Source organism: Myotis yumanensis, unplaced genomic scaffold, assembly GCF_028538775.1.
Source record: "Myotis yumanensis isolate MYYU_CA2020_CCGP unplaced genomic scaffold, mMyoYum1.0.hap1 SCAF_2, whole genome shotgun sequence".
NCBI lineage: Eukaryota > Metazoa > Chordata > Mammalia > Chiroptera > Vespertilionidae > Myotis > Myotis yumanensis.
The window spans coordinates 158,819,328-158,952,163 of record NW_027223753.1 but is presented as its reverse complement, the minus strand read 5'-3'; the positions used below and the strand labels follow the sequence as shown (position 1 = coordinate 158,952,163).

The 132,836-nt window shown below is 38.8% G+C and overlaps 3 protein-coding genes across 5 annotated transcripts; 1 reads left to right on the top strand and 2 right to left on the bottom strand.

Annotated features, from left to right (window-relative positions):
• Positions 1 to 10,848: 10,848 nt before the first annotated feature.
• SLC15A2 (solute carrier family 15 member 2) lies at positions 10,849 to 41,126 on the bottom strand. Of its 2 annotated transcripts, XM_070406294.1 has the most exons (22): positions 40,985 to 41,126; positions 39,202 to 39,289; positions 38,105 to 38,246; positions 32,276 to 32,368; positions 31,065 to 31,164; positions 28,859 to 28,949; positions 28,541 to 28,618; positions 23,197 to 23,279; positions 22,191 to 22,277; positions 21,923 to 22,012; positions 21,787 to 21,831; positions 20,720 to 20,752; positions 19,917 to 20,005; positions 18,686 to 18,767; positions 17,764 to 17,898; positions 17,148 to 17,312; positions 16,946 to 16,992; positions 15,268 to 15,378; positions 14,538 to 14,634; positions 13,818 to 13,964; positions 13,109 to 13,213; positions 10,849 to 12,772 (listed from the first exon to the last, which is right to left on the bottom strand). In XM_070406294.1, exons 1-22 carry the CDS (start codon positions 41,087 to 41,089, stop codon positions 12,596 to 12,598), a joined length of 2,190 nt encoding a protein of 729 aa, XP_070262395.1. In that variant the 5' UTR covers positions 41,090 to 41,126; the 3' UTR covers positions 10,849 to 12,595. The 2 variants fall into 2 exon arrangements, with proteins under 2 accessions (XP_070262395.1, XP_070262396.1); XM_070406295.1 differs by lacking the exon at positions 39,202 to 39,289 and having other exon boundaries at positions 40,985 to 41,074.
• Positions 41,127 to 49,685: 8,559 nt separating this feature from the next.
• EAF2 (ELL associated factor 2) lies at positions 49,686 to 91,563 on the bottom strand. Of its 2 annotated transcripts, XM_070403573.1 has the most exons (6): positions 91,369 to 91,563; positions 75,341 to 75,435; positions 66,231 to 66,367; positions 64,221 to 64,366; positions 52,661 to 52,921; positions 49,686 to 50,413 (listed from the first exon to the last, which is right to left on the bottom strand). In XM_070403573.1, exons 1-6 carry the CDS (start codon positions 91,463 to 91,465, stop codon positions 50,367 to 50,369), a joined length of 783 nt encoding a protein of 260 aa, XP_070259674.1. In that variant the 5' UTR covers positions 91,466 to 91,563; the 3' UTR covers positions 49,686 to 50,366. The 2 variants fall into 2 exon arrangements, with proteins under 2 accessions (XP_070259674.1, XP_070259675.1); XM_070403574.1 differs by lacking the exons at positions 66,231 to 66,367; positions 91,369 to 91,563 and having other exon boundaries at positions 75,341 to 75,429.
• Positions 91,564 to 91,704: 141 nt separating this feature from the next.
• Positions 91,705 to 132,399, top strand: IQCB1 (IQ motif containing B1). The gene is made up of 15 exons (XM_070403572.1): positions 91,705 to 91,787; positions 92,248 to 92,331; positions 96,782 to 96,890; positions 98,335 to 98,497; positions 100,637 to 100,766; positions 103,190 to 103,283; positions 106,566 to 106,665; positions 110,483 to 110,661; positions 112,845 to 112,954; positions 113,461 to 113,570; positions 121,637 to 121,779; positions 124,507 to 124,655; positions 128,649 to 128,780; positions 130,623 to 130,779; positions 131,862 to 132,399. The coding sequence occupies exons 3-15, from the start codon at positions 96,794 to 96,796 to the stop codon at positions 132,089 to 132,091; spliced, it is 1,794 nt and encodes a 597-aa protein (XP_070259673.1). The 5' UTR covers positions 91,705 to 91,787; positions 92,248 to 92,331; positions 96,782 to 96,793; the 3' UTR covers positions 132,092 to 132,399.
• Positions 132,400 to 132,836: the final 437 nt, after the last annotated feature.

The following is a 132,836-nucleotide window of genomic DNA, read 5'->3' as shown; positions in this document are numbered from 1 at the left end:
TTCATACACTGGTAGGTTGAAAGTAAAAGGATGGGGATTAATATTTCATAAAGTAGACTGCAAAGAAAATTACCAGAGACCAAAAGGGACATTATCTAATGAATCAAAAAGGATCAATCTTCTGGGAAGACAGAATATACTAATGTGTAAAAATTAAACCACCAAGCCTCGAGTACATGTAGCAACAACTGATAAAGCTGAAAGAAGAAAGAGAAATCTATGATCATAGTTGGAAATGTTAACACCTCTTCCGTCCAGCAACTCCTAGAGCTATTAGGCAAAATATCACAAGTATATAGATTATCTGAATGACAAAATCAACAGGATCTAATTAACATATGTAACAGATCATCCAACAATAGCAGAATACATTTTTTCTCAATTGCCTGTAGAACATTTATCAAATAGAAAAAAAAAAACAAAAAACGTAAAACAAACCTTGACAAATGTAGAATAATTGAAATTATACAGAGTGTGAGCTTTGACTATAATGGAATCAAACTGGAAATCTATAACAAAGACAACAGCAAACTCTCAAAACACGGAAATTAAACAACACATAATTATAGGTCAAAGAAATCTCAAAGGAAATAATGGCACCTGATGGGAGCGGGGGACCTCAGGCCGTCCGGCAGGGCTTGACAGGGAATCTCAGCCTGCATCCCCTGCCCTGGTGCCGGGGAAGGGCAGGAAGAGATTAACCAAAGATTTTATATGCATATTAGAGGCCCAGTGCACAGATTCATGTACGGTGGGGTCCCTCAGCCTGGCCTGTGGGAATCGGGCCAAAACCGGCAGTCCAACATCCTCTGAGGGGTCCCATATTGCAAGGGGGTGCTGGCCAGGCCAAGGGACCCCACTGGTGCACAAATCCTTGCACCGGGCTTCTAGTGAAATAATAAAGATAAGAGCAGAAAATAACATTGGAAATAGAAAAACAAAAAATAAAAGTCAAGGAAACAAGAAGCTGGTTCTTCAAAATATCAATAAAATTGATAAACTTCTAGCAAGACTGACAAAAATAGAGAGAACACAAATCACCAATATTAGGAATGAAATAGGAGATATCATTCCAGATACTGCAGACATTAAAAAAATAATAAGGGAGGGAGTGCTACTACAAACAACTTGACGCTGATAAATATGACAACTTAGAAGAAACAGAACAATTTCTAACATACCAGGAACCGCCAAATTTTAACTCAGATAAAGTAGACAATCTGAATAGTCCTATAATCATTAAGGAAATGGAATTTTTAATGAAAAACTCTCCAAAATGAAATTTCAATGCCCAGATAATCTCACTAGAGAGATCTAACAACTCTTTAAAGGGTAATTAACAATAACTTTACATAATCTGTCCCATACAATAGAAGAGGAGGAAATATTTCCCGACTTATTCAGGAAGCCAGTGCAGAGCCAGACAAAGACATTACAGAAAAACAAAACTACAAACATCCCTCCTGAACTTAGAGGCAAAAATCCTTAACAAAATACTACTAATATTTTAATATATAAAAATTATGCACTGTGAATAAGTAGGATTTATTTCAGGTATGCAAGCTGGTCCTCAGAATAGTCAAAAACAATCTTGAAAAATTAAATTGTAGGACTCATACCTTCCAATGTTAAAATGTACTATAAAGCTACAGTACTTAAGATAGTGTGGTACTGACATAAAAATAGACATATTGATCAATGGAACAGAGTTAAGAGTATAGAAATAAGTCCTTATATTTGTGGTAAATAGATTTTTGACAAAGGTGTTTAGATATTTCAATGGGGGAAAGATAATTTTTTCTACAAATGGTGCTGAGTCATTTTATCCATATGCAAAAAGATGGATTTAGACCCTTCCTACCACTTATAAACAATTTAAAATGGATAATAGGTCTAAATTTAAGAGCTAAAACTATAAAACGTGTAGAGAAAAGTGTGTCCTTGGATTAGGTAAAGAGTTACCAATAGCATTATCTTTAAAAGAAAAACATTATAAATTGGACTTCATAAAAATGCAAACCTTTTGCACTTAAAAAGACACCATTAAGGAAATGAAAACACAAGCCACAAACCATATTTCTGATGAAATACTTAAAACCAGAATATATAAGAAAATCTTACAACTCAATAAGACAACTCAATTTTTAAAAATAGGCAACATTTGAATAGAGATTTCATCAAAGAAAACATAAAGATGACTAATAAGAATATGAAAAGATGCCTTTTATCATATCATTAGTTATTAGAAAAATACGAATTAAAATCACAATAAGATACCACTTTACACTGACTAGAAATGAAAATAAAAGAGACAAAAAATAATAACTGATAGCACAGATGCGGAGAAATGGGAATCCTCATAATTGTTGATGAAAATGTAAAAATGATGTAGCCACTTTGAAAAGCCTTTCAGCAATTAAAACCAAACACCCACATTAAACATAAGTTTACCATATGACATAGGAATTTTACTCCTTTGTTATCTACCCAAGAAGAAGAATATATGCACATAAAGATTTGTACATAAATGTTCATAGTAGTCTTATCCTATATAATAAAAGCCTAGATGGCGTCACGAGCAACGTCATCACAAGATGGCTGCCACAAGATGACCGCCCTCATGTTGTCACAAGATGGCCATCACAAGATGACCAGCAGGGCAGGGCAATTGTGGACGATCAGTGTTGGGGTCCAACCCCAGCGGGTCCAGGGGTCCCCAAAGGTGTGGATGGAGTCGGCGAAGAATGAATGATGTAGAAACTGGGTTCAGTTCATCAGCATAGCGAGATTCTCCCTCCAGGATCTCCAGCGAAGTTCTGGTTAGGATCTCCAACCAAGTTCTGTAGCCAGGTTCTGGTTCTCCAGCCAGGTTCGGTTGCCAGGTTCTATCCAGATTCTCCTGCCATGTTCTGTCTAGGTTCTCCAGTGAAGTTCTGTAGCCAGGTTCTGTCCAGGATCTTTTGCCATGTTCTCTGGCTAGGTTCTGGTTAGGATCTGACGAGGGTCTGATGTGGATCTGATGAGGAGCTGATGAGGAGCTGATGTGGAGCTGATGGGGATCTGATGATTATTGTCTTGTTACATCCGATTTTATACCAGCCGATTTTAATCCTATCAATTTCTATTACAAAGGTTAGGGCGTTTCTTATCTCCATTCCAGGGAGTAAAGATTATGTAGCTTAACTACCCGCCTGGCACTTAATTAAGGGGTTGTATCCCCTCCCTAACCTCAGGGAAAAATCCCCACCTGGGGAAACAACCTTTCTTGGAGAGGTGACCTTGGTTAAAACACAGCGCCAAGAAGGTGAGCAAACATATTAAGAACAGTATGCCATATATGCCAGGTCCCTTGAAACAGCAAGGATGGACCGGCTCCCGGCAGATCAGGCCAGCAGGAGAGGATAGTTGGGGGCAAACAGGCCTGCAGGGGAAGGCAGTTGGGGGGGACCAGGCCTGTGGGGGGAGGGCAGTTGGGGGCGATTGGGCTAGCAGTGGAGTAGGTAGGCATTAATCAGGCCAGCAGAGGAGCGGTTAGGGGGCGATCAGGCTGGCAGGCAGAAGCAGTTAGGGGCAATCAGGCAGGCAGGCAGGCAAGCGGTTGGGAGCCAGCAGTCCCGGATTGTGAGAGGGATGTCCGACTGCCGGTTTAGGCCCGATCCCTGTGGGCCCAGCAGTCGGACATCCCCCAAGGGGTCCCAGATTGGAGAGGGTGCAGGCCGGGCTGAGGGGCACCTTCCCCATGCACAAATTTTGTGCACTGGACCTCTAGTTTATAATAACTTTAAAAAGTAGGGAAGAAATCTCAATTTCCATCAATTGGTGACTGGATGAACAAAATGTGGTATATCTATACTAGGAAAGAACAAATGACTGATACATGCTGCAATGTGGATAAACTTTAAGAACATTATGCTAAGTGAAAGAAGCCAGATGTAAGAGATCACATATTATGTGATTCTATTTATATGAAATGTCCACAAAAGGCAAATCTATAGAGACAGAAAGTAGATTAGTGGTGGCCTGGGTCTGGGGCAGGAAGAAATTCATTGCAAATGGGTAAGAGGTGATGGAAAGTTTCTAAAATTAAATATGATGATTGTTGCACAACTTTGTAAATTTACTAAAAATCATTAAATTGTAAATTTATGGGTGTAATCTATGATACATCTATACCTCAATAAATGTTTTTTTTCTACTTGACTTTAACATAAAAAAGGAAATTGAAGTGAAAGTAAAGGTTTTGTTAAACTCCAAATCTTTCAATTCAAGAGATTTTGTCTTATAAAAGAGCCCTCCCAGATTATGAAAAAAGGCAAAGTAGTTGGATTTATTGTGTTTTAAAACCCCAGGTTTCAATGGACTTCCTGGTTAGAGAGAGAGAGGGAGAGAGAGAGAGAGAGAGAGAGAGAGAGAGAGAGGGAATGAGAATGTTAGAAACTCATATTTCCTCCCATCTTTCTGCTCCTTACCTCCCACCTCAGTCTTGTTGTCAAAGTAAACAAATTTCTCAGTATATTTATTTTAGGAAACCTGAAAAAGATATTTTTTATTCAAGATTATTTTCCAACATCTAAAGAAGGGATACAAAGACTTCTGATAGCCATCTTAAAAATCAAAAGCTGTTCTCATCTTTTTTAATTCTGTAGAGTAAAATGTTGTGCTTTTCTTGGGGTAGAGTTCATGGAGAATAGAGTTTCATGGAAGATAGTGTTTATAGAGTTCATTTTAAGTTCAGCTACATCAAGATGTGAACTAGCCAGGCCTTGGACTTCCTTTCATTATCTCAAGTGTATTTCACAATTTTGACAAAAAGATTTACATTTCAGGTAAGTCATTAGACTGTTTGACAGCACACGTTTTAATTTCTTTACCTTGAATAGCAGGAAACTACAGCAAAGAAATTGTAGATAAGATAGAACATAGATGAGTTTTGTATTACTGGAGACCTCATCTGAACCTGAATTAGTTAAATACAAACTTTCTTTAGTCACTTTGATCAAGAATATACTGTACCCTCTAGATTTTATTATCAGAAAAAAATTATTTACAGAATAGTGTCCAAATTAAAAAGGACTTTTAGGACCTGTTATTAATTTTATTCAGTTTCGTTTTAAGTTAAAGTTAATGCCCTTGTTAAAGGGAGGCTCAAATTTCGGTTTACATATTTTCTTTATAGATGAGATATATTATTCTGTTTCTGTGTACATAAGTATTAGTTTTATCAAACTTTCTATTTATAAGGTGCTTTATAATCACATTCTCATACTTAGTATTGGTTTTATATTTAATGCAGCCTATTCATTCCCAATTCTTTATTTTTATTCATCACTTCATTATCAAAGATTTTGCAATAAGTTCTCATAAAGGCAATCTTCCTTGAGGTTGTTTATGTTTATAGAAGCTGTCAGTGGCCGAAACCAGTTTGGCTCAGTGGAGAGCGTCGGCCTGCGGATGAAAGGTCTCAGGTTCGATTCCGGTCAAGGGCATGTACCTTGGTTGCAGGCACAACCCCAGTGGGGAGCGTGCAGGAGGCAGCTGATTGGTGTTTCTCTCTCATTGATGTTTCTAACTCTCTATCTCTCTCCCTTCCTCTCTGTAAAAAATCAATAAAATATATTTAAAAAAAAAAAAAAAAGCTGTCAGTGGCCCTAAAATTTTGACCACATTTTGGTATAATTTTTGTTCCATTATCTTTCAGTATTAAATGTTGCTGTGGAAAAAACTGAGTACAATCTGTGGGGATTTTCTTTCTTCACTTCTCTATAGATCAGTGATTCTTAAAGTATGGTCCCTGGATCAGCAGCATCAATATCACCTGGGAATTTGTTATGATGCAAATTCTCAGGCCCCATTTTACAGCTACTAAGTTAGAAATGTTGGGCATAGAATCCAATAATATTTTAACAAATCATTTCGGAGTTTCTCATGCACACTGAAATTCAATAACTGGTTAAATATTTAAATATTCATTTATTCTGCCTGAATACTTGAAGATTTCTTACTTTGAAATTTAGTGACCTGGTCAAGAGCCAATAAAGTAGTGTAGGTAAACGTGGTACTCACTGCCTCCTACAACCACATCAAAATTACAATTAAAGTCCAGCCAGTGTGACTCAGTGGTTGAGTGTCGACCTATGAACCAGGAAGTCACGGTTTGATTCCCAGTCAGGGCATATGCCCAGGTTGCAGCTTGATTCCCAATCAGGGTTGTGTAGGAGGCAGCCGGTCAATGATTCTCTTTCATCATTGATGTTTCTATCTCTCTCTCCTTCTCCCTTCCTCTCTGAAATCAATAAACATTTATTTAAAAAACATTTTACAACTAAAATACAGAACAACCATCACTTAGGACCGCCTGAAATATGGCTGAATGGAAGCCCTACAGCTATAGAATTAAAGAAGAAAGCACATTAAGACTTGTAGGAGGGACAGAGGCATGGAATGGGCTGGTCCGACACCCACATGTGGTGTGTTCTTAATCAGGAGGGATATCTAGGATACAGAGACCTCCCATGAGGAGCAAGGGGTTCCAACCCAAACCAGACCCCTAAGTCCATGTTCCCAGTGCTGGGAAGAGAAGCCCCCGTAACTTTGGGCTGTAAAAACCAGTGGGATTATGGCTGAATGACACAGTTCCTAGAAACTCAGGCAGTTCCTCTTAAAGGGCCAATACATGAACTTCCTTGGACTCGCTTCCTCTGAACTCCAGCATTGGGGAAGTGGCTTGGGGGAATCCAGGGACATATGGGGAGGAACTGGATTGTCTGGCATCAGAGCAAGAACTCGGGCGGCTTTCTCTGAAAAAGGAATGCTTGCAGAGGTCATTGTTCCTAGGCTGAGACCTCCCTCATTGCAGAGCTCACTGGAAGGCGCCATATCTGAGTCTCCATCAACCAGGCTCACACTGTTTGCTCTGCCCTGGTGATTCCCTGAGACCCCACCCATCCAATTTGCAGGCCCACCCAAGCTGTTTGCAGTGTCTTATCCATATGAATGGTGTTTCCTGGTTCAGGCTTAGACTTTCCTAAAATCTCTCAAACAAGCAGCAGCTGGCATCAGCATGTCCAATACCACTCAATAAGAGGTCCCAGGCTCAGCACTAGCAGCAGCCTGCCCTGCTTCATGGCTTGGCCTCTCCTGAGCACTTCCAAGCCCAACACAAGTAGCAGTCATCTGCAGATCACTCTGTAACTCCTGATGGGTGGCCCTAAGCATGGCACAGGGGGATGACTTTTCATCCCCAGGGGGCCCCAGAGCCAGTGCATCTGGTAGATAGCTTCAGACCATTCCAGATTACAACTCTATACATCCACTAGTGACACACTAAAGGGACAGATTCAGTGAACACCAAAGCCGCACTGAAGTAAGTCCTGCTCCATAGGGGTGTCTCCTGCACAGCAGCTCTTCCACTGTAGTCGCAGCTGGTCCTCAGAGCCAATTGGCCTGGCGGGTCAATTCCTCCCAGTGATGCCAACAGCAATCAAGGCTCAACTACAAGATAGTGCACACAGCCCACACAGGGGTGTACATGAGGCTGCACTCAGGTGACTGGGAAGGCTGAGCCACTGGGCCCTACAGGACACCTACTACACAAGGCTACTCTACCAATTCCAGGAGACATAGAAATTCTATCTAATACATAGAAAAAACCACAGGGAAACAGCCAAAATGCACACAGAAATGTTACAAATGGAAGAGCAGAAGAAATTCTCCAGAAAAAGAATTAAATGAAATGGAAGCAAGCAAACCACTATGTACAGAGTTCAAAACAATGGTTATAAGGATGTTCAAGGATCAATGAGAGCTTCAAGGGACTTAGTGCGAATTTCAAGGAACATCAAAAACATGAAAAAGGACCAATCAGAAATGAAGAATACACTAACTGAAATGAAGAATAATTTACAGAGAATCAACAATAGACTTGAGGAGGCCAAGAATCAAATCAATGATTTGGAAAGCAAAGAACACTCAACCAGAAGAGCAAAAAGAAAAAGGAATCCAAAAATATGAAGGTAGTGTAAGAAGCCTTTGGGACAACTTCAAGTGAACCTACATTTGCATCATGGTGGTGCCTTAGTGCTACCGCATAGGCAGGAGGGGTTCCTGCCACCACCACTGTGCTCACCAGCTGTGAGTGAGCCCGGCTTCTGGCTGAATGGTGCTCCCACTGTGGGAGCGCACTGACCACCAGGGGGCAGCTCCTGCACTGAGCATCTGCCCCCTGGTGGTCAGTGCATGTCATGGCGACTGGTTGTTCTGCCAGTCATTCTGCTGTTTGGTCGATTTGCATATTAGGGTTTTATATAGGTAGTGCAGCTTTGAGCTACAAGTGTGACAGGGAAAGGGGAGGGGAGGGTCTACAGCCCGGCCTTCAGGAGCTCTAAGTCTGATAACAAGGTAGCTGATCTTCTATGATGTTACAAATAGCTCAGCCTTTTCCTGGGACCAGAAAATGGTCAGCATTCCTGAGGCAAACTCTTTCGGGGAAGGGAGGTGTCAGTGTCTTGGCATAGCAACCAAATCAAAGTGTGTCCTGTCCTTGGTCAGTTCTGAAAATGTATTTCTTTTCTGAGTAATGGACCCATTGAGGCATCTTATCATTTTACAATCATTGTGTCATCCTCCAGTTTCCCAGGGTCTGTACGAAACTTCTTATCTATAGTTAGTGAAGTGAATACTTATTAAACAATTGTGTCTCTATTCTTATTATGTGCCCTTCCCCACTATCATTATGACAGGCATGTCCTCGGAGCTGGGATGGCTAAGCAGGTAATACATAACAAATCTCTAACTTCTCATCTCCCTAAATCTTTCTATTCCTTCCTCTACAAGTAAGAGGGTCCTTATGTTTATCTGGATAAAGAAAACTTTCTGTGAAGCAAAGGCCCTTTGGTGAGCAGCTACATAGGACACAAATATTCTGACACTATGAGTTCATTCTGAGAGATCCCTTCACATAACTCTTTCTCCAGAACAACCTGTTACCAATTCTCATTTTATCCCTTTCATGTCCATTGACTGTCCTGCCAAATCATTAGCCCAGATCTATGTCTTATAATAGAGCTGCTCCACAGGCATCTCAACTCAGCGTAGGCCAGAAGTGAATCCAATTTTTAGTCTACCAACAACAAAAAGAGAAAATAATTAGGACTCTACCAACTGCACGTGACAGCACATTGAGTCCAGAATCTCTGTGAAGTGCACCTATATAATAATAAACTGAAGTTTATATTCTTCCATCTCTGGTCTAGTACACTCATAATTCAGTTCCATGTATATTCCTCAGGTTCTTGCTGATAAATACTAGTGCAATTTTGTAATTCTTGCCATGCAGCCCTCTTGCTCCCCAATTAGACTTGGCAATTGGCCCCATGGATGTTTTAGGATTTGTCTACAGTTATAGATATGGAGGCAATGAAGGAGAGTGGAGCAGGGCATGAGGAGAATTGGTGCTCACTTGGCAGGAAAGCACCTCAAATGGGATCACTACAGGGTCTTTAAGCAAGGCAGGCTCATCATCAGCCAGGGAGGGTAAGAGGCTTCTTTTGCTGTAACAGAGGCTCTGTGGTGTTTGAGTTAGCAGATACTTGGAGTCATCTGAATCCTTCTAGGGTGACCATCGCAATTCTTGAGTCCCATTCTTTCCCATTTGATATCCTGTCCCTTTATCTTCCTCACTTTTCCCTGAATGTCTGTCCTCTTGTCTGTTTTTATCTCTTTCTATTGCTCTTTTTTTGGTGTGTCGTTCTTTTAATCAGTTCCGCTTTTCTCTCTGTATTTGCTCATCTGTCTTTTCTGCTGACCACCTTGTGTTACAGGATTATAATTTCGACCCAGTGTAACTTTTGCTTATACAAAGTTGCCATGGTTTCAGCACCCCTACCCTCAACAATCTACACACCTTTCAGTTAAAGTGCCCTAACTCTTTGAACCTTTGTCTCAATTCTAAATTCTTGAGGAACTCTGATGGACCCACTTTGCCAAAGTCCTCCCTTGGTCCAAACTCTAAGGATGACAGGGTTACTTAGTATCTAGGACTTCCCCTTTTCTGGGTTGTGGCTGGAGATTTTCTCTAGGAGAAGGATTTGAGTAGGGAGAATCCAGTCCTATTATAGTGTCCTTCTTGCTCTTCCTCAATATGCCATTACTTCTTCAAGACCTTTGCACTCTCTGTAGTCTTGACAGTCAGTCAAGGTAAGTGAGGTAAGTTTGCACACAGGTAAGGTAGATTATTCATCTTTGTTTTTCCAGTACCTAACTTAGTGGATGGCATATAGTAGAACTCACACGAGTATTTGGATAAACAATAGCTCTCTTAAAAAACTGGAGATGTTAGCCAGTCACATGGTTAGAATATAAGCCTTCATTGTGATGTAGTTGCCCCAAACATCTAATGTTACCTGTATTAATAGATGTGTATTGTTTGGAGAAAGGCTGATCCTAGTTCTTCTAGTCACACCACTTCTGGAATGTTGTATTTGGCTCTAGGTATCACATATTAAGAGGGATTCAGATCTACTGGTGCATTTCAGACAAAAGATATTTTTCAGAAGAGGAAACACGGGGTAGTGCAAGGAGAGACTACGGCCTGTGAGGAGCAGCTGAAGAAACTGAGAATCTTTAGCCTGATGAATACTTACTTGATGATTGGGGAGGAGAGGTGAAAGCTCTCGACAAATAGCAAACAGTCTGCAACGTGAAAGAGGGGGTTACGCTTATTCTTGTGAGCTAGAAAGAAAAGAACCAAGGTGGGAGGCGGTTTCAGAGAAGAAGCTGTAGTTGGGTATATGTAAGAATTCCCTAAACTAGTGTTCTGCAGAACACTATACCATGTTAGGCTATACAAAGTGTTTTTGCTGCAAGATTTCTCAGAATCTTTAATATGCAAATGTTAAGAAAAAGATATAATATGCCCCATTCCCCAAATATATTTGTCTATACAAACTTTTATTCACCGAGCACTGTTAACATCTCTTCAAACAATATTTCATTGACCAGATTGAGTTAAAGCTGCTCTGGTTCACATCAAGACACAGCATCTGGGGAAACTGGGTGGTGTGCTGTCACTTCAGTACTTCTGAAACCTTGGACACTAAAACTTAAGTATATGATGTTTGGGAAACTGGAGCAACTTCTCTTACTTGTTATGTTTAGTGTGAGATGGAACGCAGTTCTAAATGACAATAATGGAGCAAAACCAATGAAAATGAGGCTCTCTCGTCCAGTGGTTCTGAACTTTTTTCCCTAGCAATACATCATAATGACATTCCCATTCCTGTCCAAGGATTCATTTATTGTGTGCAAGGTAATGTTTCTCACCTTTTCATTGACACAGAAACAAACAAACAAAAAACCTTCAGATTGTTCTAGGATCCTCATATGGAACCATTCCCCTCCATTTGAGCATCACCATTTTAGAAACTCAAAACTATAGTATTAATATAACTTTTTAATAAGAAAGAAATTCCCAGGCCTAAGTGAAAAAATGGTATTTAAAAATTGTGAGGAAAGTAAGATAAGAAAAATTATCAAAATGAAGCCACTTAAATTGGGGGAAAAGGAGACATATGTAAAACTTTAGACAATAAAAAAAAAATCTAAAAAAATGAAGCCACTTATTTGAGGCTGAAGGGAATAAAACAAAAGGAAGATGGATTCATAAAAAGATTGCTGTTATTAAATATTTGTTGCAATAAGTAAGACATGATGTAATAATGAGAAAATGCTGACCCAACAACATTGAAAGGACAGGGTTTCAAAATTATAATTAGTGTCTATACAATTGTTCACAGGACATAAGCCAGAGCTGAAGCATTGTAGTCACTAAGAAGAATGTGCACTACAGAAGAGGGATTCGTCAGGATTTTCACAATTTATACCCATTCCTGTTTCCCAGAACCAGATGTACCAGTGTGTATTATCTTTAATTTGATTTCCAAAGATCTATCAGTGCTGAGAAAAGGATGTTTGGATTGGTAGATAAAATAGTGTAATTATAAGAAAGATGTATTTTCTCCTGTGTTAATAAAATGTCAGTCTGTACTGAAAAATTTACTAAGGTTTTATCACACTTGGATAGTTGATAAGCCAGACCCTAGACCAGATCACACCAGATATACCAATTCTTGAGGTCCTTGTGAATAATTCAATTGCATTGCTAATGAAGAAACTTGAAATACCAGTTCTCTCTTATTCTGCAATTTTGCCCCTAAATCAGCACCTCAAAAAGTTGGGTCTTCTGTTCTAAATAGCAGGTAAAGGAATTCCCACATAATTTTGCATATGCACAGAGACAAATATCAATTATACATTTGTGTTTTCTTGGCCATTTGGAGACCCAGGCCAGTTTCACCAACACAACACATGGTTTACTGAGTTCACTGATAAATGGGAAGACATAGAGTCTCGGGGCCTCACTCTTTAAAGGACTGGAAAATACAGAACTGCCTCTATCATGGAAGAAAAGTGGAGGAGACCAGCTCATATATGATGCCACCTCACTCCCCTAACCAAATGGAAGGAAAAAATGCTTGAAGTTCAGTGATGGCCAAGACCAGAGTCAGGAATCTGGAACTGGGCAGAGTCCCAGGAGTCATTAGAGCTTTGTGTTCTTGGTCTCCAGGTTTATTGTGTTCTCTTGGATATGGGGAATCTTCTTAGCTGCTGGTTCCTGAATATCCTCTGACTTTAGAGGAACATAGTAGTAGCCCATGATGGAGAAGATCAGGCAGACCAGCAGCAGGAGACAGGAAAACAAAGTGAATTCGACCCACTGCAGGAAGAAATATATATAAGAAAAAAATATGGTGAAATCTAAAACTAAAGGGATCTTCAAAGGGCGAGAATGGAGGAGCAGATTGACCCAGGCTTGCCATTTAGACAGAGGTTGGCTAGGAGAAGACTGGGCTCACTCACCTTTCCTCACATGGGTATATGGTGGACATTACTGATACTTACATATGTCTATTTTTCTAGCAAGGTCTGTGTGCGTCCAACTCGTCTATCATGGGGAATGTGGAAGACAGAGGGATGGAGGAGGAGGAAAAAGAGGAATTTGAAGGGGAAACCTTGGGTAGATTACAAGCTCCTCTTTCTCTTGGATCCATACCTGTACCAAGTCGCTGAACTGTGCCACAGTAAGCACAATGAAATTGCCAACTCCAATTGTCAACAACCAGGCTGCCTGGAGTACAGATTTCATGCTAGAGGGAGCCTAGAGAGGACACAAGTTTGTCAGTAAACGAAATCCCTACACTACTCTCATGCCCCATGCATCTATCCAGAAAACTTCTTCCACAAAAGTTTCCAGATTCAACTTTTCCCACTGAGTTCAGCTATCACATTGACTCAAGGGGTATTAATTATGTTAATAGTAATAACAGAATGGAGCTCTTATTAATCAAATATTTTAACTCATATTATATAATCTTCATTACAACCCTAGGAGATAAGTTCTATTAATATTCTTATTTTATACATAAAAAATAACACTAGAGAAATGATTATTCACTTGCTCAAGATTACACAAAGGGTTGTGCAGCCAAAATTTGAACATAGGCAGTTTGACTCCACAGCCCTTATTCTTAATTTTTAAGTATCTTTTCCTAGATATCAAATACCATAGACTACTATGCTGTACTTCCATGATCATGGGAATCAAGATGACTCTCTGTTTAGGATCATGTATAAGGAATCTAAAGCCAAAATATATGAAGGTCTTGGCCAGGTCACATATCTATTTCAGGCAGTGCCAGGAAAATAATTCACCATCTTCTAAGCCCTATCTCCACCTTCATTTCCCACCTGCAAAAACCTACCTGAGAATAAGAAAATTCAAGTCCTGTGACAGAGAGCATGACCTCCCCAGCTGTCACCAGCACATATTGTGGTAGCTGCCATGCAATAGATATTTTGTTGGCCGGAATGTCTTCTGTCTTCCAAACCTGGGGACCCTGATGGGTGCTCTTAGTAAGGAAAGAAGAAATTGGTTTGTCAGTAGTCCCAAGTAAATATTCCTTACCTACAGCATTCTATGATCTTATGTCCATCCCATCTTTATATTTTTATCCTTTTACTACCTTCAAGAGATTGAGCAATTTCTACAGTTTCAGGTGTTGTTGTTATTTTTTTAATTTCTTTTGGTAACACTGCACTCACTAGCCTGACTTAGGATATTGACATTAATATAGTCCTTAAATGGCAAAATATTTTGTTATTATATGTCAAAATGACAAATAATCTTTGTTTTCTTAGGGCCATAATGAGACTGAAGGAGACCATGTCACCTCATAGCAATTACTCAAAATAAATTAGTTCTTCCATTTTCCCAGATCCTGTGCCTGCTACCAATGATATCGCTTTTTATGTCCCATATGGAGACCTCAGACATAAAGTCACTAGAACCTATCATCTTACACTAGAAATAAGTATGTGATCCTATCTTGCTACGAAATCTTCTTCTTTGGATTCCAGGATAGACACAGTCATAGATACAGCTACATGGTAGGAGAGTGCAGGGGTAGCCATGAGCTACTTACATTAGTAATAACAAACAGATAAGCTGCACCAAAGTTTAGTAGACCCAAATTCAGCGAAAAGTCATCATCTTCTGTTTTACAATGTACTGCAGAGTATCTGGAACAGGAGGAGGTTAGGTTAGAATAAACATCACAGCTTAGAAAAGCACCCCCATTATCACAAGAGTGATCTCATCTCTTTATTGATGGTGAATCGAGCAGCAAAATCACCCATTTCTCTTAAAGAGAGAATTCTCAAGGAGTAAATTATTTTCAGGCCAGATTTTTCTGCCCCTGGTCTGAGCCCCTTATTATCTGTCAGGTATCTTTTTTTTTTAACTTAAACCTGAATAAAGAAGGCACAAATCATCTTCTTTTATGGACACCAGACTCTTAAGTCTTATTAATTTTTCTCAGCATAAAACGGTGAACCCAAAAGGATAAGCCTGAAGTACTGATGTGCCAGTAGACAACAGCAAAGGATAGAAGTGGGAGTCCATAATAAACTTTGCAAACCTCCCAGAGATGGGCCTTATTAACTTCATAGCAATCATGATCTCAATATACCTGTGTAGAGAAAGGTGAGACTAAGGGAAGGAGGCAAGGGTCAAAAAAGAGCTGGAGTCTGTGTATACTCAAGATTAGCCAAGATATACCCACTATCTTGATATACCGCCACCTATATGCAAAGAAAGCATTTTAAAATTTGTTGATAAAAGTAAAATGTTCAAAGGGTAATGAGTGTACTTACTCTCCTGTTTGTACAGTTCTGTAAGCAGACACACCATAGTCTTCACCAACATTAAGTGAGATATCTGCACCCAGGTTGATGTTGACCTCTTTATGCAAAGTGTTAAGGAACCTAAGGGTAGAGACATGGTTACAGATCAGACAAAGCTTCCCAAGCAACAACACATGATAAAAGGATAAGGGGATTTTTCTTTTGTTTGCCATTATATCCCAGTGCCTAGAACAGTGCCTTGGTACATAAAAGGTACATCATGTGTATTGTTAACTGAAGGAATGAATCAACTCAAATGTAAAAAGTATCAATGGTCTTCTTAGCTGTCCCTAACATTCTCATTCCTAAGGGAATAGCTTTCTATCTGCTATACCCACACCTGATCTCTAGCTGGATGGATACTATCCCATGGCAGTCTGAGTTTCCTCCCTAATCCAGCTTAGGTGCATCCAATATCTTTCCCTCTTATAATGGTGGGGTTCACCAACTGCTACTCCATTAAGAAAAATGATTATATAAATATATACCAGTATGCTCAAACCTCAGAGGGAAGGTAAGGGAGGGTGGGGGTAAGGGGGAGAGATCAACCAAAGGACTTGTATGCATGCATATAAGCATAACCAATGAACACAGACACCAGGGGAGTGGGGGGGGGCCTGTGGGGGAATAAGGACACATATGTAATACCTTAATCAATAAAGAAAAAAAACCTGATACTTTATCTTCTTATAAATGATTTGACTTATGCAAACTCAAACTCCCAGCCCATAATAGATCCATCATTATTATGGAGTCTGCAGACAATCCTGGACCCTTCTAGAATGATCTTTTTAGTCTTCTGAACCTAGGCCTCTAAGTATGGGTTTGGGGTACATTTCTATTTTGATAGCTTGTGCTTTTGTCTTTGGCCCATGGCATAAAAAGGGCGGTTCCCTCTAGAATCCTTAAATTGACTCCTGGATTTTTTAAATAATCCTGCGCTAATCTAGAAGTTTCCCCTTCCATCCCTTCTGAAAGTTCCTGTGGCTCTCCAACCCAGGAAAGTCCTATCAACTTTTAACAACAACTACCTACTAGTAATCTTGATGGCCATACGCATGTGCATCTGTCCATTTCATGTCAGATTCCTGCCACAGAAAGCAGGTGACCTCTTCAGTGCCCCAGCTCTGAAACTGTCCCAGGCTGTCTGACAAGACCTTCAGACTTTTCTGAATTCACAACCAAGTCTTTTGACTCCAAATTATCACCTTTACTACACCAAGATGCCTCTATAAGTTTAAAATAAAAACTATACTTTACTTTAAAAACACAGTAAAAATAGAAGCTCAACTACCAACAATGAAGCATTACTTGCTTACTTCTAAATTTCTCTCTGGTCATCAGAGAGGGGAAAGTACTGAGTTATTTTCCTGAGAACAAGATAAGTGGATAATAGGAAATGCATGCATCAGAGCACAGGAGACATACACAGACACAGGGTCATCTTTGAATGCCACATGGGAAAGCAAGCCTATCTGCTCTGTGTCCTGGAAAATGCCTTCTGACACCCATGCCCCTGACATCCCAGGAGAAAATCCCTGCACAAGACAAGTAGAATGTTCGGCCTCATTATCCGAAGCCCCACAGATCAGAAGAGGCCCAAGATTCATGAGAACAGAGTGGCCTGGGATTTCCTTGACATCCAAACCTCACGGCTGTCATCCCATTGGTTGTTATGTTTTCCGAATCCTTCACCTTAAATAAAGGAAAGTAAAAATCAGTTACAGCTGACAACAGGGAACCAATAATCAGAAAAATTTATCATTAGGCATATCCTTGGTAAGCTATTGATGAGCCAGTCATCACACTCTAAGATAACAATTTGGAACCAAGACCACTCCTCAACTTACCATCATGCTGGAAATACTTTCCCCATCTTCTCGAATGATCAAACTGTACCACTTCTTCTCCTCCACAGAATGCGCAGTGTAGACAGACAAATTGTGATATTTCAGGTGGAAGTGAAAATCCTGGCTTTTTGTCTTCAGGTGAAGTTTGGAATAGTGTGGCATTTTCTGTAAAATGAAAAACCTGTCACACTCACCTTCTACCCCATTTTGGACATCATAATCCCATAGCTTCCCATTCGAGTAACCTCAACATTATCTGTTAAGCTAATAATTCCATTTTTATGAATATACCATAGGAGTAATTAGAGAGATGCATAAATATTCATGAGTAAGGATATTCATCATAGGATTTACATATTATAATACTTATCATTACAATAACTTCTGATTTTAAAATTATTGCCATTATACAGATGCTTAAATTGAAATTTAGAGATAAAATAACTTGTTCAGGGTCTTGTAGCTAGGGAGTGACAGAACTGGAAATCGGACTGGGGCAGTTTGACTTCACAAATGCATGCTCCACAAATGCATAATGTAGTTAGCCACTATATTATACTGCTGCTTTGGTGCATAATCAGAATGTGTTTCTAATTCTTTCAAGTCCATATCTCACCTGAAAAGATCTGATGGACTCTGGCAACAAAGAATTGTTGTCATCTCCCACCACTGTCACCTTCACCTCATCATCTGCCAGATTCAAGACTTGTAGGAAAATCTCTTGGGAACCTGGCTGGGGTGGAGCCATTTCCTTAGGACAGAGAACACATGTTAGAATCACTAATAAACAACCCTGTGGATACAAGGAGAACAGATATCTCAGTCCTATCTCTGACAGCCTAGTCCCGTGGTCGGCAAACTGCGGCTTGCGAGCCACATGCGTCTCTTTGGCCCCTTGAGTGTGGCTCTTCCTAAGCCTTAGGAGTACCCTAATTAAGTTAATAACAAGGTACCTACCTATATAGTTTAAGTTTAAAAAATTTGGCTCTCAAAAGAAATTTCAATCATTGTACTGTTGATATTTGGCTCTGTTGACTAATGAGTTTGCCGACCACTGTCCTAGTCCATCTAATCAGGACAACACAGTTTTCTCCCACTAAAGACCATTTGGCTTAGGAAACTCTGAAGTCAGTCTAGAGGGGGAAACACCAGCTCAATGCAGCAAGCACAGGTGTCAGGTAACAACCTTCATACTTTTTGACTCAGCTGTGGCCTCGTACATCATTCCCCAATAGTGGCCATCCAATCTGTCAAAGGGTATATGTGTAAGTATCTGGCAAGGTATCATATAAGCTTGTGTTTCCAAAGAGATGGCTGGATACCTTGATATAAGTGTTTGGAAATTCCTTGACAATATATTCTGAATCACTCAGGTGGGAGCTGAGTCTCCTTTTCATTGCTGCTCTACCTCTGTACCTACTCATTTGAGTTATGCACCTTCTTTACAACAGGTACTGTGCTAGGTCCCAGGGAATCAGAAGAGTGAACAAGATAGATAAGGTCCTGTACTCATGGAGCTTAAAAATTATTGAACTCACATTAATTTTTGTCTCTACAACTGCCACAACTGCAAATGCCAGGCACGCTAGGATCATACCAACAGCCATTTTCCTAAGCGATCTGCAGAGAAGAGGGAGAGACATTTATATCTAAACTTTATAGTTTAATGGATAAAATACACACACACACACACACACACACACACACACACCGGCCTACCATTAAAGACCTTTCCTGATTTGGCCCCGATTACTTTCCAAAGTATTTCCTAGAACTCCCCTTCACACATCTTTTCTTCTCCCTTTACTTGAGTCGCCATGAATTGTTCTTTGTAATACACCACATTCCCCACATCTATCTTTGTTTATGTTTTTTCTATCCATCATGTCATAATAACAAGAAGAATAGTATGCTGTCAGATTAATTGAACATTCACCATATGCCAGGCGCTATATATTATTACTTCATTTTCCTCTTGTTCAGAAGTTTTTCTTGACCCTGGCAGCAGACTTCTCTACCCTTCCCTGGCACTTTGCTCCCTTATTAGGGCAACTAACATATTTTACCTCGTGTAATAATTATATGTGCACATGTTCCACCTCCTCATTAAACAGTAAACCTCTTGAGGGCAAGATTTGTGCTTTTACATTTGCATGGCTTGTTGCTGAACCCACTTCAATGAATGAGTAAATGATAAAAGGCCATTTGAATCTGGTAAAGTGGTCATTAAATGGAAATTGCTATTAAATCGGGAATTAAGAGGCTTAAAACACTCCTCTGTCAAACTTATCAAAGAGTAACAACCACTTCTATGGGAGAAAGCAGTAAAAAGGGACAATTCTATCCCCACTCTTACCAGGCCCCCTTACTTGTTTTATAGGGACAATAGGATATTTAAAGGGATTCATTGTCATCAAAGGCTTTAGACTTCTTTGAAGAGGCAACATTCAAGAACAAAGCAATAAGTTGGTTTAGGAGGCCCCTCTCACATACTCTTGAGTTTCCATGAAACTTAGACATACCCCTTCAACATTGCACAGTTCAGACAGCAGTACTGGCTTAGACTCCCTACAATAAGAATTAATTCGTTCTAATTCCCATCCTCTGATATTCATGATGTGTAGTCTAACGTGAGTAAATAGAACTAGAAAAAAAATTATAAAACCAAAACAAATCATCACTAGGTAGAAAACTACTGACATTGAATCTTTATCAAACGGGACAAAGATTGAGTCAGTCTGGAGGAATACAGGCATAATGAGCACTTACGAGAAGTTGATTCCACACTTGGAGACCAGAGGATAAATGACAAGGTCAAACAATGGGATGAAGATAAGAACCAGAAGGGGATTTAGTACCTGCAACACCATAGTAAAGATAGTTACAAGTGTTCTCCTATCATGAGTGTGAGCATGTGCTCTCATTTGCTTTTGTGCCTATTTTCTCACATCCAAAGACACTTTTCTCATACAAAGTACAAAATGATTCTATATCTCTTAGTCTGTTTACATCTAAGACTCTATTTCCCTTGCATAGCACCTTAGTTTCCAGATACCCCAAGGGACCAGAGTGAAACTGGTCCCTTGTTTTTCTGTCAATCAATTGGGTGTTCCCATTTTCACTTGTCATGTCCATTTCCACAGCCCAAAGGAAAATGTTAAGGCCGGAAGAAATGGAAGAAAGAATTGGGGATTCTTGAACAAAGAGTTAAAAAAAAGAACTAAGAGTCACCAATGAACAGAGATTCTGACTTCGTTGCTCATACAACAAAGCCTTCTACTTTCGTTGACAATATTTCCATTATACTGTGCCAGGGATAAAAGTCCAATGCTTATACTTTTCTTGTGAGCTCAAAACTTACTCTCCCTGGAGTTGGTCAGGAGCTACTTACTTAACAGAAGATGTAAAAGAGAAGTGTGGAGCTGAAGGAGAATATGTTCATCCCTATGCTTAGCACTCTTCAGCATACAAGGGAAAATAACATCAAATTATGGTTGGCAATCCTAATACTACAGGTAGAGGTATAAATGAGGAAAGAAATAAGTCCCCATGACTACAAAGAAGTGTCCTACCTGCATCTGGTCCGGCTGAAGCACAATAAAACCCTGAAACATTATAATAAATTAAATTTAGAGGTAGCTAAAGACAAGAAAAGCCTAAATCAACAATCTTGGTAATTAACAGGCAATAAAGATACTAGTAAGTTAAAATTCACCAGGTCTTTGGTTCAGCCATTATCATGCTTGTAAGGATATATGGGCTGAACAGACTGTTAATGGCTTCAGGCTATGTTTGCCTAAGGCAGATGCCCTAAGGCAGAATATTCTTTTCTATGTACTCTACTTTCCTTAACCTCGGAGAGAATAGTCAGTGTGTTTTTATTCATCTCAGTAACTGCAGTCATAGGTAGTAATTATGTGAAGGACAAGCTATCTGGTTTAGGGTAAAGATTCCCACTGATACACAGAGTTCTCCAGGGGGTCAACAGGAGGGTAATCATGGTAAATCCTGGACAACCAGAGAACGGAAAAAGGTAAACTTATATTTGACAGGCTGCAAAGAGGCTAGCTAATAAGACCCTACCCTCTTCACAACTGTGATGGCAGAAAAACAAGACAATAATCTAGAAAGTGGAATGATTGAGAACAGAGATGGAACTTTATGTGAGTTTGCAAAGAATGGAGGTTGGAAAGAGAGATAAAAATGCTTACAACTTTCCCAATTTTTCCATATCCATGTACAAAATATTCCATGTGCAGATCCTTTGCTGTGAATCCTGACTGGGATGGGGCCAGTCGTGTACTAGCACCATTAAACCTGTCTCTGCTCTGCGGGGCAGGCATAGATGGAAGAAAGCCATCACTATCCCAGGTCTGTATCCCTTTGCTGTCCTCTCAATACTTCCTTGTACACATTTAAACCTTTCCCATCCTTCTGTTCCTGATTTCTAAAGGTAAGTCCCTGGTTTTTATTTCTAGACTAGATTTCTTTATTTTGCCTACTCAGTATTTGCATGCTAAAGGCACCTGTCTTATGACCTTAAGTCCATTTTCAGGCAAAAACACAAAGAAATTAATTTTTCCCAAGTATGGATTATAAAGAAAATAACAGACTTCTCTGGAAAATCTCTTCCACTCACCAAATTCCTGTTCATCCTGGTGGCTTGCAAGGTCCATCGTGAGCCCTAGGGCAGACAGATGCCGTTAGGAGAAATCCCTTTTCTGTGAGAGGGTAAAGGCTGGAAGAGGGGAGGCTTTCAAAAGAAGTATTCTTACCTGCTGTTCCAGAAGGGCCCAGAACATGGGCAATGGGATATAGAGGAATAGTATCCTGGTCAGGGCCTTCACATCCATAATGAGCTGCTTCTGCAACACAAGGGAAAGGAGGAACAGGCTAAATGGTTAGACACGGTTTTCATGCTTGGAGTAGAGGTAGCCCAGAACAGTAAGAGAAGAGGTTAAATGCCGCAGGAGGGAATCGGTCTGGATATTAGGAGAGATGTTACAGAGATATTTATAAGATATTTCTGAAACTCCAACTTACTGGGTATTTCTCAGCTGCCCAGTCCAGCCAGTGCTGTCGCTTTGGAATGTCCCCAGAACGGTTCTTGAAACGGTTGGAAAGAGCGAACTAGGGCAGAGCATAGACCTCAGAGGAGAGACAAAAAGAAACCTTCCCCTGCCTTTTTCTTTTTTTCTTTTTATTTTTTTTTATTGATTAAGTTATTACATATGTGTCCTTATCCCCACATTACCCCCCATCCTCCCACCCCACTCATGCCCTCACCCCCCAGTTGTCTGTGTCCATTGGTTAGGCCTATATGCTTGCATATAAGTCCTCCCCTGCCTTTTTCAAGTCATCATCCCTTCTCTGAAACAGACATACTTCAAGTGACTTATTCCGATGCTTTGATTTAATCAGACATTAAATTTCAAAATATTTCAGATATAATTTTATTTATCTTTATGTCTTTTAAAAATTTAATTTAATTTCCATCACCGTTTATTCTCCCTATACCCTTTTCCACCTCCACCCTCCTCCACCCCACAGCCACCACACTGTTGTTCGTGTCAATGAGTTTTTTCTCTCTTTTTTCTCTTTTTTGCTCAATCCCTCCACCCCACCCCCACTCTCCCCCACTGCCAACAGCTGTCATCCTGCTCTGATTGCTTATTTCACTTAGCATAACGTTCTCCAGGTCCATCCATACTGTCACAAAGGGTAACATTTTCTTCTTTTTTACGGCTGAGTAGTATTACATTTTGTAAATGTACCGTTGCTGTTTTATCCACTCATCTACTGATGGACACTTATAACTACATTTCAGAAGATTTTTTCCAATTTAAAAAATGATTATGTTTTTCTTTTTTACTTAGAAGTTAAGTAGGGGAACAGAGGAAGACTGATTAATTTCAATTTGCCAAAAGGCACAGATGTAGAACAGAGGTCATTGAGAAAAATGTAGGTCTATGTTTGAAGATCTCTATGCTCAGCATAGCATCTCTTTGTCTTTGATTGAAAAAGGCAGGTAAACAATTCATGGACTTACCCAGATACATTTGATAACTTGAGTCACTATGTTTCCTTCTGGAGGTGTTTTGTTGTACATTTTGCTTCCCATTGCAAACACAGCTGCAGTTGATACACAAACAAGGTTCTTAGCTTCTCATTCAGCACATTCAGTACCCAAGGCTAAGGACAGACTGCTGATGTGTAGGAGTGACTGGCAGATCATCTCGTCAAGGGAGGAACCTCACTTAACACTTCCTGACTTGAGAGTTATAAAAGTTGTTAAAAGAATTGAATGGCCATTTGTTAAAAGAGATATCTGTTGAGACTTTTCTGAAATCACAAAAATGGAAGTCATCTTTGAGTTCTCACTCTTCTTTCTCCATCTCCACATCTGATATGTTACCAGCTTTCATTGATCCTCTTGCTTCAGTCGGCCGCCTCTTTTGCTACAACTCTTATTTAGGAACTCACAGCTTCTACCCTGGGTTATTAAAATTGCCATTACCTAGTTCCTCAGTCCCTGGTTTATTCTTCCTGTATCTGATGCCAAATTAAAACTTTCTTTTCAGGACCTACCTAATAAACCCAAGCCCCTGGCATGAAATACCATCCCAAATTAATTATTGTTTGGATGGTTATTATTATTACTAACTATCTATTGAAGGTTTATTCTTATATGTAAAGTGTTAAGCATTTTATATACATGAACTGATTTAACCTGACAAAATATGTACTACTCTCTCCACTTTACATACAAAGAAATAGAATATTAAAGAGATTAAGCACCAGGTAAAAGGTTAGAAAGCTAGAAATTGCCAGAAACTACACTTTAGACCTGAGGCCTGTCTGATTCAAAAATCTATGCTCTTAAACATCAGAAATCTTCTCATTCACTCCTTCTTGCATTAAACCTTGTGCTAGATACTACTAGGAATAAAGTTAAAAAATAAATAAATATGTGGCCTCTGTCCACAACGTAGCTCACCTCAGCTTACCATTTCCCACTTTATGTTTCATTACAGAGAGTAATGCTCTAACCACTATTCATCATTCCTACAAAAAAATTATCTTCTGTACTATTTCTGTTCTTAAGCTTATTCTTTTCCCTTAATCTACACCTTCATTCTTTAAGCACATCTCCTCAGCTAATTGTGGACACATTTTATTTTCTTACTTTTCCTTATACTTTCCAAATAATCAGCAATGAGCTGATAATACTTTTATAATTATAAAGTGCTTTTGATTCAAGTTTATTAAATTTAGCTAAAATCAATGGGGAGACTCCAGCTTAGATGTACTTTCCTCCCCAAGGGATTTTCCTGCTCCAGCAAGATGTCCCTCTAGCTGATCATTTACCAAACATGCCTTTTCAGTAGCATTTTCCAATATCCTTACACACGAGAATGCCTAAATCACCTTAATTTGACTGACCTTAACTGTTTAATTTCTCCATTCCTCTCTGTCAGATTCACTCTACCACCTTTTCTTTATTCATCCTCAGTTTCCCCAGTGCTCCTCCAAATAGTACTCTTTACCAACTATAACCTTCTTATTGTTGGTAGAAAAAAAATGGTTCAGGAAAAGAATGCTAATTCTGGGAGACAAATGGGCAAATAAAGGGGTATTTAGACAAGAGGAAGATCTTGGATAGGGAATAAACTGCCCCTGAAGCTGAGAATGATCCTAGAAAGAGGCTGGGAAGCTCAGGAATTCTGATCTCAATAGTGACATTGGAATGACGAAAGGAAGGCCAGGTAACCAACTCAAAAAGGTCACATTTAAATTTCAAGGCTACTTCTGAAGAAGATGAGTAGGGACCTTGAGTTTCTAGTATCTTCTCCCTGTTGATGTAAGAAATGTTCAGATCTGTAGGGAATTGTATAAGTTCATTTGAGCCAAACTGATGACAATGCCAGGAAGCAAGACTTCTAATGCTCTGGGGAATGATAGTCATGTGGTTTCTTATACACATTTGGAGTTAAGAAGGAGACATAAAGAATCTTACATAAAGATGGAGAAAGCAAGGCGGGGATTGGATTACAGGATAGTTAGCAAGGTTATGTGCTCCTCTGAGGGTGGTTACACCTTTGCGGGGTCTGGAAAAGAGGTATTTCAAAGTTGTATTAACCTAGATGCACAAAAACAATGGACAGGGCTTGTGGAAGGCACAGATAACATTTTTACTAAAGCAGTTATAGGCCTGGCCAGTTAGGAATTTATGACCAGATGACTCTGGGAGGTTACTTTCAGTCACTGAACATGTCAGATTTATTATAGAACCCCTTTCCATCATATCCTGATGATGTTGCCTCTTACATCATGAAAATGGAAACTCCCCCCATCTTCTTGCCATCAAACCTATTAATTCCTGTATCCACACCCATCGTCTCCTTCCTCCAGGTATGTGAAGGTAATATTCTTCCTCCTGTGCAAAGGTAATTCTGCCATATGTGCTTTCATACTGATTTTATTATCTTCAACTTGCATCTTCAGCCTCTTTCTCTAAGGGAGTCTTCCCAATTATATTCAAGCATGCTTCATACCCTCTCTTGACTCCATGTTACCTTTCAGCTATAAATACTGTTTTCCCTTTCCTACTTAAAATTATATATATATATATATATATATATATATATATATATATATATATATATATTTCAGAGAGGAATGTAGAGGGAGAGAGTGATAGAAACATCAATAATGAAAGAAAATCATTGATCAGCTGCCTCCTGCATGCCCCCCACTGGGGATCCAGCCTGCAACTTAGGCATGTGCCCTGATTATGAATTGAACCATGACCTCCTGGTTCATAGGTCAATGCTCAACCACTGAGCCATGCCAGAAAGGCCTCTCTTTCCTACTTCTTATTCACTTCCCAATCTTTTCCAATGAATCTTAAATCTCCACCAATCTACCATAACTGATGTCATCAAATTAATGACCTTCTTGTTGCTATATTTACTGGACATTTTTTACCTTAACTCAATTTCCCACTCAGTGACATTTGTCACAGAATGATTTCCTTTCTTCTTAAAATCTCCTTGGTATCCAGGAGAGCACTACTGCCACTTCGGCCATTCCTTTTTAGTCTCATTTGTGAGCCCTTCCTCTTTGCCTATCTTTTAAATGCTGGTGTTCCTCAGGGTTTTATCCTAGCCTTCTTTTTGCCTTATTCTTATTATCTCTTAGTTATTTTCACTATTTTCATGGCTTAATTGCTATCCTTATACTCATAGTTCCAGATATTTCTCTACAACCCAACATTTATTCTGAGCTCTAAACCTGTACTTCCAAATAACTGCTTGGAACTCTATATGTTCCAAGATATCTAAAATATAACATATTCAAAACTAAATTTATTGGTATTGCCCCAAACCTGGTCTCCCTCATTATCTTAGTCAATAACTCCACTCTCCACCCAGCTGCTCAAAGTCAGAACCCTCACTTCACATATTTAATCAATTAAGTTTTATCAGTTCTACCAAGTGAGACAAGGTGAGCTGAGTGAGGCACTCACCTTGAGCACAAAATTTAATGAAGTGCCAAAATTTTAGTGCTCAAGATAAATAGTATTCTTCACTCACCTTTAACCCGCCCTTTGCCCACATTATAGTTACTGAAAAATAAAAATCTAACAATCATTTCTTTGTTCAAAATCTTTTTGTAGCTCTCCACTTTTCTCTCCTGGTAAAGTTCTAATTCTTTAATTGCTTAAAGGCCTTTCATTATCTGGTTTTTGTCTATTTCTCTTCTTTATGTTTCTCATTTATGCTCCAGGCAATCTGAATTCTTTTAATATCTTTGAATATGTCATACTAACTCTCACTTCCTTGTCTTACAGATACCATGTCCTATTTCTGTTTCACTTCCAATCTCTTCTTTGATTAATTGCTGTTAATTCTTTAGTTCTCCCCTTAGATGTCGTTTCTTTAGGCAAACTTTTTTTGGCCTTCAAAGTCCTAGTCAGACATCCCTCTTCTGTGTTCCTATAGCTTTTTATATACTTCCCCAGTTGTTACACTGACCATACTATTTTGTTTGCCTGTTTGTTTCCTTCTTCCTGCTGGACTATATAACTTTTTTGAAAGCATGAACTGTAGTTGTCTCATGCACCAATGTGACCCCACTATCTAGCACAGAATATGACATAAAATAGGTGCATTAAATAAATGTTTGTTGAATGAATAAATTTTCAAACATTGATTAATTAAATTATAGTGAAAGGCCAGAAGATTAAGTTATTTATTCGTGCCAATAAAAGTGAAGCAGCTGACTAATAATCATAGCTATACTTGTTTAGCATTTCATAATTTATTTTAAAAATTTCCTTTGCAGCATCTCTTTTGGTCTCATAATTATTCTATGTAAATATAGTTATTATTCAATAATCCAGAAAAGGAGACATAGTCCTAATCACTGGAAAACCAGGAAACTATTTGGGAAAATGTTTGGCTTAAAGGGAGAAGGAAGCAGGGAATGTATTATCATAGCTCTCCTGGAGAACACATGCATTTCGCTGGAATTGGAATTGGAATCTGAGTGTTACTATTAGCCACCTCCTGCTAGAAAATAATCACACTGAACATTGTGAGTCTCTGGGCTCTTTTTCCTCTATTGAGTTCTTTATCTGTTTTGACTGGACATCTTCCAAGGGGGTGTTACCCAAAGGCTCAGAGTGAGAACAGGTTTCCAGGTCAATGATTAGAAACAATTATGTCCAAATTTCTCATTAGATTGCATAAACTAAGCAGCCCCTTTTCTCTTCCATTACTGGGTTCTTGGTGGTAAAGAGAATGCCACTTGATCTAAGTTGCAGGAGTCCCCACCTACTTATCCAACTCCTCTTACTCTCTTTGCTCTTCATATTCTCAGTGCCCCTTGGGAGAACTGCAGAGCAGGGCAGAAATAGCTAAATGTAAAAGTGACTTTATAAGTTCCAAAGAATTCAATGTATCTTTCAATTACCAGATGAAATAAACTAGTTTGAGAGAAAGGGTTATCTTCCTTGCTTCCCCGCATATTTTAGTGTAGAGAGTACACATTAGAATTACCTAGATATTTTTAAAAGTATAGATACTCAGGCCCTATTCCACAGAGAAACTAATTTAATTAGATCTACATCAAGCCCATGGCTCAGTTATTTTTTTTAAAAGCTCTCTAGGAATCTTCTTATTAGTTGGGTAACCTTGAGCACTTTTTAAAAAAAGGGTTTTGACTTTAGTGAATTTATCTCCAATGTTTAGGAGAATCCCTTACAATAATGCCTACCTAAAAGAGTTAGTCTGAGGGGTGGGTAAAATCATTTGTGTAAAGTGCTTACATGATGCCTTACATTGGCAGGCATCAGTGATTATTAGTTTCTTCGGCGCCACTGGACTTACCAAGAGCTATCACCATAAGCAATCCCGGAACTCCAAAAGCCAGTGCGTAGCAGTCTCCCCCGAAACACTGCACATCTCCTAAAGAAAAAAAAAAAAGTAAGCCTGAATCTTGAGTCCTTGATGTTCTGCAAGCTCAAGTTTTTCAGGTTGTAGATGTAGACATCCATAATCTTTCTTTGGGGTCAGACAAATCAAGATTGAAAGAGATTATCTCAGGTTTTCAAGCCCTTATAAGGGGATGAACAGCAGGAAGACTTGGACAGATTTTTGTCTGGCTGAGTAAAGCTTTATAGAGGGCCCCGCTGAAAAGATTCTAACCTCTTAGCATGGGTGTGACAAAGGTAGAAATCAAGCTCCCTGCATTGATGGAGAGGTAGAAGACTGAGAAATATCTAGTCCGTTCCTCTTCCTGAAACAAAAGGAAATATTATCAGTTCAATATAACTCTTAGCTGCACTCTACCCAATCAATGTTCAAATTCAGCTGGAAGTACATATACAGAGACAGATTCAGATATTGCCTCCCCAGTATCTGAATATTATATTAGATATTTAAAAATATACCTAGCTCACCACATACAAACATTTACCCATCTTTCAAACCTTAGTTTAAACACGCATCTTTAACATTCTTTTACCCCTTTACCATACCAAAGATAATCATCCTGTATACTATGCCACTAATGTGTTCCATATATACCTATTTTAATATATATATTTTTTATTAAATGTCTGTTTCTTTCAGTAGGTTGTGAGTTCCTCTAGGACAGAAATCGTGTGTTACTCATTTCTGTAATCCCCACTGTCTTCCATAATACCTGCATATATTACAGACTAAATAGATATTTATTGACCAAATTAAGCAAATGATTGACTGAGTTAGAGAAAATATTTTGTGGAATGTGTGGTAGGAATAGGATTAGAATATAGGACAGCGAAGTAAACTGCTGATCAAGTAATTTACCTAGTGCTTATGGGAAATCTGCCAGAGAGTATAAAGGAAGTCCATGGTCTTAGAGGTGCCTGATGGAAACTTGGAGATGGGTTTGTCCTATGATTAAATATCTTTGTGGAACAGTTACCAAATGAAGCAGTTTTCAAATAAAGTTGCTAATGCTTTATTCATTCATTGCGTACTGCTGTGTTTCATTTTGCCACCCAGATCTTTTCCTGACACAGAACAATCTGTCCTTCCCATTTTCTATTTTACAGTGTGTTTCACTTCTTCTTCTGCTCCCTATTTAAACCTTATTTCACACACATATTTGTATAGTTCATAGTGTATAGAATCCCACTTGCCAAAGTTTTGTTATTTCTCCAAATTATGAACTCTGGACACCAGACATATAAAGAATACAAAATGATCGCTAAATGGTCTGAAGGATAAAAGACCATTTGAGTTAAGACCACAGGAAGAGAGAAAAAAATTAGAAGCATGATAAATAGCTATAGAAGAGGGTATATATACATGAAGACAGACCAAAAAAAAAAAACAAACAAACAAAAAAAAAAAAACAAAAAAACTGAGAGCAAAAAACAAAGCCAGAAAATTCGGCTAATCTAAGAATAGACAGTTTCCCTTGCCCAGTTCTCACTATTTCCTCATACAAGATCAATTTTACTTCTTTTATACTGTTCCCCCCACCACCACCACCACCATTGACAATGTAAAGTATTTAGGAAAAGAGAGAATGATCATCCATACCAGTGATTTTCAACCTTTTTCATCTCATGGCACACATAAACTAATCACTAAAATTCTGCAGCACACCAAAAAACACATTTTTTTTTATTACCAATATGACACTCACAAAAAAATAGATATAATTTTGATTCATTCACACCAGATGACTATTGTTGTGTTGGCTGTTGTCATTTTTTTATTTGACAATCTAAAGGAAAAGAGGTCAGTACTCCTGAGTAAATAGTCAGGTATTGCATGTTCATAAAATTATTGTGGCACACTGGTTGAAAATCCCTGATCTAGACAAGTTCATCTATAGAAACTCATTCTGCTTGGTCATTTTGCCCTTTCATAGAATCTCAAAGTTAGAGATACTTAAATCACCTTTACACTACTCATCCCCTCCCATTCCCAAAGTGCTTACAACATTTTTTTCTTAAGTGCTTCAAGTGAGAGTAAATTGACTACTTCAAACTCTATTTGAAGTTTTTCCTTCTTTCAAGCAAAAAGCTAGTTTCCTATAGCTTTCACTCATTGGCCTCACCTGACATCTGTCCAAAATCTATAGAAAGCTATAATATTTTTCATTCTTCTTGAAGCTAAATATTTCCATTTCCCTCCACCTTTCTTCATAAGATGTGTCTTTTTAAGGACATCTACCACCCTGGTCACTTTCCTTTGAACATTTTTCAGTTTTTCTCTCTATTAATGACCCATACCCAGAATGGAACATAACTCCTCAGATATCAGCTCACCAATCTTGGCAAATGGCTACCTGCCAGGTACCTCTTTTAACATCTGCTCTGCAGTCTTGGAAATACAGGATTAACAGGACTCTTACATGTGTTTTTTCAAACTGGTCTCCACCAAAAGCTGCCACACAGGGTTTGATACCTCCTGTTCCCAAAGCTATTAGGCTCAGGCCGACCAATGATAGGACTCTGAAATGGAGAGGTGAGGACACTAACCATATTGATATTAAACACAACAGTGAAAACTGAATACAGGGCTACAGGAGGGGAAAACGTATACATGTAAAGATCCCTTTACATTGCTAACCTGTGAGCACTCTCCATCTGCCTTCACTCCCAGGAAAGACTTGGGGGTACTTAAGAGCTTTGTGACCCTTGAGCCTCTCCCAGGAAGTATTTATTGCATGGGAGGATTTTGTCCCTGACATTTCCCTTTATCCCTTGTGTACAAAAAATAGAAGTAGATACTGAAGCAACTTCAAAATTAAAGCTCTGGTTATCAATTTTGTCTTAGTCAAAGAGACACTTCAATAGAAAGACCTTATGAACCCTTATCCCACATACCATTACTGAACACAAAACAAAAAGTTAAAATCCATCATAATTATTAGAAGTGTCATTGATTTTTGGTGGGACACCAATAAGGAGGTATCTAATAATTACTAAATTTCAAACAAAATTCTTAACTCACTGGATAAATACATGTATAGGCACATTATAAACATGAATACATATGTCCTGGTTCTTGAACAACTGTAATCCTCTTTGGTGACTGAACCATCAGACATAAAAAGCTATCAAATACTTCTTGCCCCATAAACATCAGTAGCTTTAGTAAAAATGGATAGAGCAACTGCGATATATGCAACTAAATATAAATGGAAAATATCCAAGCTTTGAATATGACTTCTACAATGCATTATAAGAAAATGTTACAGACATTTTTTTTAACCCTGGTAAAGTACAGATGCATGAATGGATGAATAAGTGAGGGAATATGGAGGACAAAATAGTTTTAATGATTGCCTTCAAGCATACGATGAGTTTTTATGAAGAGGATACCAACTAGGCATTATAAAAGTCCCCAAATATTTAATAAAAACAAATGAGTTCAGATAAAGTATGAAAGAGTTCAACTTGTAAATAACTTCTTCTTAACCAATTTGGTAATAAAACAACAGTAGGCTGTAAAATAAAAGGATATCTCTGGTAAGAAAATAAAAAATAATCTGTAATACAAGTATAAGAGGTTTACCTAATGGAAGAAAAATGGTCCAGTTTATTCCATGATTTTACTCACGTGTGTACCATGTGTCCCCCCAGTATTGGTAAGGCACCCAAGGACTTGATCACATGGCCAAGTACATACACCAAAGATAGATACATAATTGTCCTGTTGAGAGAGTTAAATTAGTCATTCCAAACAGAATTCAGAAACTTAAGCAATTCAGACTCAGAGTTCATACTATTCTCAGTGCCAGAATAAATAAAGTGAAAAGAGAAAGGGGTGGAGGAGGAAAAAATTTCCTGAGAAATGCAAATATAAATAATAATGGTAAATGAAGTAAACAGACTAGAAAAAGAGAGAACTCTTTACCTTGAGTGTTAGAGGTAATGGACATTCACTTCAAGCTCCTTTCTCATATATGACCTCTCCTCCCCCCTTACTCTTATGTTCTTACTTTACACATACACATACACAGAGCATTCCTGCTCTGGTACAGATATATCGAGGCCAGAATAAATTTGTAGTGAGTGATGATGTTTTAAAGTTGGAGAACCAGAAGAAGAGGATATTTTGAGATGTTTTTCTCAAGGAATGTCTTTGGCTCTAGAAATTGACAGGGGTTGAGGAAAAACTCCAATTAAACAGAAAAAAGGAATGGCTAATACAAACTTTCTCTAAACCCAACCATTAAGATATAGAGAGAGGTAAATGGCTCTCAGATTCAGCTTAGTCACTTGAACACTTGGTTTCATTATAATATCTGCCACAGTTGCTTCATGGGCAATTAAAAATGGAGCCATGGGCTCTGAATAGACTTGCCAGTGATAAAGATCATACAGCTGGTAGGGACTGTCTGTTGTGTTGTTTTTCCTGAAATCTGAATGGCAAATACAAAGTAGAAGAGTGCGGAATTCTGGTAAGAATGTATGTAGAACTATAAACATTGAAATAAGGCATACGGCCACATATACAATACACTTCTTAGGTATATCACCACACTAGCAATCTCTTTATATGTAAGTAGAATGTAAGTTCTAGAAGGAACCTTGGAAATTACATAGTTTACATCTGTAATTTTAAAGTATTACATGTTAATGTGGAATATAAAGAAAGGAATGAAGGAATCAGAGAGAGGCTAAAGATACCAGAAACTTAGGATGTGGATTTCTCATTTTAAATATCGAATTTTCCTAGGTTGGCTCTCCAGGGAAGGGATCTTAGAAGGTTTATAATGGCAAGTAGGGGATAAAAAGTTGGGTGACTAATTAATATCAGAAGGAGGGGCCAGGGTTTTGCAAAACATTTTGGAGGGCCTTCTAGAGAAAAGTTCTCTTTGTTGGAATAAAAAGAAAAAATTAGAATGAAAAAGGACCGAAAAAAGGCCAGCTCTCATGGGCCCAAAAGAGATGATCTATGCTAGATCATCAGACAGAAAAATCAAAAGGAGTCTGAGCTGGAGTAATAGAGTCTGACTAGGGAGATCAGAGCAATATCAAATTATTGAACTAAATAAATAAGAGAAGTGTAAGTGGCGTAGAAGGAAAATAGGCAACTTTCTAGGTAAAAGACTCAGGGAATTAGTCTAAAATATGGAGAACATAAGAGAGGAATCTAATGGCAGGAAATTAACAGAAGGAGAAAGAAGTCAAGAGAGACATGGAAAGCCCACATTTGAAATGAGATCACTGGAATCATTGTAATTCAAACTATATAACACAGAACTGTGTTAGATAGACTTGACCTAGCTTCCATTTGCAAATGAGGGAAATGAAATCCAGAGAGATCAAAGGGCAGTCCTAAAGTGACAATCCAATTAGTATTTGCATTAGGTCTAGAACTTCTACATTCTAACTCATAGTCCAGTGTTCCTTCAGGTTTATCACAAACAAGTTAATGTGGAAAAAGACAAGGAAATAGAAGACCTTTTAAATTTTATGTCACCACCGGAAGTAATTTTTAATTAGAGCTTAGGAACTGAGGGGTATGTGTGGTGATGGCAAAGGGAGAGATCTAGTGTGAAGAGAGTAATTTCTACCAGTCAAAAAAGATAGGAGAGGGGAGGAAATGCTATAGACCCACTAAGGAGAAAGAGAAAGAAGTGTAGAGAGGACATCCAAAAGCATATTTGACAATAAAGACATTTAAGAGGGTGATTGTGATTGCCAAGGTTGAGTCCAGACTGATAGGCATGGGTCACAGGGTATAAAAAACCAACACTAGGAATAAAAGTCATCTTCATGCTTGCCCACAGCTATCCTCAGTCTTGTGCCTACATTTGAGTATCTGAGGGTGAATAAATTTATTAGTTGAAACATTTATCAGGCACTCTTCTAGGTGCTATGGATAAAAATATATATGAGACTTTATTTTCTCTTCAGAAGAAAATATTAGATTTATATACAAATAACTATAATAAGATAGAATTTGGTAAATGTCATATGAGGGCAAAAAATAAAAGTTCAGAGAAGATTAGGTTACTTCTGACTAGTAGTAAGAGTGAAGGGCAGAGAATAATCCATAACATACGTGGCCTTTGAACTGAGCCTTACAGGATTTGGACAAAGGAGGATGGGGAGGAAGGAAATTTCATGAAGTAGAAACAGTGCAAACAGACATAGAAAATGTTTGCACTGACTATTGTTAGGAGAACTTTAGTAGTACTCAGTTTTTCTTTAGTAAAGTCTTGAAAGGGAGTATGACAATAAGAGCAGGAAGGTCAGTGGGGATGAGATTAGTAACAATGGGTGAGTCAGCAGAAAATTTTGAGCAAAGTAGCAATGTGAACAGAGATTTCTTTCAGGAAGATTAATTTGGCAGTCCTGTATAGGCTCAATTCTAAGAAAAGGATATGGGAGGCAGTGATGACATTGTAGGTGTCCAGTTCACTAGCCCAATTTAGAGGTAATGAAGACCAAAACTCGAGTTGTGGCAGTTAATGGCAGTGAGAATCACTGTTGAAGAGGGATAAATGTGAGAGATATTATAGAAATAGAATTGGCAGAATTTGATAACTGATTGAATGTGAGCGTATAGGTTTGGGAAGTGAGGATAAGGTGGAACATCCAGGCGATGAATGGCACTATGCAGTTATAATGCATACTGAACTTGAATGAGAAATTAAGATTATAGAGTTGGAGGAGCTATCTGCATATTGCTAATGTTGACGCCATCGGATCTGCTAAAAGAGAATTTGGAGAAATAGAAGACAGTAAAAAAATATACTCTGGGGAATTGCCTACATTCAGGAAACAAAAGGCAAAAAGCCAAATAAGGAAGAATCCAAAAAAGTATGAGGAAAAAAATCAGAAAATGCAGTGATAGAGAAGTCCATGAAGTTTCAAGAATATAGGAGTAATAAATAGACTGAAATGTTAAAATAAGTTTAAAGTGAATAAGAATCTAGAAAGTACTGCTGGAATTTGTCAACAAAGAGATCACTATCACCCTAGCTGGTTTTGCCAAGTGGTTAGAGGATTGGCTCAAGGACCAAAGGGTCTTGGGTTCAATTTCCAGTCAAGGGTACATATCTTGCAGGAGCCAACCAAACAGTATGTCCCTCTCGCATTATGTTTTTCTCTCTCTCCCTCCCTTCCACTCTCTCTAAAAATCAATGGAAAAATATTCCTGGTGAGGATTTTTTTAAAAGAGAGAGAGATCATTATCAATGATCTTAGAGAGAGGCATTTCAATAGGATAAAGAGATCATTTATGCTATATTTTATTGTACTTACCACAATCTGCTGCTCTTTATTAAAGGCAGTTGAATATGAATAGTGTGAAACAGGTATTTCTGTCTTATTCATCTCTTTACCCCCCATGCTTATTTGAACAAATAGAAGTTTGATAAACATTTATTGAATTAAATTCTATCAGATTAAATTGAATTGGATTCTATTGCATTACATTATATTAGTCTGCCCTAAGGAGTGATAATGAAGAGTGAGAAAGGAAGGCAACAAATATAGATGATTCTTTTTAAAATTTGGAGATAATGGTAATAAGACAAAGAAGACAGTTTGAAAGGAGGGTTAACAATAGTCTTGTTTGTTTAAAGGTCTCAGAGATTTGAACAGGCTTCTAGGTACAGAAAAAGACCATCTCTATGAGAGAATTTGAAGGCGAGAGAGAGGAATATTGAGAGTACAAAAACTCTAGGGAAAGTAAGCTAGGTAATGGTGACACATATGTGAAAATTCATCAAACTTTACACTAAAACTTTTGTATTTTTCTATTTTATTTTAATTATAACTCAATAAAAATAATTTTTAAAAAATAAAGAATACCTCAAAAAGGATTGCGATTGAGGGCATAAGTAGAGGTTGTAAAAAATATATATAGTTAAAATAAAAAAAATCCTTAAAATTAAAAAAAAGTAGAGGTTGTTATATTTCAGAGGTCCTCAAACTTTTTAAACAGGGGGCCAGTTCACTGTCCCTCAGACATTCCATACATGCGCACTGCGGGCCCGGTACGAGTCAGCTGCTAAGCAGGACAGGCAGCGGCGGATAAATGTTTTCGGTGGGCCACATGTGGCCCGCGAGCTGTAGTTTGAGGACCCCTGTTATATTTCCTCTGAAATAGACAGGAAGCTATTGTTCACCATACCCAAGAACTATACTCCAACTTTAAAGGAAGTCATTTTTAAAAATCAATGGAAGTACTGGTTATGTATGTGAGTTTTTTATTCTATAACTGAATAGAGACCATGGCTTATGCTTTTTATTTTGCATATAGTGCCAACCCCCTATTTGGATGGACTTGGTAACTAATACTATAGAAGGAGCAAACATAGATCTCAGCTACCTACGTACTGTCCCCCTCTCAAGTAAAAACAAAACAAAACTGTTTAGTACTTTACATATAGGTTGTAGTTATTATAAAGTGCTGATTAAATACTTTAGAACAATGATTATATAGAGGCCAAAGTGAGACATAAGCCAGTGTTTCCTAAGAGAATTCTTTGAAACACTAGGTCCACAAGATACCCTGAAAAAAATACCCTTTGGTCAAACAAGTTTGGGAAACACTATGTGCCATAACCTTCTCTTTGAGATTTTCCAGTGCATATTAGCATGTTAAAGGCTATAAGAAGTCACGCAGTAAAGAAACATTTTAAGCTGTGTTCAGCCTAGCATTTTTCAAACTTATTTCGCCATGAGGTCATTATCTTCCTATATAACACTCATTATTATCCTATACAGCAGATTTTCAACAGAATGTACTTTGAGAAATGCTAATTCAGATAAATCCATAGGTGACAAGTCCACAGAAAATAACTGGGTGATGGATATCTAAACTCCATCTCTAGCTTTTGAGGATAATGTTACAGAGGACAACTATAACATTATCCTATAAATGTCTCCTGGTGCTAATTTCAGGAACTTAAAAGATACTGAACTGAACAGACCATTAGTCTAACTCATAAAAATGTTTAAATTCTTAAGAAGAAAACCACAGGAAGAGGTTAGAGAAGAGAATAAGAGTTGGTACAAGAACCAAAAAGAGGGACTCATAGATATTAAAGGAATTGGGATGATTCAATATGGAGAAGAGATGGCGAGTATATCAAATAACTACACTGACGTCTCTAAAATTATAAATTTTCTGCTGGTTAGCAATCTTTATTTTCCCTGATATCAGAACAAGGATTAGTCTTCGACTACAGGATAGAAGGTTAAAATTAGATTTAAGAAAAACAACAACTCCTGATTGAAAAGGATGTAAAAATATTGGAAAAACTGATAATGAAAAGAAATAGCTTTTCTATGTGTCTGTCTTAGAAGATTCTATCTGTCATGGATGATATGGTGTGTTCTTGCTTGGGAAAAGAGGCTCTAAGTGGTAACCTCTGTGAAATTAATCTGTAAAACTTCTGGGGGTGTGATCTTCCATCTTCCTTACTTGAATTTTCCCAACCATGAGTCAGCAATGACAGCTCCCAGAATGGGAGTGAAATAACAGAGGCTGCTGAAGGCATGGTATACAGATGTGGAGGTGTCTTCATTCCAGTGCAGGAAATACAGGAAATACAGGGTCAGCACAGCTGAGGTGGGAAAAAAAAAAATGGAGGCAAAGTAAGATAGGTGCATTAAAGTGACTTATGGAAGAGAAGTACATTTGCTCTATGGTCTTTGAAGGTGATCTTAACCTTCAACACTCCTAGTAGTGAAATGACTGAGGAGTGACTCCCAGGCAGTAGAAGCAGTGCCCATGGGAGCTGTGAATGGGGTGGTGCTTAGTGTACAAATGCAATACTCCTCCCTTCAGTCTATGTTCACACATAGCATCATTTAGGCCAATCATAAAGAATATGATGCTTCTAATATACCTTCCATCTCCTTTTCAGCAACAATCCTATGTAATAAAACGCTAATATGCAAATCGACCAAACAGGGGAATGACCAGTCACTATGATGCTCACTGACCACCATGGGGCAGATGCTCAACAGAAGGAGCTGCCCCCTGGTGGTCAGTGCGCTCCCACAGGGGGAGCACCGCTCAGCTAAAAGCGGGGCTCAAGACTAGTGAGCACAGTGGTGGTGGTGGGAGCATCTCCCACCTCCACAGTAGCGCTAAGGATGTCCAATTGCCACCTTAGGCCCGCTCCCCATCAGTTGAACATCCCCCGAGGGCTCCCGGACTGCAAGAGGGTGCAGGTGGGGCTGAGGGACACTCCCCCCAAGTGCACAAATTTCATGCACTGGGCCTCTAGTACATTCATAAAACTAATATGAAGAATGGAACTCAGATGGTGAGTGTTCTCCCATTTCGATTCTCACAGATTGTGTTCTGGTTTCTATTAGTCCTTTCTATGCTTGGCCTGTATCCGTTATAGGTAAAATCCCATGAGGCATTTATTGGAAGTCCTGGCCAAAGGAAGGGCCCAATTTGGATGAAGACAGAAAGAGTGGATAAGGGAAATAAATGCATACAAGAAAACTAGACATTACAAACATGGAGTGAGGGTGCACGGAGAAGACTTTGGGACACAAAATTACCTTTCATTCCATAATAGGAAAAGCGCTCACAGAATTCATTCACCACAATGAAGATAATGCTCAGTGGATAGTTGGAGCCACAGATTTTCTATGAAGCAGAAAGACAACGGTTCAAGCATGAGCTTCTCATTTAAATCTCTACCATTCCACAGCAGAAAAATGCATTTCTTTTAAGTCACCATGATAGGTAATGTGAGGCAATGATGCCTACTCTTCAAGAAACAGCTATTATCTACTAAAAGTGCTTGCATTGATTGCTGATTTAGGAATGATAGAAGCTATTATGAACATTACTTGTTCTTCATTCATTTAATATGGAACTGCACAGACATTCCTTGATCCTAGACCCAGGATTTACTTATCTTCCCATCACTACTAACTGAAAAGCCTGGGACTCTGGGCAGAATACTTACTATATCTAGGAACATAATGAAGAGGTGACTATGGATAGATTAAAAACAACCCTCCTAAATATTAATATACTAGAAGCCCAGTGCATGAATTCATGCACCAGGGAGGTCCCTCAGCCTGGCCTGCAGGATAGGGCTAAAACTGGCTTTCCAGCATCCCCCAAGGGGTCCTGAATTTCAAGAGGGCACAGGCCAGGCCAAGGGACCCCACCAGTGCATAATTGGGGCCAAGGAGGGATGTGAGAGGTTGGCCAGCCAGGGAGGGACTGCAGGAGTGCTCCAGGGCAGGCCCAGCACATCTCACTCCATCCGGATGGGCCAGACCCCAGAAGCAAGCTAACCTACTGGTTGGAGCATCTGCCACCTGGTGGTCAGTGCATGTCATAGCAACTGGTCAACCGGTCGACTGTCTGCCCCCTGGTGGTCAGTGGACGTCATAGAGAGCAGTTGAGCGGCCTTAGCATATCATTAGCATATTACACTTTGATTGGTTGAACGGCCGACTGGACGACCAAACACTTAGCATATTAGGCTTTTATTATATAGGATGTTAATGTATGATAATAACTTGCTTGAAAGACACAATGAATTGACTTATAACATTCCCAGCTCGCAGCTTGAGAATTCTGCAAGCTGAGGTTTTGTTAATACACTTTCACTAGCTATGTAACATTGTCCCTGGCTGGGGGAACATATTGACCCTGGCCATGTCACTACACCTGTCCTTATGCTTCAGGTCTGTTATTTCAACAAAGTGAGAATACTACTACCTCTTGGCCCATATTAAGAACTTAGTAAATATTGTCCATTATTACTGTATCCTCTTCATTACAGAATTTTGATGTGAGAATTGAATGAGATAATGAATTTGGAAGTGCTTTAACCATTATTACTTCTTTGTTTTTCTATCCTGCCTCCCACTGTAAACTTGAACACATTGTAAGTACTGAATCTATTCTCAAACTTCTCTTGGTGTCCAGCTTAAGACTCTGGACACGGGGAACTAAGGGCTGCGTTTTTATATTGGTAAAGAAAGAACAATCACACACAGTTCTCTAGCACAGGAGTGCTTGCCAAGTTTCCCTGGACTTTCCCATTGCTTTTTCTTTTCTTCACAGAGAAATTCAGAATATACATACAATGAAACATAGCAAAGTCATGGGTCTCAAATGAAAAATTTTGACTATCTCTTCCTGCTGCTTCCCCTCCCAAGTAAAAGAAACCTGTTTAGGTTTTCATGTTAATTCTAACTCCAAGAAAGAATAGTTTTTAATCCCTATTACATCTCAGCCTAAAGCTCCAAGAAGCCAAAGAAGAGAACCGAAAGAACAAGCTTGTTCCTGTCTAAGGCAGACAGGAATCTGGGGACTCACCGGAGGTGGCTTCTTTGGAAGGCTGGGAGGTGGAGGTGGTACCTCTTCAGTGGAGACAGGTGAAAAAAAAGTTTCCTTGGACTCATTTTTCTGGAAGGGATTCATAGCTGGCTCCTTACTCTCTCTCTCTCTTCAAGCATTTGGCTTCGGTAAGCACTTGGGACAGCTGCCAGCCTACTGTGAAAAGTGGGACTTCCTGGGAGGGGAAAAGGGGTGGCTTTAGAAGCTAGGTTTAACCCTGTAGGTGTTGGCTTGAGCAACTGCCTGACCCAGAGCAAAGCATAAATCTATAGGAAAAGAAAGTGTTGGGTCTTAGAGACTAGTTCAAAAGAATAATTATGTAAAAGGAGAATTGTGAACAACACATCATAAGATGGGAAAGACAATGCTGGAGAATTGCAAAAGAATGCATAATAGTTAAGAATGCAATCCTTCAAACATAGATTTAAGCATTGATTTCTGGATAACACAGTTGCCACTTACTGAACACCTATTATAAACAATCTATACTAATAAAGAGCTAATATGCTAATGGTCAATACACCGTAATGGTAATGACCAGATCATTAGCATATTAGCTGGAGCATTGCTCTGGAGATGGGTGGAAGTGGGGAGGCACCTGGAGGAGGCGGGACCATGCCCTGCTGGGGAGGGCAGGGGTGAGAGTGCATAGCGCCCCCCTTACCAGTCCTTCGCCACCCACCACTCACACTCTGAGTGCCCAGCGGCCCACCTGCCAGGGGAAGGAGTACAGCACAGCGGGTGGGAGGCTTCCATGCTCTCCTCTGGTGCCATGGTGGGGTGGTGCTGCTGTGTTGCTCTGGAGACAGGGCGGAAGCAGGGAGGCACCCAGAGAAGGCAGGGCCAGCCCTAGGCGACTCGAGGGACTGAGGGTGGGGCTTAAAGCGGCCAGAAAAGGCCAGAGGGTTTGGGGGCTGGGCCAGGTGTGCTGGAGCTCTGCATGGAGAGGTTCGGGTGTCAAGGCAGGGCGGTGCCGCAATTTCAAATTGCGTGCTGGGCTCCTAGTATACATATAATTACATATAGGGTATGGCAAAAATAGGTTTACAGTTGTATGGAAAAGAATATAGTAATCCTATATAATAAAAGCCTAATATGCAAATTGTTCGACCAGGAGTTCAACTGCTCACTATTATGTGTGCTGACCACCAAGGGGTGGTGCAGAACATGGTGGGCATCAGCGATGCGGTGCTGGCAGTGGGCTGCAGTGGAGGCACTGCCGGCCCGATGGACCTAGACAAGAGTAGGTCTGTGGCAGGATGGTGGAGCAGGTAAGTGGGCAGAGCCAGGCCAAGGCAGGTGTGAGTGGGGGCCTGATCACCTGACAGATGGTGACCAGTGGCTGGCAGGCCCTGATCGCCTGATCAGGGCTGGGCCCCAGGCTGGGACAGGGTACTGGGGGTCGGTGGCAGCGACCAACCTCCCACAGTGCCCAAGTGAGGGGCTGTGACCTCTCGCCAGCTACCTGGGGGTAGGGGTGACAGGAATGGAGGTGCGGTGAGAAAGCGTGCTGCCTGACCGGTTTCCATGCAGTGTCACTGGGTGGCCCAGAGGCCCATGCTATGCCCTGGCCATGGCATCTGGCCGCACTCACTGCATCTCTGTGTGGGGACTTGGGCGCTGTGACTCAGGCGGAGGGGAGTGAGTGGGGGCCCAGGTGCTTCCCAGGGCCCAGAGGTCAGCTGGGACCTGCCCTTCCATGCCAGATGCTTTCACTTCTATCACCGGCCAGGCCTAGGGACCACACCCTTGCAGGAATTTTGTGCACCAGGCCTCTAGTCCTATATAATAAAAGGCTAATATACAAATTGTCCCCTTGGGAGTTCGACCAACCAGGAGTTCGAATATTTGCTATGATGTGCACTGACCACCAAGGGATAGCACAGAATGAAGGAAGGCCCTGGCCAGCAGCTGGGGAAGGAAGGCCCCAGGCAGTAGTCAGAAGGCCCCTATCGGCTCTGATCGCGGGCCAGGCCTAGGGACCCTACCCGTGCAGAAATTTCATGCACCGGGCCTCTAGTAACTAATAATACAAAAATAAACAACATTTCATGTACTCACAACTGTAAATATACTTTTGCCCCACCATGTATATATAATCTATCTACCTATTCTGGAATTCTAGCACTGGAATTTCACCATGACAAATAAAGATTGGTTTTAGTAAATTGAAATTCATTGGAGAGGGGGAGTCAACACAAAATTGAATTTAGAGAGGTAGAAAGATGTTGATTTTTGGTTTTCAACATAATAAAGTTCAAATAGAAATATCCTATAAGCAATTAAAGGCATGGGGCTAAAGGAAATGAGAGAAAAGGGTGGTGATGTACATTTGGGAATCATTCTTCTCCTTTGCTAAATTCATCCCTTGTGCTTTCATCACTTCAAGATGAGTCCATCATTTCATGAATAAATATTTAATTTGAGCAAAAGTTATGAACCAGTTACTTTCTAGGTACTATTGCAAATATCATTTTCCTTATATTTTAGTGGATGAACGCCCAAATACTCCAGAATATAGTTAGACTTTTTCAGAGGAGGAATAAGAACAGGGATGGTGATGACAGATGAATTTTATACATACTGTATTATTTTTACTAATTCAAAAAAGAAAAAAAGGAACAAAGGAGTAGGGTGCCCTTCTAGTTTTCAGTTAAAAGAAAAAGGAAAAGAATGATCAGAGAGCAACAAGAAAAATAAGGAAACCAACTAGGAGGTCGGGAAATAGGAGAATGAATTATTTTATGAGACTATGAGAGAGAACCTATGGCTCTATCCCTTGCAAAATTCTTACATTACTTATTTGAGTAATTTATTGACAAAACCAGGAAAAGTCTGGCCTTTCTTCCATAAACAACCTCAGACTTTGACCATGTTCTCCCAGCTTTTTTTACACGCATCCCCCCTCTGTCCCACAAACCTTTACCTAAAGAGTCCAGCTTCATTTCTGAATGTAGCATTAATAATTAAGCTGTAGTTATTCTTTCAAGAAATATTTCTCTGTCTGGGTTGGTTAATGACCCTACATGCAAAACAAATGAAATTACTAGTCAAGTTAACCACTAGAGGCATAGATGCCTTGAAGAGCTAATTATGTCAATGGCTCTCCTGCTCTAGCCTTGTACTTCTAGAATAGCAGAGCAGATGAAATAGTACCTGTATGCAATGCACTATTTCACTTGTGCTTATAGGTACCCCAAATACCAAACTTTATTGCATTGGTTCTCTGATACTCCTTTGTGTAGATAAAATTCTTCTTTTGATGATGGCAATATAATGCTAGTATTCATACACTGAAATAATATCAGAGATGGAAGAAATCTTAATCTTGTCCTATGTAAAGTAAACTTGCCTGATGATCAGTCATTAATGTTAATTTATATAAGTAATAGAGGCCCAGTGCACGAATTCCTGCACAGGAGGGGCTGCAGGCTGATAGGGGTGGTGGGGGCTCATCAGGGGCAGGGCTGACCGGGGGGAGGGGCTGCAGGAGGTTGGCTGGCCGGCCCCACCCCCTGATCAGCCAGTTTGCTGGCTGCAGTGAGCGTCATAGCAACTGGTCATTCTGGTCATTATGGCATTCTTGTCGCTGGCTTTTTATATATATAGACTAGAGGCTCAGTGCACAAATTCGTGTATTGGTAGGGTCTGGCCAGCCTGCCCCTGATCAGGGAGGGGCCGCGGATGGTTGGCCGTCTGGCCCCATCCCCTAGTTGAACTCCTCGTCGAACTCCCGGTTGAGGGGACAATTTGCATATTAGCCTCTCATTATACAGGACCAGAGGCCTGGAGCACAAAAATTTGTGCACTTGGCGGGGGGGGGGGGGGGGGGGGGGGTCCCACAGTCCAGCCTGTGCCCTCTTGCAGTTTGGGACCCCTTGGGGGATGACCACCTGCTGGCTTAGGCCCGCTCCCCAGAGGATTGGGCCTAAGCTGGCAATCAGACATCCCTCTGGCAGCCAGGGGGCCCTCAGGGATGTCCACTTGCCAGCAGAGAGCAGGCCTAAGCTGCAGTCAGACATCCTTAGCGCTGCTGAGGAGGTGGGAGAGGCTCCCACCACCACCGCTGTACTGGCAGCTGTCAGCCTGGCTTGTGGCTGAGCAGAGCTCCCCTTGTGGGAGTGCACTGACCACCAGGGGGCAGCTCCTGCATTGAGCGTCTGCTCCCTGGTGGTCAGTGTATGTCATAGTGACTAGTCATTCCCAGGCATTCTGCTGTTAGGGTCAATTTGCATATTACCTTATTACCTTTTTATTATATAGGATAGAGGCCTGGTGCATGGGTAGGGGCCGGCTGGTTTGCCCTGAAGGGTGTCCCAGATCAGGGTGGGGGTCCTCCTGGGGTGCCTGGCCAGCCTGGGTGAATGGCTGATGGCTGTTTGCAGGCAAGCCACAGCCCCTTCAGGGTGGGGGTCCCTGCTGGGGTGCCTGGCCAGCCTGGGTGAGGGGCTGATGGCTGTTTGCAGGTTGGCCACAGCCCCTTTAGGGTGGGGGTCCCCCCCTGAGGTGCCTGGCCAGCCTGGATGAGGGGCTGATGGATGTTTGCAGGCTTGTCAAGCCCCTCAGCAGGGACCCTCACCCCATGAGGGTGTGGCCAGCCTGGGTGAGGGGCTGATGGCTGTTTGCAGGCTGGCCATGGGCCCCCAGCAACCCAAGCTCCCAGTGGAGGCTGGGTGGAAACAGGTTTCTGGGATTTATCTTCTATAATTGAAACTTTGTTGCCTTGAGCGGAGGCCACAGCTGGCCAGGGCAGGCGGGAAGCTTGGCTTCCTCCATCATTGGGGCAACCAAGCCTCCTGCTTGCTCTAGCTCTGTGGCTGCCAGCTGCCATCTTGGTTGGGTTAATTTGCATATAGTCGCTCTGATTGGCTGGTGAGCGTGGCTTGGGCATAGCAGAGGTGCGGTCAATTTGCATGTTTCTCATTTATTAGATTAGACTAGAGGCCTGGTGCATGAAATTCATGCATGGATAGGATCCCTAGGCCTGGCTGGTGATTAGGGCTGATAGGGGCCTTCCAGCTACTGGCCAGGGCCTTCCTTCCCCAGCTGCCGGCCTTCCTTTATTCCATGTTGCCCTGTGGTGGTCAACGCACATCATAGCGAGCAATTGAACTCCTGGTCTCCCAGTCAAACTCCTGAGGGGACACTTTGTGTGTGTGTGTGTGTGTGTGTGTGTGTATAAATATATATATATGTATATATATATATATATATATATATATATATATATATGTGTGTGTGTGTGTATATATATGTGTGTGTGTATATATATATATATTTGTATACACATACACAAACAAACAAAAATATACAGGTCCCTTAAAAATTTATCTAAGAATCTGTTTTTTAAATTAAATTTATCAGATTAACATTGGTTAATAACATTATATAAATTTCAGATGTACAACTTTGTAATATAATATCTGTGTAACCTATTGTGTTTTCATCATCAAAAGTCTAGTCTCCTGTCATCTTATAGTTGACCTCCCCAGTTCCCTTTTCCCTCTGGCAACCACAATTCTGTTGTCTGTACCTATGAGTTTTTTGTTTTGTTTTATTGGTTCATTTATTGCTTTTTGTGTTATATCCCACATATTAGTGAAATCATACAGTTCTTTTCTGCTTTTTTCATTTACCATAATAATCTCAAGATCCATCCATGTTGTCACATATGGCAATATTTCATCTTTTACATGACTGAGTAGTATTCCATTGTCTATATGTAATCATCTGTATCCAATCATCCATCTGAGGACACTTAGATTATCTCCACATTTTGGCTATTGTAAATAATGCTGCAACGAACATTGGGGACATATATCTTTACGAGTGTTTTCAATTTTTTTTTCAGGCAGATACCCAGAAGTGGGATTTGTGGGTCGTATCGTAACTCTGTTCTTAATTTTTTGAGGGACATCCATACTGTTTTTCATAGTGGCTTCACCGATTTACATTCTCGCCAGCAGTGTACTAGAATTCCATTTTTTCCTCTCCAACACTTGTTATTTTTTGACTTATTGATAATGGTCATTCTAACAAGTGAGTTCATATCTCAATGTGGTTTTGATGTTCATTTCCCTAATATAATTGGTGACATTGAGCATTTTTTCATATATGTGTTGGCCATCTATATATCTTCTTGAGAAAAGTGTCTATTCAGGTTCTCTGTCCATTTTTGTAATTTTTTTTTTGTATGTGTTTGAGTTGTATGAGTTCTTTATATATTTTGGATATTAGCCCCTTACTGGGGTATCATTAGCAAAGATTTTCTCCCAATTAGGTTGGTTCCCTTTTTGTTTGGTTGATGGTTTCTTTTTCTATGCAGAAGCACTTTAGTTTGATGCAGTCCCATTCACTTATTTTTTGCTTTTACTTCCTTTACCTTTAGGGTCAATATCACAAAAAACCCTTTAAAAGTCTGTAAATTTAGTGCCTGTGTTTTCTTTTATGCATTTTATTGTTTCAGGTGTCATATTCAAGTCTTTAATTCACTTTGAGTTAATTGTTGTGTATGGTGTCAGATGGCAGTCTAGTTTCATTCATTTGCAAGTAGCTTCCCAGTTTTCCCACTTATTGAAGAGATTTTCATTTCTCCCTTGTATATTCTTGGCCCCTTTGTTGAAAATTAGTTGTCATATATGTGTGAGTTTATTTCTGAGGTCTCAGTTCTATTCCATTACTCTGTGTACCTGTTTTTCTGTCAATACCTTACTGTTTTGATTACTATAGATTTGGAGTATAGTTTGAAGTCAGGGAGTGTGATACTTTCGACTTTGAGAACCCATGTTTTTAACAAGAACTTTTAATAATTTTTATGACAGAGATTTAGAGAACCTGGTTTGAATTCCCTCTCCTAGTCTAACCTGAAGAATGTTACAGAAGAGCTCAGAAGGGACAGAGCAAGGATCAGAACTCCAGCCTTCCAAGGCCTATTCTAGAGCCCTATGAGATCAATATGCCTCTTACACCCTATCATTTTTGCTAAGTTGAAAACAGATATTAGGACAAAAAGAAATAGGTTTGAGCACAAACTCTTCAGAGACAAGAAAAAATAACAATGGAAAATTCTAAAATATCTGTGATAAGAGTAACAACATTTTTGTCCTCATTGCTTGACATCAGAGTGACATTTTATAGTCATCTATAGAAAGGAGACTGATGCTCTAAAATGATATACTAATATATTCAGAGAGAAAAGGCAAATATCGAAATAAAAGAAAACGTGTTTAACAGGCATATAAATATAAAATCAGCACACAAAAATAAATTGTATATAAATTCAGCAAAAGCAAATAGAAAGGGGGATTTAAAAAAATAATAATAGCATAAAAAATACCTGGAGGAAATCTAATGAAAGATGTTCAAGACCTCAAAAATCACATGATCTTACTTACATGTGGAATCTAACGAACAAAATAACAAACAAAACAATTCCAGAGACGTGGAAGCATGGAAGAGACTGACAGATCTCAGAAGGAAGGGGAGAGGGGGGCAGAAAGAGATTAACCAAAGAACTTATACGCACACGAGAGGCCTGGTGCATTAATTCGTGCACGGGTGGGGTCCCTTGGGGTGGCCTACAGGAATCAGGCCCCAGCTCATGCCCTCCAGCCTTGCAGCCCCAGCTCGCGCCCCCACAGCTCCATCTGGCACCTAGCCTTGGCCTGATGCTGCCCCCTCACCTGCTCCACCATCCCTCAAGGGCGATCAGTTGGGGCCGGGCCCCTCTGCCCAGCTCCCTCAGCGCCTGGGAGCCAGGTGGTGGCCCCACCTCCCACTGGCCCGGCTGGTCACCCTCTGTAGGGCGATTGACAGGGTCATCAGGCCCCGCTTGCACCTGCCTTGGCCTGATGCCGCCCACTCACCTGCTCCACCATCCCGCTGCGGTCCAGCTCGTCGGGGCCCATCAGGGCCGGCAGCACCTCCACTGTCACCCACTGCCAGCACAGTGTCGCTGATGCCCACCATGTTCCACGCTGCCCCCTGGTGGTCAGTGCACGTCATAGCGAGTGGTTGAACCCCCAGTCAAATGACCACCCGAGGGGGTAATGTGCATATTAGGCTTTTATTATATAGGATATGCATAGTTCATGGATACAGACAATAGTGTGGTGAAGGCCTGGGGTAGGATGGGAACCAGGTGGAGGAGGACAGAGGTGGGGAAGTGGTGGACATCTGTAATACTCTCAACAATAAAAACAAATTAAGCCCTAACCGGTTTGGCTCAGTGGATAGAGCATCGGCCTGCAGACTGAAAGGTCCCAGGTTCGATTCCAGTCAAGGGCATGCACCTTGGTTGCGGGCACATCCCCAGTAGGTGTTCAGGAGGCAGCAGATCAATGTTTCTAACTCTCTATCCCTCTCCCTTCCTCTCTGTAAAAAAAATCAATAAAATATATATTAAAAATTTTTTTAAAAAGAACTTGCTACTGGTCAGTGGCTTTCAACTATAAACTAACATTTATTTTTTCATACAAATAAAAAATGTTAGAGATGTAAATATTAATTATATCAACACTTAACTGTTTATTTTTTCTCTCAAAAGCAAAATAAGAAAATGATGAAAAATATTGAGATAAGTTATTTCATTAAAATAATTATTTAGCTTCACCTTACCCTAAATTATAATTTAATTTTGTCAAGGATTAATAGATTTTCAACAAAAATTTATGGAATACGAGATAGAAAAGGCTCAAGAGATATAATTAAAATCACAGAATTTATTATAAATCCATAGTTTTGACATTTCACAATTGAAGATAGCAATCTGGTAAAACAGAGCACTGAACTTGAACACTACAACATCTGACCTGCCACTTGTTAACTAATAATATGTGGGCAAGTTACTAACCTCTGAGTCTTTTTTCTCATCTTTAAAACTTCAAAAAAGTGTCCAGCTGGGTGTGCTTCAGCGGTTGAGCAACGACCCAGGAACCAAGAGGTCACCGGTTCGATTCCCGGTCAGGGCGTATGTCCGGGTTGCGGGTTCAATCCCCAGTGTAGGGCGTGCAGGAGGCAGCCAATCAATGATTCTCTCTCATCATTGATGTTTCTATCTCTCTCTCCCTCTCCCTTCCTCTCTGAAATCAATAAAAATATATTTTTAAAAAAGAGCAACTGGACTTAAAAGAAAATTCTTTTAAAAAAACTTCAAAAAAGTTTTAGGATTAAATGAAAACACATGGAAATGCAGGTTCTCATAAAAGGTTAAAAAATGTAACATCAATTGAAAATTCTGAATCAAATTTAATTTCTTTTACCATTTAAAGTACATTTTCCTCAGTCTTAGGAATTTTTTTTCTTAGTATAAAATACATTGTCATATGTCTTGTAAATTTTATATTTATAGCTGAATGTTTCTTCAGTCATCAGTATCACTTCCTGAATCACTCAGCTGCAAATCGTTTCCTAAAATAAAAAAATAGCAAAACTGTAATAATGAAATATAAATTTATATTTAATATATTTATTTTTTGACAACAAATATTATACAAAAAGTAATCCAAGTGGTCCTGTTTAGGCAACATTTTGTCATTAATAATCAGATTGTTGATCCTACAATTTAATCATATCATTAGTAATTTAAATAATACTATCTGTAAAGAAAAAATACACCATCAATCTTCAGCATAGTTTTAATATCATCTAGCTTCTATATTAGTCTTCTTTTACATACCAACATCACCCTTCTTTTTATATCACTGATTTAACTACATCAGGAAATGAGAGAAAATATAATTTAGAAGATCAGTCCATATATCATTTGGAAGTGAAAAAATTATATAATTTTTTACTCAAAATGTTGTCAAAATATTTACATAGTGTTTCTTAAGGGTAACTCATCACTGATTCCTTTTGTAATTCATCCATGTGATTACAGTCCAGTGGAGAAACTTACATTCCAGTGGAGAAAACAGACAGTAAAAAAAATAAACAAATATATAATATAATGCCAAGTAGGTATAAATACTATAAAATATAAAGATGGGTATGGAGCCCGGCCAGCATTGCTCAGTGGTTGAGTGTCGACCTATGGACCATGAGGTCACAGTTGAATTCCTGGTCAGGGCACATGCTTGGGTTGCCAGCTCTATCCTCAGTGTGGGGTGTGCAGGAAGCAGCCAATCAATGATTCTCTCTCATCATTTGTATTTCTATCTCTCTCTCCCTCTCCCTTCTTCTCTGAAATATATAAAATAAATAAATAAAAAAAATGAGTATGGAGAGAGAGATGAGAGGTGCTACTTTATACAGGGTAGTTGGGGAGGCCTCCTTGAGGAGTGACATTTGACTGGAGGTCAAAATTTAAAAATAAAGTCAGCAAAATATGGAGATGGGTAAACTGCCCAGGCTCAGGGAACAGCACATACAAATGCCCCAAGGCAGAAGTATGTGTGTTGTGTTCTCTGACTATGAAAAGGCCACTGTGGCTGGAGTGAAATGAACGAGGAGAATGATAAGAAATGAGGCCAAAAAGATATCAGTTGTTTTTTAGGTCATGGTAAAAACTTTGAATTTTGTTTGATATGGGAATTCATTGGAATAAAGATTTGGGAGTCAGTGATTGCAGGGGTTTATCTGAAATTATGGGATTGAACAAAATCATTTGGGTAGAAAATTGAAACGGTTAAAAATATTCTCATATTTTTTAACTCCTCCACAATCAACAAAAGCTAGCATGTTTCAAAGTTAATATACAGTTTAAGGGTAGATTTTTATGAGATTAAAAATGGCGGCAGAGTAGGAGGATGCTGCACAGACATGCTCCCAGGAACAAGCTGGAATTACAACTGAAATACGGAAAGGCTTCCTGAATCAATGGAAAACTCACAGGAGAGAACCCTGATACCCAAGGACCAAAGGTGGAGATTGTATAGAGACTGGTAGGAGGGGCGGAGGCGCGAAAGGGCTGACCTGGCACCAACAGATGGCAACTGAAGTCCCAGAGAGATATCTCAGCTGAGGGGGAGTGCCACTGAGAACTCTGGGATCTAATCCCAAAGCTGGGGCTCCCCAGCAGAGAGCCCCAAACTGAGGAGGGTATCCACATAACATCTAGCTGTGAAAAGCAGTGGAGTGCTGTCTGCCAATGAGAGGCACCCTCTTAAAGGGAGGAAATCAAGCCTTGAATACAATTAGGCTTCTAGTTGGCCTAATTAGAGGAATCCTGTCTTTTATTTAGAAAACAAGCTCAGCTAAATATTGTAAGTTGGTTTTGGACAAAGTGAATTTGAAATGCCTTTTACTAAAAGATGATGTTGGATTTATGCATCTAGAGCTCAGAGGTCTGGGTCAGAGTGCAAATTTAGAAGTTATCCACTGACTGCAACACAAATGTGGAGATTCTGCAGGGAAAGAGTATAGAAGAAAAAGAACCTAGGATTAAGCCTTGAAGAACTCCAGCTCTAATGACTGAGTAGAAGATTATAAACCAGCAAAGGAGAGAGAGAAAAGTATCTAGAAGATAGGAGAAAAGTCAGTAAGACATTATGTCACAGAGTCAAAAGAAAATGAGTAATTCAGTAAGAAGGTGATGATTAATAGCATCAACTGAATAAAATAGGAGTTTTTCTCCTTGTACAAATTTTACATCATAATCGGTATGGCTTCACGGAATTTTTACTTTTCTAATTACTCATGCTTATGTATACTTACTTAAAGTATTCATCAGAAGGCCACTGTTGTTATGATATCTATTATGACTGGCATCTACATCAGGAATCCTGCATTGTGGCATGGCAGACATGGTAGGATCTCTAGAGACATAATTCCCTGGATCAGACGGAGAGGATCTGTACTCTTCATCTTCTGAGTCACTGGAACTTCCCTCACTGCTTGAAGATGATGAACTTTTAGAATCTGATGAACTATCACAACTACTCATCTGATCCATCAGACTAGCTTCTGCCTTCAGTTCTGAAAATGTAACAGAAGTTAATAGATAGGTTAAGTAAATAATATTAAATACATATAATAAATTTTGAATGAGTTAGTTTCTAAGAAAGTGTTAACAAGAAATAAGACTAAACATACATTTACAGCTTTTTACTTTAAAAGCTTCTCTAGTAATACAAAATGAAAAGTAACATCCTTCTCCTAACCTTTAAGTTCCTTTAAGCCTACCCTCCTAGCCCCCTCCCCACCTCCCCCCCGCCCCAGGAATAATCACTTTCTTATGACCAAAAATGTTTTTAAATTCTGATTGGAAACTGGAATTTTAGATTTTGACACCCAACTCACACATTGTTAGAGCCTGAGTTCACTCTTTGTCACTATCCAACTAAGAGTTAAAAAAAAAAAAAGAAAGAAAAGAAAAAAAAAAAGGAGCAATTCAAATTTTCCTGCAAAAGCTGCATCTGTGGACCCAAACTTTTCCTTTCCGGCTTTTCTCTGTAGTACCTCTTTCTCTCATTTCTGGACAACATACATACAGAGTTCAAGACATTCCCCAATTAAAAAAAATCTTCTCTATCATCAAGCCAAGCCTTACTTCAATGTTGAAATTATAAAAATTAGAAGACATAGGCAGTGTCTAAATCTAAACACTACCTTATTTATACTATTATACTGAAATATACATGTAATTTAAATAAAATATAAAAGATTAAAACTGTAAAAATTAAAACTTATCGAGGCAGAAACTATCCTCCAATTCTTTTTCTTATTTCCCCAATACATATAATGCAATGCAATACATACAGATGAATTCCTTTGTCAGCTCTAATAAGGTATAATTGACAAAATTAAAGTGTACAACCATGAAAGTATATTACATTTTTGTCAAATGCTTTTTTTGCATCTATTGAGATGGTCAGAGTTTTAGTCTTCATTCTATTAATGTGGTGTATTGTGTTTATTGATTTACATACGTTTAAATATTCTTGCATCCCAGGCCAAAAATAAATAAATAATACATTTAATCATGGTACATAATTCTTTTAATGGGCTAGTTATTTTTGTTGAGAATTTTTGCTATGCTCAATAGATATTGGCTTATAATTTGCTTTTCTAATAGTGCCCTTGTCTGGCTCTGGTATGAGAGTAATGCTGGCCTCATAAAATGAATTTTAAAGTGTTCCCTTCTCTTCAATTTTCTGAAATAGTTTGAGAATAATTGACATTAATTCTTTTTTAAGAAGACATTTGGTAGAATTCATCAGTGAAGCTGAAAAAAAAATTTTTTTTAAATCAAGAATGATAGTTGAGCCCTAGCCGGTTTAGCTCAGTGGACAGAGTGTTGGCCTGCAGACAGAAGTGTCTCGGGTTTAATTCCAATCAAGGGCACACACCCGGGTTTCCGGGCTCAATCCCCAGTAGGGGCATGCAGGAGGCAGCCAATCAATGATTTTCTCTCAACATTGATGTTTCTATTTCTATCTCCCTCTCCCTTCCTCTCTGAAAAAAATAAAAATACATTTTTTTAAAAAGAATGATAGTTGAAGTCACAGGGAATATAGTCAATAATATTGTAATAACTACATATGGTGTTAGATGATTACTAGACTTATCAGAGTGATCATTTCAGAAGTTATACATAAATGCCTAAACACTATTTTGGACACCTGAAACTAATATAATATTGTATGTTGACTGTAATTGAAAAAAATATTTTAAAAAAGAATGACCTAAAATTTGTCAAATGTTCTTTCTACTGTTTTCTTACTTTCTTTTTTAAAATTTGTTTTTTATTGATTTCAGAGAGAGGAAGAGAGAGGGAGAGAGGGATAGAAACATCAATGATGAGAGAGAGAATCATTGATCAGCTGCCTCCTGCACACCCCACACTGGGGATTGATGTGCCCTGATCAGAATGGAACCATGATCTCCTAGTTCACGGGTCACAGCTCAATCACTGAGCCACACCCGCTGGGCTTTTTCTACTGTTTGTTTTGGAGATGGCTTTTGTTTTTTATTTTTAAATCTGGTGAATATTGATTGACTTTCGAAAATGTGTATTCCTGAGAAAACTCCACTTAGTCATGAGGTACTGTCCTTTTAATATATTAGCATTTCTCCACCTCAGCAATATTGGCATTTGGGGTTATATAATTCTTTGTTGCTGTTCTGTGCACTGTAGCCTGGTTAGCTGCATCCCTAGCTTCTATCCACTAGATGCCAGTAGCACTACTGCTCGCCAGCTGTGACAACCAAAAATGTCTGCAGATATTGCCAGATGTCCCCCACGGGGACAAAAATCATACCGAGATGAAAACCACTGTTATATAATTGTTAAATTCAATTTGCTAAAATTTTGTTCAAAAATTTTGCATCTATATTCATATCAGTTTGTAGTTTTGTAGGGTTTTTTTCCTTGTACTGTCTTTGTTGGGTTTTGGTAGCAATAATTCTGACCTTGAGGAATGAGTTATAAAGTATTCCCTCCTTATTTGATGATTTATTTTAGATTTATTTATTTTTATTGTGGAGGGTATTACAAATGTCCCCTGTTTTCCCCCAGTTGCCCCTCTTCATCCAATTCCTGCCCACCCCAGGTCTTTACCACACTATTGTCTGTGTCCATGGATTATGCACATGTGCATGTAAGTTCTTTGATTATTCCTCGCTGGTCCCCTTCTCCCCTTCCCTCTGAGACCCGTCAGTCTGTGCCATGCTCCATGCCTCTGGGCCTATTTTATTTGTTGGTTTATTTTGTTCATTAGATTCCACATACAAGTGAGATCATGTGATACTTGTTTTTCTCTGACTGGCTTATTTCACTTAGCATACTACAGAATTTATATCAAATTGATATTATTTCTTTCTTAAATGACTAGTAAAATTCTCCAGCGAAGCCACCTGTGGCTGGAAATTTATGTGTTTATGGGGGTAGGGTTTTATTTTATTTTATTTTTTATTGTTTAAAGTATTACATATAGTATTACATATGTTTCCTTTTTCCCCCATTGACCTCCCCCCACCCCCTGGCATATGCCCTCACCCCCCTAGTGTTTGTGTCCATTGGTTATGCATATATGTATACAAGTTCTTTGCTTGATCTCTTACTCCCCCCACCCTCAGGGGTAGGGCTTTAAATACGACTCAATATTTTTAGAGGATTTATGAATATTCATGTTATCTGTTTCTTCTTGAGTCAACTTTGTACCCTTTAAGGAACTGGTCCATTTAATCAAATTTATCAAATTTATGGGCATACACAGAGAGAATAAGAGTTTAAGTAACTTTCCCTAGGTCACACAGCTGATACATGATAGAGCTGAGATTTAAGTGCAAGTAGTCTGACTCCAAAGATGACATTCTTAGTTACCACATATACTATGTCTAACAGAGACCAAAAGCTGGTTCTTTGAAGACTGAAATATGTCAAATTCTAGCAATATTGATCAAGAAAATGAGAAAGACATGGCACAAATAATCAGTGTTAGGAATATAAAAGGGCCATAACTGTGAATATTGTAGGGTTTTGTATGGATAAATTATGCTAACAGTTTGAAAATGTGAATTAAACTGGCAAGTTTCAAGACAAAATTAAATAAAGACTAAAAAAAACTGAGTAAACCTAAGGTCAGTAAAGAAATTTACCACACTATCAAGAATCAGGAAAACATATTATATACAACTGTTTCAATGAATAGAAAAGTATCTTGTATATAAATCCTTTAGAGTACATTCAGACATGTGCACAGATAGGAGGATAAAGAGAAGAATGGAGTCCCACCAACAACACAGAGCAGGGTAAGGATTAAAAAAGGATAGAGAAGCTGTATAGCCTCAGAGGCCAACCCAAAAACACTGCCACCCAGAGGCTGAGCCACAAACTGACTCTTAGGGGAATACAAATTAAGGCAGACTGGATCACAAATACGGCCTGCTTTAAAATCAGGACTGTGATTTACAACACGGAGGAAGAGTGTAATGCAGGCAAATTCAACACTCTCCTAAATACCTGGCAGGACTAAGGCGAACCAGGCTGAAGAGTAGAAGAACCGAAAGACCATCACTACTGTTCAGTGCCTGGTACGTTGTGCCTTGCTCTGTTGTATTTTGTGCCTTTAAATCAACCCAGCAGATCCAAGCAACAGCAGCCCCCTGAGCACCGCAGCCTCCTGATCACCACAGCCTCCTGATCACCACACCCTCTGTCTGTGGAACAGCAACTGTACTTGAAGCCTCCCCCTACCAGCCAGAAGAGCCAACACAGCTGTGAACAACACCCACCAGAGGAGCTGCTGCCAACTGGAAAGCAGCTGCTACCGCAACCATCTGAGCAGCAACCACAACCCAAGGAGCCCCTGCCACCCAGGGAGCAGCCACTGAACATCTCAACATCTACATATGTCAGCGAGATCAAACATGGGTAGGCAAAGAAACCCCCAAAGGAAAGAAAAGGAGGACTCCCCAGAAAAGCAGCTAAGTGAGACAGAGATATGCAACATGACGGAAAAAGAATTCAGAATAAGGTTCCTAGAGTACATGCACCACATGTTCAAGAAGCAAGAAGAAACAGATGAAAAACTCAACTACTTATGCAAGAAGCTAGAAGAAACAGATGAAAAAATCAACAACTTAAGTACAGAAATGGAGGATATGGAGCTAAGAATCGCAATTTTGAGGGCTTGCCATAAATTTGTGCAGAGCCTCACGAAAACTAATGAGACCCTCGATGCTACGATAAAGAAATTAGGACTGAAATAAAGAATATTATACCCAATAGCAGACCAGAGGAGTACAATAATCAAACCAAAGATTCGACAAAAAACACCCAATTGGAAAAGCAAAATGAAAAAAGAATCCAAAAGTGTGAAGATAGTGTAAGGAGCCTCTGGGACAGCTTTAAGCGGACTAATATCAGAGTCATTGGAGTGCCAGAAGATGAGAGACAGCAAGATATTGAAAACCTATTTCAAGAAATAATGGCAGAAAACTTCCCCCACCTGGAGAAAGAAATGGACTTACAGGTCCAAGAAGCACAGAGAACCCCAAACAAAAGGAATCCAAAGAGGACCACACCAAGACACATCATCATTAAAATGCCAAGAGCAAAAGACAAAGAGAAAATCTTAAAAGCAGCAAGAGAAAGAGGCTTAATTACCTACAAGGGAATACCCATACGACTGTCAGCTGATTTCTCAACAGAAACTTTGCAGGCCAGAATTGAAGGTCAGATAAAGAGCTTCACAGATAAGGAAAAGCTAAAGGAGTTCATCACCGCCAAACCAGTATTATATGAAATGCTGAAAGGTATCCTTTAAGAAGAGGAAGAAGAAGAAAAAGGTAAAGATACAAATTATGAACAACAAACATGCATCTATCAACAAATGAATCTAAGAATCAAGTGAATAAATAACCTGATGTACAGAATGAACTGGTGATTATAATAGAATCAGGGACATAGAAAGGGAATAGACTGACTATTCTTGGGGGAAAAAGGGGTGTGGGAGATGCGGGAAGTGACTGGACAAAAATCATGCACCTATGGATGAACACAGTGGGTGGGGAGTGAGGGTGGAGGGTGGGGTGGGAGCTGGAAGGAGGGGAGTTATGGGGGGAAAAAGAGGAACAAATGTAATAATCTGAACAATAAAGATTTAATTAAAAAAAAAATAAAAAAAATAAAAAAAAAAAAAAAAAAAAAAAAAAAGAGAAGAATGTCTTGGAAAGTAAAGAGACTCTTGTTTTAAAAAACCTAAAGCCAAAGTTGCAAAATGTTAAATCTAAGTTGTAGGTGTATGATTTGTTATATTATTACCTGTATTTCCTGTACATTTGAAATATTCATTAAGAAAAGTTTTCAAGGTTAGTTGAAATCATGTATGGGAAGACTTGGCAAATAGTATTTACCTACAAAAACATATTGTCAAAATTTTACAGTATGGATAGAAATTTACAGTTGCATTAGGGTGGTGAGATTGGGTGACTCTATATTAAAATTATTCTTCAACATTATATTATCTTCTAAATAAATAATAATTGTCTAAAAATAACAAGTTCATTATAAAAATTCAAATAATTTGCACATAAAAAATGAAAGGTTCCTATAATCCAAACTCCTAAAGATAATGCTTACATTTTAGTATAATTCTTCTGACTTCTTCTATGCATCTACAAACTTATACAAATTTTGTTTTCAAAAATTATTCATACACCACATGTATTACATGTAAAATTCTCTTTTTTGTTTAATAAAATATCTAAATATCCTTCTTTGTTATTAAAATGTGGTCTCTTTTAAAAAACTGATGTGCAGTATTTGACGGGCACTTGGGATTTTTCCATTTTTTCCTTAATATGAAAAACACTGCATGGAACATTCTTATGTGACTGATATAGATATTCTATGTATATATCTAATATATCTATCTGCTCGAGTTTTGCTTTAGGAGAAATCTCTAGGTAAAGGATGCACCTTTTATTTTAATAGTTATTATCAAATAAGGATGATGATAATAACAAATCCTCATGTAGTACTTACTATGTACTAGACACTGTTCCAAGTACTCTGCAGAAAAAACTGCTCTACAAAAATTAATATGTGCCAATTTATAATTTCTTAAAAAATTATGAACTACTTGCTTCCCTTTATGTTCATACCACTACTGAATGTTGACAAATGTTTTAGCTACTTCCAAGCTCATAAATGAAAAACTATCTGTTAATCTTAAAATCTGCATTTTAAAAGCATTAGTGAGTTTCACCAATCTGTCTATATAAAAGCCTAAGCGACCGTTAGGACGGAATGACCAGAACGACTGGTAGACCAGTTGCTATGATGCGCATTGACCACCAGGGGGCAGATGCTCAATGCAGGAGCTGCCCCCTGGTGGTCAATGCGCTCCCACAGAGGGAACGCCGCTCAGCCAGAAGCCGGGCTCATGGCTGGCGAGTGCAGCTGCGGCAGAGGGAGCCTCTCCCGACTCCCTGGCAGCACTACCAAATGGGGAGCGGCAGCAGCAGGTGCAGTAAGCTGGGATGAGCATGAGTGGCGTGGTGCCGGGCCCTGGTTTGGGCTCCTCCCTGGCCATCTGCTGCTTGGTGCACTGCTACATCCCTCAGCAGTCAGACATCCCCCAAGGGTCCTGCACTGCAAGTGACTATGTCATCCTATATACTAAAAGGCCTTTGCAAATAGACCAAACAGTGGAATGACTGGTCACTATGATGAGCACTGACTACCAGGGGGCAGATGCTCAATGCAGGAGCTGCCCCCTGGTGGTCAGTGCGCTCCCACAGGGAGAGCGCCACTCAACCAGAAGCTGGGCTCAGGGCTGGCAAGTGCAGTGGTGGTGGTGGGAGCCTCTCCCGCCTCTGCAGCAGCACTAAGGATGTCCAACTGATGGCTTAGGCAGGAGCAGGCCTAAGCCATCAGTCAGACATCCCCTGAGAGCTCCCGGACTGCAAGAGGGTGTAGGCTGGGCTGAGGGCCACCACCCGCCCCCTGAGGGCACTGGACCTCTAGTAGCTTATAAATTGCTACATCCCACACACAGTTAAACAAGGAAGGTGGTTTCTGTAGTATTTGAAAAAGAGATCTGTGGCTGCTTAATTCTAATTCATCAGAAGACTCTCCAAACTGTCCACATCCTGTTTATTCTACATGGGGATGAACATGCATTCCTATATATTGGGAACAGTCTCTGAGATTTAAAAATTAAAACCTGGCAAGGCTACTTTAACACTGAAAAAACAGGATGATACAGTGATGACATGAATGGACTCTGGCTTGCACATTTTGCAGTCAGCCCTGATTCTGACACTTATAAAGGGTGTCCCAAAATTCACGCAAGAAGTAATTTTGATAGAAAACAGGTTTATAATTAAAGATTGTAAATTTTTTATTGACTCATAAAGTATACAGTAGAGGGTTATGTATGGAATAACATATCGGGTAAATGGCCTCCACGGCTTTGCTGGCACATACGCACTCTTTTGTTGAAATTTTCCATGACCGTTTTGCATAAATGTGGCTGAATTTCGATGAGGCTCATTTTCATCTTGATGGCTTGGTTAATCGAAAAAATTTTCGCATTTGGGGTTCAGGAAATCCACGAGTGATTGTTGAGAAACAAATGCATCCACAACGTGTCACTGTTTGGTGCGGATTTTGGGGTGGAGGCATCATCGGACCATTCTTCTTTGAAAATGCAGCTGCTCAGGCAGTTACAAAAGAGTGCGTATGTGCCAGCAAAGCCGTGGAGGCCGTTTACCCGATATGCTATTCCATACATAACCCTATACTGTATACTTTATGAATCAATAAAAAATGTACAATTTTTAATGATAAACCTGTGTTTTCTATCAAAAGTACTTCTTGTGTGAATTTTGGGACACCCTTTAACTGTGTGACAAAGCCAATTACTTAACTTCTCTCTGCTTCAGTTTTCCCACCCATAAGATGGGAAAAATGGTACTACTGCCTCAGAAGGATCATGTCATGTACTACTTTTTATAATCAGGGCAAAAAATGTAGCTTCCCATACACAGCAAGATGCCTTTCACCTGTATGAAAAGTATGGTCACTGGTGCATGCAGCATCTTGGATTGCAAGAGGGATGTCCGACTAAGCCAGACTAAGCTGGCAGGCGGACATCCCCCGAGGGGTTCTGGACTGTGAGAGGCTGCAGGCCGGGCTGAAGGACCCCCCCCCCCTCCAGTGAAATGCACTGGTCCTCTACTTAATAAATAATATTGACAAGACTAAACTCTGTTTTATATACAACTGTAAACCTACTTTTGCCCCACCCAGTATTTATTAGCCAATGTATATTTTATGTTGTGAAACAGACTAAAATCCATACAGAAATTATGCATGTGATAAAAATGGCTCTTCATATCAGCAAAGAAATGATGGCTTATCCAATAAATGGATATTGATATATAATACTGTTTATCAATACAATATGTTGATTAGCAATACTATTTATTGATACTATTGGGGAAGAGGGAAATTTGGATTCTTATTTCTTAAACTAAAATTCCAGATAGCTCAAAGATGTAAATGTAAAAATTAAACCACAAAAACACTAATACAAGTGCTAGGCATCTAGATATAAATCTGAAAACATGGTTCAACTATCGCAGGAGGCACTGGCAGAGTAGGGTCAACAAAATATTTAAAAGAAGACTGTCTGCCCCAGCTGGTTTGGCTACGTGGATAGAGTGTCAGCCTGTGGATTGAAGGGTCCCAGGTTTGATTCGGGTCAAGGGCACATGCCCAGGTTGCAGGCTCAATCCCCAGGAGTGGGTGTGCAGGAGGCAGCCAATCAATGATTCTCTTTCATCATTGATGTTTCTAACTCTCTCTCCTTCTCCCTTCCTCTCTGAAATCAATAAAAATATGTTTTTTTAAAAAAGACTGTCTAAGGAACAGGATATACTAGTATATACATCTCAATGTAAATTCTTATACAAAGTTAGATCTTACGCTTGGATCATGTTAACTTACCCTCTACTATACAACCCTTCAATACAATGCTTTTATTAAGGTCTCTGCTACAAAAACTGACACAGAGAGGAACTTCTCATATTGTAAAATTATCATTGAAGATACTATATCATTTAATACACCCTAGAACGGGTTCCATATGATGAACTTCTTTTAGAATTTAGTAACAGGGAAGAGTCTAATTCTTTAGAACCTGTCTCTTAGATCATCCAAAATATGCTATTTAGGTCTTTATTTTTTTTTAGTGTTTAGAAAGCTCAGATCTAAATTTAATTATTAACAAATTTGCTTCCTCTTCCCCTTTAATGCCATGATTTTCTTTCCCAGTATTTTTCTGTATATATGTAGATTAATGACATCATGATTCAAATCCATTTTGAAAGCAGATATGATATAATAATAAAATTCAAATTCCCTTTTACCAAAAAGGGCTCTGAGCTTGTATCTTCCTTATTGTTAGTAAAGGGGACAATAATATATTAGGGGACTAAAACTATACTGGGCCTAGAAGAGGGCAAGTGGAATTGGATTGCTACATGTAAGTTACATAGGAAAAGTGCAGAGGCAAATATACAGAAGCAAATATACTTTGGTGACCAGGGTCTTATTACTACCACAATTACTATAACACTAACAATGAAACTGCAGCTAGAAAAAAAATGGAGATTTAAATGTTCTTACTTTCAAAAGGACTGTGCCTCCCTAGAAACACTTTCTGCTCAGAAGTGAGCAGCAATTCAGAAGAACTTGCCTGCTGCATCCGCTTACTATATCTCCTCACTTTACTATTGTTTTGGTGACATCTTAGACATCTATAGTCTGGCTATGCATAAAGAACTTCCACAAGAAGATGCTATGAAGAACTGAATTTGAATCATCACAACTGTCAAAAAGAAGAAAACTCCAGTTACATATATCTAAACACTTTCCCCCCTGAATAATAAAAAAAGATATAAATTCTTATATACATACATAATTACAGAATACCCTAAATCACAAACTATACTCTTCCCCTCCAAAATCGATAATAAAAAAATATTATGCTCTCAATAAAATTTTACAGTTAATTCCCTTGTTAATTAAAATGAAAAATTTCACTTATCTATATCATAAAAACAACCGGTCACCAGGAGGTGCATGGCTCACGGGGTGAGGCAGGGCAGGGCTGGCGGGGGAGCCCCGCGGTGAAGAGGACAAAGAGGGCACAACAAGGCGGGGGCGGGCGGGTGGGGGAAGTGGGGGGGGGGGGCATGTGGCGGAGAAGGTGCAGGGGATGGGCGCTGGGCAGGCTGGGGCAGGGAGCGTCGTGCAGGTCCCCAGGTGGTGAGCAGAGGTGCTCCCGCCACTGGGGGAGCGTTGGGGCGCAGAGTGAGGCAGTGCTCAGGGGAAGGGCGCAAGCTGGGAGCATCGCAGGGCACCGCAGCGTCCACGGAGCGTGTGAAGCGTCGTGGGGGTGGCGGACATGGCCCTGATGGCAGGCTAGGCCTAGGGGACCCTACATGCTCCTTATTTAATCATGCGCTGGGCCTCTAGTTCTTTTTTCTTTTTTAAAAAATATATTTTATTGATTTTTTACAGAGAGGAAGGGAGAGGGTTAGAAACATCCATGACAGAGAAGCACTGATCAGATGCCTCCTGCACACCCCCTACTGGGGGTGTGCCTGCAACCAAGGTACATGCCCTTGACCGGAATGGAACCTGGGATTCTTCAGTCCCCAGGCCGACGCTCTATCCACTGAGCCAAACCGGCTAGGGCAAGGCCTCTAGTTCTTAATAATTTCTTGTAAAGGAACATTATATATACTTAGATTTTACCTCTTTCAATATCATCCATCGGAGATGTTGGGGACATCTTGTCTTCGGATGGAGACTCTTTTACAAGATTGGGAGTCCTAGTTAAATTCCACATTTGTTGCTGCTGATGCTCTACACGAGACTGAATTTTACTGCTTCCTTCAACTCTGCAATTAAAAATATCAAAGGTCAGCCCTGGCTGGTTTGGCTCAGTGGATAGAGCGTCAGCCTGTGGACTGAAGGGTCCCAGGTTCGATTCCAGTCAAGGGCACATGCCTGGGTTGCGGGCTCGATCCCCAGTAGGGGATGTGCAGGAGGCAGCCAATCAATGATTCTCTCTCATCATTGATGTTTCTATCTCTCTCCCTCTCTCTTCCTTTTTGAAATCAATAAAATATATTAAAAAAAGAATTAATTATAAAAAAATATTAAAGGTCAAAAAAGATATGATGGCAATGTAACAACAATTTCAATTTACGAAGTTACTAACACTGACCACTTATTCTTTTCCCTAGACATCTGTAAATGGTATTCAAGAATTAAAACATTAATTTAATTCATTATTTAACAAATATTTCTGGATTCCTGCTATATATGCACAGCATATACACAGTTCCATTGAGGGACATAAGTGTGAATATAAACAAAACCACTGCTCAAAACTGAAGTGTTAAGATATACACAAATGCCTAAAATAAAATATACCTAAGTGTATATAGGTACTATATATTCCCTACATTCTAAAATTATCATTTCTGTTAAAATTAAGTTACTTCCACATTTTAACAGAGGCATGCTACTAAAGCAGATTCATTTCCTTTTAATACTTTTAAGAAGAGTTTATAACACAATTATATTTGACTTTTCTGCCTTTCCTTTTTCCAGTCACCAAATTCTGTCAGTTCTTCCTTGTATGCATTTTTCTGTTTCCCACATAGTTTCACTTTACTCAGTTTGTTTGGTGTATTAATGTTTCAAAACAAAAATATTTTTAATTAAAAAATTTAATCTTAGTTTAAAAAATTTAATACATAATCACTGCCAATGGAACCGGTAAGACGTCCTAATTTCATATTTAATATTGAAGGTATTAGCTTTAACCTACCTTTATGACCTTACTTTTAATCCACTATCAACCTCACTCCTCACTTTCCAATACTTATTTATTTGCAGGCACAGAGACAAATCTCTTCCTTATTCAAACAGGTCTTATTCCTTGGCCCCAAATAAGTCAGATATATTCCTGCCTTCAAATATCCTCATGTTCTCTCTGATCAATTAAATCAGTCATTTTCAAACTTTCCTACCAATAAAAAATCACCTGGGAACTCATATATTTAATAAGCATTAAAGGTAATTCTTATTACTAAGTACGTTTGGGGTGGAAAAAGCCCTAAATTTTAACCTCTTCTCAAATTACATCAATAAAGGCTCCCTGAATGCTCCAATCAACCATAATTTTTCTCTTCCTTTAATTCCTAGAGCAATTTTTATCTATAATATTTGCATAGCTTTGAGAGCAAATCCGTTATATTACATAGCAATTAATGCACCTGTCTAATTCCAAAAAAAGTATGAGATGGCTATATTCTCTTATTGACTTTCCTAATAGAATTATATGTTAATCCAATTAAAATGCAGAAATTTTGAGGTTAGTACTTATATAGAAAACTTTCCTTCTCCAAGTGCCTTACATATGCTAGGTATTCAAGACACTTTTATTAATGAAGATAAAATTATATTGAAGAGTACATAACGGCTCCTTTCAGTCCAGTTCTAAATAGAAGAAATTATATCTATACATGTAGAAAATATTCAGAAACAAGTTTTTATGTATCACAGAGAGAAATGGTACAAGAGAAATGGCTAAGGCTCTCCACCAAATTTAAACTTGAAAAAAGGTTAAAACATTTTTGTATCCCATAGAAATAAGCCTTATATAATAATGTGGCTTAATCAAATAATTGTTTTCACTGACATTTCCTTAGCAATTATGTGCTGATAAAAGAATTTGTTTTGTTAACCACATACCTTGTTTTTTTTACAGTGATGTTGCTGCTGAGTTTTTCTAGACGACATTCTCCAGTATCATGGTTAATTATCAAAATGCACTCTTTTAAGTAAGGTTTCTTTGAACCTTTAAAAACAGTTACTGGTGAAGTTGATCCCTGTTTAAAAAGTTAATTATCATTACTTGAAATTTATCATATAAATTTAATTGGGAGGGACTTTGAGATCTTCTGTTTCTCAATCTATACTTCAAGTCACCTAACTACTTAAGTTTAGTAAAAGTCAAAAATGAAAAGAAGCTGAGATCTTAAAGTTGCTATCCTTGAGGAAAGGGAATAGAGAAAGTACTTTCCCTGAGTCAGTAAAGATTTGTTTCATTCGTCTACAACAGCTAATTGGGATTCAATTCTAATACAACCAATAAATTTTACAGATAAGGGAGCAGAAGCCCTGAATCATATTTTCTACCCCTTTTTTTCCTTTATAAGTTTAGTTTTTAAAATCTTATATTTTCTTAAAATGGTGCTTCCCTATGCAGATTAAGGAAAATGAATGTATCAAGAAACACCTGTTAGAGTAAACCCACTGATTAAACTTAGCATCATGAAAGGTGGGACAACCAAACATTATATGCTTCATGATGTGATATAAAAGAAAGTGCAGCATCACCCAAAAACAAACAAAACAAAAAACCCACAAATAATCTAACTCTCATCAAGTCTTTAAATATATAACTACCAGTTTACAGGAAATATGAAGAATAAAGGAACAAGTTAAATAATACCAGACAGAAGTAATTTGAAACCCAGAACATGGGTATATTCTCTAAGACAAATAACCTGGTTTCTCTAGCATACTAATTGTATAAAAAGGGGAAGGTACATTTACAGAATAAAAGAGACTTAAGAAACATAGTTCAAAATATTATAAAAACTCTAATTTGGATTCCTAGAGGAGAAACTGTAAAAAGACATTTCTGAGTGCATCATGAAAATGTGAGTATGGATCCAATATTATAATTAATTCTGCTACATGTAATAACAGCAAGTTACTTAGGTAAAAAAAGAAAAATCCTTGTCAGTTAGAGATGCATACACAAGCAGTTTATGAAATGGCATATCTGGGATTGCTTTAGAATATACCAGGAAAAAAAGTGGTACGAGAATATATTAAAAAGATAAGCAAAATGTTGGTAATTATTGAAGCTCGGTGATGAGTACATGGGGGTTCATTATACTATACTATTTTCCATTATAAAAGGTTAAAGAAACCTAGATCATTGCTCACGACCTATGTGTTCTCACGACCTATGTGTTCTCCTCCTTCCTTCATGTGCATCCCTCAATCCTTAAGGAATCTTATGTTTATCATCTTTTAACTTTATTCCATACATTTGTATCCTTAAACAATAAAGTGTTATATTTGCTTGTTTTTTAACTTTTTAAAAATGCATTAAAATGTTAAAGCACTCATTATAATAATTTTGTCAAACACAATAGTAATATTAAATCAGGTTAGAAAAGGGTGACTTCTGAAAAGACTAAAGGGTATATCATAGTTTAAAAGTTAACAATCATTAGAGATTTAACATGTAACAGAAGAAGTAATATGAGATAAATTTGGTAATTAAAGATATCATAAATGGGGGTAGATTAGAGATTTCTGAAAGGTAGGGAGAGAAAATGATGAAACCAAAAGAAAAGAACAGGTTTTTCACCTCACATCTAAGACTTAAAAAAATCTATAGGAAATCAAGCATTCAAGGTACACAGACAAGAATATGTCTGGAGTGGTCTTAGAAGAGTGAGATGTGGAGCACTAAGTTGAAGCACTGGTAATGTGAAGAGCCAGAAACATGATCATGACAAAACAAATTGGGCTACTTAGCTGGTAATTATATTTTTCAAATGTCCTGGCTGAAAACAAGTGACTATGATACCCCAAAATAGCAAGGACTTCAAGTTATGGTGGATAGACATTCATGCAATATTCTTTAATATTCTTATTAAAGACTAGAGGCCTGGTGCACAAAATTTGTGCATGGGGGCGGAGGCGGTCCCCTCAACCCAGCCTGCACCCTCTCCAAACGGGGACCCCTTGGGGAAAGTCCAACTGCCAGGGATCGGGCCTACACCGGCAGTCAGACATCCCTCTCACAATCTGGGACCGCTGGCTCCTAACTGCTCACCTGCCTGCCTGCCTGATCACCCCTAACGGCCCCTGCCTGCCTGCCTGATCGCCCCTAATTGCCCCTCCTGCCAGCCTGGTTGCTCCTCATTGCCCCCCTTCTGGCCTGGTTGCCTCTAACTGCCCACCCTCCCATGCTAGCCTGGTCACCCCTCACTGCCCCCCTCTGCCAGCCTGATTGCCCCTCACTGCCCCCCCTGCTCGCCTGGTTGTCCCACACATCCTGCTGTTCGGTTGTTGCGTGAGGGCGTCCCGACCAATTTGCGTATTCCTCTATTATTAGTATAGATATTTGTATTATTACCTAGATAGAATACATCTTAAATAATAATACATTATTGTACTCTTGAGTTACTAAAGAATAAGGATTAGATCATAAATTTTTGTGAGGCGAACGTGATAACCACTACACTACGGAAACCGCTAGATCATAAATTTTTGTATTGCTCCTAGCAACTAAACTTCACAGATACTCAATGAATGTTGAATACCAACAATATGAACATTTTTTACTGTAATTAACAAGGTAAATAAGACTTTCATAGTCTCTATACTTGTCTTTCACACTTTAAACAAGTTTTAAAAAATTAAACTTTTTGTCCTCATGAAATTGAGCATTATTTTTATTTATTTATTTATTTATTTATTTTATATTTTTGTAAGTCATTGATATATTTCATTATCTTGGGAAAATTAAAAAAGGACAAATACAGTTGACTACATTTTGGTGGTGATTAAGATATAATTTTCATCTTACTATTTTTTATTGAATTTATTGGTACAATATTAATAAAATTGTATAGGTTTCAGGTATACAATTCTACAATACATTATCTGTATATTGTATTGTGTGTTTACCATCCCAAGTCAAGTCTCCTTCCGGCATCATTTATCCCTTCTTTACCCTGTGCTATCTCTACCCATCCCCACTTCCCTGTGGTAATCACCATAGTATTATCTGTGTCCATGAATCTTCCTTTTTTTTTTTTTGCTAATCCTTTCATACTTTTCACCTAGCCCCCAAACCCTTCTTCTCGGACAGCTGTCAGTCTGTTCCCTGTATCCATAAGTCTATCTCCACTTTGTTAGTTTATTTTGTTCATTGATTCCACATATAAGTAAAATAGTATGGTACTTGTCTTTCTCTGACTTGCTTATTTCACTTAGCGTAACACTCTCCACGTCCATCCATACTGTTGCAAAAGGTAAGACTTCCTTCTTTTTATGACTGAGTAGTATTCCACTGCATAAATGTACCACAGTTTTACCCACTCATCTACTGATGGGCACTTGGGCTACTTCCAAATATTGGCTATCTATACTAATAAAAGGGTAATATGCTAATTAGATGGGGTTGACTGGACATCTTCCAGACATCTGACTTCTTTCCAGACAAAGCCATGGTGGCAGGGGCCAAGGCAGAGGTGGTTAGAGGCAATCAGGCCAGCAGGGGAGCAGTTAGGGAGCGGCCAGACTGGCAGGGGTACAATTAGGGGTCAGCCACGATGGCAGGGGGGCAATTAGGGGGCAACCAAGCTGGCAGGAGGGCAGTTAGGGGGCGGTCAGGCTAGCAGGGGGGCAGTTAGTGGGCGGCCAGGCCAGCAGGGGACCAGTTAGGAGGCGATCAGGCCACCAAGCAGAGGCAGTTAGGGGCGATCAGGCAGGCAGGCAGGTGAGCGGTTAGGAGCCAGCAGTCCCAATTTGCAAGAGGGATGTCTGCAGGAATCGGGCCTAAACCGGCAGTTGGATTAAAAAAATTACATAAGTTTCAAGTATACAATCATCATCTCACTTAGATTATTGTTATTTTCCTCCATACTCTACTTCCAGTTTTGTTTCTTATCTGCTGACAGGCAAATTGATCATGCCTCATTACGAATATCAGAAAAGGAAAGTAATCAGTAATGGAATAGAAATGTACAATAGTATTCCTAAAGTAACGAGGAGGGGAAAAAAGAAAGATGAGATACCTGAAACTAAATAAAGAACAAAAATGAGGAAATAAATCAAAATAACTAATAAACATACAAAATAAAAATACAAAATGATAGAAGTAAAAATTAAGTATGTCAACTTCAAATTAAATGTGGATATAATTCTCTTAGTAAAAATAGAATGTCAAACTGGGTTTAAAAATGAAACAATATTCTGTTAACAAAAGATATACTTAAAACAAAATGTCAACTAAATAAAAGGAAAGGAACTAAGATTCCATGAATATGCAAACAGAAAGCAAAGGTGGCAATATTAATATCAGATAAGGTGGCATTTAAGCTTAAAAATCACCAAAACAGGATAAAAAGGGTTGATTATGTAATGATAAAAGATATAATTAATTTAAAAATATAACTACAACAAGCTGTTAAAATAGGACTCTGGTATTAAAATAGGCTGAAGTCTCTAGAATGCGGTAGGCTATTTTCCCATGTGAGCTAAGTAAACTTAATGAAAGGAATCAGACTGGGTTCAATATATAGAATGGCATAATAGTCCACCAGACATCCTAGTATAGAACTCTCACAAGTCTAAAGTTTGAGGGATAAAGTCATAAGCAACCAGTAAGGATGCATTTCCTACATAATAGGAATTGTAGTTGGAAGTTTCCGGTGGGCTATTTCATTGAGGCCTACAAAAGTACCCCATAAGATAGTCAGCACTAAAAATATGCCAAACTTGGACTGCACCAATGACAAATTATAACAGTCCTTTCCTTTCAAAATTCAACATTTTGAAATTTCATAGCAGTCAACCATACAGAACTGATTATAAAGAAAAGAGATTTGCAATGCCCAGTATTAACCAACTAAATTGTCTGTCTTTTTTATTAGTTTCTCCTATTTGTTATTATCAAAACAAACAAACAAAAACCTAGAGAAATGAGAATTAGAAAATCTACCTTATTGAAGAACTACGAGAACCTTCTTTAAAGTATCTAAAATAATAAAAGCAGACGGAAAACCAAGATGGCAGCATAGGTAAACACTGGAAATTGCTGCCTCACACAAACACTTCAAAAATACAACTAAAAGATAAAACAGACATCATCCAGAACCACAAGAAAGCTGTCTGAGTGGAAACTCTACAACTAGAAGGAAAGAGAAAAGCATACCGAGACTCAGGAGGTGCGGTGTGGAAGTCAAGTGCAGAGGTACGGAGATGCACGCAGAAAGGGCTGGCGGCTGAGGACACGGTTGTCTTTTTCAATCGGGAGGGAGTCTCAAGCTCCCAACTGCTCTGAACTCCAGTTCTGGGCGAGTCTCTGGGGACCCAAACTCATACGGGGAGAGGCTAGACTGTCTGGCATCAGTCGGACCTCGAGGGCGGCTTTCTCTCAGAGGTGCTTGCAGCAATTACTGGGACACTAAGAAGCGGGGCCTCTTAAGGCAGGACTGAGGAGCAGCCATAGCTGCTTGCTACGCCCTGTTGATCCCCTGGGACCCCGCCCGGCCCAAGCCCTGCACAGAGGCTTTTGCATATGAAAGGCCTGGCCCTTTGCAATCTGAAAATTACCTAACTAACTGCAGCTGGCCCAAGGCCCCACAGCAGCTGGCATTCCTTCACAGCTGAGCCCCTGCTGGGTAGCCTCAGACAGAGGCTAAATTAGCACCTCCTTAGCGATCCAAGAGCCAGTGTACCCAGTGGTCAGAGTGGGACCATCCAGATTACAACTCCTCAGATCCATAAGGGACACACTCAGGGTGCAGACTCAGTGAGCACCAAAGCCCCACTGAAGCAAGTCTTGCCCCAGAAGGGTGTCTCCAGCACAGAAGTTCTCCCACTGCAGACACAGCTGATTCTCACAGCCAATTGGCCTGGAGGTCAATTCCTCCCAGTGATATCTACAACAATCAAGGCTTAACTACAACAAGACTGTGCACACAGCCCACAAGGGGGTGCACCAAGAGTGTCCACCTCAGGTAATTGGGGAGGCTGAGCCACTGGGCCCTATAGGACACCTAGCACAAAAAGCCACTCTATCAACACAGGGGAGCATAAAAAATGTGGAGACAAAGAAACAGGTCACAAATGACAGAAATGGAGGAAAGCAAACTACTGTGTGGTTTAGAGTTCAAAACCACACTTTTAAGGTTTTTCAAGAATTTTCTAGAAACCGCCGATAAACTTAGTGAGACACTCAAGAAATCTAGTGAGACCGCCGATAAATTTAATGAGATCCTCAATAAGTCTAGTGAGACCCTCGAGGTTGTGAAAAAGGACCAACTAGAAATTAAACATACACTGACTGAAATAAATAATATTATACAGACTTCCAACAGCAGACTAGAGGATCGCAAGAATCAAGTCAAAGATCTGAAATACGAAGAAGCAAAAAACACCCAACCAGAAAAATGTAAAGAAAAAATAATCCAAAAATATGAAGATAGTGTAAGGAGCCTCTGGGACAACTTCAAGCGTACCAACATCCGAATTATAGGGGTGCCAGAAGAAGAGAAAGAGCAAGATATTGAAAACCTATTTGAAGAAATAATGACAGAAAACTTCCCCTACCTGGTGAAAGAAATAGACTTACAAGTCCAGGAAGCGCAGACAAACGGAATCCAAAGAGGACCACACCAAGACACATCATAATTAAAATGCCAAGAGCAAAAGACAAAGAGAGAATCTTAAAAGCAGCAAGAGAAAGACAGTCAGTTACCTACAAGGGAGTACCCATAGGACTGTCAGCTGATTTCTCAACAGAAACCATGCAGGCCAGAAGGGAGTGGCAAGAAATATTCAAAGTGATGAATACCAAGAACCTACAACCAAGATTACTTTATCCAGCAAAGCTATCATTCAGAATTGAAGGTCAGATAAAGAGCTTCACAGATAAGGAAAAGCTAAAGGAGTTCATCACCACCAAACCAGTATTAAATGAAATGCTGAAAGGTATCCTTTAAGAAGAGGAAGAAGAAAAAGGTACAGATACAAATTATGAACAACAAATACATATCTATCAACAAGTGAATCTAAAAATCAAGTGAATAAATAATCTGATGAACAGAATAAACTGGTGATTATAATAGAATCAGGGTCATAGAAAGGGAGTGGACTGACTATTCTCGGGCGGGGGGGTAAGGGGGTGATGTGGGAAGAGACTGGACAAAAATCGTACACCTATGGATGAGGACAGTGGGGGGGGGGGGTAAGGGCAGAGGGTGGGGTGGGAACCGGGTGGAGGGGAGCTATGGGGGGAAAAAAGAGGAACAACTGTAATAATCTGAACAATAAAGAATTAATTTAAAAAATAAATAAATAAAAGCATAATATGTTAATTAGACCAGACATCTTTCCGGATGAAGCTGGGGCTGCAAGGGCCAAGCCCCTTGCACGAATTTCATGCATTGGGCCTCTAGTAGTGTAATAAAAGTTCTATTTTATGGGATGACTCCAAGCTTCTAGCCATTTTTATCAGGATGATAAAAATGAATTCATAAAGAAAATAGGAGAAACTAAATGCCTCAAACTAATAATCATTACAGTTCCATAAAATACCCACAAAATTAAGAACTCTGAAGAGTAAATCTCCTACTTGTTTTTTTAAGAAGTTCTTTAATTAAGAAGGAAAAATTCACAAAGTTCAGTTGAAATTGTAAATTCTATTCTTATTCATAATTATTTAAGGACTGCAAGAAGAAAAAAAATATTTGCTCTTGATAGGTGGTAATTTTAATAATTCTCTTTCATTCTATCTGTCTAAAAGAGTTACAGGATAAGTTCAAACACTTATGCATTGCACAAAGGTCCTTTACTACCTGATTATTAAATACCTTTCCACCTCTCAGTATGTCCCCAAATGCACCCACCTAGCCAAAGTAGTTTATATATAGTTCTTCAAATGTAATAGGCTCTTCAGTTGCTTTGTCTTAGACCAGTGGTTCTCAACCTTCCTAATGCCGCGACCCTTTAATACAGTTCCTCATGTTGTGGTGACCCCCAATTTCATTGTTACAAATTGAACATAATTAAAGCATAGTGATCAATCACAACAACAGTATGTAATTATATATGTGTTTTCCCATGGTCTTAGGTGACCCCTGTGAAAGGGTTGTTTGACCCCCAAAGGGGTTGCGACCCACAGGTTGAGAACCGCTGTCTTAGACCATTATCTGTTTCTTTTCTCTGCCTAAAATGTCCTTTCCTCTATTCTTCAACTAGGCAACTTCAAAACAGTATGTACTCTTGTCTCATTTCCCTCTCCTGGCTGAGTTACCTCACTTTTGTACTCCCATAATACTCTGTATATACTCTTGTGATAGTCCTTATGTTTCTATATTATAATCCATTATTTCCTGTCTTCCTCATTAAATAACATTTTTTTAGGACACTGACCATGTCTAATATATCTCTGTATTCCCAATAGCTACCTAATGCATGAATTGTGAAATTATTTAATTTAAATTCAGTGGGAATCTTACAATAATATCCCTTTAGTCTAAATATATAGAAATAGGTCAGCCGGCATGGCTCAGTGGATTGAGCATCGTCCCCTGAACTGGTTCAATTCCGGTCAGGCATATGCCCGGGGTGTGGCCTCAATCCCCAGTAGGGGGCATGCAGGAGGCAGCCCATTGATGTTTCTCTATCATCGATGTTTCTCTCTTCTCTCCTTCTCCCTTACCCTCTCTCTAAAAAATCAATAAAATTTAAAAAAATAAGTTAAATAAATAAATAAATAAATAAATAGAAATACTGCCCAGCCAGCATGGCTCAGTGGTTGAGTGTCAATCTATGAACCAGGTCACAGTTTGATTCCTGGTCAGGGCACATGGCAAATGCCTGGGTTGCAGGCTTATTCCCCAGTGTGGGCCATGCAGTAGGCAAGTGATGAATGATTCTCTCTCACCATTGATGTTTCTGTCTCTCTCCCTTTCCCTTCCTCTCTGAAATCAATAACAATATATTTAAAATAAATATATATATACATATATATATATACTCACTTCTATATTTGGCAGAGTTATTGTCACCTGTTCACCTTTGCCGACCTCAAGTTCTCCTTCACAAGAAGTGTCAACAGAAGCAGGTTTGAAGTCATCTAAAAATAGATATGGATACAGATTTTTATAAGATGGAACAATACCCTATTACTTAGATATGAGCATGTGTCAGAGTGATAAATCATTTTTCAACAACCAGTAATTAAAATGGTTTAAAAGAGTCTTTATATTACAAATAAACAAACAAAATACAATCCAGTTTACTTCTGTATGTATAATAAGGAAACACAAAATTAGCTAGAATAAAAAGATGAGAGGTTGGCCAACAACCTCTGACATCAGTTTCATGATATCAACATCAATAGGGAGAGAAGACAACGATATCTTCTTTTATAATATCTTTTCAGAGACATCTCCTTCCATTCTTGCCTCATTCAAACTAGCTTCTAATCAACAAAAGGCTAAACTATCAAAGTACCTAGAGCTTGCTCTTCTTTTCTCTGTGCTTTTGCTCTCTTAGAATTGGAATCCTATTTTAAAATTCCCTCTTCTATGAAGGGGTCTCTGTGTTTAGCCCTTTCCCTATTCTCCAAAATCTCAACTCTTATCAATTTCTGTAGCATTTACCATATCACTTATGAAAATCTAACATATATTACCTGAAATTATTAACTCTTTGTGTCCTATTGAACTGTAATATTTATTTAGTTATTTTTAATTTATTGGGGTGACACTGTTAACAAAATTATACAGGTTTTAAGTGCACAATTCTATAACACATCATCTGTACACTGTATTATGTGGTCACCACCTCAAGTCAAGTCTCCATAACAGTTGTTTATTTTTTTACTTATTTTTTAATCCTCACCCGAGGATATTTTTCCTTGATTTTTAGAAAGAGTGGAAGAGAGAGGAAAAGACGGAGAGAAATATCAATGTAAGAGAAACACATCAATTGGTGGCCTCCTGCTCTTGACCGGAACCGAACCCGGAACCCTTCGGTCTGCACGCTTATGCTCTATCCACTGAGCCAAACCAGCTAGGGCAAGTCTCCATAACTTTTTTTCCCAAATTGTTTTTAAGAAATAATTCTTTATTGTTGAAAGTATTACATATGTCCCCTTTTTACCCCCACTAACCCCCCTCCAGCCTGCCCCCGCCCCCCAAGTCTCCATAACTTTTAAAGCACAATGCCTCATATTTGAATTCCTTCAGAATTGTGGCTCCTAACACAATGTCTTTAATATAATGGGTTCCTAAGAGATCTTCATAACTGAATCTGGTTCATATACCTTCTCTGAACCACCTCCAAACTTCTTTCTAAAAAATATTTTTATTGAATTTTAGAAAAAGAAGAGAGGGGGGAAGACAAACATCGATGTGAGAGCAGAACATCAATCAGCTGCCTCCTGCATGCCCCCTATTGGGGAATCCAGCCCACAACTCTTTTTTTTTTTTTTTTTTTTTTATTGCTTAAAGCATTACAAAGGGTATTACATATGTGTCCTTTTTTCCCCCCCACCCTTGACAAGCCCCTGCCCTCCCTTACCCCCCAGTGTCTTATGTCCATTAGTTATGGTTGTATGGATGCATACAAGTCCTTCGGTTGATCTCTTACTCCCCTCCCTCCTGTCCCCCAACCCTCCCTGGCCTTACCACTGAAGTCTGACAATCGGTTTGAGGCAGCTCTGCCACTGTATTTATTATTGTTCAAAAGTTTGTAATGGTCTTAATTATCCATGAAAGAATGAGATCATGTGGTATTTTTCCTTCATTGACTGGCTTGTTTCACTTAGCATAATGCTCTCCAGTTCCATCCATGCTGTTGCAAATGGTAAGAGTTCCTTCTTTTTAACAGCAGCATAGTATTCCATCGTGTAGATGTACCACAGTTTTCTAATCCATTCATCTACTGATGGGCACTTAGGCTGTTTCCAGATCTTAGCTATGGTGAATTGTGCTGCTATGAACATCTGGGTGCATATAACCTTTCTGATTGGTGTTTCTGGTTTCTTGGGATATATTCCTAGAAGTGGGATCACAGGGTCAAATGGGAGTTCCATTTCCAATTTTTTGAGGAACCTCCATACTGCCTTCCATAGTGGCTGCACCAGTCTGCATTCCCACCAGCAGTGCACAAGTGTTCCTTTTTCTCCACATCCTCTCCAGCACTTGTCGTTTGTTGATTTGTTGATGATGGCCATTCTGACAGGTGTGAGATGGTACCTCATTGTTGTTTTGATTTGCATCTCTCGGATGATTAGTGACTTTGAGCATGTTTTCATGTCTCTTGGCTTTCTGAATGTCCTCTTTTGAAAGGTGTCTATTTAGATCCTTTGCCCATTTTTTGATTGGATTGTTTATCTTCTTTTTGTTAAGTTGTATGAGTTCCCTATAAATTTTGGAGATTAAGCACTTATCAGATATGACGTTGGCAAATATGTTTTCCCACGAGGTGGGTTTTCTTGTTGTTTTGTTGATGGTTTCTTTTGCTGTGCAGAAGCTTTTTATTTTGATGTAGTCCCATTTGTTCATTTTCTCTTTAGTTTCAACTGCCCTAGGAGCTGTATCAGTGAAGAAATTGTTTTGGCATATGTCTGAGATTTTGTTGCCTTTGTATTCTTATAGAATTTTTATGGTTTCCTGTCGTACATTTAAGTCCTTTATCCATTTTGAGTTTATTCTTGTGTATGGTGTAAGTTGGTGGTCTAGTTTCATTTTCTTGCATATGTCTGTCCAATTTTCCCAACACCATTTATTGAAGAGACTATCTTGGCTCCATTGTATGTTCATGCCTCCTTTGTCAAAAATTAATTGAGCATATTGGTTCGGGCTAATTTCTGGACTCTCTATTCTATTCCACTGATCTATATGTCTGTTCTTGTGCCAGTACCAGGCAGTTTTGAGAACAGTGGCTTTGTAATACAGCTTGATATCTGGCATTGAGATCCCACCTACTTTGTTCTTTCTCAGGATCGTTGCAGCTATTCGGGGTCTTTTTTTATTCCAGATGAATTTTTGGAGAGTTCGTTCTAGATCTTTGAAGAAGGCCATTGGTATTTTAATGGGAAGTGCGTTGAATGTATAGATTGCTTTGGGTAGTATGGACATTTTAATGATGTTGATTCTACCAATCCAAGAACATGGTATGTTCTTCCATCTGTTTATGTCTTCCTCTATCTCTTTTTTCAACGTCCTGTAGTTTTCTGAGTAGAGGTCTTTAACCTCTTTAGTTAAGTTTATTCCTAGGTATCTTAATTTTTTTGGTGCGATGGTAAATGGGATTGTTTTTCTGATCTCCCTTTCTGAAAGTTCACTATTGGTGTATAGAAATGCCTCAGATTTCTTGGGGTTAATTTTGTATCCTGCTACATTGCCAAATTCATGTATTAAGTCTAGTAGCTTTTTGATGGAGTCTCTAGGGTTTTGTATGTATAATATCATGTCATCTGCAAATAAGGACAGTTTTACTTCCTCTTTTCCAATTTGGATGCCTTTTATTTCTTCTTCTTGCCTAATTGCAATGGCTAATACTTCCAGTACTATGTTGAACAGGAGTGGTGAGAGTGGGCATCCCTGTCTTGTTCCTGTTCTTAGGGGAAATGGTGTTAGTTTTTGTCCATTGAGTATGATGTTGGCTGTGGGCCTGTCATATATGGCTTTTATTATGTTGAGGTATGATCCTTCTATTCCCACCTTTCTGAGAGTTTTTATCAAAAATGGGTGTTGGATTTTGTCGAACGCTTTTTCTGCATCAATTGATATGACCATGTGGTTTTTTTCTTTCAATTTGTTTATGTGATGTATCACATTTATTGATTTACGGATGTTGTACCATCCTTGCATCTCTGGGATAAATCCTACTTGGTCATGGTGTATGATCCTTCTGATGTACTGCTGGATCCGATTTGCTAAGATTTTGTTGAGGATTTTGGCATCTATGTTCATGAGGGATATTGGCCTGTAATTCTCTTTCATTGTGATGTCTTTACCTGGTTTTGGTATTAGGGTGATGCTGGCTTCATAGAATGAGTTTGGAAGCGTTCCTTCCTCTTGAATTTTTTGTAGTAGTCTGAGGAGGGTAGGTTTTAGTTCTTCCTTGAATGTTTGGTAGAACTCCCCTGTGAAGCCGTCTGGCCCTGGGCTTTTGTTTGCTGGAAGCTTTCTGATGACTGCTTCAATTTCTTCCATAGTTATTGGCCTATTGAGGTTTTTAGATTCTTCCTGATTGAGTTTTGGAATGTTGTATTTTTCTAGGAATTTGTCCATTTCCTCCAGGTTGTCTAGTTTGTTGGAGTAGAGTTGCCCGTAGTATTGTTTAACAATCATTTGTATTTCTGTGGGGTCTGTTGTTATTTCGCCTCTATCATTTCTGATTTGGTTTATTTGGGACCTCTCTCTTTGCTTCTTGGTGTGCCTGGCTAGGGGTTTGTCAATCTTGTTTATCCTTTCAAAGAACCAGCTCTTGGTTTCATTGATTTTCTGTATTGTTTTTTTGGTCTCTATTTCATTGATTTCTGCTCTAATCTTTATTATCTCCTTCCTTCTGCTCACTCTGGGGTTTTCTTGTTGCTCTCTTTCTAATTCTTTGAGTTGTAGAGTTAGATGATTGACTACCATTTTTTCTTGTTTTTTGAGATAGGCCTGTAGAGCTATAAACTTTCCTCTCAGTACTGCTTTCATTGTGTCCCAGAGGTTTTGGATTGTTGTGTTTTCATTGTCATTAGTGTCCAGGATGTTTTTAATTTCTTCTTTGATGTCATCGGTAACCCAATCAATATTTAATAACATGCTATTCAGCTTCCAAGTGTTTGAGTATTTTGGGTTGTTTTTATTGTAGTTTATTTCTAACATTATGCCATCGTGGTCTGCGAAGAAGCTTTTTATGATTTCAATCTTCTTGAATTTGTGGAGACTTTGCTTGTGACCCAATATGTGGTCTATTTTTGAATATGTCCCATGAGCACCTGAGAGGAATGTATATTCCATGGCTTTGGGGTGAAGTGTTCTGAAGATGTCAATTAAGTCCATCTGATCTAGTGAGTCATTTAGGATTGCTGTTTCTTTGCTCAGTTTTTGTCTAGCGGATTTATCCAGTGATGTCAGTGGTGTATTAAAGTCCCCTACTATGATTGTATTGTTGTCGATCTCTCCCCTGATATCTTCCAGAAGTTTTCTTATGTATGTGGGTGCTCCTGCATTGGGTGCATATATGTTTACCAGGGTTATATCTTCTTGTTGTATTGATCCCTTTAGTATTATGAAGTGGCCTTCCTTATCTCTGGTTATGGCCTTCACTTTGAGATGTATTTTGTCAGATATAAGTATTGCTACCCCAGCTTTCTTTTCCTTTCCATTTGCGTGAAAGATATTTTTCCATCCCTTTTTACACCAGTCCCTTTAGCATTTCTTGCATGGCTGGCTTGGTGGTGATAAACTCCCTTAGCCCTTTTTTGTCTGTGAAGCTTCTTATTTCCCCTTCAATTTTGAATGATAGCCTTGCTGGATAGAGTATTCTTGGATTCAGTCCTTTGCTTTGCATCACTTTGTAGATTTCCGTCCATTCTTTTCTGGCCTGATGTGTTTCTGTTGAGAAATCATTTGATAATCTAATGGGAGATCCCTTGTATGTTACTTTCTGTCTCTCTCTTGCAGCCTGTAAGATTCTCTCTTTATCCTGAACATTTGCCATGGTAATTATGATGTGTCTTGGTGTGGGTCTTTTCGGGTTCACCTTGTTTGGGACTCTCTGGGCTTGTGTGACTTTTTTCTTCCCCACCTCAGGGAAGTTTTCTGATATTATTTCTTCGAATAGGTTTTCTAATCCATGTTCATCTTTCTGTTGTTCTGGCACCCCTATTATTCGTATGTTGTTTCGTTTCATGTTGTCCCAAAGCTCCCTTAGGCTCTCCTCCTGTCTTTTAATTTTTTTCTCCATTTGCAGTACAGTTTGAGTGTGTTTTGCTTCCTTGTCTTCTAATTCACTAATTCGGTCCTCCGCTTCTCCCAGTCTACTGTTGATACTTTCAATGGAGTTTTTTATTGAAGCTATGTCGCTCTTCATTTCTTCTTGGGACTTACTTAAGTTGTTGATTTTTTCATCTGTTTCTTCTAGCTTCTTGCATAAGTAGTTGAGTTTTTCATCTGTTTCTTCTTGCTTCTTGAACATCTGGTGCATGTACTCTAGGAACCTTACTCTGAATTCTTTTTCTGTCATGTTGCATATCTCTGTCTCACTTAGCTGCTTTTCTGGCGAGTCCTCCTTTTCTTTCCTTTGGGGGTTTCTTTGCCTACCCATGTTTGATCTCGCTGACATATGTAGATGTTGAGATGTTCAGTGGCTGCTCCCTGGGTGGCAGGGGCTCCTTGGGTTGTGGTTGCTGCTCAGACGGTTGCGGTAGCAGCTGCTTTCCAGTTGGCAGCAGCTCCTCTGGTGGGTGTTGTTCACAGCTGTGTTGGCTCTTCTGGCTGGTAGGGGGAGGCTTCACGTACAGCTGCTGTTCCACAGACAGAGGGTGTGGTGATCAGGAGGCTGTGGTGATCAGGAGGCTGCGGTGATCAGGGGGCTGCTGTTGCTTGGATCTGCTGCGTTGATTTAAAGGCACAAAATACAACAGAGCAAGGCACAACGTACCAGGCACTGAACACAAGTATATTCACAATATTAATAACCCCAAATAAAGGTGACCACCCGAATTAAGAGAATTAGGGGATAAGGGAGAAAGAAGAGAAGAAGATAAAAGAGAGAACAGAAAAGAAAAATAAGAAAAAAAACAAACAAAAAAGGAGTGCAAAAATAGAATTGGGAAAAAAGAGGGGAAAAAAAGAGAGCGAAAAAAGAGAATGAAGTAGAAGCGGGGAAGAGACTCCCCGTATGAGGAGCAAACTCCAATAGAACTGCCACTAATCTCAACAAATTCCAGCAACAGATCCCTGGAGATGAATGCAAACTACAAACCACCAATAATATCCAGAGGGGTAAGGGAAAACAGAAGCACAAAAATAACCGGGGTGGGGTGGGGGAGGGAAGGGAAAAACCAGCAGAAAAAAAAAAGAAAAAGAAAAAGAAAAAGAAAAACAACCTCACAACCAGTCCTAAAAAAGAAGAAAAAACACAAAACAAAACAAACAAACAAACAAACAAAAAAAAAAAAAGCCCAATATATTCAACAATCAAGAAAACAATAGAAAGATAAGAGAAAAAAAAATGTTTGGAAAGTGAAGAAGGATAAAGAATAGGTGTATAAGGATTTAGAGCAGTAGATTGGAAATAGGATATATAAGTAGGGTGGAATTAGACAGGGGGTAAAAAGAAGGAACTGGGAAAGTCTGGAGCAGGAATAGGGTAAGAGAAACAGGACACCAAAAGGGGAAAAGTAAGGAAGAGGGTTTTAGCAAAGAGGTGAAATTGAGATAGGGAAAATTAATGCTAAAGGAACAATGAAAATAGAATGGAGAACACTAATCCCAAAAGAAAATAAAGAGAAAATAAAATGGCACTTTAAAAAATGGTAAAATGGTAGCAGTAATAATACTGGTTAAAAATAAAAATGTGGTAATTGAAAGGGTAAAATCGGGTGATGGAAAAAGAAGAAAAAGAGAAAAAAAAATTGGTTTCTTAGTAAAAAGGTGAAAAAATTAAAAAAAAGAAAAAGAAAAAGAAAAAATTTGCAGTAGTGATGGTCTTTCGGTTCTTCTACTCTTCAGCCTGGTTCGCCTTAGTCCTGCCAGGTATTTAGGAGAGTTGAATTTCCCTGCATTACACTGTTCCTCCGTGTTGTAAATCACAGTCCTCAGCCCACAACTCTTTTGATGCATGAGTTGATGCCCAACCAACTGAACCACACCAAATATTTTTATTGTGTTCACAGAGGAAGGGAGAGGGAGAGAGAGATAGAAACATCAATGATGCAAGAGAATCATTGATGGGCTGCCTCCTGCACGCCCCCTACTGGGGATGGAGCCCGTAACCCATGTGCCCTTGACCAGATTTGAACCTGGGACTCTTCAGTCCTCAGGCTGATGCCCTATCCACTGAACCAAACCAGTTATGGCACTAATTTTTAAATATTTTTTATTGATTTTTTACATAGAGGAAGGGAGAGGAATAGAGAGTTAGAAACATTGATGAGAGAGAAACATCGATTAGCTGCCTCCTGCAAACCCCCTACTGGGGATATGCCTGCAAACAAGGTACATGCCCTTGACCTGAATCAAACCTGGGACCCTTTGGTCGCAGGCCTACTCTCTATCCACTGAGCCAAACCGGTTAGGGCCAAATTTATTTTTAAGTATAAAGTAATTTAAGTTAAATTATGTGTTTGTTTTCTAATTGTTTACTGAGGATCAGATTCATCTTTACTGCAAGACTATCATTTCTTTAGGGTGGATATTGCCATATACCTTTTGTACTTTTCACTAGTATGCTTCTGTTCTCAGAGAGGGCGCTCATTACTTAATATTTGACAATAAAGACAATTCTCTGTAATAAATATGCCAAACATTAAATAGCGGTTCTCAACCTGTGGGTCGCGACCATCGGAAAACACATATAGCATATCAGATATTTACAATACGATTCATAACAGTAGCAAAATTACAGTTATGAAGTAGCAACAAAAATAATTTTATGGTTGGGGGTCACCACAACATGAGGAACTGTATTAAAGGGTCACGGCATTAGGAAGGTTGAGAACCACTGCATGGCCCTCTGACCTCCCATGTTTTTGAGACAGTGACACAAAGGATAATACTGGGAGATATGACTGTCATTTGACACCACTAAATAATGCTTTGAAGTTGGACAGGTAACCCAAGGCAGTGAGGCAGACCGGTGGGAACCCTAGTGACCCAGAGAATGACTAAGCCCAATCTCAAGAGGACAACTACAACTCGGCTCCAGCCAACCACTGCCAAAAGGAATATGGGCTAGGTATTGCCAGGTTATCTTCTGATTTTTTAAAAAGATAAGCTGGTAATTCAGATTTTTGTATAGTAGGTCTTGATTGCTAGGTATTTACAACTAATTCATATTAGTTGTAAATAGTTAACTGTGTGGGCCAAGCAAAACACCTCAAAAGTAAAATTCAGCCAATAGGCTGTTAATCTAGATCTTCGGTTTTAGTGTTTAAAAACTGATTATTTTTCTTTATAATAAATCATCCCCTTTTAATCTTTAAAACATCTCTTTAAATTGAATACTCTCACCCATATTTACAATGGGGCACTCCTCTGTAATACTAGTAAATCCAGTAAAAGATCAAGTCAGGAACTCAAGTCACATACTCTATCCCAGGGGTGGGCAAACTTTTTGACTCGAGGGCCACCATGGGTTCTTAAACTGGACCGGAGGGCCGGAACAAAAGCATGGATGGAGTGTTTGTGTGAACTAATATAAATTCAAAGTAAACATCATTACATAAAAGGGTACGGTCTTTTTTTTTTTTAGTTTTATTCATTTCAAACAGGCCGAATCCGGCCCGAGGGCCGTAGTTTGCCCACGGCTGCTCTATCCACTCATCCTATCTAATCCTATCTAATAATAGACAAACATGGTAATTGACCGTACCTTCGCTATGCCTCCCATTGGCTAATCAGCAAGATATGCAAATTAACCGCCAACAAAGATGGCGGTTAATTTGCATATGTAGGCCTGAAGCGGCGGAGCGAAGACTGAAGGCGGCTCCGGCCGGAGCAGCGAAGGCTTGAAGGCGGCTCCGGCCGGAACGAAGGCCTGGGTCCCGGGTGCCGGAGGAAAACCGGTGCCAGCAGCCAGGGGAAGGGAAGGCCTATTGCAGGAATCTTTTCGTGCAACAGGCCTCTAGTATTATATAGCCTCTTTGCCTTATATCTACAATTCTTCACTTTTGTATATGTGTGTGTGTTGCGGGGGGGGCGGGGGGGGGGGGGGTAGTGTTAGGATATGAGGAACAGTCATAGGTCCCTATAGGTATCTGATGAAAAATATAAACCAGCTATAGATCCTCTCCACAAAAAAGTATACATAAATATGCATATCAAATACTGTATAATTTCAAAAGATTTACAAGCCCCTGAAGCCTGTCCATAAATGCCTATAGTATCTGAGATAACCAAAAAGACAGTGTGCTCAAAATATCTGTAGATTTACTTAATGATAAGCATGAGCTTAAAATCAATAAGTCTAAAAATGGGCAAAGGACATAAATAAACACTTCTCCAAAGAGGACATACAGATGGCCCAGAGACATATAAAAAAATGCTCAGTCACTGATGATGAAAGAGATGCAAATTAAAACAACAATGAGGTATCATCTCATACCTGTCAGAATAGTACCAAAAATCAACAAATGACAAGTGCTGGCGAGGTTGTGGAGAAAAGGGAATCCTAGTACACTGCTGGTGGGAATGCAGACTGGTGCAGCCATTATGGAAAACAGTATGGAGTTTCCTCACAAAATTAAATATGGAACTGCCATTTGACCCAGTATCCCATTCCTAGGAATATATTCTAAGAAACCCAAAATACCAATCAGAAAGAATGTATGCATCCTATGTTCATAGCAGCACAATTTATAATAGCTAAGATCTGGAAACAGCCCAAGTGCCCATCAGTAGAAGAGTAGATAAAAAAAGCTGTGGTACATTTATACCATGGAATACTATGCAGCAGTAAAAAAGAAGAATCTCTTACTCTCTGAGACAGCATGGAGGGAGACCTGGAGAGTATCATGCTAAGTGAAATAAGTCAGTCAGAGCAAGAGAAGTATCACATGATCTTACTCATATATGGAATCTAAGTAACAAAATAAACTGATGAACAGAGTGGGTCCAGAGACACAGAAGCATAGAACAGAGTGCGGAATCTCAGAGGGAAGGCGGGGGAAGCTGGGTGGGTGGGAGGTAATCAACCAAGGACCTTGTATGCATATATACATGGCCCATGGACACATGGGGTGGTGAGAACCTGGGGAGGGGCAGGGGCAGGCTGGAGAGGGTCAATGGGGGAAAAAAGGGGACATAAATAATACTTTCAACAATAAAGAATTATCCTATATAATAAAAGCCTAATATACTAAGTGTCCGATTGTCCAGTCGTCAGTTCAACCAATCAAAGCATAATATGCTAATGAAATGCTAAGGCTGCTCCACCATTCGCTATAATGTGCACTGACCACCAGGGGGAAGACGCTCTGAATGGTAGGTTAGCTTGCTGCTGGTGTCTGGCCAATCGGGACTGAGCAAGATGGGCTGGACACCCCCTCCCGTGTCCCTTCCCAGCCCTTATCGTGTACCAGTGGGGTCTCTCGGCCTGGCCTGCACCCTCTCGCAATCTGGGAGCCCTCAGGGAATGTTGGAGAGCCAATTCTGCCTGATCCTGCTCAATGCAGGAGCTGGCCCCTGGTGGTGAGTGCACTCCCACAGGGGGAGTGCCACTCAGCCAGAAGCCAGGCTCATGGCTGGTGAGCACAGTGGTGTTGGCAGGAGCCTCTCCCACCTCTGCAGCAGCACTAAGGATGTCCGACTGATGGCTGGGAGCGGGCCTAGGCTGTCAGTCGGACATCCCCCAAGGGCCCTTGGGCTGAGGGACCCCCTCCTCCAAGTGCATGATTTTCATGCACCGGGCCTCTAGTTTACAAATAAAATAAAATAAATAAGTCTATCAAAACTATTCTGAACCTATTTGCATTTCTATTATTCTATTAAGATAAATTTCACTTTTTATTATGTTATTTAAGCAATGTCTTTTATTTACCTTCAAACAAAAAGTTTTTTTTTTTTTAAAAAAAAATGTTGCCGAAACCGGTTTGGCTCGGTGGATAGAGCGTCGGCCTGTGGACTGAAAGGTCCCGGGTTCGATTCCGGTCAAAGGGCATGTACCTTGGTTGCGGGCATATCCCCAGTGGGAGATGTGCAGGAGGCGGCTGGTCGATGTTTCTCTCTCATCGATGTTTCTAACTCTCTGTCTCTCTCCCTTCCTCTCTGTAAAAAATCAATAAAATATATTTAAAAATAAATAAATAAATAAATAAATAAATAAATAAATAAAAAATGTTGGTTTTTTATCAGAGAGAGAGAGAGAGAGAGAGAGAAAGGGAGAGGGAGAGAGAAAAGCATCCAAGAGAGAGAGAAACATGGATCAGCTGCCTCCTCCTGCGCTCCCCTTACTGGGGATGGAGCCAGCAACCAGGGTATATGCCCTGACCAGGGAATCCAACCTGTGACCTTTTGGTGCATGGGACTAAGCTCAACCAACTGAGCCACACCAGCTAAGGCAAAACAAGTTTTTAAAAAGTAGACAACTTTTCAGTTTCAAGGGGTTAAATATAGCTCTAGAATTTTAGAATTTGTTGAATAATCTCATCTTCATGCTTTCTATATGCTTCCAAATGTCAAATGCATTCTCTTGTAAGTTGCTGATTCCAAACTAAATAGTTTATTTCTTTCAGTTCTCCTTGGTTTGGAAATTTCACCACCAATTTTACTGTTATTTTTTCTCTCTGGATTTCCTTCATCTATGTTATTTTCTTTGGCTTTATAATACAATTACTTATCCTATATAATAAAAGGCTAATATCCAAATCTACTGAACAGCAGAATGACCGGTCGCTATGACATGCACTGACCACCAGGGGTCAGACGCTCAACACAGGAGCTGCCCCCTGATGGTCAGTGCATTCCCACAGGGGGAGCCAGAAGCCAGGTTCACAGCTGGCGAGCACAGCGGCAGTTGCAGGAGCCTCTCCCGCCTCTGCAGCAGCACTAAGGACCCCTCAGGGGATGTCTGCCTACTGGCTTAGGCCCGCTTCCTGACTGCGAGAGGGCACAGGCCGAGCTGAGGGATGCCCTGAGTGCATGAATTTCGTGCACTGGGCTTCTAGTATTTAATTAAATATAGAAATACTCTAACTGCTTCAACAATAAGAATAAAACCTAAGAGCTGAAAACCTTTCTAATGTCTTCCACAGGACTAAGAGTGTATTCACACATCTGGGTTTATTGTGGTTGTTGTTTAGTTTATTTTCATTCTTGTAGGTGGATCATCTGATTCTCAGACTCTTAAGCCACAATTCCAGCATTTTGAGAACTTTTACAAATGAAAGGCTTTGAAACCCCTGCAAAGTGCTTTTCAAAGGCTATTTTTATTCACTTAATTTTGGGTTCACACCCTTAAAAAGAGAATATACACCCAAGGTAGATGGACATATATTCTTGAGCAAATTTTTATTATCTTAAATTCTGTAATTTGGAAAATAAAGACTACTGTATACCTGAGAAAGAAGAGGAAAGAAGAGAGGTAATACTAGTTGAGAGAAAGTCATGGGGAAACAAGATAATAACTACAACATACCTTTGTAAAATGGGACTGAAGAAGGCAAGAAACTTTACAGCCAGCACTTACTGTCTCACTGTGGGGAGTTTAGAACAACAAAGTATGGAGAAGAACTCAAGGGGCATTGTTTAAGAGCCCGTTTACAAATATCTTCCCCATTTATTCCATCAATTGGATATTGATTTTCTTAACAAAACCCTTTATAAAATGTAAGTATATCCTTGGAAAATTAGAAGCCTATTGGTTCTTCATAGCTTTACTATGAGTCAATAGAATTAGATTGTCTAAAACTTACTAAACATTTGGGGAATGTAAGTTCTAATGCGGTGTTTTGGTTGAAGCATGGAACACCTCAGAGTAAAAACCATAAAGACCTCTGGATGTTCTAGGACCGTGGTCGGCAAACTGCGGCTTGAGAGCCACATGCGGCTTTTTGGCCCCTTGAGTGTGGCTCTTCCTAAGCCTTAGGAGTACTCTAATTAAGTTAATAACAATGTACCTACCTATATAGTTTAAGTTTAAAAAATTTGGCTCTCAAAAGAAATTTCAATCGTTGTACTGTTGTTATTTGGCTCTGTTGACTAATGAGTTTGCCGACCACTGGTCTAGGAGCAGGAAGACTAAGAAAAATGTAAAACTGAGACACTAGACACCAAGGAAGGGCAGAGCTGGGGAAAGGAAGTGAAAAAATACCTACTTTACAATTTTGGCACAGAAAAATAAGAGGTTATGACTCAATGATCTCAAAGTTTCCTTTCCACTCTTTAATTTTATGAGGGCTATTATGCAAAGAATGAATGTTTTACATACCAAATCATAATATGCTATATTTTCCTTTCTGTAATCTGTGTCATCCAACTATTAAAACAAAAGAGCTCCCTTTTCAACCTCAACAACACAAAAAAGAATAGGACTTAAACATAAGACGGGAAACCATAAAAATACTAGAGGAATCCACAGGCAGCAAAATCTCAGACATATACCGAAGCAATTTCTTCACTGATACTGCTCCTAGGGCCATGGAAACCAAAGAGAAAATAAACAAATGGGACTATATCAAAATAAAAAAACTTTTGCACAGCAAAAGAAACCATCAACAAAACAATAAAAAAAGCCCACTGCATGGGAGAACATATTTGCCAATGTTATAGCCGATAAGGGTTTAATCTCCAGCATTTACAGGGAACTCGTACAACTTAACAAAAGGAAGATAAACAACCCAATCAAAAAATGGGCAATGGACCTAAATAGATACTTTTCGAAAGAAGACAGAAGGAAGGCCAAGAGACATATGAAAACATGCTCAAAGTCACTAATCATCCGAGAGATGCAAATCAAAATGACAATGCGGTACTATCTCACACCTGTCAGACTGGCTATCATCAACAAATCAGCAAACAACAAGTGCTGGAGAGGATGCAGAGAAAAAGGAACCCTTCTGCACTGCTGGTGGGAATGCAGACTGGTGCAGCCACTGTGGAGAACAGTATGGAGTTTTCTGAAAAAACTAAAAATGGAACTCCCATTTGACCCAGTGATCCCACTTCTAGGAATATATCCCAAGAAACCAGAAACACCAATCAGAAAGGATATATGTACCCCTATGTTCATAGCAGCACAAGTCACCATAGCTAAGATCTGGAAACAGCCTAAGTGCCCATCAGTAGATGAATGGATTAGAAAACTGTGGTACATCTACACGATGGAATACTATGCTGCTGTAAAAAAGAAGGAACTCTTACCATTTGCAACAGCATGGATGGAACCGGAGAGCATTATGCTAAGTGAAATAAGACAGTCAGTGAAAGAAAAATACCACATGATCTCCCTCATTCATGGATAATAAAGACCATTATAAACTTATGAACAAAAACAGATCCAAAGACAGAGAAGCATCTATCAGAACGTCAAACCTCAGAGGGAAGGCAGGAGAGGGTGGGGGTAAGGGGGAGAGATCAGCCAAAGGACTTGTATGCATGCATATAAGCCTGACCAATGGACACAGACACCAGGGGGGTGAGGGCATGAGTGGAGGGGTAATGGGGGGATAAGGACACATATGTAACACCTTAATCAATAAAGAAATTAAAAGTAAAAAAACTAGTTCCAGAAGACAACCAAAAGGAAATCAAAAGGAGAAATCACAGGGAGGTAAATATCTTTCCAATAAAGAATAACACACCCTCCAATACTTTGATGATCAATATTTGATCATCAGGAATCCAAAAGAGATGCAGATTATTAGAATGGTTCAGAACCTCTCCCCAGGAACACACTAAATAAGAACCCTAATTAGCCAAACAGAAAAAGTGACGGGAAAAAAAAAAAGAGGATGATTTATCCACCAGCCTCAAGGCATCCCCTTCCCTCTGTCTAAACTGGGTCCTTTGCTCCCTTCCACTTGCCACCTGGGCTGTTTTCCTTTCCACCTTCGTATCGCCCAGCAGTCATGTCTGTCTCCACAGTCACTGCTGCAGACCCTCTTCACAAAGTTTCCCTTTCGCCTGCTGGTTTTACTGAAATCTCTCTGTCCAGGGTTTCTCCACACCTGCTCCTTCCCCCGACGCCCCTAGGACTCCAGGCAGGGCGGTGGATCGCGCGGGGCGCCCCGTTCTCCAGCAAAATTAAGGGAGTCTGTGGCAACACAACTCGGAGACGTCTGTGCCTCCAAACCCCTATCCCCAGAGCTCCCCCTTCCCCCGGGATTGTCCTCACTCACAGCGCACGGTGTGGAAGGCGCATCGCGGCCGCTTCTCAAAACTGTCGCCCAACTTGAGAATCCGCTCGCGACTGTCGACGTACCAGGGTCCATTCATTATTCTCCGTCGGCTCCGACTCTGCCTTCGCCGCGGACGCGCCTCTGGACCATCTGCCACCTCAGCCTGAGGAGCAGCTTTCGCGGCCGCCGGAGCGGCCAACCCAGACCCCGCCCCGCGCCCAACGCACGCGCCCACTGGGAGCATCTCGAGTGCTGATTGGCTGCCTGGCGAAAGGCGCCCCGCCCCTTGGCTTTGGAATCCCGGTCCCGCCTCCAGGCCTTTTCCCGCGTTGCGACGCACGCCGCTCCGGGAACGCCGTGCCACGGAGGTGCGCGGCGGGAGTGGGGTCTTTCGGCGGAGGAACGCGGAGCGGGATGAGGTAACGGGCCTGAGGTGGCGGCGGGGGAAGGAGAGGGCCCCGAGGTACCCAGAGGCGGGGGCGCCAGACTTCTGGAGCTAGTGACCCGGACTGCGGGAGCTCTGAACGGGAGAATGGGCCTGCTGCACGCCCGTTCTGTGGAGATTTAGCCTGGAAACTGAGGCCGGGGAGGGGCGGACTCGGGGCCCGAGGCCTGGTAGCGCCCACGTTGGTTCTAGAATCAGGAGTGAAGGAGCTCGCGGCCGCAGAGCCTCGGTCCCGGGACCTGACTTAAGGCGACGCCGTTACCTAGGCAATCGTTTTCTGACTTATTTCCAGAGGAAGTTCTCGGCACGATTAGGACCCACAGGTTCAGGTCGCGTGAAGCGAGGCCGGGAAAAGATTCGGAGTTCGAAACTGCAGATGTTTAGGATCAATTGCAACGCCATTGCCCTGGGTTGTCTTTTTATTTCCCTCACAGTGATCCGTGGAGGCAGTAAACCGCGCAGCCGAGACGACCAGGTTCCTGAAGGATCAAGGCCGGAGCTTGTGCTCTGGCAACAGGGTAATAGCATTTATAGTAGAAAATAATTCTTTTTTTTCTTTTTTTCTGTCAGAAAGTTCATGAGTTTAATAGTGATAAAGGTGAGGGAAGTGTTGTCTTAGAGGAGAAGCACCTCCAAAAAGGTTAATAATGTAATAAAACTCTACTCCCTTACTTAACTAATACCTTAGCCAGATTTGTCAATGTGTTGTCCCAGGCAGGTAGATGAATGCCTCCCAGAATCTATCGGCTTATCTAAATGCGACTCTTTTTTTTTTTTCTTTTCTTTTTTTTTTCTAAATGCGACTCTTTTAAGGTGAAGGTGTACTGAGACCTGGTTGTTCGGCGGTGAAGTCAAACCCAGAATCTTTGGGTTTGAACTTCATACTTGACAGTGTGACTTTGTGCAAACAAAAGTGAAGTATGCTCATTGTAAAAATCGGGGGAGAAAATAATAGTTCTTACACCTTAGAGTTGTTGAGAGAATCAAATGAGTTAATACATGAAAGCATTTAAAGCTCAACGTAATAAAAGCTCTCCAAGTGGTTATTAATATCGAGACTTTACTGTCGTGCAACATTTTAGGGCCATCTTCGGTGACTGCCTTCTCTTCTAAATCTTGAATTATTCTTGGAAGTAGGAATTGCTGCTTTATTTTACAAACAAGAAAACTGGTTCAGGGAAGCCCAGTCTTTTGATTCTTATGATCTGTATTATCCTCTGTGTCATCCCTTTGGCACTTAACATTTTATATAATTATTTTATTTTACATATGTGAATGTGTGTGTGTGTGTGTGCGTGTGCGTGTGTGTATTTTTCCTTCCCAATCAGCACGTTGGAGGGAATATGTCCTAAATAAAATCTTTGTGACCCCTGCATCAAATAGTGTCCCCCACATGTTGGGTGATAATGATAATGTTTCAGCGATGTTTTATTATGTTAGCCAGAGAGCAAGAACAGTGTTTTAAGCCTATTTTACCTAAAAAGGCTTCCAACCAGAAATCTGAGGTTTCCATTTTTGTGTAACAAGGAGAAAAGCATAGGGTCAAGAAATGGAGTTTTAGAACGCCCAAAGTTGGTGCCTTTATTTGTTCTCTCAAGATACACTCATTAAGTTTCTACCCTATGCCAAGCTCTAGTCTCGCCTGTTGGGAATATAGCAATGAACCAGAGAGAAGCAGGCAGCTATCAAAGGTGGAATGAGTTTTGCCCTCATAAAGCTTACATTCTAGTGTGAATTTTCTCCAAGTTATGTTGTACCAGCCTAGGAATGAGCAAATAGGTTAATGAACTACATAAAATCCAAAAATATACTCAAGTGGAATTTCAGATAGTTTCTGTTATATCTGTCCATGACTAATTATCTCAGGAATTTATGACAGCCATGTGCATTTGTTCTTATTTCACCAGTAACCTCATCTAACTTAAAAAATTTAGTTAGATTCCCATCTACACCATTCAGAAAAATAACTTACATATATACTGGAGATATAAATAAATAAGTTAAATGAAAATACAACAAAACCATAAAATTAGGAGAATATATATTTAGGTCTTTGGATAGGGAGCATGACACCAATGGCAGGAGCCATAAAGGAAAAGATTATTATGCTTGACTACATAAAAATTGTAAAACTGATAAATCCAACTTCAAGGGAAATTCATCTTACAAAGTACCAGATGAGTGCATAAAGACATGTACCAGGGTACATTAATATTCATTACCGCATTACTGATTATAGCATACACTGAATGACTTCCAGTAGAGGAGATGTTTAAATATACAGCCCCCTTCTCACCCTCAATGGATGCCTGTAACCACAGGTGCATCAAACCAAACATATACTATATTTTTTTCCTATGTACATATACTAATGATGAAGTTTACCAGTATAAATTAAGCACAGTAAAAGTTTACTAACAATAACTAATAATAATATAGAACAATTATAACAAACTAATAAAAGTTATGTGCATGTGGTCTCTCTCTCAAAATACCTTATTGTACGGTAATCACCTTTTTACTTCAAGAAAGCACTTTATAGCTTCTCTTTGACATATCCAAATTGGCCAGCATTACTACTCTTGCACTTTGGGGCCATTATTTAGTAAAATAAGGGTTACTTGAATACAAGCACTGCAATACCAGAACAGCCTTATGTCATCACCAAGAAGGCTACTAAGTGACTAGTTGGCAGAAAGAGTTTGGAGACACTGGACAAAGGGATGATTCACATCCAGGGCAGAAGGGAGTGATTTGGTACAAGATTTCATCTATTTCATACTATTTAGAATGGTCTGCAACTTAAAAATAATGAATTGTTTATTTCTGGAATTTTCCATTTAATATTTCTGGGCCTCTGTTACCGCGGGTAATTGAAACTGCAGAAAGTGAAACCATGGATAAAGTGGGAACTGCTGTATTTTGATTCACTGATAGAGGAAGCATAGCTTAATGTTGCCATTGGAAAGAATGAGGTATCTATACCCACATTCTTGGAAAGTTGTATGCCTGCTATGTGCTGGAAGATGTGCTGGACTTTCTTTAAAATAGTTCCTGAAAATTTGTTTTTTTAAATTATTCATATTTTACCTAATAAGGAATGATTTGGGATGCATGTATTATGGCCAACTCTTCAATATAAAGGATGGACAAGTATGGTGAATAATAGCTAAAAAAGTGATTTAGAATAGGTGATTTAGGTATGTTTTGTGTTTTTTTACTGTTTTATATAGGAGGGAATATTATAAACATTGTAATTAAAACCGTAGACTTTGGAGTCAGACTGATTTGAATTTGAATGCATGCTGGTGGAACCATGACAAGCTTAAGTTCTTCAAGCTTTATTTTTCTTATCTGTAAAATGGAGATGATTATGGCTTACAGTCTTGTTATGAAGATTAAATAGGGTATGCATATAAAATGTACTTCTTTAAGAGTGATATCTTTGAGCTTTGAATGCTTTAAATTATTTTTATAAAGAAAAGCTTTAGCAACAAATTGAATTGGGATGTGGATTTAAAACATTGTTTAAGATAATTGACTTTATTCAGTCTGTTTTTATAAACAAGCTTTGATTATTTTATAATTAAACAGCATTTCTGAGTTGTGTGTTGGGGATCTCCAAGACTAATCCCAGGTTCAGTGATTTGATAGGAGGGCTCACAGTTCTCAGGATATCACTGTATTCATGACTGTGATTTACTTATTTGTAATATTTTTTTATTGATTTCAGAGAGGAAAGGAGAGGGGGAGACATATAGAAACATCAATGATGAGAGAGAATCAATTGGCTGCCTCCTGCATACCTCCTACCGGGGATTGATCCTGCAACCCGGGCATGTGCTCTGACTGGGAATCCAACTGTGACCTCCTGGTTCATAGGTGGGCACTGAGCCATGCCGGCTGAGTTGTGATTTATTATAGTGATGAAAAGATACAAAACAAAATCAAAAGAAAAAGGCCCATGGGGCAAGATCTAGAGCAGTGATGGCAAACCTATGACACGCGTGTCAGGTGACACGTGAACTCATTTTTTTGGTAGATTTTTCTTTGTTAAATGGCATCTAAATATATGAAACATCAAAAATATAAGTCTTTGTTTTACTATGGTTGCCAATATAAAAAAATTTCTATATGTGACATGGCACCAGAGTTAAGTTAGGGTTTTTCAAAATGCTGACACGCCGAGTTCAAAAGGTTCGCCATCACTGATCTAGAGGAAAACAAGTACAAACTTCCGAAAGTCCTCTCCCAGTAGAGTCACATAGGACATTCTTAATTTCTCCTGCAATGAGCTGTGACAACATATTGAAGTGTTGTCTATCAGGGAAGCTCACTAGAGATTCAGTGACCAGAGTCTTTATTGGAGGATAGTTGTGTAGACAATCTCTGTTACCATGTACCAGATTCCAAATTTCAGGTAAGAAAGTAGGCATTCAGCATAAATCACATGGTTTAGGCACAGTGAGTCATTCTTATTAGGGAATGGTAGAAACCTAAAATCCAAGTTCCTAGACACCAGCTGAGGACCAGCCTTGTAAGGAGACCTTTGAAAAAATAGCAGTCTCGGGCCTATGTTAGCTCTTTTATGCATATGCAATTTTTCTTTTATGATAAAGGAAAATTAATTCCTATCCTAGGATTGTTGTTCAGATTAGAAAAAGTGAATGTGAAGCCCCAGACACAGTTCCTGACTGTTAGTGAGTACATAATAAATAATACCTACTGTAGCTGTTACAGTAAAGTATAGGGGTCTCTTCTCTCTTTTAGAGGTACACTACTTAGGAAAACCAGAGTTTTCTATAAGGGAGAAATGAAAAACAAAATAAAACAAAATCTACCTTTCATTTCCCAAACAAAGCAAGTAACGTTAAGTTTTCATTTATATTGAAACTATATTTCAAAACTTTAGGGAGTAAATATTTTAGGGTATTTGACCTTTCTTTTCCTGATTCTTTTAAAATACAGGTGATATGAGAAATGAAGCCAGGTACAGACCCAAGGATTTTATCTCTAGCTGCTGAAGTTGCAAAAAGTCCTGAGCAGAATGTCCCTGTTATACTGTTGAAGTTAAAAGGTAAGAAAATCTTTTTGTGATTGGCTAACACTGTTTAAGGAATAAAACAATTCTGTCATGGGTACAATTTTAGTATTTGTTTCTACAATAAAATCTCACTATAATGGACTAATTCCAGCAAGGGGGTGTCTGTTAAAGCCCAAAGTCTATTATAGTATAAAGTAGGTTTTCCGAATGCATATGTTAAAAAATTGACAAATTAGTTTACCTGTTTTACTTATATAGACATGTTTGTGTAATTAAGCATGTATGAAAAGTTTAATTTCATAGAAAAGTTTTCTGTATGTATTACTATAATTTTAAATTTATACTGAATAGGTCTAGTGAATGTGTGCATTCACCAGTCACCACTAGTAAACAAAATGCACACAGCTGGGCTGTGGCTTAGCGCACGTTGGAACATTGGCTGGCATCCCTTACACCTGCTGCAGAGCCCTAACTGGTTTGGCTCAGCGGATAGAGTGTTGGCCTGCAGACTGAAATGTCCCAGGTTCAATTCCGGTCAAGGGTATGTACCTTGGTTGCGGGCACATCCCCAGTAGGAGGTGTGCAGGAAGCAGGTGATGGATGTTTCTCTCTGGTCGATGTATCTAACTCTCTCTTCCTCTCTGTAAAAAAAACTCAATAAAAAACAAACAAGAAATACTGCAGAAAGTCACTCCATGCAACAACAGAACCAATTACCGCTAGCAATGGGGTGTGATCACATGCTAATCATTCGAGGAACATTAATGAGCGGTGAATCTTGGATTTAAATATTTAGACTATAATTGTAGATACGTAATATTTATTTATGTTGGCAAAATTACTAGTATTTTTTCCAATATATGCCTATTTACTAAAATTTATTAAAAATAACTGAACTCATAATAAAAAATAACTTGTTAATTTAATTATAAGCAAATCTTCATTAAAACCATTTTAAAATTAACAGGGTGTTAATTTTCACATATGACATAAGGACTGGAAATTTTGTCGATTAAATCCAAAGCCCGACCCTACCCAGTCTGGCTCGGTGAATAGCACGTTGGCCTGCAGACTGAAGGGTCCCAAGTTCGATTCCAGTCAAGGGCATAGACCTCAATTGCAGGCTTGATCCTGGGCTCTGATCGGGGCTTATGTGGGAGGCAACCAATTGATGTCTGTCTCTCATACTGATGTTTCTGTCTCTTGTGTCTCTTCCCCTCCCTTCCACTCTCTCTAAAAATCAATGAAAAAATATCCTCAGGTGAGGATTAACGAAAAACAAATAAAAAATCCCAAGTCCATTAAATCAAGATCCTTAAAATAAAGGGTTCACTGTAATTTGTTCATAAAAACCTTAACATCATGATAAAGCAGTGCTTTCTCTTTTAAATTATTTTTAGTTATTATTTAACCTATAAAAAATAGTTTTTGAATTTATTAAGTAAAAGTAAGTATATCTTATTTTCTTTTGCCTTAGAAATAATAAACAACACACCTTTAGGAAGCTCAGAGTTGAAGAAAATCAAACAGGATATATATTGTTATGACCTCATTCGATATTGCCTCTTGGTGCTCAGTCAAGACTGTTCTCGAATCCAGGGTGGTTGGACTACAATTTCCCAGCTTACACAGATATTAAGGTAAAATGAAGCAATAAGTCTGTGTTCTTGGGAAATATATTGTTAGATTCTTATTTTCAACATTTGCTCCTTTTTATTCATTTGCCTAACAAGCATTGGCAGCCTCCTATTGTAGGTATGGTTGTACTTTTCTTTCACACTATATGTTGTTTTTCATCACAAATATATATACGTGAATATTTCACTGTCTAAAATTTTGCTCCATAAGCTCTATGAAGATGGTGATCATGTCTTTTGCTCACCATTGAATTCCAAGTGCCAGTAGACTCTTTATTGACTGAGAATTATAGAAAGAAATGAAAATATTAAGGCACTGGCTCTATACTGGAAAAACTTACCATAGAGATGGGTGTCACAGTCATGTGAATTTATTGTACAAGGCAGAATGAAATAGGTGCTAAAATGAAAGGCATAAACAAAGGTAGTATAGGAGAACAGAAACTATTCATTTCACTTTGTGTTGATTTAGCTATCTCAACTGTGTATTTCAATTAAGTAATCCCAATCCTGTCAATAATATTTAGAAGCAGCATTTACTGGTCTACTGCCATGCTAAAAATTTAGAGAAAAGAGATCAAAATCTTTTATTTTGAAAGAGTTGATAAAATAAACCAGATGTTCTCAGTGTCTAAGCCACCTCCAAATTAACTAACTGAACGTGTGCTTTACTAAGTGAATTTAGCTTTTGAAACTGCTTACTCCTACTTTGTTATTAGGTGAAAAACAGACTCAACGTATACTTAAAAAAAAACAACACCGCGGTATACTTAGTACTTTTTTTATACTTTGATTTTCAAGATTATTTACATAAGTAAATAAAGCTCTATGTCTTTGTTTTGATTAGATGTGTAAGCTCATGAAAATATTGGTTGATCTGGGCTCTCTTGAGTGGAATCCAATGTTTGTGAATATTTAAAAAACACTAGAGGCTCGGTGCACGAAATTTGTGCACCAGAGGGGGAGGGGTGTGTGTGTGTCCCTCAGCCCAGCCTGCACCCTCTCACAATCCGGGACTGCTGGCTCCCAGCCGCCTGCCTGCCTGATTGCCCCTAATCACTTCTGCCTGCCAGCCTGATCACCCCCTAACCACTCCCCTGGGGCCTGATCAACACCTAACTGTTCCCCTGCTGGCCCGAAAGTCCCCAGCTGCCCTTCCCTGCTGGCCCGGTTGCCCCCAACTGCCCTCCCCTATAGGCCTGGTCGCCCCTAACTGCCCTCCCTGTCGGCCATCTTGTGGTGGCCATCTTTTAACCACATGGGGGTGGCCATCTTTGTGTGAGGGTGTGACAGTCAATTTGCATATTACCTCTTTATTATATAGGATGATTTTATTTGTTAATGTTCTCAGTAAAAATAGGTATTCTTAAATAAGTAACTTTAGGAGCCAAACAGAAACTGATACATATGAGCATTAGTCTGTTGACTTTAGGACTTGATGTGCAAACCCAAAAACAAAACAGATACATTGAGCATTAGCCAGTTAAGTTTTTAGCATAATCTGTATGTAGTCACTATTGCTCATCAGTGTCTGCATATGTTGTGTAAAAGCCTCAGATAGCAGTACTTATTCATGATACGTATAGAGACCATGCTTGAGTTTCCTCTTCTGATGTAAGGAATATGCAGTCAAATATTTTGCAGCTTTTAGGAAATTAGCTCTATTAGAAAGTTGAATTGGTATAAAATTAGGGTGTTTGATTTTCTAATCTGTCCCTTGCAGACTAATCTCACCCTGGGTATTTTTTCAGCTATTTGATGTCTAAAATGTATCCGTTAACACAAATGATATTAACAAATTAGACTATCAAGGTATCCTATTACTTTTAGAATGTTTGTAGTCCATTCACTGAAAACTTACCTCATTTTTCTTTAATGTGAGTCAAGTGCATTTTGTTTCCTGAAGAGCAGACAAATAGGTTTTTAGGACACATGAGTCCTGGCTCTAAGTATAGGCAAAGCCCGCATGACTTTTCTAGAAAGTTGTTAAATAATTTTCTAGCAAAAGTTCTTTATTGGCTTGACAATTAAAAGAAGATACTAAAAATTCTTATTAAGGCACAGTGTCTATTGAAGCTTTAGCATTCAATTGAAATTTATAATTAACCCAACCTGAGTCACAAACTTGTGCTCTTATTTCAGCCATTGCTGTGTGGGCTTAGAGCCAGGAGAAGATGCAGAGGAATTTTACAATGAATTACTTCCATCAGCTGCAGAAAATTTTCTGATTTTGGGAAGGCAATTGCAAACATGTTTCATCAACGCAGCTAAGGTATATGTGTTTATTTAGTGCTTTGTGTTTTGTAGCCAAAACAGTTAAATTCTTGAGAAGATGTCCCACGTTATTTTTCAAATGTACAATATTTGGCTGAATGTACAATTAGAATAGTAAATTCAAATATTTTTAAAGTAACAACCAAAAAAAAAGTCTACATTAAAAAAGTTTTAAATGCTAGCTGAAGCATACTGTTTGACTTTTTGAAGGATCTGCCTTACTATGCAACTTTGAACAGCACCTGTGGACATTTATTTCCATAGCAGTTTCCTAAAACATACCTTCTACTTAAAAAACAGTAGAGGAAAGTGTTGTTCTCTAGCCCCAAGGCTTTTCTCAATAACTCCAATGGTGAAGCAAAATAAAAGTGAACCTTCTATTAGATCTTTCAAATCTTCTCTAGTCAAAATATTTCAACCTTAACATAGGGTAATATCAATCCAACAAGTATTTCTTGGATGAATTGTACTAGATGCTATATGTACTTTTTTTCTGACCCATGGAATTAAGAATTTGGAATTAAGCCCTGGCCCAGGTGGTTGGAGCATTTTCCTGTACACCAAAAGATCTTGGGTTTGATCCCCAGTCGGGCTACGTACGGGAGACAACTGATCGATGATTCTCTCTCACATCAAGGTTTCTGTCTCTCTCTAAAATAAATTAAAAAAGGATATCCTCAGGTGAGGATTAAAATAATAATAATAATAATAATAATAAAAGAATTTAGAATTAATTTTAATAAATTTAGAAGTATATTGCTTAATTTCCAAATATTTGAGGATTTTCTTGATGTTTTATAACTGTTATCCATTTCTTAATTCTGACATGGTCAGATAACACACTGTACATTTAAATCCTTTGAAATGTTTTCAGACTTGTTTTATGGCCTCCATATGTTTTTATCTTGGTCAGTATTTATAAGCAGTCCTTGTTTTGCACATTGCTATCTCAATTGAAACACACATATCAGAGCCATGTAAAAGTTTAAATATGCACAAGTTTCATTTAACATGATACCATGCAAAAGCAAGCACTCCCTCCATACCTGAATATGAATTCTGCAGTTGTTTGTGTAATGTTTCATTAGTGTCAATTACATCAATTTGGTTGTAGAATATATAAGGAATCATAGGTCTATAATGCTGTAACTCCTTTATGTTGGAAGAGTTCTTGGTTATATGGACATTTGAATCTACTGCTACATTAGAGATTGAAGATTCACAACTTTTGTGAATTATGAAGCTATATAAGTCATCATGAGATATTAAGATGCTTTGAGAATATAAGGAATAGATACAGTCTTGTACTTCAAAAGAAACCTCTCAGGCTAGTAAAATAGTCAAGCTCTTTAGATATTTCTTGTAGAAAACCTAAGACAAATCTATTATTAATTTAAAAAACAAGAAATAAAAAGTTATATAAGTGAAATTGAATGACATGGACAACGTATTGTGGTTTGAGTGTAAGACTCATTGTTGGCATAGAATTTAACTTAGTAGTGGAGAATATTCCTTCTTTGTAATAGGTTACAAATTCCACTTGTAGAATTTCCACTGCCATTTTTGAGGGATGCTAGCACTAAATCAGTCTTTGCAAATTTGCTAGATTTCATTTTATTCAGGTCAATTAAAGTGGCATGAACTATGGACATTTTGTTGGACTTGATTTCTTTTTCTGGCTATGCCATAGACTAATTCTTATGTCTTATCTAATCTAGAATAATTTTCACCCTGTATTCCAGAAAAGAAGCAGCTAGGAAAATTGTCATGTATCTATTGATTTAACATTTGCTAGTTCTAAGAGTCGTTTTTAGATATTGAGTGTATAGTGGAGAGCTAAATAACATGGTCTCTACCCTCATGGAGTCAAAGAATAGACGCTGCAACTGAAATACACTATTAATAATGCTTTACATGCTGACACCTACATTTGCATATTGTGATTTTCAGCGTTGGGTGTATAACCAAGTCATCCACCTAACTTTGTAAAAATACAATGTCGAGACTCTACCTTTGGAGATTTAGAATCACTGTGTTTGCACCAATACCTGTGCATGGTATATTTAAAAAGCTCCAGAGGTGTTGAGAAATCCTAGTGTAACCACTTCCAGTTTTTATACTATTTTCATTGTCTTATTTAATCTTAGGGTAACAACCATGTCTAGTAAGTAGAGTAGCCTATAAGCTACTCTTTTTATAAACTAAAAAGGAAAGGCTTCAAGATGACATACTGCATGAATAACTGTTAGATCCAGACAGCAGGTCCCCTAACGCCTCAGAAATCAATTCATTCTCTCTCTCTCTCTCTCCCTCCCTCCCTCTCCTTCTCCTTCTCTCTCTCTCTCTCTTTCTCTCTCTCTTTTTCTCTCAAAGCAATTACAGAAAAGTAACTTGGTTTTTTTGGTTTGTGTGTGTGTTAAGGGTGAAGAAAAAGATGAATTACTACACTTTTTCCACATTGTGACTGATTCTCTTTTCTGGCTTGTAGGAGGCCATGTTCAACTTATCCAAAATGGTAAGAGAAAAGATATTTAATGTAACTGATAGTCATTATAAAGTCATATGCTAACAGTTTGGGTTTTTTTCTAAAAATACATACTTCGTTAACTATAAGCATAACCATAATTAAAAGAAACCATGTTGAAATAGCCCCACATAAAAGAAAATAAAAGTCCATTTGAACATTCCAGCTTTAAAGAGCCAACATTGACAATGTGAATATATTAAGGGGAAAATTGCTAAAATATAACTTCTCCTTAGCTTTTTCTATTTAGCAAATCCAAGATAAGAATTAATAATAATTTTAATAATTTAGAGAGGAAATTTTTTTTTAAGTTTCAATGATTACAGTTGTATTTGAGATTTAGTATGAGAGAAATCCCTATGTACATAGACTACTTATGTAAGGGTAAGGTTTTAAAGTTATTTTATAGGCTATTTCTACACTTATATTGAGAAATATAAATATATGTTAGTGTTATATTTTCTTATGACTGAGAAAGTAATCCTTAATTATAATTATGGGAGCATTTTTCTATTTTGAAAGATAAATGGAACAATGTAGAAATATTTATTTATTTTAGAAATTAAAATTTAAATTAAATTTTTATTTTTCTCTTAGAATTATTCATACAAATAATTTAAAGAGTCAAATAGTTCTGTAAGGATTATTAAACAACAAATATCATCCCTGGTTCTCATGCTTCACTTCATGTCCCATTTTCCCAAGGCAATTATTTTCAGTTTATATGACTAACTAGAGGCCTGGTGCACAAAATTTGTGCATGGGGTGAGAGGGGGTGGTCCCTCAGCCCAGCCTGCACCCTCTCGCAATTCGGGATTCCTCGGGTAGGGTCCCTAGGTCTGGCCGTCAATCAGGGCCTATGGGGGCTTTCCTTCCCCAGGCTGCCAGCAGCTGGCCCTGCCACTGCCACTGCTTGCCATCTGTGCGGCACTGCCCCCCTTTCCCCTGCCACCGATCGCCTCCCTCTGCGGGCGACAGGTGTGGGGTGCAATCACTTGGATGGCCTGGGCCTCACTCTGAAGGGTGATCGCTGGCCGGCCCCACACACCCACCACAGCATCACTGGCCAGTGGCCTGGGCCTTCCTCTGTGGGACGATCAATCATGGGGCCCCCAGATCGATCGCCCCACAGAGGGAGGCCCCGCCCACCTGCCACAGCGCTGCCAGTCCCGTGGCCTGGGCCTCCCTCTGTGGGGCCATCGATTGTGGGGCAATGACAGGGCTCCCGACCAATCACATCGCACTCGCCTTGACTGGCAGCATGGTCGTCCAGAAGGTCATCTGGATGTTATTCTGCTGTTTGGTCATTTGGTTGATTTGCATATTATGCTTTTATTATTATAGACATTCTTGGTAGTTATATTTCTGTAGAGCTAAGGAATATGCTTAGATACTTCCTTTTTTCGAAAACACATTATTCGTTTCCCATTATGGAACAAATACTATTATAAAGTTTCCAATTTAAAGAAATATTTTGCAAAAAATATAAAGTACTTAGTTTCATTATAGTGGGATGTAAAATGCCTCATAAAAAGAGAGACAGCAAGAGAGAGAATACTTGCATAATTTAAAACATATACCACATATCCTTTAAAAATAATAACTAACAAAAATGACAATATTCTTCAGATCATCTGTAGATTTAAAATATCAATAGAGTATATATTAAAACTTAATTAAGCAATTGTGAAATCTATATGCAGAAAATAAGTGGGTACAAAATTGGAGTCTCCAATAACCTTTTCTCTCTAAAAAGAATCAGCTGCTTCGAGAAATGGCTGACTGCAGATCCAAAATAGAAAATATGCAAAGTAAACCTGAAATATCTGGAATACCAGATAGGAAAGGTGCAATCAAAATGTATTTGGGATTTTGTGAAAAGGACTCAGGAGCCAACATAAGGAGGCTTATATTAGTCAAAAATGGTAAATTTGAATGGTAATCAGAATAATAACTACAGTAGATTGAAACAGCAAATACTATGAGACTATTTTTTACAATTACCATTACAGTCCGATAGGGAATCAGTTCATTTTGGTAAATGGAGACTCCAGCATTTATCTTGCCATTTCTTACATATTGATGAGAAATTTCTCTCTGTAAAAGTAATCTAACCAATAAGTGAAAAAGACATAATGGAATAGCGCTATTTTGCAACCCTTGGTGGATTAGTAAATTTAGAAATTAATCATCCATCACTGTCAACATCTTAAAAGGATAATTATAGTGAATTCAAAGTTAATTAAAAAGTTAATAAAACATCTTTACGTAGGTAAAAATGAAATGTTATACTTATCCCAGCTACTTAGAAGAACTTTTTTGCTATGAAAGTAATGGAATATAAGAAGCCTTAGAAATATTTTATAGTAGTGGACCTGTTTTCTGAAGTTTTTAAACATTTAAAAAATTGGTTTCTAGTGAAATACTGAAATATTACACTATATATAAATAGACATGAAGAACAGTAGTCAGCATGTGAAAGAAATCAAATATGTTTCTTCAGGAAATAGAGAAAAGGAGTAAGTTGTTTTGTAGAAACTAGGGGAGTGTTAACAGAACTTCCTTGCCATATACCTGATCTCACTTTAGTTACAATTCTGATTACTTAGCGGAGAAGGGAATAGAAACTAACATTTACTCGGAAACCACCCTGTTCTTCAACATTCTACAGTAGCCTGTGAGACAACTGTTATTTCTAGTTTTACAGGTGAAGAAATGAATGTTCTGAGAGGTTAAACAATTTGCAGTAAGCATCCAATGCCAAGTCTTCATAACTGGCTGCTGAGAGCCTAAAAATTATTAACCAATAAAAGCAAATGTTGTTTTGTACTTAATGATTTTTATTATTTAAAACAAAATGTTAGCAAACTTGATACATTTTATAACAGAATTAAATTTTTTAAGGATGTGATTATAGTTATCTGTGCCATTTCCATGTTCTCCCTTCATAAGAAATTTGATTTTATTTGCTGAAATTCACTATTAGAAAACAGATTCAAATTTAGGATATATTTTATTTTTCATTTAAGGGGAGCTAAGAGATTCTTAGCTTGGTATTGATGGTTGCTGTCTGACTATTTATAATTACTGTCCATAAAAATGGAATGACTTAATTATAGTTTTTAAGCTGCCTATGTTAAAATCTTTATTTTTAGGTATACATAGACAGGAAGTTTAGCAGAAATAGTCATGCTTTGATTTGGTTTTGAAAGGACCAAATTGTATCAACATAGAATCTTTGTTTTAATTTTTCTTTTTTCCCTCTTACTTTAGTACTACAAAGTGATCATTTCTTGCACTTACTGCAAACTGATAATGTTCAAATAGGATCTACAGTCATGAATATGGTACAGAACATACTACAGATCAACAGGTGACTTGGTTTTACAAAATACTTATAATTTTTTATTTTTTATTAGCATTACCAATTTTATTCCAATTTTACTGAAATCAATTGCAAATGGCGTGTACTTGTCACTTATACCATTGTCTTTCAGAAAAAAAAAAATATAAAATAAGATACTGGAAATTTATTATTGAATTGATATCTTATCTGAGAGCTTAAGATTTTATACCAAATCTCACACTTAGTGAAGAAAAATTACTGTCATTTCTGAAGAAAAGTTTTGGTATCATAATAACCATTACACCTAGTATATGTATATATGTATGTATATTGGCAAATGAGCATGTGAAAAGATGGTTAGCAACATTAGTAATTAGGAAGATGTCACTACGCACTTGTTAAGTGACTAAAATTTAAAACATTGACTTACCTAAGTGTTAGAGATATGGAAGAACTCATTCACTGTTGGTCTGAGTGGTAAAATATGCATTCACTTTGGAAAATGGTATGGCAGTTTTAACAAACATACGCATCTATATTATCTATCAATACACTACCTAAGAAAAGTGAAGCATATGTTCATACAAAGACTTGTACACAAATGTTCATAGCATCTTTATCTGTAATAGCCAAAGATGAGAAACAACCCAAATGTCTACTACAGGTGAATAAACGTGTATCCATACAATTGATTACTATTCAACAATGAACAAATGAACTTTTTATGCATGTGGTAACACAGATGAATATCAAAATAATTGTGCTCAGTGAAAAAAAAACAGGCCAAAATACATTCTGTATGTTTTCATTTGTATAAAATTCTAGAAAATGTAAACTAATTTTTAGTGACAAAATACATCAGTGATTGCACACCCCTAGAAAATCACATACTCCTGAATGAGGTGAGAATAAAGACACCCAGTAATCCCCTTTAGAGTATTTCTAAGTTTCAGATAATTTTCATGACATCTGCAAGATAAGGTTGTTAGTGTAATGAAGGAAATACCAAAGTATAAAATTCCTTTTGTATTAAGTATATAATTGAATTCCTATAGCATTTTTGTCTTCATGTTTGGAGATAGGTGCCAGGGAGGGCAAAGAGAAAAGGACTACAATGGAACATAGGGAAACTTTGGTGGGGGGGGAGTTGATATGTTCATTAGATAGATTGATAGATTGATTTTTGTTTTTTTTCATAGATTTTAGAAAGGGGAGGGTGAGAGAGGAGAGAGAGCGAGCCACATTGATTGGTTGCCTCAGGCATATGCTCCAACCGGGGTGGGGAACCTGCTACCCAGGTACGTGCCCTTGACCAAAATTGGACCCAGGACCTTTCGATGTGCAGGCTGATGCTTTAACCACTGAGCCATGCCAGCCACGGTCATGTTCATTAACTTGATTATTTGGTGGTGAAACAAGTCAAAATTTATCAAATTATACACTCTAAATATTTGCAGTTTGTTGTATATCAGTTAAACTTTAATGAAGCTGTTAAATCAGCAGGATTTGGTGACGTTTTGATATGGGACACAATAAAAGATGCATTCAGGTATGACACCAATATGACAAAGTTTTGGTGTCATATTGGGTAATTAGACAGTGGTATAACCTAAACAAAGAATATAAGGAGTTGGTGTGGGGAGACTGATGACAGAATCAGTGTGAATTATGTTAAACACAAGATACACATACTCATCGGGCAGTGAAATGAGTGTCCATGTAAAGACTTGTACACAAAGTGTGTTTTTTAATTTCAAGATGTTTATTTTCTGTTAATTTCTTATTTAAATAAAGAATTGTCATTTATTCCTCAAGTTTCTAAAAGTCAGAGAAAAATACTACATACTAATAAAACCATGTCTTTCTTTTAGCTATCATTGTATTTAAATATTGTATTCTAAGTACAAGATTCCAATATCATGTTATAATAAATAGCATAGATTCAATTATTTTTAACTCATTCAGATTTCTTTTCCATTTAGTGGCATTTCAGGTAGTCAGGGTGGCAAACTTGTTTTTCAGGGTTGTTTTTTCAATTACAGTTTACATTCAATATTCTGTATTAGTTTCAGATGTATAGCATAGCAGTTAGACAATAATTTACAGAGTGGTCCACTCAATATTTCAAATACCTACCTGTCCCCATAGTTATTATGATATTATTGACTATATTTCCTATGCTGTACTTTACATCTCTGTGACTGTTTTGTAGCTGCCAGTTTGTACTTCTTAATCCCTTCACCTTTTCTCCCAGGCCCCCAGATTTCCTCCCCTTTATTAACCATCAGTCTGTATCTATGAGTCTCGTTCAATTTTGTTTATTATTTTCTTCTTTAGAGTTCACATATAAGCGAAATCATATGATATTTGTCTTTCTCTGGCTTGTTTCACTTAGCATAATACCTTCAAGTTTCATCCATGCTCTTGTAAAAGGTAGTATTTCATTCTTTTTTATGGTCGAGTAGTATTCCATTGTGTACCCAAATGTTTATAGCAGCTTTATTTGTAATGGCCAAAAACAAGACGACTCAAATGTCCATTGACAGGTAAATAGGTAAACTGTGACCTCTGGAAGAAATCTGGTACATTTATGAGTAATCAGCCTACAAATGATGTTAAAAGCATGAGAGAAGATAAATAAGCTCAGTGGGAAATATGAATAGAGTGAGAAAGGAAATTGGTTGAAAATAAAATCCTGGGGAATAACTTCTATACTGGGGAAGGAGATCCAATAAAGAAGACTGAGAAAGAATGGTCAGAAATCTCTGGGTGGAGCATGGAGGAGGAACCAGAAGAAAATTTTATCACAGAAGTTGAACTGGTAGAGAGTACCAGGTACAACCCTCACTTTTTCTACTGCACAAAAGTCACTTATGGTGTTATTGAATAAGAATCTTTTGCTCTCAGGTAAGCGTCATTGCCATTATCTTCTACAAAGCAGCTTCTCCTTTTAAGAATTACAAAATATCCTAATTAATAGTGCGTAGATAGCCAAACAAAGGTGCGCATCCCTAGAAAATCATATACTCCTTAGAGAGGTGAGTGAAAGGATCCCCAGTAATCCCTTTCGCCTTTTGACTATTTCTAAGTTTGAGATAATTTTTCATGACATCAGTACTGCAAGATTAGGTTTTTAGTGTAATGAAATACCAAAAGAACAATAAAGTTCTTTCTATAGAAAGTGATAATTGAATTCCTATCGCATTTTTGTTTTCATACATCACTAAGCTGCTTTCTCTTATTGAAGTCTTGAAGCTTATGAATCATCTGTTTAATATGTTGCACATTTATATTTACTCCACAAGTTGATTGTAAGTTTTTCTGAGGAGGGGCCTTTGGCCACTTTGTATTACCTATTTTTACCTAGCATGGTGCCTTATACACAGTATGAATTCAATAAATATTAATTGATTTATTGTGCTGCATTCTTGGGACTAAGGTATACATTTTTTTATATATACATTTTTTAAAAAAATAGTTACCCTCTGCTCTGCCGGCGTGGCTCAGTGGTTGAGTGTCGACCTATGAACCAAGAAGTCACGGTTCGTTTCACGGTCAGGGCACATGCCTGGGTTGTGGGCTGGGTCCCCAGTGGGGGCATGCAGGAGTCAGCAGAGCAGTGATTCTCTCTCATCATTGATGTTTCCGTCTCTCTCCCCCTCTTTCTTTTTCTCTGAAATGTGTGTGTGTGTGTGTGTTTTATATATATATTTTTTTAATGGTTACTTTCTTGGATCAGGCCACAGCCAGGCATCAAGTTGCTGCACATTTTATATTTAATTTTTTGTGATATCTATGTATCAATTAGTAATTGTACATTTTTATTTTTTATTTATTCTATTAGTGGTGATTTACTCAGAATAGAAGCAAAAACCCTGCATTCAATTTTAGATGAAGTTATTTTCAAGATTTTATCAACTCCTAGTCCAGTCCTAAGAAGTACTGCTACAAAGCTCCTACTGTTGATGGCAGAATCCCATCAGGAAATTTTGATTTTACTAAGACTAAGTGCCTGCTACAAAGGTAGTACATATGTTCTTTCTTTTCTTGAGTTTTGAAAAAATAACATTGATGGTTTATGGAAAACAATTCCTGTGTTTTGAAAAAGTCTCTAACTGAAATGTGCAGATAAAACCCTATCACAACAGGTAACCAATTCAGGAAAAAGTCTTTATATAATCAAGCTATCTTCATGTCTTAACAGATAGTATATGGTACATTGTTGATGAATGAATATTTCATCATCTTTTACAATGAATATTTACTTCCTTCTGACAAAAAGGTTGTGTATAGAATATACCATATAGTGATATAAAATTATGACCAAAAAGATTGGTGACTTTTTACCAGCTTTACTGGAGAAAATAAATCTGTGCCTGAGAGATTGACAGCCCTTTTGATATTTATATCAATTAATAATTACACTTCAACTCCCTCACTGTCTTTCCTCAAAAACAAAACATCTCCCTCCCTTTTAATCAAATGTGTATGTGAATAATAAGTCAGAAAATTTAAGGCGGAAAGGGCTCAGTATATTACCCTTCCCAGATAGTAGCTTTCATTTAATTGAACATTTACTACGTGTCAGATACTACTCTACATTATATGCTTTAAAATATTTAATCCTCATAACCTTATGAGATATTTACTCTTATCTTTATTTGATAGCAATGGGAACAGAGACATGGAAAATTTATTCAAGATCACACAATGTTGTTTTTTCAATTGCCAAATGAAGTTATATGTTAGTTTTGTTTTATTTCTTTGCTAGCCAGAGCCATTAATTTATTATTCTTATTCAACATGGTGTGGAAATGGGTTCTAGTTTATTAAATATACCTGTTTATACAGGGTTATATTATGTGTAAATTTTAAAATTTTAGAATACAATGTGATGGATTTAATACCAAAACTATTACAATGGCCTGTTATAATTCTTGATGGCACTTTAGTAACTTGTCTTGCACCAGACATTACTGTGAACATTGTAATTATCTTGTGTTAAAAGGACAGAGGGAGAGAAATTGCCAGTAATAAAACCCTCTAGTTGATTTTGTGCCAGGTGTATGTACATTTTTAAAATCTGTAATTTCTATAGATTTCCTCTATAGAAATGCGACTGTTACAACAACAGTTCATTATAAAGGAATTTCACCTTAACAATTCTCCTTCCTTTCATTTCTCAATAGTAGAACTTATCCAGTTTCTTCAAAATATTTTACAGTTATTAATATTGCTGAGAACATCACTCTTAAAGAGAATATAAATCATGAAAAGATCCATATAGTGGCTTCCCCAATTGTGCACTCCAAAGCCATTGTAGCTTACTTATTTATTTTGAATACATACGTTTTAATACATCATTTCAACATGCCTTGGAAATTATACTTACTTTGTACCTCATACTACTATGTTTTATTTTGGATGAAAACGCAGTATTATACTGTTATAGCACTTCTATAATATTTGCTCAGGAAGCTATTGATTTGCCCCAAGTTGTTTGTATTACTGTATACTGTATTACTTAATAATGATAAATAGGTCAGCCAGCATGGCTCAGTGATTGAGTGTCGACCCATGAACCAGGAGACCACAGTTCGATTCCTGGTCAGGGCACATGCCCGGTTGCAGGCTCAATCCCCAGTGGGGATGGGGGCGTGCAGGAGGCAGCCAATTAGTAATTCTCTCCCATGATTGATGTTTCTATCTGTCTCTCCCTCTCCTCTCTGAAATCAACAAAAATATATATACAGATACATATTTTTAAATAGGTAAAAAATAATAATGACCAATAGCCTGCTTAAGTGTTTCCACTGGGTAGGTATTACAAAGTATGTGTTCATTATCTTTTTAAAAATGTTTTAGTCTAAGGTATTTATGTTAAAACAGAAAATAAGTTGTGTATTTCTACTCTTTGACTTACCACAATGATTCCAGTCCCCCTTTTTGATTAAAGAGATTGACTAGACATATTTTGCATCAGATCGTACAAGAACTGTTAGGACACAGAGCACATAATTCTTAGGACAGAGGAGTATCCTAAATATCTCAATCTAGAAGTCTTTGAGAGAAGGAAAAAAAAATCATGTGATTAATCTTGTGTTCATTTGTTTCTAAATTAGCCTTTTTAACTTTAAATTAATACTGATTAGATAACAAAATCATATCTTATTATTAATGGTTGTATCTTTGTTATTCCATTTCAGGACTCAGAAGTCTACTAAATAAGCAAAAGTCGGGGATAGAGTTTCGTCATGAATTTAGACAGCTCATTAGCCTTTTAAGCCCGAAGGTCTATCAGGAAGTAGAAGAGCAGGTATTAAATTATAAAAATAATGTGCAATTATAAAAATTATTTGCTAACATTTCAATAAACACTTTAGTTTCAAAATATTGGAGTGATAGCCTCTTAAATCTTTTTTTTTTGCTCTCTCTCCCCCTTTTTTAAGTTATTTCTAAGATCCAGAGTAGCCATAGTTTGATGGAAAAAAGGGTTACTTATGGATTGATTTTAGTACCTTGAATCTTTGAATAAGCTGTCAAGCAAAGAAGATAAAATGGTTAAATAAGCAGAACTATGAAATACTTGAAGCTCATCAGACTATATCTTGAATACATTCTATATATTGCCTAAGTGAGCCTAACATACCTCCTTTGGGAGGTCAGGTTTAATATTCGTAGGTCTTCCCTGTCATGGGCCTATGAAAATGTTTCCTCCTGCCCAACTTATTAATGCTTCCCCAGGGCTGATAATTTAAGAGGTAAACTTCTAAAAAAAAGTATTTTTTAGAGATGTCTCTAAATTCTGGCATTTAATTTCAGAAACTACATCAAGCAGCATGCTTGATTCAAGCTTATTGGAAGGGTTTCCAAACTAGGAAGAGATTAAAGAAGCTTCCGTCTGCTGTGATTACTTTGCAGAGGAATTTCAGGTAAAAAATTTTGGTGAGAGGAATATTGACCTGAGAAGGCTACATATATCTTATTAGAGTACAGCTGAGTGAAAACAGGATTTTTGGGTTTTGGGATTTTCTTCAATTTTCTAATCTGTTTCTTTTATTCTTACTTTTCATTGTTCTATAAATTTCTGAGTTACAGCACTGCAGTAACCAGATGTGCGTTCAAGCAAAGGACATAAAGTAAAACAAGAATATAATGTAACAGATACAGTCTTACTCACTTAAGAAGTGTTTGTTGGCCAAGTCTACAGAGGGAGCCAGTGATAGTCAATTACCTTTTCGAACCCTTAAAACCAAAAATTGCCATAATTGTTTATATGTAATAATGATTAGAACATGTGTGTGTATTTAAGTATGTTAACCTGATCTTCCTAAGTAAAGAGGGCATGGATAGATATGGTTATTGTGATATGACATAATCTGTCATTTATCTCTATTTTAAGTGGACTAAAAATGAAATACTGAAGACATAGCCCAGTTTTTGATGTGACTAACCCATCCAGTTTCTTAGAGGCAATAAAAAGAGCACAAACACGCAAATTACTTAGCTCCCAGGTAATTTATGATACAGTTGAGCCTTCTCAGAGTGATTTCTCAGGCAGCCTAACTTAAATTTTAGTTTACTAAAGTGAAACTTGCATGTTCCAGAAGTCAATGTGTCTTTTTTTAAAAAAACTGAAACTATTCTTTGAATAACTGCAGCTGCATTTCTCAGTTTTAAAAATATTTTAAAATAGTGAACTAAAATTTAGCTTTAAGTTAGACTGCATGACAAACGCATTCTTTATCATAAATAACTTTTTCATAAGATCATCTAAGGCTCATGTGTGTGTGAGTGAGCACACTTTTCATTGCCTGTAACAATCTGGATGGGTTAGTGGCAAGTATTAAAGCTATTGTGGCTAACTGTATCCCTTAGTAGACATTCTTTTTATTGATGAAGGTTTCCTTCAAAGAAGAGTTAAAGATAGGATATTAATATTGGGCATGAGTTTTGTTGGTAGCAAAAAAAGGCGTTAATTCTTTAAACATATTTAAATTGCTAAATATAAGCCAGAGGCTTTACTAGATATTGGAGAGCTAAATCGAGTTGAGTTTAAATCTCACCTCAGCAACTTATGGGCTGAAGACCTTAGACAAATTGCCCCACTTCTCTCAGCCTGAAATTTTCCATCTATAAAATGGGGATAATTACTTGTGTACCTCACATGATTAATATAATTTTTTTTTTTTTTTTTGGTATAGTACCCGACATTTAGAAAATGGTAGGGATAATACATAGGGCACATTTTTTGCCCTTGAAGATTTGCAAATCTAGTTAATTAAATAGTCCTCATGAGAGGCAAGTATAATCTATTCCAGCATTGCTCAAAGTTTATTGTCTTACCTAAAAGCTCCTTTTGAATTTTTAAAAAGAATTTCTTTGGTCATGTAAATTAGGGAAATGATGACTGCTTTGAGAGACACTGTGTATATATTCTTCTGTTCAGGAGCTGAGATTTCTTAGTATAGTCTTCCTCATGTAGTATATTCATTATTTATGGATTCTACCTGCTATTAACCTCAGCTATTATCCTCTTACATTTAAAGGTACTCTTTACATGGATTCAGATATTTAATGTTTACTCTCACAGTAATTGCCAAATATGCCAGATTATTTTCTCTTGCATTATTAAAGAACAGAAGTAGTCTATGGAATCTAATTCATAATAAATTGTTTTAAAATAGAAATTCCATTGCTTTACGTAACCAGACCAGATTGGTTATAAATATTTTCATTAAAAGAATTTAGCTTTTAGCCGAAACCGGTTTGGCTCAGTGGATAGAGCGTCGGCCTGCGGACTGAAAGGTCCCAGGTTCGATTACGGTCAAGGGCATGTACCTGGGTTGCGGGCACATCCCCAGTAGGAGATGTGCAGGAGGCAGCTGATCGATGGTTCTCTCTCATCGATGTTTCTAACTCTATCTCTCTCCCTTCCTTTCTGTAAAAAATCAGTACAATATATTTAAAAAAAAAAAGAATTTAGCTTTTAAGCCAAAATTATTTAAATCTCACATTATAATGAATTTGTTTCCAGTATTTTGGATTTGAAGTTTTAGGTTGGAGTGTCGTATAGTTTTAGCCTTTAGGTTCTGTTTAATTTTTTTTTTAATTTTGTTTTATTGCTTAATTTATTTAATTTTTTAATTTCAAGTTTGCTTCAAGCTTCAGCAGCTTTCCTCCTCTTTTAGTTGTAACAGTTTATGCAAATTTCTCTTGCTTCCTTTATAGCTGGGCTTTCTGCAAAGGTTATTTCTGTCCCTTTGTGGTTAGGTCATTATCTCATATTCATTTCCCTCTTTCATGTTTTTTTGGAAGGAGAGACTGCCCACCACTCACAGTTATGGAATTATGGGCCCTGATGCATCAGAGCTCTCTAGATTCAGCAAGAGGCACTTTTTCTTAGTCACCTTTGCTAAAGTACTTTCTTGGAGGATTTTTTCTTGTTGTTTTTACTTAATGATTTTTTGAAAGAGAGAGAGAGAAACATTGATTTGTTGTTCCACTTATTTATGCATTCATTGGTTGATTCTTGTATGTGCTCTAACTGGGGGTCAAATCCACAACTTTGGCGTATCAGGCAGATGCTTCAACCAATTGAACTACCCAGCCAGGGCTTTTTGTTTAATTTAATCATTTTTCATGGTCAGAAACTTGATTTTCTGTTAAGTACTCTTTTCCTCAGCATTGTTTTCTGTAGAAACTTACAGCTGCTCCAGTTTACTTTATGAAACTTCACAATTTACCTACTTCTATTATGGAGTTGCTGATATTTATGTATTTTAATTATATATCTTTGACCTTGTAGGAAAATAAAACAATTTTTTCCTCTACCCATCTTAGGTTCATTGGCTGGAGCCCTGAAAATTAGACTAACAGAAAAACAACAACAACACATTAACAGGATAAAAGAGTTTATTTACTTGTGCAGTGCATATCACACAGAAGAAACCTCACATGATAAATAACTCAAAGGGTTGGCTAGAATTTGGGCTAATATACATTCTAACAAAGATTAGTAAATTTTGAAAGAAATGGTGGGTACAAAGAAAGGAGATTAGGCTTCCAAGGGCAGCAAACTGTCAGAAGGTAAATATATTGGGGAAATGAATGGAAGATAGGGGTTATTTGTGCAGATCCATCTTATTCATGGCCATAAAACTTCTTTGGGATAGAGGGATTTGTGGCACTCCTCATTTCTCAGACCTTTTTGCTTTTAATTGGATAAGGAAAGCTCTGAAACGTCTTTTTTTGCATATGTTGATTCTCATTTGCTTCCAACTCAATCTTCATACCAAAGTGGCATATTCTGCTACCTTTTTAAAAAAAAAATTGTTGACACTATTACAAATGTCCCCCATTACACTTGTGTCTGTGTCCATGGGCTATGCATATATATTCTTTGGCTAATCTCTTCACCTTCTTTTATCTAGCATCTCCCACTTCACTGCCTGCTAACATATTCTGCTAACTTAACTAACCCTTGAAACTGAGCTCCTTAAGGGGATAATTGTTTCTCTTCTCCGTTACGACAGTAGTACCAAGCAGGTGGCAATTACTCAAAAAATAATGTTTGTTGGGTAAAGGAAAAGGGCCCATCAACTGCTTTGCCCATTAATTCATATGGCATTCCACAGGTTCATACTATTTCACAACAAAGGAATTCTTAGAGAATTTCTGAAGTCTTGTCAGCAGGTAGTTTGGTCAATTCCCTCTTCTATGGCAAAGATTCATGTTTGTTAAATATACATCATGGAATGCATTTAATTAATTAGAGAATATGATATCTAATCAGTCATTTCATTTTCAGAAGTGCTATACAAATGCCAGATGGTCATATGCCTACTAAACCAGTTAAGAATGTTTTAATATTTGAATGATAAGTGATTATAGACACTCCTACCCACTAAAATGTTACTAAGGGGGGAAACATTAAAAATCGTAATAAATATTTTTAAATGTGAAATTACAGTGTATGAATCCAGAAACACGTATTTACCACCTTTACTCATAATTTCAATCACCAAACCTCACTTTTCTATTGTCTTACTGGTTTATATTTTACTTTCACCTGCATGCTGCATAGTCTTCCAGGTTTGCCATATTTCATAGCCTGTATGCCTAAGCTGTTTATCAAACTCAGGTTTTTTGACATATCAAATGTCCTAGTGATGCAGTTTTAATGATTACTATGTTTAGTATATTAAAGTTAATAGTAATGCAAACTAGGTGTTTATAATCAGTTCAGTTAGAAACAAGTGGTTTTTTGTTTTGTTCATCAATTTGAAAGGCGATGCTGTTTAGAGCCTGTTCTCTTTTACCCTCTATAAGCAGGTAAAGGGGAAACACCCTTATCTACATGTTGTACAGGCACACCTTTTGGAGGGAAGGTCCATAGGAGAGGCTTGCTTCCATCAGCTAGTGGGAAGGAAAGGGAAAGGTTTTTACTTAATCTAACTATCAGGAGGAGCAAAAAATAAGTACTTAGAACTATTCAACTCACCCTACAACCTCTCTAGAACATCTTCTCTTTTGGCACACACGTACTTGAGGTCTTTTCTACCTTTGATAATAAGGAAAGAAAGACTATGCTTTGTTTTTTAATTTTTTTTTAAATTCTTTATTGTTGAAAGTATTACATATGTCTCCTCCCCCCCCCCCCCCCCCCCCCCCCCCATTTACCTCTCCCAGCCCTCTCTCGCCTCCCAGCACAGGTCCTCACCCTCTATTGTCTGCATCCATTGGTTATGCTTATATGCATGCATACAGATCTTTTGGTTGATCTCTTATCCACCTCCCCCCCACCCTTTCTTGCCTTCCCTCATGAATTTATTGAGGTGATATTAGTTAATAAAATTGTATAGGTTTCAAGTGTACAATTCTATAATACATCATCTGTGTATTGTATTGTGTGTTCACCCAAACTCAAGTCTTCTTTTATCACCATTTATCCCCTCTTTACCCTCTTCTATCTCCCTTCACCCCCTTTTCCCTCTGGTTACACAGTACTGTTGTCTGTGTCTATGAGTTTTTGTTTGCTTTTATTTTGTTTATTTTTCTTAATCCTTTAACCTTTTTAATCCAGCTCCCCTCTGACAGCTGTTTGTTCTCTGTATCTATGATTTCTCTTTCTATTTTGTTAGTTTATTTTGCTCATTAGATTCCACATGTAAGTGAAATCATATGGTACTTGTCTTTCTCTGACTGGCTTATTTCACCAAGCATATACTCTCCAGGTCCGTCCATGCTGTAGCAAAAGGTAAGATTTTATTCTTTTTTATAGCCTAGTAGTAGTCCACTGTGTAAGTGTACCACAGTTTTTTTATTCACTCATCTATTAATGGGGACTTCAGCTGCTTCCAAATCTTGGTTATTATAAATGAACATAGGGCTGTATGTATTCTTTCAAATTAGTGTTTTGTGTTTCTTTGGATATATTCCCAGAAGTGGAATTGCTGAGTCATTAGCAGTTCTATTTTTAATTTTTTGAGTTAATGCCATAGTGTCGTGGTCGGCAAACTGCGGTTCGCGAGCCACATGCGGCTCTTTGGCCCCTTGAGTGTGGCTCTTCCACAAAATACCACATGCGGGTGCGCACATACAGTGCGATTGAAACTTCGTGGCCCATGCGCAGAAGTCGGTATTTTGTGGAAGAGCCACACTCAAGGAGCCAAAGAGCCGCATGTGGCTTGCGAGCCGCAGTTTGCCGACCACTGCCATAGTGTATTCCACAGTGGCTGCACCAATCTGCATTCCCACCAACAATTAAATCTATCTGGTCTAGTGTGTCATTTAAGCTACTATTCTTGTGTTTTTGTCTGGAATTTCTATCCATTGATGTCAGTGGGGTGTTAAAATCCCCTACTATGACTGTGTTTTTGTCAGTCTCTCCCTTTATGTCCATCAAGATTTGCTTTATATATTTAGGCGCTTCTATATTGGGTGCATATATGTTTACAAGTGATACATTCTCTTATTGAATGGATGCTTTAGTATTATTTAATGTCCTGTTTGTCTCTTCTTATAAACTTTGTTTTGAAGTCTGTTTTGTCTGATATAAGTATTGCTACCCCAGCTTTTCTTTTGTTTCCATTTGCATGAGATATCCATTTCCATCTTTTTACTTTCAGTTGGTGAGTTTGAGATACCATACTCTTCAGGGGGGACTTTTGCAACTAAGATATTCTGAACCACTGCACATGGGCATGGGGGCCAGACCTTTTCCATGTCTCTGCTCATCTTACTGGTTTCTATGTGGCTTCTGTAATGTAATTCCTTGGTTATAATACTTATGTTCAGCTAGTCTTCAGTTGGATATTCAGATTGCTTGCTCTATAATTTAGCAGTAAATCTGGTTTGGTGTAGGGAGGAGGTGAGTGTAGCTTCCAATTACTCTGCAGCAATCTTGGAATTATAAGAAAGACATTTTGAAACAAATAAACTCTCAACTTTGGCCTAAGTGTAAAACCAAAGAGAACAAATTGTAATAAGTAGCAGTTAACCCTTTGTAGGCCATAAGCGTCTATAGACTCAGTGGGGATGGTTTCCATTTTGGACTCGTGGCAGTTAACTGGTTAAGAAGCAACTGATCATTGATTCTCTCTCATCATTGATGTTTCTATCTCTGTCCCTCTCCTCTGAAATCAATAAAAATATATATTAAAAAAGATATAAATGGAAAAAAAACAAAACAACATGCATGAAATGTTATCAAAATTATTTTCTGAGTTTTCTTCTCTACTTTAAAATACTTTCTTTTAAAGTTGTCTTATACTTATTTGTTTTTGCATTTTCACAAGAAATTGAGTTAAAAATCATTATAACTGTCTCTACACCATTATGAAGTCTGCCTTTTAATACTACAGAGCTATGGCCAAGTTGACTACATTTGTTGGCCATTTAATTATAAGAAAGCAAATGCTCTTGAGTGAGATACGTGCAAATTAAATCTATATAGATAAATAATGCATTCTGCTTCTCTTTTATCCTCTTTGGTTTCTTTCTCTATGGTTATCTGAAGGAATTTTGAGTATAGTATGTTTATTAGAGACTGACACATGTGATCTCCTTACATAGTAATTTAGGAAGCATTCAAAACTGGCTAGAAATGGCTAAGGAGAAATTTTGTTGAGTAAAAGCAGATAATACAAAAATCCTAATTAAATAAAATTTTGTGGCCACATTACAAAAATAATATTAATAATTGAGAAGTATGTAAACATCTAAAGAAAATTAAAGTCATCCATAATCACACCATGCATGTGTTGAAAGTTTTGTTTTTAATCATTTGTTTTTCTATATAAGTAAATACACACACACACACACATATATTTTTAAACAATTTGGATCTCTTCTCTATCCTGATTTTATTTTCACTTGACTTAGATTGTTGGTGTCTTTCCATGTTACTGAATATTCTTTGAAATTTTTATTTTTTTATAGTACCCATCCATTGAATGAACCAGTATTTATTTATCCAACTCACTATTGTGAGCGTATTTTTGTTTTCAACTTGTTACTGTTGTAATGCTATGGAGAATAATATATAACACGTTTTTCCTTAAGAAAATTATTAGACATATAATTAATTGGTTAATATTTTTAAGGCTTTTGATATATTCTTTTCTTTTTATTGATTTTAGAGAAAAGAAGCGGGGCGGGGAGACACACATTGACTGTTGTTCCACTTACTTATTCATTCATTAGTTGTTTCTTATATGTGCACTGACCAGAGACCTTGGCACATTGGGATGATGATCTAAGCAACTGAGCTACCCAGCCAGGGCGACATGTATTTTAAATATTTCTCCAAAAGGTTGTATAGCAGCAGCACATGAAAATTTATTTCATCGTTCTCTAACACTAGGAATTATGTTTAAAAAATTTTTTAACAATATTTATATGATTACTAATGAGTTTAAGCATTTTTTCATATACTTCTGAGTGGACATATGATTTATGAAAATTGTACATATGGTATTTAATGTTTCCATCACAGATCCAAACGAGCAAAGATATTACTAAAACTAAAAAGGCAGAAGGAAGAAGAGGACTACAGATTACAACTGCAACTTGAAAAGCAGAGAGCCATGAGACTTTCCCGAGAAGTACGGCTGAATATGCTTGAAATCGTTCATCCAGGTGGGTGGCAGCATCAATTTTATAAATGTAAGAATGTTTAGGATATCATTTAATAAACCAGATTTCCTAGTTACCTGATGATTTCTTTTTTAAAATTTGGACCTTTTCAATCTCTTGACTCAAAAGAAAAGTTACTATTTTTCTGATTAAGGCCTCTTAGTTAATGATGAGCTACCTCTCCACTAATTTTTTTTATTCTTACCGTTCAGATAAATTAGTGAAATAGGTAAACATATTCTTAAAGATAGCTGTCAGTGAATTGAAATAAGGAGTTAGAATATGACCATTCTACCACCAGAACTTTACTCATGCCTCAATACAAATTTTCTGACACCTTCTTGCCACCTTTAACACACTAACCTGAAATTTTTTTAATTTAATTTTCTCCATCACCATTTATCCCCTCGATGTCCTCTTCCTATCCCCCAAATATCTACACACTGTTGTTTATGTCCATGAATTCTCTCTCTCTTTTGTTTTCTTTTTTTGTTTAATCCTTCCACCCTCCAACTACCACCACACTCTTCCACCAGAGCTATCTGCCTGCTCTCTATCTATGAGTCTGTTTCTGTTTTGCTTGGTAGTTCAGTTTATTCATTAAATTCTACACTTAAGTAAAATCGTATGATATTTATCTTTTCCTTACGGGCTTATTTCACTTAGCATAATGTTCTCCAGGTCCATCCATGCTGTTGCAAAGGGTAAAATTTTCTTCCTTTTTACTGCAGAGTAGTATTCCATTGTGTAAACGTACCACAGTTTTTTTAACCCCTTACCTGCTGATGGACACTCAGGCCGCTTCCAAATCTTGACTATGCTATATAATAAAAGCCTAATATGCTAAGTGTCCAGTCATCTGGTCATCCGTTCAACCAATCAAAGTGTAACATGCTAATGATATGCTAAAGCTGCTGAACCACTCACTATGATGTGGGCAGACAGTTGACCAGTGGACCAGTTGCTATGACGTGCACTGACCACCATGGGGCAGGCGATCCAACTGGTAGGTTAGCATACTGCTGGGGTCTGGCCTATCGGGACGTAGCAAGATGGGCTGGACATGCCCTGGAGCCCTCCCACGGTTCCTCCCCAGCTGGAGAACCTACCACAACCCTCCCCAGCCCTGATAATGCACTAGTGGGGTCCCTCGGCCTGGCCTGCGCCCTCTCACAATCCGGGATCTCTCGGGGGATGTCAGAGAGCTGGTTTCAGCCTCATCCCACAGGCCAGTCCAAGGGAACCCACTGGTGCACAAATTCATGCACCAGGCCTCTAGTTGTAAATACTGCTGCAATGAACATACATATATTCTTTTGAATTAGTGTTTCAGATTTCTTCGGATAAATTCCTAGAAATGGAATTGCTGGGTCATAAGGCAGTTCCATTTTTAATTTTTTTTAGTTAACTCCATAATGCTTTCCACAGTGGCTGCACCAACTTGCATTCCCACCACAGTGCACAAGGGTTCCCTTTTCTCCACATCCTTGCCAACACTTGTTGTTTGTTGAAAGTAATATTAAAATGTATTCTGAGAAATCTGACTGGTTTCAAGATGCTTTTTTTTGTTCTTCCTCTTCCCTTCCTACTACTCATTTCGAGTATCCTTCACTAGTTTTTTATCTCTTCCTTTCCATAAATATAGATGTTTCTTGGTATTCCAACTCCACCCCATTATTCTCATGTTGCTCTTCCTAAGGTATCTCATTCATAACTGTAGCTCCAACTATTAAGTGCTGAGTACTTTGAAATCTTGTCTCCATCCTTACCCACTCTCCTAAGCTTGGTCCAGCAGAACTTTCTACAAAATGAAATTTTCTGTATATGCACTGTCCAATACTTAGCCACTGGCTAGAGGTGACTATTGAGTACTTGAAATGTGGCTAGTGTACTTGATGACCTGAATTATTAATTTTACTTTATTTAAATTTAAGTAGCCATTGTGGCTAGTTTCAACTATTTTGGACAACATAGCTATGTAGCCAGCTGCCTGTGGGATAGCTTTACTTAGCTATCTACAAACATCCCAAAATCTAGTCCTTATCTCTCCCCTCTAATTTCCTCTCTGTGTATTCCTAATCTCAGGTCATTGCACCAACAGTCTACTCAGTTTCTGATCTGTGAGACATCCTAGAGTTCTTTCCCTCTCTTACCACCACATTTGGTTGGTCATTAAATCTATCAAATATTTTTTTTTGAAACTATCTCTCAAATACATCCCTTTTTATTATTACCTTCTATTGCCTTGTTCTATCAGTTAGCTACTGTGAACCCTGGGCTATATGCTGACTAACTCTGATAAAGTAAAAAGAAAGTAATCAGTAGAATTGAGTGGGTGACTGGAGAGAAAGTTAAAAGCACACAGAGTGGATAATGCATACATATGTTTTGCCCTTTCCCTCTGATGGTACTAAATGACTTTCTTACCATGTGCTTGTGATTCTTTTTTCTAAATGTTCTTGCTATTGGATTTTTCAGCCCTTTTTTCTGTGACACAAAACATATGAGTCTTTTCTCTAAAGAAGTTGTATAATCTGAAATCTGAGAAACCTTTTAAAGCTCTTTCTGAAATTTTAGAATCATATAAAATAATGGAATTGGGAAAATAAGTAAACAGTATTAAAAAAAAAACAAAACTGCAGGATTTCTGTTATCATTGTCCTGGTTCCAGAATTTGAGTGAGAAAGCATAGAAATGAGTAGGTTGTAATAGTGTCTGTCCTCCTTTTAGGTCAGGTGGAAAAACATAATCGGGAAATAGAAGAGAAATCAGCATTAATTATCCAGAAACATTGGAGAGGGTACAGGGAAAGGAAAAATTTTCACCAACAGAAGCCATCTCTCATGGAGTATAAAGCAGCTGTCACACTTCAGAGAGCAGTGAGTCTGATGTAGTAAAAGTACTAGATTAGGAGGAAAAACATGGATTCAAATGTGACTTTGCTATTTACCTGCTGTAAATCTTGGTCTACTCATTTAGCTTTCTGAGCCTTAGTTTCTCTTCTATAAAATAAGAACCTTCTTAAAACTTACCAACTAATTCAGTCCTTAGTACTTTCATAGATCTTTATACACATTTACCATACAGCAATGTTTATTTGTTAAATTTTTTCTTTCTTACTTGAGTTATGAACATCTCAAGGATAAGGACCTAAGTGTTAATTTATTGTAGTCAGCTCTCAGCATGTGTCTGATGTTTAAAAGGATGTCTACCCTACCATTTTCATTCAGGTTTTATTTGAGTCAGATGACCTAATTTATGGGAAAGTTTTGTAAATTTCAAAGTTCTGTGCAAGTGCAGTATGTCATATTTGATGTTTTTAATGCACAGATAATGTATTAAATATAATTTGATCATTATAATTTTTGAGTTACAGAAAGGTGCTCTTAAATTATCATTTTCTTGTGGTTTATCTGGAACATAGTAAATATATATATACATATATATATAACTTCCCAGAGAAAGGCTAGAACTGTTGTTTACTTCCTATTCTTCCCTTACCTGGCAAAAGCAAAATCATTATTTCTTAGGTAGCTAAAAATTGAGAAAGTCCTATGTAAAGTTGGTTATATATATATGAATGCCTTGGAAAAACACTGCACAAGAGTATTTCATTTAATCACCAGTTTTCCTAATACCTGGTTAACTTTTATACTAGTACTAGAGGCCCGGTGCACGAAATTCGTGCACTGGGGATGGGTGGGGAGTCCCTTAGCCCAGCATGTGCCCTCTTGCAGTCCGGGACCCCTCCCTTGTTACTGCCCACCTACTTGCTGCTTCCTACGGCTTGGCTTGCTGCTCCTTAGTTCTGCCACAAAGGCCTTGGGTCTGCTGGGAGCCGGGCCTGCGGGTTTGTGTCTCTGATACCCCCAGCAGCCCCAGCACCAAGGTGGTGGGCCTTGGGGCTGCTGGATACAGGCCCCCCGTTGCGTGTTTGTGTCTTCTATCAGGCCCCCAGCAGCCCCAGCAGCCCCAGGACCACCTAAATAACTTAAGGGAAACTTTATTTAGTCTTCTTTTAAAGGCAATCTAGTTTAAAAATGAGTTGCAGTTAAGACAGAACAAAGAACATGGTACTTAAGAGTGAGATAGACTGACAGAGGAGAGGCTGGGCACTGGTCAGGGGCTTATATGCCAACTGTTCTCCACCTGGGAAATGATGTAAAATCGGTTTCTTTAGTATTCTGCTTAATGGTCTTCTCCAGCACTGAGGTCAGAGGAGCCGCCTTCCAACCCTAGGCTACTTCTCAGAGTCGAAATTTTCGCCATAGGCCTCTGCCTAGGACAGGACCTCTGCACCCCCAGGGTGCATAAACACACAGGGCTTCCATCAGGCTCTGCTGATCCCGGGGCGGGAGGCCTCTCGGCTCCATTGATTCCGGGGCCGGGAGGCCTCTCGGCTCCGCAGATCCAGGGGCCGGGAGGCCTCTCGGCTCCGCCCATCCCGGGGCCAGGAGGCCTCTCGGCTCCATTGATCCCGGGGCCGGGAGGCCTCTCGGCTCCGCCGATCCCGGGGCGGGAGGCCTCTCGGCTCCGCTGATCCCGGGGCCGGGAGGCCTCTCGGCTCCGTTGATCCCGGGGCCGGGAGGCCTCTCGGCTCCGCCGATCCCGGGGCCGGGAGGATTCTCGGCTCCGCCGATCCCGGGGCCGGGAGGCCTCTCGGCTCCGCCGATTCCGGGGTCGGGAGGCCTCTCGGCTCCGCCGATCCTGGAGGCCGGGAGGCCTCTCGGCTCCGTTGATTCCGGGGCCGGGAGGCCTCTCGGCTCCGCCGATCCCGGGGCCGGGAGGCCTCTCGGCTCCGCCGATCCCGGGGCCGGGAGGCCTCTCGGCTCCATTGATTCCGGGGCTGGGAGGCCTATCGGCTCTGCCGATCCCGGGGCCGGGAGGCCTCTCGGCTCCATTGATTCCGGGGCCGGGAGGCCTCTCGGCTCCCCCGATGCAGGGGGCCGGGAGGCCTCTCGGCTCCGCCGATCCAGGAGGCCGGGAGGCCTCTCGGCTCCGCCGATGCAGGAGGCCGGGAGGCCTCTCGGCTCCGCCGATCCAGGAGGCCGGGAGGCCTCTCAGCTCCGCCGATGCAGGAGGCCGGGAGGCCTCTCGGCTCCGTTGATTCCGGGGCCAGGAGGCCTCTCGGCTCCGCCGATTCCGGGGTCGGGAGGCCTCTGGGGTCCATTGATCCCGGGGCCGGGAGGCCTCTCGGCTCCGCCGATCCCGGGGCCGGGAGGCCTCTAGGCTCCGCCGATCCCGGGGCCGGGAGGCCTCTAGGCTCCGCCGATCCCGGGGCCGGGAGGATTCTCGGCTCCGCCGATCCCGGGGCCGGGAGGATTCTCGGCTCCGCCGATCCCGGGGCCGGGAGGCCTCTCGGCTCCGCTGAACCCCGGGCGGATGCCTCTTGGCTCCGCTGATCTCGTCCTGGCTGCCGCAGCCATCTTGGCTGACAGTTAATTTGCATATACTCACTGAGTAGCCAATGAAAAGGGTAGCGGTCATACGCCAATTACCATGTTTCTCTTTTATTAGTGTAGATTAGTACTAGAGGCCCGGTGCACGGGGGAGGTGTAGGGGGGGTCCCCTCAGCCTGGCTTGCACCCTCTCCAATCCGGGATCCCTCTCACAATCCGGGACCACTGGCTCCTAACCACTCACCTCCCTGATGCCCCTAACTGCTCTCCCCTGCTAGCCTGATCCCAACTGCTCTCCCCTGATGGCCTGATCCCCCTACCTGCCTAACTGCTTTTCCCTGCCAGCCTGATCCTCCTAACTGCTCTCCCCTGCTGGCCTGATTGCCCCTAACCACCTCTGCCTTGGCCCCACCACCGTGGCTTTGTCTGGAAGGATGTCTGGAAGATGTCCAGACTAGCATATTACCCTTTTATTAGTATAGATTTCAGGTCCTATAGCATTTTACAATCCCTTATAGTTGAATGTTAGGTCAATTTGTTATTTTCACAGTCTGAATAACCTTTTACAAAGATTTTTTAAAGCCATTAAAAAAATAATAAAGTGCTGGGAAAATAGGAAGAGGTCTCTGCCATCTCCTTCCTCAGGCTCTTAATCTTAGGCTATATCTGCATCAAATAGTCCTGCACCACCACTGAATCACACCCACACCTGATAGCTCTGCTAAATAAGATCATCTAAGGATTAACCCATGGATATCAGTGCAGGAATTTTAAAACATGCACTACCTGACTATTTAGACAGGAGCACTGACCTCTTTTCCCTTAGATTGTCAAATAAAAAAATGACAACAGCCAACACAATAGCTATCTGGTGTGTTGCAGAATTTTAGCAATTTGTTTATGTGTGTCATGAGATGAAAATCATTGCCTTAAACCATGTGAACTTCAATGGGGAAAAAAAAACTGCAAAGAAGGGAGAATAGTGAAAAAAATTGGGCAGAATAATTTCAAATTTGTCTCCAAATCTTGCCTTTTAACAAGATTTTCTGTTTTACCAGAATTCCATTCTAAAGGAAATGAGGAAGAACATTCATTTACAAAGCTTTAACTTATAGATTATCTCTTGGATCTTTACAATCCTGTAGGCTAAGTAGAATTAGGGTCACTGTTTCTGTCCTATAGAGATAAGGGACTAGAATTGAAACTAGAACTCAGTGCTTATTTCCTGTTTTTCCTCTTTATTGCTTATGCACAAATAATACTTGAATATATCCTTGTAAAATATTAAAATACTACAGAAGAATATAATTAAAAAGTAATTATTTTCTCTCATCCCTGTCACAGCCCCATACCTCTCCTCATACACACTCAGAGTTAACAACTATTGCAGTATTGTTGCTTCCATATTTTGTTGGTAGGAAGAAATTAGTTCTATTAGGGAAGAAAAATTATAAATCTTTTTTTTCCCCCCAGACTCTTAAATTCCTAGCAAAACGCCGTACAAAAAAGAAACTATTTGCTCCTTGGCAAGGACTCAGAGAACTCACTGATGCACGTAGAGTTGAACTGAAGCAACATGTTGATGACTATGTCAGAAGACATCCAGTATGTAGTCTTCTATCCTATACCAGTGTTTCATTATTTTAGTACATGATATTTGCCAACAAAGCAGTGTCTCAGACGGATATGTACATATATTGATGGTATAAGGCAGTGGTCAGCAAACTGGCCCCTTGAGTGTGGCTCTCCCACAAAATACCCCATGCGGGCACACACGTACAGTGCGATTGAAACTTTGGGGCCCGTGCCACGGGGCCAAAGAGCAGCATGTGGATTGTGAGCCACGGTTTGCCGACCACTGGTATAAGCAGTTGCTTTACCATAGAGTTAATGGATTTAGAGTCTTCTCTGTAATTTTATGGACCAGAGATGTGTAGTCAGTAATATAGGAGGAGACTTTGCTTCCAGTCAGTTATTTTCCATACTGCATTAGCAAGACTGTCTCCACATTCACACCAACGTTTGTTATTTTTACATCCTATTGGGTGAAGTGGTATTGTAATTTGGATTTGCACTTCCCTCATTATTAGTGATTTTAAGCATCTTTTCATGTTTTTATTGGCCATTTTTTTTATCTTTTTGGAGAAATGTCTGTTCAGGTTCTTTGTCTATGTTAATAGTAGGATGTTTTGTTGTTGTTGAGTTTTAGGAGTTCTCTATATATTTTGGATATTAATCCCTTATCAGGCACATGATTTGCAAATATTTTCTCCCATTCATTGGGCTTCCTTTTTAATTTATGGATAGTAGAAAACTTTGATTGCACAAAAGTTTTAATTTTGATGAAGACTAGTTTGTCTATGTTTTCTTTTGTAGTGTGTACCTTCAGTTTCATATCCAAGAAATCGTTGCAAAATCCAATGTTATGAAGTTTTTCCTCCATTTTTTTCTTTGAGTTTAATAGTTTTAGCTCTTACATTTAGATCTTTAATGTTCTTTTTTTTTTAATGCACTATGTGTGATTCTGATGCATACTCCTGTTTAAAAAATAAGCCCTAGCTGGTTTGGCTCAGTGGATAGAGCATCGCCCTGCAGACTCAAGGGTCTCCGGTTCACTTCTGGGCAAGAGCACATGCCTCAGTTTTGGGCTTGATCCCCATTGGAGGGTGTGCGGGAGGCAGCCGATCAATGATTCTTTCTCATCATTGATGTTTCTATCTCTCCCTTTCCCTTCTTCCCTGAAATCAATAAAATTATTATTTTTTTAAAGTTCTGCTTTAGCCATTTTGTAGTGCACCTGTTTAAAATTCCATGGTTGAAAAGTGAGATGTTAGCTGGAACAGAGCTGTATCCAAGATGCAGGAATTGGAATTTTTGTGGTGTTGGAAGCTTTAGCAGCTTTAAAGTTAAATTTCATTCTTCTCCAAACTAATTAGTTAAGTTCCCTTTAAAGTAGCTGACTGGCCAAAAGAACATGACCCTTTAGCTGATTTTGTCCCTTGTTCTATAAAATCAGAAGCAGTTATAAGATGGCTTAGATAAGTTTGGGAATCGTAATATAACAAGATAGTCTTATCAGGTGGGGTCTAGAACAGAAGGGTTGGCCTTATTACTTCTCTTCCAGGCGATGTCTTCACCAAACCATTTATAATTTTTACTATAATTTCTAGGTCTTCTCTCTTCTCCCAGAATACCACACTGGGTGAGGAAGTGAGGCATAGGAGCATACCAAAAAGAAACTTCCCCACCTGTATTTTCATCTGAAGCTGCTTTTAAGAGTCTATTTAAATGCTTGCACAAGAGTAGAAGGTAGACATCAGTCATAACAATCAACTGATAAGATTAGAGACAATTAAGCATTCTGGAACCTCTGCTAAGTGGTTGAGGGAAACATACTTTGGTATATATGTCCTTCCTGTGATAATTTTTTATGTCCTCTGTTTCAAGAGCTCTCAGATGTCAGACGTGGCCAGCAGAGAGCTCCATTCCCAAGCACAAGAACGACTACAACACTACTTCATGGGCAGAGCCCTAGAAGATAGAGCCCAACAGCACAGAGATGCTCTGAAGGCGCAGATCAGTACCAACATTGAGCAGTTAATGAGTATGTGCTCATTCCATTTTTATTTTCTAAAAGGAACCTTTACAAGATTTTGTGATATTAAAAATCTTCAGAAGGAAAACACCATTTAGTGGTCTTTTAGTCCATCTCCTATCCTTAGAAATTTCTACTTCTAGGTCATACCAACACCCAGTGTTTCCAAATGATGCAGATCCCATAACCTCCTTCTTGACTACTTCCTCCAGCCTTTCTATCATTCATGTGCATCAGCTCAGACAAAGTTATTCACTTTAAAGATACTAAGACCAGCCATAGCTGGTTTGACTCAGTAGATAAAGCATCGGCCTGTGGACTGAAGGGTCACAGGTTTAATTACGGCCAGGGCACATGCCCAGGTTGCAGGCTTGATCCCGGGGTGGAGGAGGGGTAGGCTGTACAGGAGGCAGCTAATCAATGATTCTCTCTCCTCATTGATTTTTCTCCCTCTCCCTTCCTCTCTGAAATCAATTTTTAAAAAAAAGTTACTAAGACCTACTAGCCAGATTCTATTATGTAGTCTCAAAAGCTGTTAATCATATTTTAGAAGTAGATGATAGCAGTGGTTACAGTGCCATTTTATAATTTTTAATGAAGGGCTTTCACAAAATTGAATTCATCTAGTCATCATTGGTGCTTTAATGAGCTATCCCATCCGTGAAGCCATAGTGTTTCAGTCAGCCTCTAAAACACTTGAAGTATATGTGGAGCAGAGGGGGCTGGGGTCCTCTATTTAATGACATTACTTGAAAGTTTTGTATTTTTGAATGAATAAGTGCCTATAACTGAGACTCTCATCTGTAGGATGGAGTTCTGCTATTATTTTAAATATCCCTGCTTATAAATAAATCTGCATCTTATTTTATTCTTTTAAACACAGAATGAGGGAGTGGGTGCAGTTCCTGCCAGCCACACCACAGCTACAACTTGTGAATAGTTACATGCCATCTAGACTTAGCAATGATGATAGATTCAGAGTTGGAACCCTGTTCCTGCCTGTTATTGCAGAATTTTGACTCTAGTTCCCAAGTTCCTCCTTGTTTGTACAGAACTCTTCCACTTACCTGTTTATTTTCTATTTACTACAGAGGCACCAAGTCTGAAGGAGGCAGAAGGGAAAGAACCTGAGCTCTTCCTAAGTAGATCCAGACCTGTGGCGGCCAAGGCCAAGCAGGCCCATCTCACCACTCTGAAGCATATACAAGCACCCTGGTGGAAAAAGCTCGGGGAAGAAGCAGGAGATGAGATTGATGTCCCAAAGGATGAGCTTAGTATAGAATTAGGAACTTTATTCATTGGTGGAACCAAACCGCCTTAACGAGTTACCCTGAGAAATGATGTAAATCCTACATTTCAGGAGATTATATTGGTTGCCTCTGGCATGCTTTGACAAAACTTACGGTTTTTCAGAGGTTCTAAGCAAAGAGTTACCTTCTACCTCTATCTCAGTTTTCTTTTTTTTCCCACACCTCCATCCCTGGCCACACACACAAATTGTGTGGCTTTTATTGTGGAACTAAACTCAGCATGTCATTCTATTGCTTTTATAAAATGTGATATTTCTCTTTTTGTTTCTGCTGTTTTTCAACTAAAGTTGTTTTCAAAATAAATATCTTCAACAGTTCTGAAAAACTTGTCAGGATTACTTTAATTTTTCACATTTATTATTAAAATTCCTATTCTATTAATATAGAAAGTGTACTCTTGGCCTTTATTAAAGTAAGGAAAAGATTAACTGATAAACATTTTAACTATTTTCTACAAAATATTATTTGAACTCAATTTCTATCTTGTTATTTCTAGAAGGAACTACATTTTAAAAATCCTAGGATTCAATGCAAGAAAAAATGTCTCCATATAAAAACTGCATTCTTTCTATAAGAAATATAAAGCCCACCATTTCCTTATTGGTCTTGTCTCCTAGGAATCTCAGAGCTAAATATAATGCTTAATTTCTGTTATGTTCCTAGGTACCTATATGATTATTTGGTTCCAACTTAATAATTTCTGATAATTCCTATTTATCTTTGTGTTTTAATAGCAAAAGCCACCACTATTTATGT

Excerpts from the sequence above, each read along its gene's own strand:
- SLC15A2 (XM_070406294.1), bottom strand. The coding sequence starts at position 41,089 with ATGAATCCCTTCCAGAAAAATGAGTCCAAGGAAACTTTTTTTTCACCT. Across the intron at positions 20,753-21,786 it reads CCAGGATGAACAGGAATTTG|GGTTTTATTGTGCTTCAGCC; the intron begins GTGAGTGGAAGA and ends ATAATGTTTCAG. Across the intron at positions 12,773-13,108 it reads AGTTCAGCGACTTGGTACAG|TGGGTCGAATTCACTTTGTT; the intron begins GTATGGATCCAA and ends TTCTTCCTGCAG.
- IQCB1 (XM_070403572.1), top strand. The coding sequence starts at position 96,794 with ATGAAGCCAGGTACAGACCCAAGGATTTTATCTCTAGCTGCTGAAGTT. Across the intron at positions 98,498-100,636 it reads CAGCTTACACAGATATTAAG|CCATTGCTGTGTGGGCTTAG; the intron begins GTAAAATGAAGC and ends CTCTTATTTCAG. Across the intron at positions 113,571-121,636 it reads ACTTTGCAGAGGAATTTCAG|ATCCAAACGAGCAAAGATAT; the intron begins GTAAAAAATTTT and ends TTTCCATCACAG.
- EAF2 (XM_070403573.1), bottom strand. The coding sequence starts at position 91,465 with ATGAATGGACCCTGGTACGTCGACAGTCGCGAGCGGATTCTCAAGTTG. Across the intron at positions 75,436-91,368 it reads CGCCTTCCACACCGTGCGCT|ATGACTTCAAACCTGCTTCT; the intron begins GTGAGTGAGGAC and ends ATCTATTTTTAG. Across the intron at positions 66,368-75,340 it reads TAACTCTGCCAAATATAGAA|GGATCAACTTCACCAGTAAC; the intron begins GTGAGTATATAT and ends CTTTTTAAACAG.